Below are 121896 nucleotides of genomic sequence, written 5' to 3'. Positions count from 1 at the left end.
CATTAAATGCTGTATGCTTTTTATTTTTCTTAAAGCTGCAATGATGATAGCTACAAAAAGCACTTTCAGGCTCCGGACGGCGATACAACTTTGCGTATCAACGCCTAGAGCCCTCCTTTTGTTGGGATTTGCATTCTCTCTGGAGTGCCACGGCTGAGCGCTGTTTGATTTTTGCTGCTCTGCGTAAGACAGTCGTAGGGGATAGTGTTGGCACCAACTCTCCTTACCTGCGTATTAGAGAAAAGGCGGAGCGGACACGATATGCTACATATATTAGGCCGGGCTCCCTGAAAAAAAAAAACGAAGGTAAAACTGCCCCGCCCGCACCGCCATAGGCAGTAGGGACTACGGGATCCGACGGATGTGCAGATGGCGTCAGTCACTTATTCTCGGCCGCTTCATTATCCGAGCTTCCGCTAAACCAGGAATGGCTGTCAATCCTCTGGTTCCACAACAAGTGGCGCCCTCTTGGGAGTGGGCGAAAGCTGGTTGAAAACAAACGCACGTGGGCTACGCAGGCGCGATCCGATTCAACGAAGCTCGAACTGAGCCTGCGAAGTGGCTAGTGTGTGCGTGCTTGACAGCAGGCGCCATCTGTCGCTTGCGCCTGTCGCCCACATGAAATGCGCATGCGCATTAGGAGCTGGCGTTTTTTTTCTTTCAATCAGTGTAGCTGGAGAAGAAGAGGCAAAGAGCGCCCGTGTAACATACAAAACGGAAAGGCTGTTAATATTGTTAATAATGCCACCTGGTGTTCTCAGGTGGCGCTTGAAGAGGAAGACTTTGAAGTGTCTCGCGCTGGCTGGCTGCCGTAGAATGGTTCGGGCAGTCGCGGATTCTGCAAGGTGTAGTAGGCTGCAGCTGGCATGACAGGTCGAGGGGGGGGGGTGCTCTTGCAGACTCCAAAGGCCCGTGTTCGGGAGGTAGGCCTTGGTTTCTCCGGCTAGCACGGTGCACAGGGGTGTCCACTAGCGAAGGACTTGAGCCCAGGGCATCCGGAGGAGTATGAGACATATTCTTTCACGCGAGGTAAACATTCCAATACCTAACTATGTTCAACCAACCTTCTACCACCAGACGTACACGACACACTAAGGAACACACACTGCAGCCTATCTTTGCACGGACAAATTCATTTAAGTATAGCTTCTTCCCACGAACCATCTCCGATTGGAACATGCTCCCAGAATCCCTTTTTCAAAATAGCAGTTTTAGCAACGCATTGGAAGAACATTTCCTTGGTTAAGTTGTCTCATTTTGTATTTTTTAATGCTGTTCTTTTTATCTTCCGTTTGTTATCGCCGAATGATGCTGTGCGTTGCTTTTTCGTTTCTTTTGTGTGTTGTTATGTTGTTTGCCCCTCCTGCTTGGGCCAAATAGGCCTGCAGTATTTTGAAATAAATAAATAAATAAATATACAGGGATCTTACCCAGCACCTTCACCAAAATATGTCACGGAAGATAGGGCGACAGGTCGCTAACCAGCAGAATACGGCAGCCACCCACCGCGAGACACTTCAACGTCTTCCTCTTCAAGCGCCACCTGCGAACACCAGGTGGCAATGTATATGAATATTACACCTCGAGTTTAACGACCGCACGAGTCTTAGGCGGCGGACACAGTTTTGTGAAGCAGTTTGGTGACTCAAAAAGGAGGCGGAGACAGGGAGTCGGCGTTTTATTCTTCACTCTTGCTGCTCGCGTTGGGCGGCCACGTGAGCTTCCCTCAGCTGGCGGCGGTGCGGCTTTCCCGTCTCGGTCTGCGGGATGGCGCTCACCAGCTGTACGCCACCGTGCAGCTGCTTGTGGGGAGCCACGAGGTCTGCAAGAGGAGGAGGCATCTGTTAGGTCCCTGCATTTTCTGCCTTACATGTTCTCGGCGAATCCTTGTGCTGTCATAGTATGTCATATGCTGCTGATTGTCACGAATGTGTTTCTGTGATGTTTTTAGTCACTGATATAAGTCGGTCAGAGCAGAGCAGGAATCTTTCTAGTGCATCTTGCATCTTCCTTGTGAATCTTGCTTGTGCATTGCTCGTTGCCATTGCAACTGTGACGCCAAACGCCAAGAATTTTTCTCGGGCTACGCCCGAGGTTTGAATTAGGCCGATTTGGACCAAAATCAATGCCCAACCATAATTGACCGTGCCCGACACAATGGCAAACTCCATATTTGACCGGGGTCATTTGGAAAAAAATTTGCCCGGGCCACCCCGAAAAAGTAGTTCAGAGCTTTGAGATTTGCGCCATTTCGTTTCCCTGGTGCCTCTTGTGGAGTCACCATTTACGTCACTGCGCTTTTGCACGTAGAAGATCTGCTTAAGTGGTGTTAAACGCACCGGCCACTTTTTTTATCGGCCCCTGCCTCATGCCGGGACGCAGTATGTGAAAATTATTCAATAAATGGATATCGCCCGCTTATCCGTCTTTCTCGTCAGAGCCACGAAAACGCGAACTTCTCTGAGGCACACGTCAGCAAAAAGTCTCCAGGCTGAGAGAGGAATTTCCGTTAAGCGGGTATGGTTTGAAAACAAAAAAACAAAAACAAAAAAACGTGGCGGTTGCTCTCCGAAAGATTTTTGTCGCCAGCTTTCTGACAGTTTTCGACATTCACAACTTGCCGCAAAAAAGATGTGGTACAGGCTTTGCCGTGCCGATCGCAGCACCTTAACACACAGACTACAGGGAGAGGAGCAAGCATTTTTTTTTGGCGGACGCGTAGTGCGTTTCTACGCCACAATCATGCGCTTGCAGGCTTTAGGTATGGCGCTCTCTGAAAACGATATTTTGGGTTAGTAGGCTGGGCTCAGAGCACCGAGGCAAAGAATGCTGTCAACCTAACGCGCGCATCTAGAGAGAGCTACCCAGACTGCTGATGGCACCGGTTTTTAGGCCTGGACTGTGTGGGAATCCTGGCTTTCCGCCGTTGCCTGTGCGCGGCTGTGCCGGCTTCCCGCGTTGTTTCTCTTCTTTCCCTTGCTCCTGCCTCAGGCGGTGGAGAGGCGGCTGAGTGACTAATCACTGTCATTTGGCCACAGCTCCGCCCCGGCTCCCAAACGGCCTTTGCCACTGGTGCCTTTTGGCGGGATTTCGGGCCCCGCTTGGGCGGCCGCGCACCGCGCGACCGTCCGAGCGGGGCCCGGAGAGAGATCCCTCCGAGACAGCGTAAGGTGCGTACGCTACTGTTTGTCCCTGCCGGCCTTTGCCGCTCGGACCAGTGCATATACTCGAGCTCGCCCGCACGTGTCCTCTGACCTGCAGTGGCTCGAGCCTGTCCAGCGGGGTACAGCGACCTCCGACAGGCGTACCCTGCGTTTATTGCTCACTCGCTCTCGCAACCGGCCCAACGGTCGACACGAGAGGGAGATCACAGCACTGCCGCGGGGACATTCTCCTGCAGCGGCGTGCTAGCGGCGCGCATTGCTCGAGTCGCTTCGTGCGCGCAGCGGAGCCTTACTCCTCGCGCGCCCCCTGGACGGGGTGACGATTGAGTGTGTGTGTACTGCTGAAGGACGACGTGAATAAACGTCTCCTTGGTGAACTTGGAGGCCTATTTCTTTGCGGCGAATCGCTCTCCTCCCAGCGGAGGTTGAGTGCACTGCATCGGTGTCCCAGTGTGTGTGTGGTGACGGCTGATCGGGGCCCTTGGCTCGCTCGAAGCTCGAACCTGCGGTGGTTGGTGGCCTGTGTCCACTTAGAAACCCACAACTGGCGCCCAACGTGGGGCTCGAACTCACGACCCTGAGATTAAGAGTCTCATGCTCTACCGACTGAGCTAGCCGGGCAGGTCGCCTTGACGATCACGCTTGCGCACCATGTCTAACACCCCCAGCGGGGCACTCGGCAGCTACATGTCGGCTCCCTACGGAGTTGTAGCTTCGTTTTATCCGCTGGCTGCTGTTCCTTCGAATAGCTAGACACCGTGGTTTGCCGCGGCCCCATTGGGGTTTACGGTGACACAACCCAAAATGTCGACCACGCGGCTCCCATTAGAGCTGTACCGGGAGCACCCTGCGGTGCATCCGCTGGTCACATGCCTCAGCTGTGCAAGCTTTCCGCCCAGTGCGAAAGCAGTTCGTGTCACGCTGCCGCAACCGGCAGTTTTGAACAGCAGCAGCCGTGCCCCGTGAGCAGTCAATTCTGCTCTGGGAACGGCGAGGCGCTGGCCCGGTTCCCTGTGGAAACCACACCGCTCACCGATCTAGGAGCCTTGCCTCCCTCGTTCGTGCAGCCCGCTCAAGCCTCCACTGAGGCAGGGGTGCAGTCGCTGAGGCTGGGGCGCCATTGAGCCAGATGCGGAGAAACTTCGAGCCATACTCGAATTTCCCGCGCCCAAGGGCGTACACGGCCTGCGCCATTGTGTAGGAATGGCCTACTTTTATCGTCCGGTGCCCGCGTGCCGGCACCCTTGACCTAGCTCTTGGGAACGACTGCCGCGTGGCGATGGGAGCCCGAGCAAGAGCGATCCTTTCGCCTCCTGTCTAGTGCCATTGCCGAGACAGCGCAGCTCAGGCTACCCGACCTGACCAGACAGTTCGTAGTCCAGATTGACGCGAGCGATCTGGGTTTAGGAGCAGTTCTCCTACAGGAATTCGATGGCGTGCTGCAAACGCTGGCCTTTGCCAGCCGCTCCTTGCTGCCCTCGGAGAGGAATTATTCCGTGACCGAGAAAGAGTGCCTCGCCATCGTGTTTGCACTGCGCAAATTCGACGGCTACCTTGATGGAACGCAATTCGTGGTGCAGACAGACCACAGTGCGCTCAGTTTGCTGATGCGGCTCCGCGAGCTTGCGGGTCGGCTGGCGCGCTGGGCTCTCCTGATACAGCATTACGACTTTTCGGTGCAGTATCGAAAGGGGAGCACGAGCGTGGTAGCTGACGCGCTATCCCGTGCCTCACGTTGGGCGACAGTTGTGGGTTTCTGAGTGGACACAGGCCACCAACCACCGCGGGTTCGGGCTTCGCGCGAGCCAAGGGCCCCGATCAGCCGCCATCACACACACCCTGGGACACCGATGTGGCGCACTCAACCTCCGCTGGGAGGAGCGCGATTCGCCGCAAAGAAATAGGCCTCCAAGTTCACAAAGAAGACGTTTATTCACGTCGTCTTTCAGCAGGTACACAAACACTCTATAGTCACCGCGTCCCTGGGGCGCGCGAGGAGCAAGGCTCCGCTGCGCGCACGAAGCGACTAGAGCAATGCGCGCCGCTAGCACGCCGCTGCAGAATGTCCCCGCGGCAGAGCTGTGATCTCTCTCTGGTGTCGACCGTTGGGCCGGTTGCGAGAGAGAGTGGGCAATAAACGCAGGGTACGCCTGTCAGAGGTCGCTGGACCTTGCTGGACAGGCTCGAGCCGCTGCAGGTCAGAGGACACGTGCGGGCGAGCTCGAGTATGCCCTGGTCCGAACGGCAAAGGCCGGCACGGACAAGTGCATACTCGAGCTCTCCCGCACGTGTCCTCTGACCTGCAGCGGCTCGAGCCTGTCCAGCAGGGTCCAGCGACCTACGACAGGCGTACCCTGCGTTTATTGCCTACTCTCTCTCGCAACCGGCCCAACGGTCGACACGAAAGAGAGATCACAGCTCTGCCGCGGGGACATTCTCCTGCAGCGGCGTGCTAGCGGCGCGCATTGCTCTAGTCGCTTCGTGCGCGCAGCGGAGCCTTGCTCCTCACGCGCCCCCGAGACGGGGTGACTATAGAGTGTTTGTGTACCTGCTGAAGGACGACGTGAATAAACGTCTCCTTTGTGAACTTGGAGGCCTATTTCTTTGCGGCGAATCGCTCTCCTCCCAGAGGAGGTTGAGTGCGCCGCATCGGTGTCCCAGGTTGTGTGTGGTGGCGGCTGATCGGGGCCCTTGGCTCGCGCGAAGCCCGAACCCGCGGTGGTTGGTGGCCTGTGTCCACTCAGAAACCCACAACTGGAACAATTGCCCCAAAACAGTGGCGATGTCTGGGTATGGCAGTTTGCCTCTCAAGAAAGCTAATTGCTTGATTACTTTTTTTAATGCACCCTGTTGTAATTCAGGCTTCTCTAGAAAATTGCTTTGCACAAAGCAACGCATAGTTGCACTTAAAGCAGAAAATAAAGTTATTTATTATCGTAAGATTTTATTCGTCATTTAGGCTGTGTTCGGAAGCAAACGTGATGTAGGACACGCGAAATTTGGGTGCCGCTCTTCAGAGGGCGTGTTGGTTTGGTAGGCAACCTCCGGAATCTTCCCGTGGCAGCCACCTTCCGATTGTCCATTCCTCGCTCACGCCGCGTTGTTTGATTTATAACCTTGCTTGAACAACTGATGTCATTCACAGGACCTCCTTGCCGAAAGGCCCCGGTACCTGCCGCCATCTGCCGGGTACATGGCGCCATCTGGCGCCATAATTCACGACCTCCATTCTTCTGTCTAAAATTACCACACAAACCATCGGTACCAACTGCTTACACTGCGGTAGCATAACAACAGACGAAAACATCCTAGGGGACTGTAAGCAAAATCCACCCCCGAAAGATTTCTACCGGCTCGCTAGCGGGTGCCCTGGCTTAGGCTTCTGAGGGAGCTGGACAAAAACAGGCAAGCCAAGCTTTGCGGACTGGGTTGGAAAGGTCGCCCTACGCTAGGGGGCCGCTAAGAGCATTAGAGGGCCTCCAAGTGCCTAAGTGCTCCTCGGACGAAGTTCGTGCAACAGCACGACAAGGAAAAGAGCTGTGCGTAGCTAATGTCTGACGTGCCCCTATATTAGCAAACGCACCGCTCGGCGTGTTCGCTTCGTTAACGTAACAAGACGCTGTGCAGCATAACCAACCCTACGAGGACTGTCGCAACAGAATTTAATTATGCCCGAAAGTACCACTCTCTGCACATCAGTCACGACGGTGGCTCGGCGGTGACAGCGACCGGCCGCGTCAGGTAGAGGTCGCTGAAGTGCGGGCAGCAGTTCTTTGCAAGAGCTTGTTTGCCGGAATCGGGAACGGGATGCATCGTAACGTTGGTGCAAACGTAAACGAAGCGACGACGGCTGATAGAGGCCTTGAGCGTCCGGACGGCGGTAGTCTTGATTTCGGCGGCTGCTAGGCGGCAGCGCGCGCCCGCTCACAGCTATGACGCAGTCCGCGTTTCCGCTAGTTTACATAATTTTTCTCCAATGTTCCGGTGTTCCAGGTGTACAGCGCATTCATGGTACCACTAAAGCTTTCAATAATTCGTTTCTGCCAACTGTTATATCCGAGTGGAATGTATACTTCCTGACGGTATTGCCAATTAAATCAACCCAGGAAAGTATTCCTCGAATCCTGTAGAAAGCCTTTTTATTCGCTTATTTGTTGCGTTGTTAATTTCAATGCGTTTACTGTGTTTATTTGTGCTTGCCATATATATTTGTGTTCTACCTTTGTTACCCGTTATAACCATCTCTAACCCCCCACCCCCTTATGTAATGCCCCATTGAGGCCTCTAAGGGAAAATAAATGATGATGGTGATGATGAATTACTTCATCAAAGTCCCGAGTTTGAGTCAGAGCGGCGGGAAAATGTTTCGCAACTTCCAACCCAAATCTCTTGGCATTCAATGCACCTTTCGGTGCCGGACAAGCGGCAACAAAGCCCCGAAATGCCGAACTGTCGGATTTTACTAACAAAAATAAAATAAATGGCATTGTCCTTAGTGCTCCTTTAAGGCTGCTTACGCGCTGTGAAGGCGAAAGCCTTAGTGCGACATCGTGAGCGTTCGACCTGGACGCAGACTGTGCACTGAGGAATGAAACGAAAAATTTTACCACCTGCGAATACACACTAACTGGATAAGACTAATAGAGACACTAACACGTGCCGCCGGCTTTTCTAGTAATGGGGCTAGCAAGGCCTACTAGCTTTAATGACAAGGCCCTTCGCCTTAATCAGTGACGCCATGAAGCGTCCGTAGCTTTCAAGGTTGTTAGAATTGATGCATTGATGAGAAGATGAAGTTTGTTCTGTAGTGCTATGAGATTTCGAACGTTTGAAGAAAGCATGGATTACGAAACGATCATTTACATTGTACACTTAGGAGCCACGCTCTCCTTCTGACCGTTAGTAAACAGATGGCCAAGGGTCGATGACGTCGAACAGCTCAGGAGCATTGGCTCACAGAAAAAATATTGTAAGCGCCACAAGCACCTTCTAACGCTGCGAGTTTTTTGTATTGCGTAAGCAATACTGCGCCAGGTTTCGAGCCGTCGCGTAGCCCCAGCGGTGGCCACGGTTGACCTTGAGCCGCAGCGAGGTTAAACAGATGGGGCGCCGTTGCCATAGCAACCGTTTCAGCCGCGCTCCGCCAGGCGGCAGGACCATCGCTGCGCCGCCGCCGCTGCCGCGGGCCAAGTCGCGCGCTCTCGACGCTGCTTACGCAACTTGCCCGGGAGCTAAACCTCAGCTGATTTTTTTTCGCATCCTACATTAAGACTGGTCTAAACATTATCCACGTAACATAATAAATACAGAATTTTCCAACCGATTCATATGTAGACAACACTCCCTCTTCCATTAATAACGAATAGCTTCGACGTTACTGAGCAAGTTGTTGAAACTGCGATCGGAGACCTCTATACAACTCAAGGCGCTTCATGACGGTGAGGGCATACACAAAGGTGCGACACGTTTCATCACTAATCAGGAGATTTTAATTGTAGCCCAGAGAGGTAGTAAAACTGCATATGTTGATCTCGAACACCACTTTACCGAGCCAAAGAGACTCACCCACAGCCACCCTACCTAGATCGGCTGTGGTCTGCACTTTGTCCATGACAGTTCTTTGTATTATAATGGTGCAAGGCGCCTATAAAATCACAAGTTGTAGTTGAGGTTGTTTATTTGCGTCCTAGGTGTGGGTGGGTCCGGGTAAAAAACGATCAGAGATCATTTGAGTAGCCCTCAGATCACCCTTTACATGGCATACAGCAGGAAGTTAAGACATAGTACACTGCAAATATCTTCACAAAACCCTTTTTACACATATACAGTATATAAATTGGAAATATTTAGATATGAACTGAAAAAAATACATCCCAACAAAGTTTTCCTTTTATATCCTGCAATTTCGCACAAGTTGTTTTTTGCAACATAATATTCATAGACTGTACTTGGTTTAGTAAGTGGGACATGTCGAAACGCAGCATTTGTTTTTGGTAGTTAGTGCGGCAGAAAGGAATAAATTTTTTCTGTGTATATCGGAGGATATAAGCCGGGATAGCTCGTGTGAGGGAAGTTAAGTCTAGAAACCCTCGGTTATCATATTTCAGACAATTTTTGTATCTGACTGCTAAATAATATTCGTACAAGCTATGAACTGGTATAATCTGTTAGTGTGAAAATAGGTGATCGGTAGGAGCATTGTAGAGAGAGAGAGAGAGAGCAAACCTTTATTAATCAAATATAGAGGATGAGCCGGTTCAGGTAGGGAGTGTCGGCATCTTTTTGGTCCGCGTCCCTAGTCCGGGATGCCGCAACATCCCGCCGCCTCGCGAGCTCGGCGTGCGAAGGCATATAGCGCCGTCGCACTCGAGCACTCGAGGAGGAAGGTCTCCCAAGCCTCTTTAGTGGGGGTGGGGTTGGGTGGGCAGGGAAGTGGGGACTGTGTTGACAGGCCCACACCATGTGGAAAAGAGAACAAAGCTCGTAACAGTGTGGCCACAAAAGGATTAAATTTCGGTTCATAGCGAGCAGCCACAGCGGGACACCGGTAGGTATTCGTTTGTAGCTGTCGCAGAATGCGTTCGTCTGCCTTCGACAGCCCCTTTGCCGGTGGAGGGAAATGGTGATTCCTGTTTTTGTAATCGTCTATAATTTCACCAAACCGCACAAGCGGTCGGCTAGGCTCATCGGCTGGGGAGGACGCGGAAGTAGCTGCCCGGAGGATAAGTGCTCGGGCAGCCGCATTTGCAGCTTGGTTTCCAGGGAGTCCCTGATGGGCCGGCGCCCACACGATGCGTCTAGGCGTGGGTTCGGCGTCCCTAACGGCGCTGTAGAGTGTGTCATAGGCTAGAGGGCCTCGCCCTTGAGATAGCTCTCGCAAGCGAAACGCGAGTCGGAAATTGCAACCTTGCATTGGGGGTCTGAGACCGAGAGGGCGACAGCGACTTCTTCAGCCCGGTGGGCATTCTAGGCGCGGAAGCAGAGCCCATTGGTTTGCAAGTTCTGGTGAACTACGGCTGCTGTGTAGTGGCCGGATGGAGTCGGGCCTGCGACGTCAACGTAGAACACGCCGGGTCTGGAACCGCGCTGCGCATCCAGCGCCCGAGCACGCGCTGTTCTCCAGCCTTCGTGTGTTTGTAGAGTCATGTTGTGTGGCACGGGTGCCGCCACAGCTCCGGGATACGGAGTGATCCCTGCGGGTTACAGGGTTTGGCAATGGTGGTGTTTGGCGATGGTTTGATTTTGGCGATGGTGGTGTTGGCTTTTAGCCAGCGGTGAATGTGTAAGCCAAGACTGATCCCGTGAACCTCGCGGACACGACCCTCGCGGAGGGTAATGCACATCGAGGTGGAGTCAGTCTTGCAAGCACGAATGTGTAGTAGCTCGGACTTTGCTGGGGCACAAGCGAGCCCACATGAGTTGGCGCAACTCTCGGCTACGGTCGCGGCTTGCTTGAGGTTGTCCTCCATATCAGCGACGCTGCCTTGGTTAACCCATAGTGTTACGTCGTCGGCGTACATAGCGTGGTGCACACCCTCCACCCGCTGCGGGAGGGATGGTAGCTCCGTCTTTGCCATGTTGCACAGCAAAGGCGAGAGTACAGCGCCCTGAGGAGTTCCACTGTTCTCCATGCGGTAAGGTCCGTACTCCTGATCATCGATCCGGAGCAGGGCCTGCCGTTGGGAGAGGAAGTCCCGGACGTAGCTGAACGCCTTTGCACCGCACTCGGTGCGGCTGAGGTCCGACAGAATGTTGCCGTGTTTGACGTTATCGAAACGCCTCCGGGTCTAATGCCAGCGATGACGTCCTCGCGGAGTTGTAAGAGTGCGCCTTGGGCCGGCTTGTGCGAGCGCAACCCGTACACGTTGTATGCAAACAGACCCTTGGATTCGAGATGGGTAGAAAGCCGGTCTCGAACCATCGTCTCCATGAGTTTCCCAACGCATGAGGTTATCGAAACGGGTCTCAAGTTGTCAAAGTGTACTGTCTTTCCGTGTTTAGGAATGAATGTTACGGGCAGGTTTTCCGTTCGCCATGGAGGGGGAGCCCGTCCCAAATCCGTTTGATGTAGCCGAGGAATTGGGCACACGCTCGATCGGACAGGTTCGCAAGCAGAATAACTGTAATGCGATCGGGACTGCGAGCCGTACACCTTCTCGTCTTGGCTATGGCTGCTAAGGCATGGAGCGCGAAAGGAGCGTCCAGGTCATGTTGGTGCTGCATACTGGAACTCAGGACCTTGTCTCTGTGCGGCAGAGGTAGCGCTCACACAGATCCTCAGCTATCTGTGCATTCGTGCCCGAGTAGTTCTGTAGAGCCCGGTTTAGGTTGCGTTGTGTTTTACCGCAAGTGTTAGACGGATCTAGGAGAGCGCGAAAGAGGTGCCAGGGGCTCTTGGAGCTCATCTGTCCTGCAGCTCGGTTGCAGCGTGCGATCCGGTTGGAGTCGACGAAACGGACAGCATATTCATCGGCGTGTGGGGTCAGTTATGCTATGCGCATATTGTGACGGCAGTTAGACTTGTGTATGGGCTTTCATAGGCCGACGAGACCACGGCGAGCCTCCCACATATGAAGGGGGTGAGCGTCCACCGCCGGCCTGTTGTCCGTTAGAGGAAGGGTCTGAGTGTGGTCGCATTGCAGTGCAGTGATGTGACTGGCCCAAATGTCGTACCTCTCCCTTAGTAGGATGTTTGGGATGGGAGCCGTGCGGAATTGGTGCCACTGTGTGAGTTGGGCCTGGCCCCAACGTTTGTGGGACGCGCGTGTGTGAATGGTGACACGGAGTATGCAGTGGTCGCTACCCAGGGTATCGTTAGGATTCTCCCATGTTGCGTGTCCAATGAATTTCGTGAGGGTGAGGTCGGGGCATGTGTCGCTTCGTGGTATGGACGTACTGTCCCCAGTGGTGAATGTGGAGTCTGTAAGGAGCGTGAGTTGGAGTCGGGAAACGAGTTCAGCCAGGCGTCGACCTCTACTGTTGTCTCGCGGTAACCCCACTGGATACTGTGGCCGTTGAAATCGCCCAAGACAACGAGTAGAGCCTTGCCTGTCACCCGGATCGCCTTGTAGAGGATCTCGTCGACCTGGGTCCGTCTGGGGCTGGACGTACACGTTGAGCACGAACAGGGAAAGGTCCTGGCGTCGTAAAGGAAGGATTTGGACCAAGGAATATTCGGTGTAGTCGTCGTTCATTTCAAGGTCGTGTGAAAGTGCTGTTTGCGATTTGTGAACGAGAATGCAAGCTCGGTTGTTTGCCTGGTACGTGCAATAACCCGGGAGACGGACATCGGTGCCTGCTTCCTGAAAGGCGAGGACAGCCGGATGTGTCCCTGAGTGGCCAGAAAGGTCTGCAACGAAGCCCGACGGCCACCCGGGAGGAAACTCCGAGTGTTCGACTGGATCATCTCTAAGGGTTAAGGCGGAGGCTTGGGTAAGTTGGTACATCATATGTAAGTAAAACAGCGCTAGACACGGGACGGAGGAAGAACAACACAGCACAAGGCGCTGCTAGCAACTCGATTTTTATTCCTCCAGAAGCGAAATATATATCCGGAAAATAAGAACACAAAAACATTAAGATAAACAGTACAGATACTCAGATACATAAAGTGCAGTCATTGCAGGTGCATGCACAAGTCGCAAAGTTGGATAGCGAATTTCTTTGTCAAGTAACTTAATGGATAGCTTGCTGACGCAACACTTGAGCAACACTTGTTGTTGGGCTAGTTGGTAATACATACTTCTGAAGGAACCAGCGCACAAAACTGTTTGCTGACGCAGTTCTGTCCTCTCTGTTGAATGATTAGTGCCTCGAAGACTTCCCTTGCTCTTTTCGATCTATATTTCTTAACAACGCTCGTGCGGTCCAAGAAAGTTGTGCAGTTTTTTGACTGGCAGTTTTTGCAGTGTATGGCAGTGTATGGAGCACGCCAGATTACATCCTACAGGAACTGGCAGCAATCTAGCCATACACTGCAAAAACTGCCAGTCAAAAAACTGCACACCGTTCTTGGACCGCACGAGCGTTATTAAGAAATATAGATCGAAAAGGGCAAGGGAAGTCTTCGAGGCACTAATCATTCAACAGAGAGGACAGAACTGCGTCAGCAAGCCATCCATTAAGCTACTTGACAAGGAAATTCGCTATCCAACTTTGTGACTTGTGCGTGCACCTGCAATGATTGCACTTTATGTATCTGAGTGTCTGTACTGTTTATATTTATGTTTTTGTGTTCTTATTTTCCGGATATATATTTCGCTTCTGGAGGAACAAAAATCGAGTTGCTAGCAGCGCCTTGTGCTGTGTTGTTCTTCCTTCGTCCCGTGTCTAGCGCTGTTTTACTTACATCTCTCAGGGCTCGGCTTGAGGGGAATGGTTACATGTGTTGGAACTAGCCATGACTGTTGGTAGATGATCCGGAGCTAAATTTGTCTTCGTCCAAAAGAGCCTTTCCAGCATCTACATTGGCTATGTAACGGAGAGTTTTTTTTGTAACGTCGTTTTTACGCATATTATTTTCTGTTGTAGTGCTCGAACCAAGAAAACGGTAGTTTAAATGCGACAGAAAATGGATTTTTAAATCTTTAACTTGACTGATACAAACAAGAAAGAAGTATCGGTATTTAGCAAGAATGCCACGCACTTAGACTGACGAGCGACGACAGAATGAACTTGGGCGTTCCAGCTCACATGATTGTGAAAGAGTATTGCTAGTGTTTTAATCATCTTTTTGAACTCTATGTTGGTGTTCCCAATCCTTATGTCGAAGTTCTTGCTAATTACTAATTGTCCTTCTTGAAAAAAAAAATGCTTTAGTTTTTTCAGTATTTATTTATAGTGCATTGTTTTCTCTCCACGTATTAATGCATTCAATGCGTCATTTATAATTAGAAGTAACTGAAACGAGGTGCCTTGGAAAAATAAACTGATATCATCTGCATATATAACTTATTCTGGTAGGACGTTCTTGAAGGCTAGTTGGTTCATAGTTCCAGAAAGGTTGAAACTGTGCAAAATACGAGGACATAGGCAACGAGGAACAAATACCACTGCGCCCGTGGTGTTTTGTGTGTTCCTCGTTGCCTATGCCCTCATATTTTGCTCAGTTTTAACCTTTCTTAAACTTATTCTGGTTTTTCATGAATTGCAACTACATCATTTACATACAATATAACCAGAAGAGGCTCTAATGTGCTACCTTGCGTTACAGCGGTACACCGGTACAAATTGCTTGAAATGATGACAGATGAGAATCTATTTGAAGGTTCTAAAACGATTTTGGAGGTAAGACTTATGTGTAGAGGCGCTCCCCGTATTCCATATAATTCCAGTTTCTTGAATGAAACAGCATGACTGAGTCGTCTGAAAGCCTTTGAAAAGCCTACAAATACTCCGATAAAAATTTCACGATTTTCGATTGCATCTAGTATGATTTCCTTTTTCCGTTAATAACGCCGTTTCAGTTGATCTGCCGCGGATAAAGCCATGCTGGAAAGGGGAAACAAGCTTTAACTTCCAGGACTCGTTTATAGGCGCTGCATTCGAAAGCACCGCCAACACACGAGGAGCGCATGGCGCTGCGTGGAGGAACGTTTTTGTTGCGAAAGCAACACTATGCGAGTCGCCGAGCCATTTCGCGGAGCTGACGAAAGGCCATACTGCGCATGCGCGAGGAGCAGTGACGTCACACGGCGCACAGCTGGCGCGCCACCGCCGTCGCTGCGCGGGTGACTTCGAGGTGCCGCCGCCGCGCTCGCCAGTTGCATAGCTAGTGTGCCGGGGCTGCCGTCGCTGCCGCGCGCACTCCATCGCCTCTCTCTGTCTCCTCGTTGCTTTCGCAATCTTCCAGGGTTAACCAGAGCTAAACCGCTGCCAATTTTTGTGAAGCGTTCGCACTCCTGATTGGTCAGCAGGTTTGTGCCTGTGACAGGTAGGCACGAAACGAATAAGCGGGGTATAAGCAGCTCGTGGGAGGGTTTATTCTATTTTCCCTCGGAACCATGCTGCTTGACGAATGTGGAATTTAAAGAAAGGGAACAACGTGGAATTCTACACTCCCGCTACCAGAAGTCGGAGGCGTTCCTACCCCAGGAAATCATTGCTATACTCCGTTTCATATATAGCAGGCAACGCTGCGGAGGTTGCTGAAGCTATATTACTCCTCCACGAATCATTCGTTCTTCTCGAAATCCGGTCATTGTTTGGACGAATACAAAGAGCAGGTCGAAGTTGTGAGCCGCTCAGTGTTCGGGCTCTCTGGCCATAATTTTGACGGAGTGCGAACTACTATTTGGGCGCGGATTTAGTGGAAGCGATTCGCCTTACCAACCGCGTATCATACCGCCACCTGCACTTTTTTCTCGTCGCAGTACGAAAACGTGGCAAGAGGTAAAACCAAGTCCAGGAGGTGCCAGTCACGGCACTTAAGATTTGTTGCTACGAAATATGCTTGTGACCCGCCGCGGTGGCTCAGCGGTTACGGCTCTCGGCTGCTGACCCGAAGGACGCGGGTTCGATCCCGGCCGCGGCGGCTGAATTTCGATGAAGGCGGAATTCTAGAGGCCCGTGTACTGTGCGATGTCAGTGCACGTTAAGGAACCCCAGATGGTCGAAATTTCCGGAGGCCTTCACTACGGCGTCCCTCATAGCCTCAGTTGCTTTGGGACGTTAAACCCCAAATAAACCAAACCAAACCGAAATATGCTTGTGTTCGCTTTGGTTATATGGCGAACTATTTTTTGCGTGCGGACTTAGCCTGCGCGAACAGGCGCGCTAGCTTTGGCAGCGTTGCCTGCTATGTATGAAACGGAGTATAGATATGCCTCTGTGGTCGACCCACTCACTCTTTATGTACGCAGTAAGTGTTAGCGTCTTCTCTCGTCTCTCGTCCTCGGTGGCTGGCTGCGATTTGAGCACCACGAAGGCGATGGGGGCCTCGCCGTACTGGACGTGCGGCACCCCCGTGACTGCCGCCTGCGCCACGTCAGGGTGCTCCTGCAGCAGCTCCTCCAGCTCGGCTGGTGCCACCTGCTGGTCCATGCACTTGATGAGGTCCTTGAGGCGGTCCAGCACGTACAGCTCGCCCCGCGCCGTGTAGTAGCCCGTGTCGCCTGCGAGGGAGGAGCACGCCAGGTCTCCGTGCCGCGTGCAGTGGATCAGCACGCATATCTACTCGCACCAGCCAAAGCAAAGAAAGCGCCGACCGAACAACGGGAGAGACGCTTGCTCGAAGGTGCGGTCACTATTTTGAAAACAGCTGTTTTGTCTAATAATAGTCATGTTGGCACGTCTTTGCGGAAAGTGGTTGCTTACTTTCAAGATAACGGGCTCTCTCTTCTCTAGGCCGACAAAAATGGAGGGTTTGTTGTTTTACCGGCAGGTATTTTAAGCGAAAAAGCCTTTCAGGCTGTGCAAAAAAACTTTACCCTGAAGAAAGGCAGTCCCGCCACTGCAAAAAAGAAAGTGGCCAACCTTTGCAAAGATGTGGGAAACGATAGGCTGTCCAAGCAGATTATCAATTTTAAAGGCAATGCTTTGAAAGTGTTTTTCAGTGCCAAGACGCACAAACCAGATGTACCGTTCCGAACTATTGTTAGTGCAGCGTTTGTCTGTGTCGTAGGTGTTTCTTTCCTTGTGCTCGTCATTTTTTACACTGCAGTTATGTGGAAGCGTCATCTACGAGTTGCCCGTCCACGCTCACGCACCGTCACTTTTTCTAATTCTTTCTTTCCTCGTGCAGCCGCAGACTGGAACGGCCTTCCAAACAACGTTGCCATCATCACTTGCCCAAGTCTTTCCACTGATAATGTAGAAACTTTCCTGTTATTGTGAATTTGTGCTTTTAATTCTTGCCAACGCTTATGTAACATCCCTTTTAAGGGGCCTTTAAGGTAATAAAATGAAATGAAATGAAATACGGCTCATTATGATCAGCCTAAATAGGTTCACTGCAGCATGAATGCCTCTACCATTAACTTCCAATCAACCATGTACATCACCAGTTACGACCGCCTGATACCTAGAAACTTCCTAATGTCATCCACCCACCTGACTAGCAGCCGTCGTACTCTTCTACATGATAGCGCAAAAAAAACGAGGACAACATATTAAAATACGGGACAGGCGGTAACCTTCAACTCAAGGTTTATTCGAACAAAAAAAGAATATGTACAGGTTGTAAAGATGACGTCATCGGGCCATGCTCACAATTTGCTCTCCAGTGCCGGAAAATCTGGTGACTGTAGTGAGATAGACGGATTGCTAGCGCACGTCCCTTATAAAAGTGGTCATTAGACAGTCTAGACGCTTCTTATTGACTCTATTGTCTTTCTATAGACATTTCCTTCTGTCTATTCATAGTCTATAGGCTGTCAATAGACAAAAGTTCTACTAAAAGTGTATGGCCACAAATCTATCGACTGGGTATGGCATTTGTATTGCCTATAGACTATTCTCTAGGATCTGTCTATAGACAGTCTATAGACTTTATAGACAGAAGTCTAAAGACACTCTATAGACTGTCTAATACTTTTTCGGTAAGGGGTGGCGCCAGCCTTATGAATTTGAAAAGCTTAAAGCATCTCCCTCAAAGTTTGACCAGTGCGTAGGAAGACTGGTTCGAGAGCGGCTCAATGCGCCGGTCTTCACACCAGGAGTGCATCGTCATATGGTTCCCGCATGCAGTACGGCAGGGTTCGGAAACTGCGGGGAAGGGAGGGGGGAGGTCGGTTACTTCCGTTGCCGATGGCACATACCAAGCTATCATGGTGTGGAGAAAATCCGTCGTACAGAATCGCGTCATGGCTAAAAAATATCTTAACATGTCACGTTTACAATTTCTCTAAAATCTACGAAGGGGACTTGAACAACCGAGTATTTTATGAACAGCCTTCATGAATTAACGATTAAAGTGAAGCTGAAACAGTTTTTTGAGAATTCGAGGTTATTCAAGAATACGAATCTCTCAGGCTTCTAGATAAACCATGCGAACAATTTTTGCACTAGCATTTAAAGTGGTCTCATAATCATCGATTAAAACAGCGACGAGGTTTAGGCTTCTCCTCACTGCGATGGAGGAGTGGGAGGAAACTCGGCAGTGACGTCATTGTTGCCGAAATTTCAATGTCCGCTGCTTTCGCCTGCATGCTGCTGTGCGTCGTCAGATGGCACCAAACAATGCATTGTGAGCTTTACCTTCGATGGCGTCAGTTCTCTTCCATGGAATAACCGTTTCTTCACTGGAAACGAAGTGCTGTCATACGGGACGTCATTATCGGGGCCTCTGCACGTCACTATGAACTTCAGAGAAGCCTGAACGCCGACGACGACTTCATTCGGCGATTACAACACTATTTCAAATGCTAGAGCAGAACGATTTCGCAGGCTTTGCCAGCACATTTCGTACATTCGGCAACTTTAAACTCATCGAATTCTAAAACCACTTCAGTTGCCCTTTAAGCTGTGCCCAATAAACTTATTTAAACTACAAATGGTTCTTAATGAGGTTTTTCCGAACCATTACTTTCTTTCCATGCGTTCAAAAGCAGCTTTGTATCAAACCTTCTGCTAATTTGTTAGTTTTGCCTTTTGTAGCAAGACGCTCTTTTTGTGTTATTACTGTGCGCTACGTGCATTGCGAGTTCACTTTGGTATTCTATAGGATTATTTAGTTTGCGCTCTTCGTACTATGACAACAGCTCACCACACATAGCCTATTAATGACCGCACAATTTTTCGCTCGTGAAGTGTCTTTGAGCGAAAATTCGGAGCAGGGGTTTTTTATACACAAGTCTGATAAAGAAACACCAAAGCATCAAGGACTCTAACCCCGCAAAGAGAATTGAACTGATACAGGTATCAATGCCAATCAATAAGCGCAAGGTAAGCGACATAGGGAGTATAATATACAGAGAACGGAGCATGCTCTAAATGACCGAGGTAGCCTGAAAGCAGGTCAAGTGGAAACTAAGCATAGGCAAAAAATAGTATTGCGCACTAAAAGACAATGAGGGCAATCAATATGGACCAGATAGTTAAAGTAGCCAAATAGTTCAACACAAATCTATACAATAGTCAACGCAATAACGACGTTAATGAGACAGGCAGCTGCGCAGAGCAATGAGACATCGTGCCAGTAACGAAAGATGAAGTAAAGAAAGCCTTAGAAGCAATGAAAATGGGGAAAGGAGCTGGCGAGGATCAGCTAACAGCAGATCTGTTGAAGGACGGGGAGGTGATTGTGCTAGAGAAACTAGCCAACCTGTATAGGCAATGCCTTATGACCTCGAGCATACCGGAAGCTTGAATGAACGGTAAAGTTCTCGCAATCCGCAAGAAAGGAGACATCCGTTACCTGCACTCCGTTACCTACGAGGTGTTTACTAAGGTAATCACTAAGATTATCAGGGCACCCTTAACTGCAAACAAATGCCCAAGCAGGCTTTTCTGAAGGCTAATCGACAATAAACGATATTCAAACTGTACGAAGCGAAGTTCCCTCGTATAACAGGTTGTTGAGCGCCGCTATCAAGGAGGGACCCGACGTATCATCTACGTAATTTGTGGTTTTTCCTCCGGGCTAATGCACTGTATTGTACAAATGTAGGCGCACTGCGTGGAAATAAACTAGCTGCAGTACGGCGCCTTGTGGTGTGTTTTCTGTCGGTCTTCGTCTCTTGTGCGCCGGGAATCATTTGGCATATTTGCCCACCAGTTCGTCCTCAGCATATCCCCACTGAGTTACGCGGTGTTACCTGTTGACGGCCGACAGATTCGGCTAGTTGGGGATGTCCAGGAAAGAAGACCACCTGTAAAGAGTGTGGACGGGTGGTGCGTACAGGCTTACACTGCGTTGCTCAACACTTCTCGCTTTATTTAGCCAGCTAAACTACGGTGTACCACTGAGATATTCACGCAAGCTATCCCGCTTGTCGTCCTGCACAGAGAGCAATGAACTTGCCCGTTCTGACGAAGCCCTCTTCATCGAAGACAGCGGCGGTGGCCTCGGGATTGTCCAGGTAGCCTTTGAAGCAGGTTGGCCCCTTGATGCAAATCTCCCCGCACTCGCCGGGGCCCACCTTCTTGCCTGTTTCGACGTCAGCCACCTTCGAAGAAAAACAACCAGCAAGAGCGTCATTAAATAAGCGCGTGAACATGGACGCCACGTTCTTCTCCAAGTGACTATGACCCACGCTGACCGTTATGGCCGTTAAGTCAAGCTACAGGCTAATATTAGCGATCAGACGACAATATAACGAAGTATTGAAAAGCATGTGTGGAGAACCCGGTAATAATAGCAGACAAAATGGAAACCACCTTTGTCGCCTAACAAATTTGCCATTTGCCGACAAAATGCAAATTTAGAATATAAATCGTGCGAAAAATGCGAGTTCTGCAGGAATATATGCAAATAATCTTCCACAGCCGAACCAGCCTATGAGAACTACAAACCAGTTCGGCGCATTGATAATTGGATACACAAACTGGCACAATATAAGCCTATCTGTAATCTAGAAGCATGGATACATTGTAACCATGGTCCGTGACGTGCTTCTCGTAGCAACCTGTCGCCTCCTCCTAGCGTTAGGCCTAGCGTTAGGCCTAACGCCTAACGCTAGGCCTAACGCGCTCCGCAACGGTCGTTGCTTTACAACTAGCCACTGCCCATTGAAAGATGTCGTTTCCTTATTAGTAGGCTGTAAAGAGATAAATCTGAATAAAATTAAGGCACAGTTGGTTCCCGCAACGCTTTCCGCAGAGCAGCACGCTAGGCGAGGGCTACCACTCCGCTTTAGTTAGGGTGGCTACACCATTTAACAGCGTTTGAAATTTAGTGCAAGATACCGAAGGCCACCCTCAGGCACAACCCAGGTTCACCTCGTCGTCAAAATTTCCAGCGTTACCGCTGTCAGTACGCGCATAAAGCCGCGTTGCTAACCCCCTCTCCGGGCGCGAGGGGGTTAGAGGGCTGTTAGAAGCGACACTTCTAGAGGCGCGTCCCATCGTTCGATATAGCGAGTGTTCGGCTGAACATGAGTTCGATAAACGCGAACACTAGTCGTATATTTCTGCATGGAAGTTTCAACGGGGTGTGCTGATTTTTGATATCAGCAATAATTCGATATATCCGGTCCCGACTGTAGATGTCTCCGCCAGTATACCTACAAATCTCAGCCAGTCACAAATCTTTTAATGAATTTCTGACAGGTCTCCTAGCTGCTGGATGCAGCGCTCTCTTCTCCCGCCACGGTTCTTCGAGCTGGATAGCGCGCTTGGTATCCGAGGCTGTATTCGACGCTTCAGAAATTGAAAATTGGTTTCAGAGGAAAGGAAATGGCGCAGTATCTGTCTCACATACCTTGGCGGACACCTGAACCGCGCCGTAAGGGAAGGGATAAGGAAGGGAGTGAAAGAAGAGAGAGGTGCCGTAGTGGAGGGGCTCCGGAATAATTTCGACCACCTGCGGATCTTCACCGCTTTTTTTTCTTTATTGCATTTTCACAACGGGTACAAAGAAGTAAAACATGTCAGCAACACTTGCACTGACACAGCAGGTTAAATTTTTTTGAGTTCAACCAAGTCATCCAACACATTTAACCAAGATGGCTGATCAGGCAGTGTCTGATACAGACGTATGACACCTTCAATGAAATGCTCGCGTGGAGATCTCACAACTACTTCCGCATTGTTGAATTGTGTCCTTGTTTTCCATAAGCTATGGAAGCCAAGGAGCATAATAGTGTCATAAGGGATGTCCTGTTTTCCTACCGGTAAGAACCTGATGCCATGCGGGTGTAGCGGTAAATCTTTCTTTACGGTTCTTTGAAGCACATCCCAGAAGAAAAACGCATCCCAACAATCTAAAAAATTCAGGGGGCACTTTGACTGTCTAAAGTGGGTAGAGGCGGAAGTGTTTTCCGCACCATCTTCGCTGTTTCTGTGGCACTGGTGGCGTCACATATATTTGAGTACTAATTACAAAGTGATGGCAAATCACTAATTAATTGTTAATTACTGATTAATGACTGAATGCTAATTAACTGCTAATTAATGACGCTTAGGCTTCGCCTTTAGGAGTGGAACGCGACAGCGCGTTGTAGCGCTGGCGGGGGGGCCACGGGAACGCCACCACCCGTTCGGCGCGATGCCTTGCCCTTTGAACGCAACGCTTTTTGAGGAAAGGAAATGGCGCAGTAATTCTCTGTCATCTCGGTGGACACCTGAACCGCACCGTAGAGGAAGGGAGGTGGGAGTGAAAGAAGATAGATAAAGAGGAGCCGTAATGAAGAAAATGAAAATTGTATTTCAGAAAAGGAAATTACGCAGTAACTGTCTCACATATCTCGGTGGACACCCGTCAAAATTCAGGGGGGCACTTTTTTGACCTAAAGTGTCGTCACTGATGTGTGGTTAAGATGTTAAGCTTCGCCCCTAAGAGTGGAACGCGACAGCGTCTTGCAGCGATGCCAAGGAGTCCATAGAACGCCATCGCCCATTCGAATCTACGCCTCGCTCGTCGGTAAATTGGTTTTTGAGGAAAGGAAATGTATCTGTCTCTCATTTGTCGGTGGACACCTAAACCTCGCCGGAAGGGAATGGAGGAGGATGAGAGTGAGTGAAGACACCGTATTCACTAGACGCGCCTTTGTTCATTCCAAACCATCGAGCTGGCATGGCGGAGTGGATAGCGTGCTCGTCTCTCACGCCGAAGATCGGGGTTCGATTCCTGAGCTCGACCAATTTCTTAATCGCTTTTATTTATTTATATGGCCTGACTAGTAAAGCTAATTAGGCTAATTGGGTAATTAAGCAATTAACTAAGCTCAGTCCCACTTACTTGGAGCATCACTATACGATCCCTTCAATTGGTTGTATGGTTACTAGCCAAAGCGCAATTGGCCCCGTTTGAAATTCGCGCACTGTGACGTCACGACCGTTTCCACCAATTGAAAAGCGTGACATTTTCTGTCGACAACTGCTGCTTACAACGATGAGACATTAAAGGCTTCCGCCTTGAAACACGTGATCTATTGTTTCAGGTTTTTTACATAGAAAAAAATCTGCTGACCAAGGGACAAAGAGTCCTTTGTCATGCATCCATGTTTTGACCGACAGTGTTCCGGTGTGAAGTTTGAAGAAGAAAGTTTTCAAAGATGGGTAAACTGGCATTCTTTTAACCCTTTTGAGCACATCTGCTCCTGGGCCTCCGCAGTTTGACAGTCGGTACCGCGCACTGACATCACAGAGCACACGGGCGCCTCTCGTGTTAAGCGTCCATCGAAACGCTGCCGCCGCGGCCGGGTTTAAACCTGGGAACTTCGGCTCTGTAGCCGAACGCCCTCACCACTGAGCCACTGCGGCGGGTACGCTTCAGAAGCCCTGCTACCAAAACCGTGGCAAACGCGCACGCGCGAGCAAGCGAGATGCGTCTGTGGGCACGTCGCCGAGGCCTTGGCGCATATATGGCAACAGGATGTCTCACACATTCCGCTGTCACGTAAAATTGTGTAGTGTAGTTCCAATACCAGCTTAATGCTTTTGAAATGGCCTAAAAAGAGGATATAAACGATTGGAGGTGTCAATATGACCAATGTGCGGAGGCCTTCTACGTCCTGAATGACTTTCTGCCAGGCTGTCGGTGAGGCCAGCTACTCTGCAATGATTTGCCAAGCCGATAATCAGCACTCGGCCGGACTTACCTTTATGTTGACGTATGGCATCGGGATACCCGATGTCTTGTGGTCGCGGCAATTTCCTCGTGTGTGAGTGACTGCACAGCACACCTCGGTCAAGCCGTAACCTGCAAGAACATTGCGAGAATGGTGCTCAAGCAAACCCTGCAGCACAAGAGGCCAATCGACGGCTGGAGCCGGTGTTCCTCACAATGAACCATCTCAGGGACAAAGACCCGAGCAATTAGACAGGACCAGCCTATTTCTTGTACATTGAGCCCTGTTCCGTGCAGCGGTGGTCGTTTTTACTTGCTCCGTCCTTTGTTGCTGCGCTGTTGCTTTGTGAGGACCCGTGTGCTAACTACCTTAACTTCCTCTATAGTTGTGAAACCTGCACCTTTCACAAAGCTGCATCAAGAAGCTGCACCTTTGTGAAAAGCGATGTGGGGAGGAAGTGACGTGGAATAAAAACACACAGCGTTTGTGCTTTTTGCTTAAGTCGTAGACTTCAACAAGAGCTAGTGTCAGTTGTTTTAATCCTTTTACACGCTATGTAGTACGTAACTGTGTACAAAGAGAACTCGCAGCTTTCTCGGAGAGTGGGCTGCACCTACCAGTCATTTGCTTGTTTCAGACAAATATCACATCCTTCATCTCGGAAATAAGCTATTGTTATGGCCTCAATGGGATACAAATTCATCTTAGAGAACGAAGTAAATAATATTTCGCGAAATAGTGAGCGCGTTAGAGCGTAGTTAGTCAATCTTTTGCAGGTATATTTTATCGCAAGTAATAACATCATTTTTTTTCACAATTAAAAGCGTAGTGTGCTCCTTCGAGATATAAATTATTTCCACGACTCTATGACTGATTTTCCCAGCGCAAATAAAACCCACGGACAGAGGGAGAGTGGACACCACGTACGCTGTACATGAAGTGAATTTTATTCTACAAAAAGTAGGCGCTTATGTACATTAATTACGCGGCTCTGGTAACCACAAGCGCACGAGCTTGTTTCGGGAACAGGATGATAGTCAAAGAGCGAAAACAAACAAAAGCATGCGTTTTCCGACAACTGGCGTCATTTTTCGTATTCTTCCTTCTGTTTACGTGGCTGACGCGACCGACAAGTTTTAATCTATATAAGCTATTGATTTTTTCTCCAGTAAAACCGGAAGATCCCTGATACATTCATTTTTTCACTCCGGATAGAGAACACTTAAAAAAATTTCTTCGCTTTTCTCGCACGCTAAAAAGCATGCAAAAACTCAGCGAAATATTAAACAATCCATCCATCTTTAACTTGACTTCTAGTTTTCTTTTTGTTCAGTGAAAGCACGTAAGCTTCAACTGGATCATTTCTTCTACAGTGGGTGTGTCATCGGATGGACCACAAGAGTCTGTTTTAGGACCACTTCTTTTCGTGCTCTGTAGTAATGAACTGCCTTCTAACACAGCTACGAAAATTCGATTGTTTGCTGACGATGGCGTGCTCTGCCGTACCTTATTTTGCCTGCTTGTGTCAATGGAGCGGCATGTGGCAAATAAAGATTAACCGCAATAAAACTGCCTTGATGTCTTAGTAACTTCTCCTCTCCTTCTCTAGCCACAGAATCGTTTGATGGTTCGTTTTTAAATATAGCAACGGGTTATAAGGACCTCGGACTGCTTTTCACATGTATGTCTTGGCCGAAACACATGAGTCTAACATGTAACAAAGCAGTTCAAAGAGCAGGGGACATTCAGTGCGCCTCCACAACATACAAAGCTTTTATTTATCCTGCAAAACACTCATCCGACCGCTTACTGAATGCGCCTCCATCGTATGGACTCCCTATTAGCAATCAGACACCAATGAAACTGAATCTGTGAAGGATAAAGAAATTCGTTGTACCTGCGGTCGTTAGACAAAGATTTCTCGCCCTCGTCCAAGCTCCGTGCTTTATTTTTAACACTTCTTTCGACACGCCGATACATTAAATGCCTCATATACATAATCACTCTGATTAGCTAGCCGCGCCTAATTTAACTGAGCACGCAAATGAGTTTTTAACATTTTTAGAAACAGCGCCACCACAGACTAAATATTTCTATTTACGCATGCATTGAAACATAAATAAAATCGTTTTTTTTTTTTGTCACGAGGCATCGCAAGCTAGAACTCCTTGCCCGGGGAAATTCGTTCACTTCGATTTCAAGAATTTCTGGATGCTATCGAAGATCGGTGATGCTTGTACATGTGCATTTGATATCATATTTTCTAGATTCTTTTGTCTATATGTAACGTATGTGTGTATGAATGAATGTACGCATGCGCGCGCTTTATATGTGCTTCATATTGACACGTATCATTTTAGTGTCCGTTCGTTCGCGCTCAAGGCCGCAGGAAAGCGGTGTTATCATTTTTGTTTCTGACGCGAGAAGCAACCGGACTAATCTCGATTGACTACCGCCATGAAGAGCTGCATCTACGTTTTCCTAGATTACTGTAGATGATCTTGACCTGTTATCTCGAAGTTTCCTCGGTGGCTTTAAATTGAGCGATGCCGCGAGCGGCGGGGATTCGTAGTTCGACGACCGACGAGCGCGTTTGTTGCTTAGGCCGCCGCCGAGTGATTCAGTTCTTTTGCGGGCGCAAGTCAGCCCAAATAAAGAGCTTCATTTCCAAGACTGGTTGGTGTCTTCTTGACCACTGGACTGTCGTCACTACAACGTGACATCTGGTGGGGGTGCTGGGTAGCCTTCCATGTACCGGACACCCCCTGCAAGTCGTGACGCGAGCCCTTTGAGCCATTCACCGGAGGACGTGACTCCAGTCCACCGCGCAAGCCGACGTCTGCTAGGGGACGCACCTGAGTTCGGGACTCTGCCGGACCCTACTCGGAAGCGAAAGCCAGTAGCAACGTTCACCATGAGCTTGCCCCAGACGACGACACCAGTCATTCTTCAGCAGCCCCGGGTGCCACCAACCTTCGACGCTTCGCCTGGCGCCGACCCCGAAGAATGGCTAGAACAGTTCGACCATGTGGCTATTTTTAACCAATGGCACCATGCCACGAAATTAAGGTAGTCTTCTTCGCCTTGGACGGAACAGCAAGAATCTGGTTTGAAAATGAGGAAGCTAGTCTCACGAACTGGGAAACCTTCAAGGAGCAGCTTCTGAAGACCTTCACAAACGTCGTGCGAAAGGAGAGAGCCCAGCGGCTGCTACAGTCTCGCATACAACACCCAAACGACACCGTCGTAATCTACACTGAGGAGATGAAGCGTCTCTTCCGGCGGGCCGACGCAAACATGAAGGAAGAAGAGAAGGTGAAGTTGCTTATGCGAGGAGTTAAAGAACTCTTTATGGGCCTCGTACGGAACCCACCCAAAACCGTAGCGGAATTCGTCGAAGAGGCGTCCACCATGGAAAAAACTCTTGATGCCAGAGCCCGCCAGTATGACCGCCAGCAGCGCTTTTTGTCAGCAAGTTGCATGGACACCGCTAACATCGATAACCTGCGGGAAGTTATACGTGAAATTGTGCGAGAGGAGCTCCGCCGATTGCTGCCAACTGGAACACAGCCGCAGCTCTCATCGCTCTCGGACGCCATCCGGGATGAAGTTCAACAGGCCTTGGGTGTGACGCCGACCACCACGCAGCCTATGGAGCCCCCAGCCATGACTTACGCCGCAGCTGTGCGCCGTCCTGCAACTCGACGACGGGACCCAAGCCCCTATCGCCCTCAGCCAGCTGCGCTGGACTGCCGCCCTCTCGCCCCAACCCGCCCGTCCTACGAGCGTCGCACAGGGCCGAGGAAATGCGACGAGTGGAGAACACCCGACCAGCGCCGCCCACTATGCTTCCACTGCGGCGAAGCCGGTCACATTCTCCGGTACTGCCCATACAGGAGAAGGGGTATTCGAGGGTTTTCTTACGACGCCCCACGACCCCGACCCGGCCAGAGACCAGCCGAAATCGAAGAGTATTTGCGTCTGGAAGAATGTCCATCGCCGAGCCGCCTATCACGTTCCCCGTCGCCATCGTCCCCGCGCTTTGTATCTCCTAGCTGAGGTTACGCCGTGCGTGGACGCTCCCCCAGCCCACGAAGGTTAAACTGAATAAAGCAGCCTCTGGAGGTGAGGTTGCTTCTAAGCGCAATAACAAAGATCCTCCACCGACGAAAACGCAAGACCATGCCTCAACTACGACGACAACAACGACGACGACGACGACGACGACGACGACGCGGCCAGACTTGAAGCTTTTACCGCTGCCCAGTGAAGTAACGTCGGAGTACGCCCACCGCAGCCTCACTACTCGACGAAGCCGAGATCGGACACCGAAGACAACGTACAATACGATAACGCGAACAAGTGACCTTGAAGTTACGGTCGACGGTCACGCGGTTACTGCCTTGGTCGACACGCGAGCTGACTACTCTGTCATGAGCGGCCCACTCGCTGTCCGACTCAGGAAGGTAAGAACAACTTGGGATGGCCCGCTGATCCGCACCGCAGGTGGCAACCTGATTACGCCGTCAGGACGTTGCACCGCGAGAGTTACTGTAAATGAGAGAACCTATGCTACATCCTTCCTGATCCTGCAGCAATGCTCGCGAGATGTGATTTTGGGAATGGACTTCCTGAATGAACATCGGGCGATCATCGACCTTCGATCTAAGTCGATAAAGCTTTCCTCGGACAAAGCCATATCTGCAGCGACGACAGCGGCTCATCACGTTGCCATAAACGTCCTCGACAAAGCATTGAGCGTGCCGCCCCGATCAAGTGTCGTCGCCTGCATAGGTACTGGAGACATCGAAACTGCCGAAGGCGTCGTGGAGGGTGAACACCCAGTTACTCCTGGGTCGAGGACTGGGCGTCACAAGGGGAGTCGCCCAAATCCAGAATGGCCAAGCCCAAGTGCTGCTAACAAACTTCACCGAGGAATACCGGCATCTAAAGAGAGGTACGACGATTGCTTTTCTCGACGAGCTGGCAGACATCAAATACATATTTGCCTTACCCGACCAACCAGTAGAACCATCTGATCAAGGCCATAAACCCACGTTTGATATCAAGCCAGCATTAACCCAGAGCAGACAAGACCAAATACGCAGTCTTCTTCAAAGGTAAAGCGACTGCTTCTCATCAGCATCGAATGTCTGACGAACCGGACTTGCCAAGCACCGCATTGTCACAGACGAACACGCCCGACCACAGCGACAGAGCCCCTACCGCGTATCGCCGCTAGAATGCCAAGCTATCCGCAAGCAATTTGAGGAAATGCTTCGTGACGATGTCATCCAGCCATCGAGGAGCCCCTGGGCAGCACCAGTCGTCCTTGTGAAAAAGAAAGACGGCACCCTTCCCTTTTGCGTCGATTACCGCCGCCTGAACAGCATTACGAAGAAGGATGTCTACCCCTCCCCCGCATCGACGATACATTGGATCGGCTGTGCAACGCTAAGTACTTCTCACCGATGGACCTTAAGAGCGGCTACTGGCAAATTGAAGTCGACGAAAGAGATCGCGAGAAGACTGCGTTCATCACACCAGACGGACTCTTCGAGTTCAAGGTGATGCCATTCGGCCTCTGCTATGGTCCATCGACGTTCCAGCGTGTAATGGATACGGTGCTCGCAGGCTTGAAGTGGCAAATTTGCCTAGTCTACTTAGATGACGTTGTTGTATTCTCCTCAAGCTTCGAAGACCACCTCGGAAGGCTTCGGATAGTGCTGGAAACAATCAAATCTTCAGGCCTAACACTGAAACCAGAGAAGTGCCACTTCGCCTACTAGGAGCTGCTGTTTCTTGGTCACGTCGTAAGCAAGGATGGAGTTCGCCCAGACCCTCAGAAGACGGCTGCCATTGCAGAGTTTCCACCGCCTAATGACAAGAAATCTATACGCAGATTCCTTGGACTGTGCGCTTATTACCGGCGATTCGTCAAGAACTTTTCGCGCATCGCTGAAGCTTTGACCCAACTTATCAAGGCTGAGGTGCCTTTTAAATGGGAAACGCCGCAAGAAGAAGCTTTCAAAGAGCTGAAGAGCCGCTTACAGTCCCCTCCTCTGCTCCGACACTTTGATAAAAACGCCGAAACCGAAATTCATACAGATGCAAGTAGTGTGGGCTTAGGAGCGGTCCTCGTTCAGAAAAAGGGTGAACAGGAGAAAGTAATCGCGTACGCTAGCCGTTCACTGTCGAAAGCCGACGCCAACTATTCGACGACCGAGAAAGAATGTCTCGCCATTATTTGGGCCACATCGAAATTTCGATCCTACCTGTACGGACGGCCACTCAAGGTTGTGAGCGATCACCATGGTCTATGCTGGCTTGCCAACTTGAAAGATACCACCGGCCGCCTTGCTCGTTGGAGCATGCGTCTTCAAGAATTCGACATAACTGTAGTCTACAAATCTGGCCGCAAGCATTCCGACGCAGTCTGCTTATCGCGAGCCCCCGTAGGCACAGCACCGGAAGAGGAAGACGATGACGCTTTCTTAGGAGCGGTGCCATTCAGCCCGAGGACATCATCATCTTCATCATCGACCGGTAAGCGCGTAGGCTACAACAACAACAACAACAGCCAGCAGTTTCGCGCAGCAGCAGCGCTCAGATCCCGAGTTGCAAAGCCTAGTTGATTATTTGAAAGGCAAGACCGCATCGCCTCCCCGAGGGTTCAAGCGCCAACTGTCGTCCTTCGTCTTTCAGAATAATGTCCTCCTGAAGAAGCGCTTTGCGCCCAACAGGAGAGTGCATCTTCTTGTCGCGCCCCAAAATCTCAGGCAAGAAATTATGCAGGCATGTCATGATGAGCCGATTGCAGGGCATCTCGGCATTGCTCGCACGTTGCACCGCATCCAGGAGACGTACTATTGGCCGCGGCTAGCTGCCGACGTTTCCCATTACGTGAAAACGTGCCGTGAGTGTCAGCGACGCAAAACGCCTCCGATTAGACCAGCCGGACTCCTGAACCCCATACCACCTCCAACTAAGCCCTTCCAGCAAATAGGGATGGACCTCCTCGGCCCCTTTCCGACTTCATCATCAGGTAACAAGAGGATCATCGTGGCTACCGACTACATGACCCGCTACGCCGAAGAAAAAGCCTTGCCTAATGGTACCGCAACAGAAGTCGCAAAATTTTTCGTCGAACGAATTCTCCTGCGACATGGCGCCCCCGAAGTGCTCATCACAGACAGAGGAACGGCGTTCAAAGCGGAGCTGACACAAGCCATCTTACACTACAGCCTCGCCCTACCATAAGCTTGCCGTCCCGGTTAGCTCAATTGGTAGAGCGACTGCTCCGGTGTGGCGGTGGTTCCGGGTTCGAACCCCGGACCAGGACGAATTTTTCTTTAACTACGAAGTTTCTGAGAAAGCTGTATAGCTTTCCTTTGTAGCCGTATGGCTGCGCTTGGGTGGATGCCAATGAGTAATTACTCCCTTATTACAAATTTACTCCACCTTGGGGGATTCCCCTAAACATTTGACCAACACTCTTCCCACTTCGAGTTACTGATCAATTCGCTCTCGCCCTACCATAAGCTTGCCGTCCCGGTTAGCTCAATTGGTAGAGCGACTGCTCCGGTGTGGCGGTGGTTCCGGGTTCGAACCCCGGACCAGGACGAATTTTTCTTTAACTACGAAGTTTCTGAGAAAGCTGTATAGCTTTCCTTTGTAGCCGTATGGCTGCGCTTGGGTGGATGCCAATGAGTAATTACTCCCTTATTACAAGCCATTGGAGGACAACTTCTTATCATCCTCAAACCAACGGACTCACAGAGCGTCTGAACAAGACCATCGCAGACATGCTCTTCCTGTACATCGACGCCGAACACAAGACGTGGGACTCCATTCTGCCCTATGTGATCTTCGCCTATAATACTGCCGTCCAGGAGACAACCAGGTTTACCCCATTCCAGCTGGTATACGGCAGGAAACCGACGACAACACTCGACGCAATGCTCCCGCACGATTCCGACGAAGACAACCTCCACGTCGCCGCCTACCTTCATCGCGCCGAGGAAGCCCGAAGACTTGCGCGGCTTCGCATGAAAGACCAGCAGCACACCGACGCCCGACGCTACAATCTGCGCCGACGAGGCACGCATTACAAGCCAGGTGATCGAGTTTGGATATGGACGCCAGTTCGCCGCCGTGGATTGAGTGAAAAGTTGCTGCGACGCTACTTTGGCCGGTACAGGGTTCTCCATCGCATCGGCTACCTCGATTATCCCCGACGGCACGACAGCATCTCAGCGACGCCGCACACGCTCGGAAGTCGTACATGTCGTACGCCTGAAGCCATATTATGAACGCTAAAGGACTCGAAGTTTGCATTCTCTGTGTTTACTTTCATTTTAAAGCATCGAGACGATGCTTCGTTGAGAGGGGGGTAATGCCATGTATCATTTTAGTGTCCGTTCGTTCGCGCTCAAGGCGGCAGGAAAGGGGTGTTATCACTTTTGTTTGTGACGCGAGAAGCGACCGGACTAATCTCGATTGACCACAGCCATGAAGAGCTGCATCTACGTTTTTCTAGATTACTGTAGATGATCTTGACCTGTTATCTCGAAGTTTCCTTGGTGGCTTTAAACTGAGCGATGCCGCGAGCGGCGGGGATTCGTAGTTCGACGACCGACGAGCACGTTTGTTGCTTAGGCCGCCGCCGAGTGATTCAGTTCTTTTGCGGGCGCAAGTCAGCCCAAATTAAGAGCTTTGTTTCCAAGACTGGTTGGTGTCTTCCTGACCACTGGACTGCCGTCACTACAACGTGACAATATCCCGCTGACGGGGCCGCAGCTCCGGCCATGTCCACTTGAGGCGCAAGGAAACGGTGCCTATCAAACTTCACATTGAGCCCAAAGTTACGAATGTGACTCAACACTGAAGGAAAGTCGCAAGCTGACTCCAGTCGTCTTTTGCCAGTGGCAAAGATATCATCAAAAGAATAAAGAAGTCGAGGGGACACTTTCGCTCCGTTCAAGCGTACGACAGGACAGTGTAATGGGTTAATTCTCATATATGCAGAACAGGGGTTCTCAAACTGGGTTCCGCGGAACACAGGGGTTCCGCGGAACACAGGGGTTCCGCGGGCTGTCTTCTTGTGTTCCGCGAGAACCCTCGCTGGCCCTGACCCGGCAGCTGATATGAGACTTGCTCTGAGTGCTGCTGAGCCACGCTTTGACTTGCTCTCAAAAGGGACGCAGTACCACCCATCACATTAGTATTTGTATTAATCGGTGCAATAAACATTTAACTTTTGCAACTCTCTCTTTGCAAAAATGCACTCGACAAAATTGCTGGTAAGTGAAAGCGGGGTGAAGGGGGAGGGGGGGGGGTTCCCTGGAACTTATTGAAGGCTTTTGGGGTTCCTCCAAGCAAAATGTTTGAGAACCCCTGATGCAGAATGTCACTCTCTACATTCATAGATCCCTGGGAGCCCTCGCACCATTTCTGGCGCAGTGGTACAGCGGTTAAGCGATGCGCCACTGCCCTGCGATAGCCGAATCTACTCTTCATGAGCGACCAATTATGAATATAACTGCCACCTGCCACGGTGGGCAGTTTGCTCACATTCCGGTGGGCAGATAGCGATGACGCCGCAAGGTCACGTGATCTAGGTGGCCCACCTGCCTCGTATGTTGCTTCTGTGGGGATTTTTCGTTAATTTCTCACTCACGGTCTACGACATCTACGGCGCCAACGACGGTGGATTTTGTGCGACATTGAACTCCGTAACGCTATAGCGTTAAAGCTGGTTGAAAACAAACGCACGTGGGCTTTGCAGGCGCGATGCGATGCCACGAGGTGAAACCGTGTGCTTGGCAGCTGCTGGATGGATGGATGGATAGGAGCGCCCTCTTTCAAACGGGGTCGTGGCAAATGCCACCATGCTCAGCTTTTCTTTCTTTATTTTTGTTTGCTGGCCAAGCACACACCTGCCACCTGTCGGTGGAAGCTAGGTCAAACGTGAAGTGCTCATGCGCACTCTGAGGTGGCTGTTTGTTTTGAACCAATGGAACTGGAGGAGGAGAGGCACGCATGCACAAAAAATACCTTGTGAAAGGCAGATCGCTGTGACTCGGAGGTCTTTCTGTATTGATTTTCACACGTTAGGCAGTGTGCACCTTTGCGAAAGAGATTGTATACAGCGTTCAGAGCTCACAGTTGGAAGCACAAAGCTCACCGTGGATGACGATGCATTTGGAGAAGAGCTGGGCGAGCTCCCTCAGTATCTGCGGCGGTATCGAGCTGCCCGCAATGAAGATATACTGCACGCTGCTCACGTCCAGGGAAGGCGGCAGGCCCCGCTGAACGAGGTGCTGCCCGTGCGTTGGGTACAGGACCAGTGTGGTCACCTGGAAGGCAAGTTCCCGATGCCGGCGTTAGGTGCACTGGTACGCACGTGGACGAGGGCGACCACCAGCAGGCACCATGAAGAAAAAAATGTTCGATAAGAAAAATATATATGCTCCTTATTTTTACAACAAACGAGAAGTAAAGGCGAGGCTACACCGTAACGAACTGTTGTCCGTCCGGGGCTGTGTCGGGATCGTCGGTAATATTTTATGCGAAGCATACTACTTTAGCTACCACTTCAGACTTTCACCGTGGTTATGCGCCTCCAAATCACGTGATACATGACGTCACACCACGTGACACGATGACGTCACGACAGTAGAGAAACGGGGGCCCACCTCGCGCCGTCGCTGTGGTTGTGCGCCTCCAAATCACGTGATACATGACGTCACACCACGTGACACGATGACGTCACGACAGTAGAGAAACGGGGGCCCACCTCGCGCCGTCGCTGTGGTTGTGCGCCTCCAAATCACGTGATACATGACGTCACACCACGTGACACGATGACGTCACGACAGTGGAGAAACGGGGGCCCACCTCGCGCCGTCGCTGTGGTTGTGCGCCTCGAAATCACGTGATACATGACGTCACACCACGTGACACGATGACGTTACGACAGTAGAAAAACGGGGGCCCACCTCGCGCCGTCGCTGTGGTTGTGCGCCTCCAAATCACTTGATACATGACGTCACACCACGTGACACGATGACGTCACGACAGTGGAGAAACGGGGGCCCACCTCGCGCCGTCGCTGTGGTTGTGCGCCTCCAAATTACGCGACACGATGATGCTTCGCATTCTCCAGGCTTAACCAAGTTAAGCCTCAGCCATTGTTTTTTTTTCTCGGAGGGGTCTCTTGTACTCCGTCTTTCAGAGACCGAATTCATCTTAAGTACGTCGTTGTGACAGTTGCTGCTTAGATGATTGGCGGCAGTTTATTGGTTAAAATTAGCGTTAAGCGTCTTCTGCGTACGAGGGTTTGCATAGCGTAAGGGTCACAGCTATTAGTTGCGGTGTCTTGAGTATAATAATGAGTTTACCTGAACGATAGAATGTTGGCGAACCTACATGAGAACAAATGATGACACTGGTAAATGTGGCTATTTTGGTTGCGTGTGAGAGCGAATGTTTTTGCAAAAATTGAGAGAGTGCCTTCACGGGAAAAGAAATGAATGGTATTCAAATTGAAAAGTAGTCACAGCTTTCTGCTTGGGAGGAAACATTTTCGATTATGATTGTCGGAGTTCCGAATCACAAGAGATTGAACTGTTATAACTGGCTGGTGCACTATAAGGGGTGAGGACATCAAGAAACCAATTAGTAGTATGGCGGGGACTGGGGTAGATGTGGTCAGGTTTTTCGGCGAGTCATTTACTTGTAAATAGTTTAGTGCTTGTTGCAAATCCATCACTGTCATTCACAATATACTCACAGCTGTGCACACATAGTCCTGCTGAGATACGGGAGGGACGCGATTTCAGTGCATTTTTTTTGTGTGTCGACTTATGATTTCAGGAGTCTCTTAAAGGTGCACTGAAGAGGATTCTGAACTTGTCTTTTTGCCGCGGTAACTCGATCTACACGTTCCTAGCATTCTTAGAAACTGCAACTTATTGCCCTGTATGGCCGATTTCCCTAATTAAATCGAATTAACGTCCGGCTGCCGCCCTTTTTTTGAATTCTGCCTCGTACGATGGGCGGAGTCGACCAACGCGTGAAGTTCCTTTCAGCCAGCTCCGTGGAGGCTTTGCTTTCGCTTTATTTTGTTTTTTAGGTTTCCATGAATAAATAGTTTCATTCGCAGATAATATAGCCGCAAAATAAGCCCGCAGAAATAAAAATACGCGCGGACTATTTGCTGCTACGGACTACTACGTATTACTCCGCCGATGGCAGAGCGGCAAGCCGCCACGGGACTGGGTGAAAGGCACTCCACGCGTTGGTCGACTCCGCCCACCGTACGAGGCAGAATTAAAAAAAAAGGGCGGGAGCCGGACGTTAATTCGATTTAATTTGGGAAATCGGCCATACAGGGCAACAAGTCGCAGTTTCTAAGAATGCTAGGAACGTGTAGATCGAGTTCCCGCGGCAAAAAGACAAGTTCAGATTCCTCTTCAGTGCACCTTTAATCTTGAGCTAGCTGGCCGATGGGCACTTTTAGGTTAGTTTTAACGCTGAAAAGTAGCCTTGAGTGATTAGCAAATAACGCATGTGTTTGTTGAAAAGCACTCGGGCAGAACGAAAAGCTATGGCCAGGACCTTGAGACACAATCGTGATATGAACTGGGTCTGACCTCGAACAGCGAACATGCGATCATCGATGAAAAGAGAGGACAGAAGTTTGGACTGGACCTCTCCCGGTAGTGGTGCATCTGAGTCGCAAAAAGTGAGGACTCCTCCAAGATTAAGGACATGGGAGTTTTACCCTCAGCGCCAAAGTGGACGGACCGGGGAGAAAACAGTGAGAACGGATTCGCAGGAATGAAAGGTCATGGGCTCCCAGAGTTTACATGCAGCCCACGTGGGCTCACTTACACTAGCAGTACTTTCCATTCGGAGGCGGTCGATATAATCAGGAAGCAGGGGAACGACCTTTTGCGCAATGAGTGCAGTCGGTAGGGTTTCCGGATACACGCATGCTCTGTGGTCTCTTAGCGTTTTAGCACTTTATCCTTCCTCTTCGCGGCGATATAGATCAGAAAACGCTCTGCTTGTTTGATGGACATCGCGACACAGGGGGCTCACGGTGGAGGACCAATGCTCCAGCCCGATGCAGCGCTCTTTACAAGCCCTTGAGTAACAGCGCTGATACGCGACGAGAAGACGACACAACTGCGCTCGATATGTCGTCTTCTCATCTCGTGTTCCCGTCTACGCCCTGCGCTATTATTTCAGAATTAAAATCCAACAAGCCCAAGTTGCTGTTCTGGCTAATTACAAAGTTTAGCAACAAAGTTTGGCAACCAAAAAAGTTTTTACAAAGTTTGGCAACCAAAGAAGAGCATGGGGCAAAGTAGTATCGTTGAAGGGCTGTGACATGGTAAGTAGAGCGGTTAAAGTACCCAAGAGAAAAACCCAGGGACGCCTAATTCCATTAACTGTTGGCAATGGGATAGCATTCGAAGCTGTTTATGCCTCTGCCGGAAGAAGCATGGTGGAGCTTGCGGTACTTATAGACTGCTCTTCCTGAGTTTTTGCCGTACACCACCTGCCACGGTTGCCAGCTGGAGGCGTCACACAGATGAACCTGGTCCGGTGACGTCACTTTCGGGTTGGTGATGCAACATCCCTCCATACAATAGCATATCTCCGCTCTGGTGACGTTCCTCACGACGTCACTGCCCACCAGCTAATCAAGATTTTTCTGGACAATGCCAAGCGGTCTCCGTCGGCTTTTTCCTCCTGTGAGGTTTCTATGTTATTGCATAAAAAATGGTACTTCTTGAAGGGCTTCAGCATTGTGACTAGAGCGGGAACCCACCCAGAGAAAGCACCTAGCAATGCATGCGTGGGCTGACTTCTGCGTGGTCCATTTTACAGCTAAAGCTGTTAAGGTAATGTTCCCCGGTTCTGCGGCGTAGTCGGCGTAACACAGCGCCACTGACTTCTCGCCGTCCAGTGTCGTCAAGCTTGACGTCACTGCAGCGTACCATGGCAACGAGCCAGGCTCAATTGCCCGGAATGAGTGACGTCGCACAGTGCTGCCACGCACTCTGCGAATGAAGGCGGGTATTAATAATGCAGCAGGCACACTGTCGCAATAAAAAGAATTGCGAGGAACTTTAGCGGCTAAAGTGGTGAAAGGCGAAAGTCTGAGTGCTGCATTCTGCTACGCGACTGTTCACTTCTCATTCTGTTGGTGCATCAATTAACTGCCAATTAATGACGCTTAATCTTTGCCTTTAGGAGTGGAACGCGACAACGTGCTGTAGCGCTGCCAGGGAGTCCAGGGAACGCCACCACCTGTCCGGCGCGATGCTTTGCCCTTGGAACGCAACGCTTTTTGAGGAAAGGAAATGGCGCTGTAATTGTCTGCCATCTCGGTGGACACCCGAGCCGCATCGTACAGGAAGGGAGGAAGTGGAGTGAAAGAAGAAAGAGAAAGAGGGGAATGAAGAAAATGGAAATTTTATTTGAGGAAAGGTAATTGCGCAGTAACTGTCTCCCATATTTCGGTGGACAGCCGTCCAAATTCGCGCGCAGTGACGTCACGACCATTTCGACCAATCTGAAACGCGGACAAATTTGCTAACACGTCTTGGTCACGACAGTATGAGCCATTAAAGGCTTTCGCCTTAAAACTATCACATTGAGCAGTGTAAATAACTGCAGCCGACTGGCTTTAGACAGTGGTAACCGTGCTGCGGGAATTTTCGGTCCTTTGTGTTTTTCGCGTGCCGGTCCCGAGGCGCGCAGGGTGCTCACCCTGTACTTGATGATGGGCGCCAGTAGCGAGGCCAGGTCCGTGGCTGCCAGCATGACCACCTGCAGGTGGTGCGTGAGCGTGGTGAACAGCACCCAGATGGGGCCCGAATGCATTAGCGGAAGGTAGGCGAGGAACACGTCGCCCTTCCGCAGGCCCTCGTTCTTGTAGCTGCAGTTGAGGGAGTCGACAGCGCAAAGACGCGCACTCTAAAAACTGAAGTAGTGCCACCAGTCGCTTTCGCGGGCGTATCTGCTTCTCTCGGTTAACCCTTTTAAAATATTTTGGTGCACATCATAAGTCTTCAGGGATTAACGTACTCGCCGAAGGAGCAGTCATCTCCAAGTGCACAATTTTTTAAAACAACAACAGCTGCCGCACTCGGAAACGAATTGTGCAACTCACGGCCGAGATCGACATGCTCTCCTTCAGTATTACTTTTTTTTCCCCAGTACATTACTTATTGCACTCCTTGCGCACAGGAATGAACTTGTAAACAGCGACTGCGAAGTAGGCAGAAAGTGGCTGCCCTGCAGCAGCTTCACAAAAAACAAAACCAAGAACAGCAACAACTGAAACGCGTTAACATTAGAAATCAATCTCTTGAAAAGCCACTTTCATCCTAAATGCGAATAGTGCCCTCTTTTTTATGGTCTTGATTGCGTGGAAGAAATATGCTGTTTCTTTTCTTCATATTCACTTATCGCGTTTGTGAGCGGTAACTGAATAACTGAGTCCGTTTGGAAAGGTTTATTACTAAGCCGCCCTATGGCAGCCTGTCCGTCCTTTACCATTAAGGAATATAGTGCATACAGACGGCATAGTTGAGGACCGAAATAGCTTCTCGAGAATTCTGCAGTGTAAACAAATATAGTCATGAACAAGGCATAAGCTTGAGTAACCAGTCTGGTGCAGGGTTCGCTTCTTCACATGCGTACTGAATGTGACCCCGTTACGTAGGCTAAACGCGTATTCAGGGGAAAGATGGGTAGCAAGCGCTGTTTCTGCAGGCTGGAAAACCCAAAGAGCAAAATACGTCTGCTGGTTGTTGATTTTTGTGAGCGGCTGGGAGATATCGCACGCTGCGGGAATGCAAAACGAAGTCCTTTTTCTGTGCCTTTTCAGGACGTCCCACAATGAAACCAAATCTTTGCAGTTAATAAAGCACTGCTCAGTGCTGTCAGCACGTCAAATGAACAATAGTTAACAGGAGAGGCAAATGTTACTTTCATGTGTAGTCAAGGTATGAAAGATGTAGATTCGTTGGGCAGTTTAAACAGAAATCTTCCGGCTCAAGGAGAGATCTGTATTTTCCGTATTTCTGTTAAAAACTGCTGGCCTCTGAAACACCATACAAAAGGGCGAAATCAGCATTGGTGCCAGTTCCTCTCTCTGTCCTCGTCTGCAAGCCCTGCAGTTCGAAGATGTCTGACAAGTACCAACTAGCCCCGCAACATATCCTGTGGAAGGTTATATCATCGTCATCAGTCAGACTACGCCCGCTGCAGGGCAAAGGCCTCTCCCATGTATCTACAATTCTGTCTTTTGCCAGCTGCGGCCACTGTATCCCCTCAAACTTCTTTACCTCATCCGCCCACCTAACTTCCTGCCGTCCCCTGCTACGTTTGCCTTCTCTTGCAATCCACTCCGTTACCCTTAAAGGCCAGCGGTTATGTTGCCTTCGCATTACATCACCTGCTCAAGCCCACTTCTTCCTCTTGATATCAACTAGGATATCATTAACGTGCGTCTGTTCTCTCACCCACTCTGCACACTTCGTATCTCTGAACGTTACGCCTATCATTTTTCTTTCCATAGCTCGCTGCGTTGTCCCTAACTTAAGCTGAAAACCCTTTTCGTTATCCTCCACATTTCTGCCCCATAGGTGAGTACCGGTAAGATACAGCTGTTGTATACTTTTCTCTTGAGAGATATTGGTAAACTGACATTCATGATCTGAGAGAACCTGCCACATGCGCTTCACCCCATTCTTATTCTTCTAGTTATTTCCCTTTGATGATCCGGGTCAGCGATCAATACCTGCCCCACCTCGCTACCAACTGTGAACTGCTGTTCCCCTGCTAGGCTGTTTGAACATTACTCTGGTTTCCTGCATGTTAAGCGTCCTCCAATTTTTGATCTCCTTTTGCAGTTCATTTCCTAAGCAAGGCAATGCCATCAGCGAATCGCAGATTGCGTATTCTCCATTAACTCTTAATTAACCTCAACAGTTCCCAATCAAATAGCATTAGTGAAAAGCATTAACGACATCGTGTCTCCCTGCCCGGCACCCTTGCTTTTTGGAATTTTATTGCGTCTTTATGGAGGGCTGTGGTAGCTGTGCACTCGTTATATACATGTTCCAGTATTCCCACATACGCCTCTTATGCACCCCGATTCTGGAATGCCTGCATGACTTCTGAGGTTTCCATTGCATGACATGCTTTGTCATAATCAATGAAGGCTATATACAGCGGTCGGTTATATTCTGCTCATTTATCTATCACCTGATTGATAGCGTGGATATGGTCTATTGTAAGGTATCCTTTATAAAAGCCGGACTATAAAATTTTCCCCAAACCACCGTCGTGCTACCAAGAACACACAATGTCACTTTTTATTTTTCCTACCAGGCTCTAGTAAAGAACCGCAAGCACAAAAGCACGAGAAGGGAGGAGATGAATACAACCGCTTCTCTTCGCCTACATGCATTCTCTAGTTTTTTTTTCCTCGTTGATTAATCACTGACTTATCACCCAAAGCACAAACATTAACTTGCCACCAGTTTACCCTCTTCTCATGGCCCTCCTCCTTCAACCTTGGCCTATCCCCCGTCGTGGGTATGTGCCATGTCACTAAAGCAACAACAACAACCTGTATTTTGTTAATGCTTTAAGTTGGGCTAGTTGGTAGTCGGTATCACACATATTCATTATCGAAATTCACACACACACACACACACACACACACACACACACACACACACACACACACACACACACACACACACACACACACACACACACACACACACACACACACACACACACACACACACACACACACACACACACACACACACACACACACACACGCACGCGCGCGCGCGCGCGCACACACACACACACACACACACACACACACACACACACACACACACACACACACACACGCACGCGCGCGCGCGCGCGCACACGCACACACAAGACAAGAGAAGGCGACAGAACACACGCTAGAAAGGTCACACGCTAGTGTGTTAAAGAACACATGTTAGCGTGCGAAAGAACACACGCTAGCGTGTGTTGTGTCGCATTTTCTTGTCCCGTGTGTGTGAATTTCGCTAGTGAATATGTGTGATATTGTATTTTGTGTCCGTGTGTTTTCGATGTGCTGTTTTATCATTAGATATCAGCCTTACGAATGAGCTCAGACTGCGTCGTCATTTTATAGGCCACAGTATGGAAACTATTATAGGCATCGCCAACACGGTTCGCGAATCTTGCTTCAGCTGCTATGAACTCCAATAGCTTTGTTTTCTTGCAGCCGACCTCTCACTGACACATCCATCGCCTCTGGCATTCATTTACTCCCTCTCCTCGAACATCCAAAGCCGGGTCTGTTGTATTCAGGCAGTGCATATTGAGTTTATACCTGTCGTCCATGAAGCAAGGCTGCCTAAAGTATTAGCAGCTTAGTTGTTTATCCAAAATTGTTTAACGTTCCCGTCTAAGGTTAGGAGTCTGAAAGCGGGAAGAGTGAGACAGGGAACAAACGTAGGTTAATGACGTCCTAGTCGAAATCAAGAGGAAGAAGTGGGCTTGGGCAGGCCATGTAATGCGAAGGCAAGATAACCGCCGGTCCTTAAGGGTAACGGAGCGGATTCCAGGAGAAGGCAAGCGTAGCAGGGGGCGGCAGAAATTTAGGTGGGCAGAGGAGATTAAGAAATTTGCAGGGATACGGTGGCCACAACTGGCAAAGGACAGGGTTAATTGGAGAGAAATGGTAGAGGCCTTTGCCCTGTAGTGGGCGTAGTCAGGCTGAGGGTGGTGGTGATTGTTCGTTCATATACGGCATGACTACGTATTATGGCACCTAAAGAGCTAACCATCCCATATGTAACCATAACCACCCCATCCCATGCCCCTTATCAGGGGTATTTAAGTAAAAAAAAAATCAAAAGGGAGTGCATTGTGGAGGGACGCTACAGAACACGTGATCATTTGCAGCTTTGCTGGTGCACACATGCGTCTTGAGGCCCCTTCCTCCTCCCTCAGCCGATTAAAATGTCTCATTGGACAGCCTGAGTGGTAACCAGATCTCATGTTCTTAGATCTTTCGGTACCTAATTTATCCTTTGGATGATTCGGTGCCGTATGACGCTGGCCTGCAAACCACGCAAAAGGCAGAATGGGAAGGTCAGCGCTGCTCGTCGTGCTTAAAGTGTCAAGGCTGCAACGTGAATCTTTCTAATCTATTTCGGCAAAATAAATGCAGCTGGGGCTGCACATTTGCCCGTCGTTCGTTTCGCTCTGTAGATGCACACTGAATATCTGCAATGGAAATAAAAAAAAGCATCGGAAGAAGCGCGGCTCTCATAGAGACAAGTTTATGTAGTAAAAGCCAGAGAGACCTAATATGAGGGATCGGCACCTGATTTTCTAGTCTGCACTGGGAAAAAGCGCGTGAAGAACGAGGGTTATAATGGATGGCGATGAGGTGCGAATATATAAAAGCTCACAAGGGGCACGTCTAATCACGTGCCCGAGTTGTCTCCGGAAACCAATAAGGAGAGGCTGAAACTGCGCAATTTGAATGCTGAAGAACGGGAGACGCAACGTATTTAAAGCCTACCAAACTGTACGCATCACTTACTGAGAATGATGATAAAAGTTATCTTTGACTCCTGCGAAGAAAAGAGGGCAGGTCGATGGTACACTATGTTACCCTGCGATAATCAAAGAGGATGGTAGCATTTTTTTTTCGCCGTTATGTGTATTGCTATACTTACCCGAACGTGACCAGCTCTGCGATGAAGTTGTAGTGGGTGATGAGGCCAGGCTTGGGCAGGCCCGTGGATCCGCTCGACTGGAACACGATGAGGACGTCTTGCGGATCGGCGGGCGCCGGTCTCTCGAACTGGTGACGGCCGCTCTCCTTGAGCTCAGCGAAGTTCGCCGCACCGTCGCAGTCACCTGTCGTCACCACTGCCTGTGCGTGAAGTGGTGCGTTCTACTCCACTCCTGCTGTCTGGGGCCGGAATTCAAATGCGTCTGCTGGACCTTTGCGCTGAGCGCTTGCGAAACGACGGGAAAATTCGCTGTGTCTCGTCTTCTCTTTCTGATGAAGACTGCGCTGTTTTGCGTCGTGACTAACAAATAAATAGCTCAAGATGTGTAATTCAACCCTAAACTAGACCCAGACGCAAGTAAACTTCTGTGGAAGTCAACTCGTAAAGCTCCTAACTAACGAGAGGCTAGAGCTCTGTATGTGGCCAGCGTAATCGAGATGGTGACATTGCGGCTAAGCTAATCGCGATAAATCAGAATTACCGCCCTTCGTCCACTAATTAAGGAAAATTGTGTCCTCATGGTAGTCAAGGAAATTGTCTAAAGCATTGGGACAAGCGTGAAGTTCTTGCTTGCGAACTACAACAAGGTGACACATTCGTAAACTCATCAAGAAAACAAAGCGATCAGCTGAAGAAAAAGAGTGACCACCATAGACGTTAACAGAACCTAGAAATTCATGGCCTCCAGAGAGCTGAACGTGAGGATTTCCTGAGAAAGCTGAACAAAATGATCATGGTTAAAGATTACAGCGCGAAAAGACAAGGACAAACAAGAAGGGGACAGGTTTTTCCTTGTCTTTTCGCGCTGCAATCTTTAACCATGATCGCTGACCAACAAGCCCAAACAGCCGCTTTAGTTGAAAAAAATGGCACGAAAACTAGTGTGTGCACTCCCCTTGTCCCTCGTCTTTTGTGACTGTTTTTTTGTACCAACTGGCCCACATTCCAACCCTTATGCATGAGATGATTTGTCTGTTCATCTCCTACTTGTTCGTTTTTCCCCGGGTTCATTTTTTAGGTGTCGATGATTTGGTTTGTCGTATTTTGGTATTTTGGTTTACCGGGATATGACGTACTCAGAAAAGTACGTAAAATGTTCTCTCACTATGTACAAAAACATTTTTCTTTAAGCTATAAACTGACATTGCCAGTTAAAACATGGCTTCTACAGTGAACTGTCGCCTTCTTGATGCTCCCGAAACGATTGAGCATTGTTTCATCGATTGTAAAGATGCAATAATTTTCTGGGACATCATGCAACGGATAGTGACAAAAAGACAATTTGACGCCACATTCTGTACAATTTCTCACTGGGATATCATTTGCTGATGAACCCTTAGATATGCTATTTTTAACTGGACCACACGGGCTGTGGGAAACACACATGATGGGCCGACATTGCGAATCTATGGTTTCTGCTAAATACCATATCTGTAGAATGATTGTACTCCTAAAAGTATTGTATGCCCAGAACGAGTATGAACCGGAGTGGCACTCACTCTTAGTGCTGTGTTGTTCATTGCCCCTTTTGTAGTTCTTTGTTGCTTAGATGTGTCGTGTTACGATGTACACCACAACGATAGCCGCACAATCTCGTTAATTCTTTACTTTTCTTTGTCTAGTCTTGCTAAATAGTTGAGCGCCGCTGGCTCAAGTCATGAAGTGAGTTTGCGGCCGCTGCTAAAAGATTTACCACGAAGGAGCGCTGAAGCTGCTTTCCTGCTCTCCGGATTTGCCACTGATGTTCTGAATCTATACGCGCGCAGAGTTCGCACGAAAGCATTTTAAAATCACAATTTTGACAATCTTCCTTGCCCATGATTTGTACCCGTTTTCTACGAAAAACAACTACAAAGGCAAATTAAAATACTAATACAAAACAAATTATGTACGCCCATTACCAACGAGTGCATAAGGAGGGATGATCGGCCAATATAAGACTAGATTTGTCTTGCAATATATCTACTCCGGGTGGCGAAATCTTACTGAATTTCGCCGTATGCTTGCTATAAAGTTCAGCACTCTACCTAGAAAAGTATGTGTAAGAAGCATCTCGTCATACTAATGCTATTTAAAAATAAATTTCTGGAATTCTTGCCTTTGTTAAGGAAAATGTTCGAAAAACTTCTTGGGGTACATCAATGAAACTCACCAGAGCAATTTCTCTGAACGCGGACTGTTGCCGAACAAAAACAATAAATATTGCATGTATACGTCTTTAAAAATAAACTTTTAAGTTATGCTGATTCAGATTTTTCACTTCCCACTAACGGCCATTTCTTCCGAAATAAAAACGTTTTTAGCTAAATGCAGTGCTTAATTCTTAGCTTAGTGTATGGATGATGCATGCAGTAAAACGTGACAAAAAATCGAGGCGAGTGCTTCACTATTGGCGGAGAAAACAGCTGTGATCCACAATGGATTGCGTAGCTAGAAGCCGCAGATGCGCTCAAATCAAATCAAATCTTTATTTTCCTTGAAATAAGGATGGGACAGTCGCAAAAAGCTGCTCGAAGTGGTAGCTTGACGAGGCGACTGCTCCTACACATTGGCAAAAGTTGGCATCACATCATACATAGTTCTCATACATTTTAAAACGAAATTACAAACGCACTCAGTTAAAATACACTCACTATAGATAAATGACATCACTGGCTTTGTAACGATAACCTATACTATGTAATTACGCAGAAAAGAAACAACGAACAGTAATAACATACATGAGAGCAAAAACAAAGAAGGAAAAATGGAAATACAAAAAATACATGCAAAATATATGCAGACAGGAACTCACGCAGGCTTCTGCGTTTTTTGAACACATGCAAATTTTACACAGCAAGATAAAGCGGGAGGTTCTCTCACAAAACATTCTTTCACAAGAACAGGGTCTTCAAGCATTTTTTGCAAAGGCGACAGATATCTATTCCAGAGTTATTAAACTTGTTTAGCATCATTGGGAGATTATATCTCAATGATTGCAAGACCTAATTAGTTTTCGGCGTTGGAGTGTACCATTTGTTTGTCAATCGAGTTGCATACGTACTTGGGTTGGGGCTCAATTGTGATGATGAGTCTGTATAAAATGTATTTGTGTTCTTAATTGCTCTGCAGTAATTGTGGAGTAATCTGTATTGGTATAAATTACTTGCTTTAATTATTTTATATTGGTCGAATAGTTCCTGCGGCGGACGTACCTTCACAGATAGAACGTCCTTGGAGATCGCTTTCACTTTTTCGACGTTTTGCATGTCGCAGTAGACGAGGGTAGGCTTTGTCATCTTCAGAAGCCGCGTCATCTCTCCTGGATGGTGAAAAAATATAGCGAGAAAGAAACTCAAATTCTTCTCGGGATGGCGCACACGCTTTAAAGGTCTCGATTTTCTGATATCGTGCCCTGGAGTTGTAGCAAAACGATCTCATTCAGGGAAATTAAAATACTAGAGCGACAACTTTGGCATAAGACTGTACACGTTAGAAGAAAACAGATAAACAAAATGAGACTACGAAGCGCGGAATTAAAATGAATAACGAACAAGCTTCCTTTAAAGTATTACTGACGTTTATTTCTTATACACCGGGGCCTCAACATTATATAATAGGGCAACAGAGTAGCCTCCTTGAAACCATACTGACGTTAATTTCTTCTACATGCCAACTCAATATTCCAGCTCCTTTTCGTCTCGTGTTGTTTCCCTGCTTTTTTCCAGAGTGTCTAGACTTGTCCCAAAGTTAACCCACTCCTATTTTAATATGTGTATCCAATTAGTCATCTTTAATACATTATTACTCAGACAAGTTTCACATAGAGCAAACTTTTCACATCGATCACACTGAGCATACGGAGTGCGGTTAGACACTATCTGGGCACTTCCTCTGTGATCAGACATGATGAGAAATAATGTTTATCGAATGTGTAGTAGATTTGTAACAAGAATTCAATTACTCATTGAAATGCACCAAAGCGCAGACATACGGCTTTCTCAGAAACTTCAAAGTTAAAGAAAAATTCGTCCTGGTCCGGGGTTCTAACCCGAGACCACCGCTTCCTTTGTAGCCGTATGGCTGCGCTTGGGTGGATGTCAATGAGTGATTACTCCCTTATTACAAATCTACTCCACCTTGGGGGATTCCCCTAAAACATGTGACCAACACTGTTCACGCTTCTAGTTAATGATCAATTCGCTGTCGCCCTACCATAAGCTTGTCGTGCCGGTTAGCTCAACTGGTAGAGCGACTGCTCTTGTGGAACGTTGGTGCCAGGTTCGAACCCCGGACCAGGACGAATTTTTCTTTAACTGCGGAGTTTCTGAAAAAGCTGTATAGCTTTCCTTTGTAGCCGTATGGCTGCGCTTGGGTGGACGTCAATGACTAATTACTCCCTTATTATGATGACAGATAAGTTGCCTACGAAATAACACACTTTTTCGATGACGCTATTTTCGAGCACTACAAGAGAGACTCAATGGAATGAATGCGCGGCTCCTGTTTTTCAGCGTAATTCACACGAAGTTATCAGGCTTGTTGTATGCGTCATTGCTTGTTGGGATCTTGCTCCGAAATTCAAACTCATGAAATTGTCATCGTTCTTGCGCATGCATTCTGCTAACGTGAGTGTGAAGTTATTGCCCTCAGAAACGGGAGCCGCGCTTTCTTTCAACTCCCGCCCGAACCCACTGGCTCTTATCTTGGAACCAAGCACATCGCGAAGCCCTGTCTTGGGCAGCACGAAAGGGCCGAAGCGGGTGATGTTTCTTACAAAGCACGGATGAGAGCGCTGTAATCGCGGCGCATCCGGGCGCACGGAGCGCTCTGTCACGTGGTATTTTTTTAAACTCCGCGGGCTTTTGTATTTCCCGAAAAAAAAGGCCACGCTAAGTTTATCTCGTTGGAAGTGTCTGGGTTGGACGATATTTGTGGAGCTCCACAACTTTCCTATTGACGCCTGAACGTTTCAAGCTATATTTAAAAAGTTAATTTATTTATCTCGAATAATTATTCAAATAGGAGAACCGAAAAAATGGCGCTGTAATTTTAGATAAACTTCAACAACATCCACGCGATTTCAGTTGTGAAGAACGCTTAGTTTTTTTATAAACCTTGGTCCAAGTTAGCTGGGACACCCTGTATAAATCCGCTGTGTTCTTTGGTTTCTGTGGCTGTTGGCTTCTCTTAAATGCATAATGAGCCCCTTATTCCGGTTGCCTTGTCTGCTATATATGTATGTATATATATATATATATATATATATATATATATATATATATATATATATATATATATATATATATATATATATATATATATATATATATATATATATATACTGCTGGAATTGAGACTGTAGCCAGCTCTGAGCTTGGGAGTTCCCTAAATGAAATTGATTATAAATAATTAGAATTACCATCCACATGGGCGTCGGTTTCATGTTTAAAGCATATCAGCCTGAAAAATCGCAAGCAAGAAACGGCATGCGAAATCTCGGAGAATTTTGCCCTGCTCTATATCTGAGAAACTTTACTAGTGTGCTTAGAATACTATGGTATGATAATAAGGGGTTCTTAGATTTTTAATTGTGGAACAGCGCTGGACACAGGGATGAAAGTGCGACAAATACACGGGCTCTGACTGTCAGCCGATGTTTAATCGACAGTGCGTTGCGGATTATTTCAGGACGCAACAGAACTCACAGAAATGAAACGCGATTATTATGGGCAGCAGCCAAACCCGCCATCTTCTCATTTACTTCCGTGCAGTCAAGAAAACCACTTCCTTTTCAGATAGTGCCAATGCTCACGCACGGATAACTAAGCTTCATAACTTAATTTGCCGCGATTCTCTCTCTCTTGGCAGCTTATCTCTCTGGTTGTCCGGTGCGATGGTCTGTGAAATTAGGCTGACAAAAGCAATCTCGTCAGCATGTCGCGAGATGTGCTAGCATGGTTGCAATTGTTATAGGGACGCTTCTAAGTATAGTTTACACAACAGGAAGTTTATCGAACTTATTTTGCGTCACATGACAGGGGAAGAGAGTATGGTGCTTGCGCTGAGTAATCGATAAAACAGTCACAGCATTCTTCGGTGTGAGAGAGCCATTTACCTTTCATCAGTCCCACCTTTTTAAGTCTAGGCAACTTGTCGGGGCGAACAAAAAAAGGTCACCAGACACGCTTTTGACCTTTTTAAGTTATGCGATAGCCTGCGCGTATACAGCACGACCGTTACACTTTTTCCGGTTTTTTTCCGAGTACGTCGTCCCCAACAGAGGCTAGACATTTGAAGTGGATAACCGGCATTCATGAGGTGTGCTGTTAGCTTCTCAAAATAGAATTCCCTCTTTTGTTCACAGCTATTTGTCAATGTACCGTAAAGAAGCTTATTTTACAATTCGCCTTTCCATGAGCTTAGAGTAACGCGCAAAAATCCAACAAAAAGATTTGAATGGCTCGTTTCCTGCGGGCTGGAATTTTCAGCAAATGCGACTGCAAAACAAAAAATGCCGCTGGAAGCCTGAAAACGGAGCGTACGTTGCAGCGGCAATTAATAGGTCATTTCTAGCTATATTAAACAGTGACAAAACCGTTCAATGTTCGTGAATCCTTTTGTCTGCACACATAATAAACAGCCATTTTTCGTTAAACATGAGTGCAAAGTCAGCGCCCTTTTGTTTGTCTCGCTTCGCATTGGTCCGAGTGTTCAGCGCTGTTCCGCACAAAATGTTGAACCAGCTAGCAAAATCGACAGCGTTAGTAGGATTCCTAAATGTCCTGGTCATTGGCAATCGACATACACATCTGAGCCGAATTTGATACTGCAACAAAAACAAATGGACTTGAGGGACCTTGAGCAACATTGGCCTCCAAACTCCATTTATTAGGCAAAAAATTAGACAAAGATTTTTAATATCACGTACGTCAAAAGAGTGCTGCAAAGCCGGCATGAAACCCTGAACCTGTTGCTGAATAGTAGCGACCCAAGGTCGCCGCACCCCTGCTGGTCGTAGCCAGTGATCACTGAACAGCATCCGAATGTATAGCAGTTACTTCCCATCATTACCTACTGCATAAGTGTCTGGGGTACCACAACAAAACATAACAAACACAAGATCTTAGTTGCACTGAAACGTGCTGGCAGATTGATTGCAAATGTACCCTGGCTTTCCCATGCGTTTCCTTACTTTAAGCAATATGGTATTTTGTGTGTTGATATATTGCACCCATTGGTATTATTATGTGCATACAAAAAATGCAGTTAAAACGAATAATCAACTGTTCCTTGCAGCCTTTAATCTACATCAATACACACCTGTGTACAATACCCGATGTCTTTTACCTTGGCTTCTACCCTTTTGCCGCACCTTATATCGTAAACAGTCCTTATCCTATAACCTAGGAAATTACCTTAACATATTGGCAGCAAATAATGTTTGCATGCAAGACATCTCAAAGAAATAGTTATTATCTGTCATGTGCATTTCCGAATATATTGTGGCATCATTGCAAATAGGTTTGGTGTATTGTATTGTCTATTGCTCCTACTATTTATGTGCATCTCTGTTGTTGTGTACGCGGTCAGGGTTACACTGTTGTTGTCCTTATTTTTTCTTTGTTTTGATGGCGACATTAAGCTCACCTTAAGCCTGTGACGTCACGACCATTTCGCGAAATGCACTGCTGTCGTTGTATTCATGGGGCACTGGGTGCTACTTCAAGCTGCATTATGCAGCGTTTTCGTCCAGTGTCCCCTTTTTCCACTGTAATGTGTGTGGAGAAATAAACTTTCAATTTCAATTAAGTTTTATAGGAGACAGGAAGAAATTAGGGTGTCGGCCGACTGCCTTTTATCCGAGGTTATTGGAGGCTGTCTTACTCTCGTTGTACGTAGTCTTCACGCAGGCGATTTTGGCACCGGCGAAGATGGTGGCGATGAACGCCATGACCAGGTCGACGCTGTTCGCCGACACGAAGGCCACCATGTCGCCGGGCTCGAGGCCCATCCGCTGGAACCCGGCCGCGATGCTCTCGCAGGCGCTCTTCAGCTCCGCCCCAGTGTAGCGGCGGCCCGTGGCCGCGTCGATCTGCACACAACGCCAGCTCCAGAGCAACTGGGAAGCGGTGTCCGCTACACATTTTCCCTTAATATTAAGGCCGCACAGCTCGTATAGCGGTTGTTACAATGAGCACTTGAAAAAATTCCTACAAACACAATGAGAAACACTCTTCAGGAGCAAAAAAAATTACGAGAAACTGTAGCCGCTAAAGTGCTGCATTCTGCTACGCGATTGTTCCCTTCATTTTCTGTTGGTGCATTAATTAACTGCCAATTAATGACGCTTAATCTTTGCCTTTAGGAGTGGAACGCGACAGTGTGTCGTAGCGCTGCCAGGCAGTCCACGGAACGCCACCACCCGTTCGGCGCGATGCCTTGCCCTTTGAACGCAATGCTTTTTGAGGAAAGGAAATGGCGCAGTAATTCTCTGTCATCTCGATGGACACCTGAACCGCACCGTACAGGAAGGAAGGAAGTGGAGTGAAAGAAGAAAGAGAAAGAGGGGCCGTAATGAAGAAAATGAAAATTGTATTTGAGGAACGGAAATTACGCAGTAACTGTCTTGCATATCTCGGTGGACACCAGTCGAAAATTGTATTTGAGGAAAGGAAATTGAGCAGCAACTGTCTCACATATTTCGGTGGACACCCGTCAAAATTCGCGTGCAGTGACGTCACGACCATTTCGACCAATCTGAAACGCGGACAAATTTGTTAACACGTCTTGGTCCCGACAGTATGAGCCATTAAAGGCTTTCGCCTTAATAGCCAGCTGCCGACGACGTCAGATAGTTCGAAAACCAGGCAGATTGGATAATTTCTTTAGTAATATTTACTAATTAAAATTTAATTTACGCAACGTGGTAATTAAGACCAGTTGTGAGCTCATAGTGATGGAAAAGGTGGTGCCATATCAGTTTCTAAAGACAAGAAAGAGTTACGTAGGGTTTAAGTACTCTTATGCCCGAAGGTCGAGCGATCGCTCTGGCATGGCACGAAAGACGGTCCCGACTCAATTTCTTCCATGGCTAATGAGGCAAGCGGGCCGAAGTCGCCAAGGTCAAATTTTGACGGTGACCCGGGCCAAATTTGGAGTTCGACAACATATCGGGCATGCTAGATTATGGTTTGACATCAGTTTTGGTCCAAATCGGCCAAGATCAAATTTCAGGGGTGGCCCCGGCCAAGTTTTCGAAATGACACGGGCCAAATTTGGAGGTGGCCATCGTGTTGGGCTGGCTCAGTTATGGTTGGACATAGATTTTGGTCCAAATCGGCTTGGGTCAAATTACGGGGTTGGCCCTGGCCAAAATCTGTTGCAAAGCGGCTTTTCATGATCACCCAAGGTGAAACTTCTGCACATCAAGAATATCGACTTTTGCATCTAGAGTAGATATCGTCCTAAAATTCGTTCTCTAAAGCTCTCCAGTGCTATAAAATGACGTGCTTTTTCCGCAAAACACCTAAAGTCAAAGCATAAGCGGGCTGGAATTTCGTCGAAAACGCAACGTCCACCGGTGGTGGTGGTGGTGGCGGAAAACGTTTATTTGCTCTATTTTACAATATTTTTTTGCGGCTTCAGATGGAGTCTTCCATCTTATCATCAGGGTCGGTTCCCCCAGTCCAGGGCTCCGCTGAGGTTAGCTGCCCTGCGTGCACGCCTTACTAGTCCTTGTTGGACTTTCAGGATGTCGCTGGATAGCATCCTCTCCCAGTGTTCCGCACTCGGGTTTTCAATTATAGGTAGCTTGTATATTTTCTGGCAAGCCCATGTGGTATGGTATAATGCTGGTTTGTCTCCACGCCACGGGCACTCGCTCTTGTATTTTGTGGGGTAGATTTTACTTAGGATGTTTAGGCACGGGAATGTTCCCGTTTGTAACTGTCGCCATGCTACGGCGTCTTCTCTATTGAGTTGTTTGTGTGGGGGCGGGTATTTTCGTCTGATCCCTCTGTAGTAGTTAAGAATGTCTGTATAGCTTTGGGCTACCGGCTCGGGTTCCTCAGCGGTGTCGGGAATGTTGGATACTCGGTTTGTTGCGTACCCTCGAGCTATCCTATCCGCCTCCTGATTTCCCGTAATGTCCGTATATCCCGGCACCCAAACTACCGTGTGTTTGGCCTGGTTGTTTTCGGTTTTGCCACTTGAGCGGAGAATGCGGAGCGCGCTGTGGCTGATTCTGCCGTTTAGGTAGTTGCGGCATGCAGCTTGTGAGTCGGTGGTGTATTGCTTTGTCTACGGCGGTAAATTCGAGCAGCATGCGCCATTGCACCGAGGCCCGCTCTTTCTGGAGAAAGCGGAGAGGCATCGCGAAGTACGTGGCCGTCATTCCTTACACATTGGACGTTTTTCCGTAATGTGTACATAGAACTGATAAGTTGCAGATAAATTACAGCTAAAACATGTGTAGGACTTGTTTTATCTTGAACAAGGCTGATTAACCAGTGGTGCACCTTGTGTTATGTCGTGCACGGCCTTCTGCAGAGCACATTTATCTTCCGGTAACAGAAATCCGTTAATTGTGAGTGGAACAGCTGAGGTACAGAGAGAGAAGGAAGGAAGGAAGGGAAAACTTTATTTTCACTAATGGTTTTTCCTGCGGTTTGGAGGCATCTTCAGAGACGTCTTGGTTCTACCCCCACGAGCCTTCTCTGTCGAAGTCGTCCGCCTCTAATCAGTGGTCGGTTGCCCTCAGTCCAGGGCTCCGCTGGCCACTGCCGCCCGTTGAGCTCGCTGTACCAGACCTTGTTGGTCTTCACAGCGGTCGCTGGACAGCAGAGTCTCCCACTGCTCCGCACTCGGGTTTTGTATTTTGGGGAACACGTCTATGTTTTAGCAGGCCCATGTGATGTGGTATAGAGTAGGTTTTTCGTCGCACCAGGGACATTTGTCCGCGTATATCGTAGGGTGCATTTTGTTTAGTATATGTAGGTTTGGGAAAGAGCCTGTTTGTAATTGTCTCCAAGTGACAGCTTCCTCTCTGCTGAGAGATTTGAGCGGTGGGGGATCTCGCATTCTTCTGCCCCTATAGTGTTGTAGTATGGCCGAGTATTCCCTGGGTGCTGGCGCGTATTCCGCGGTCTTGTCGGATGCTCGGAAAGTAATGTAGCCTCGAGCTATCCTGTCGGCCTCTTGGTTCCCTGCCACCCCGGTGTGCCCCGGTACCCACAGAATTTTGTGTGGGATCTTGTCGTTTTGTTCTTCCTGGTTTTTAATTCTGTCGCTCGCTGCGAGGAGTATAAGGAGCGCGTGACGACCTATCCTGACATTCATGTAATTTCGGCAGGCTGTTTGCGAGTCCGTGAGTATTGTTAGTGACCGCCCGGTTCTACAGCCCTCCGCCACCGCTAGAGCAACGACTACTTCCTCGGACTCTGCAGCTGTCCAGCCTCGGAGAGACGCGCTGGTCATTTCGCGTAAAGACGAATCGACCACCGCCGCTACAGCGATTTTGGTATCTCCTTCTCTCCAAGGCGCGTCTGCATACACGGTCGTGGCTTGAGGAGCGTATGTTTTCTGGATGAATTCGGCCTTCGCTTCTCTTCTGCCTCGATGGATGTTGAGATTTATGTTTTTCGGTATTGGCGCTACCTTGAGGGTCTTGCGAAGCAAGTCGGGGATCGTTGCCATCCTCGACATTTCTCGCATCTGCTTGTGGTATCCGAGTCCCTGCAGGAGCGCTCTTCCAGTCGTTGTTTGCAACAGCCTGAGTTTTTGCGACTCAAGCTGCGCCTCTCGTAGCTCCTCAAAGGTGTTATGTAATCCCAGGGCCATTTTCTGTAGACGTGTTGCGTGGTAGTCGGAGCGCTGTCTTATACGCTTTGCGTAGCAGGACATCCACTTGTTGTATTTCGTTTTTGTTGAGGAACTGGTAGGGTAGGCTGTACGTGATTCGACTAACTACTAGGTTTCTGACTAGTTTTAGTGTGTCCTCTTCACGCATGCCATGTCGCCTGTTGGTGATGCGGGTGATCATGCGTGCGACTTGTAGCGTTGTTGCTTTCAGTAGGGTAAAAGTGTGAGTACTGCGCTGGTTGTATTGAACCCACATGCCCAAAATTCTTATTGTTGTCTTTTCGGGCATGGGCGTCCCTTCTAGGTAGACGTTGAGTTTTAGGTCCTCGTTGGTTAGGACGGTCCGGTTTTGCTTGCCTCTCCAGACTCTCAGCCGTTCCGATTTCTCGGTCGAGCATGCGAGTCCTCTTTCTCCGAGGTATTGCTCTACACAAGAGGCCGCTTGCTGTAGCTTTTCTTCCTTCTCTCCGAAACAGCCCGTGTTTGTCGAGACTGTTATATCGTCAGCATACATTGCATGCCTGATTCCTTCGATGTTCTCTAGTTTTCGAGCTAGGCCTATCATAGAGAGAAAGAAATTTTAAAAGAGGAAAGGAGAAGAAGGAACAGCTGGGTTCTTGGTTTTACCTGCAGGTTCAGCTAATTGTTCGACGCTCTGTGCATATAATAAAAGAGCTGGCATAGAGCTGAAGGAATGGTGACACGCAGTATAAAGGAATTTCTCCATTAACCGCCCGCTAGGCCCGTGACTTCTGGTGGCCAAGAAACATGCACATGGAGCTACACCAGGGAAGGCGGAAAGCGGGCGTTGGGGGGGGGGGGGGGGAAGGGGGGGAAGGCTGGAAATATAGTACGGTAGTAAATCACGGTAATACTACGTGGACGATGCCAGCTCGGTAACGAGGGGGTACTACACGGCAGAGGTACTCCACAGGGAAACAGGTAGATGGCCTGTCCTTTAAAGGGAGCTGAAATGGCTTTTTTTTTTCGAGAATTCGAGGTTCTAGGTAAAGCATGGAAAGTATTTTTGGCCTAGCATGTGACATGGTGAAATAATCGTAGATTAACATAGCGACGATACTCAGGCTGCTCCTCACTGCGTTCTAGAATGCGAGGAAACTCGCAGAGACGTCTGCACTGCCGAAATTTCAGCGGCCCGCTGCCTTCGCCTGCATTCTGCTCCACCTTCATCTCTGCTTCACCTTCGACAGCATTGGTTTTTTTCCACGAAACAACTGTTTCTTTGCTGTAAACGCAATGCGTCATATGTGACGTCATTATCGGGGCCTCTGCCTGTCGCTGTGCACTGCAGAGAAGCCTGAAGGCGACGCCAGTTTATTCGGCGATTACGCCACCATTTCAATGGTAGCGTAAAATGATTTTGCAAGATTTACCTGCATGTTTCACACATTCGACCCGTTTAAGCTCATCGAATTTTAAAACCACTTCAGTTTCCCTTTATGGCCTCCAACTGAACACACGGGGAGGAGGTCGCCATCGCGTTAGCCCTCTCGCGCCAAAATTCGAAAGTGACCGCTGCTGACTCCCGCAAAGCCTGCGCCCGCTACGTGGCAAGGGATATCTGACCCCTCGCCTATTAAATTCTGCATGCGAGCATGAGGGTCGCCGACCCCACCCGAAAACGCTTGGTATGGACAGCAGGTCATCACGGACTTAGAGGGAACGACAAGAGCCACACAATAGTAACAGACTCACTGGCTGCATGCAGACGGTTCCTAAGGGGAAGAATAACCAAGCAGGCCGGCACCCTCCTCAGGGAGGCGACAAAACTTAAAATCAAGCAGAATGGGGTATGAGCACCTGGGCACGGAGGAGTGGAGGGAAGCCTTAGAGTCGACGCGATAGTTCGAGGTTACACAAACCGAGCGAGTGACGCGAAGGGGGAAACCAACACTCGAACAGCTACGGTGAGCTCGCCATGTTTTGGAAGTTAGGACGCCGTAAATACCCGCTTCCCCACAAGACACTCAGAAGACATCATGCAACTACATGGTGACGGCTACAAACAAACTCATACCCAAGTCGCTACATATGCAGTAAGATTTGGTCTACGCAATACACTCCAGAATGCGTGTGGTGCGGAGAGATAGCCACCCTGTACCACTCCACATGGGGCTGTAGGGCGAACCCTATAGAGCCCAAAATTACAAACCCGTTAGTCGAGCAGTGGGAAGAGCTTCTGTCCAGCTCCGACCCGCAAGATCAGCTTGCGCTGGTTGAGCGGGCCGAGGAGGCAGCAAGAACCAATGGGATCCACTACCTAGGAACACCACCTGCTGCTCAAGAACCCAACCCCTAAATCCCGTCCCATTTTGCGGAATAAAGTTTTGTACTACCACCAGAGGGAACGAGGCTCATTTCCCAGCTACCTAGCTCTAGGGACTGGACCCCGAAATTGCCGCTGCTGCGGTACAAATAAACTGTGGAGTCCTATCACTCCCAGCCCTGCCGATATCCACCTCTCGCCAAGGGTATGGATAAGGTGGGAGAAGGAATTCGACGCCGACTCCCAACAAACACGATGCACTGCCGGGCTAATTAGAATACTTTGATCCCGCGGTCACTGGCAGGTGCAAGCACTACGAGGAGACATCCGAGGTGTACCACATGGTGTGGGCCTGTCAGACGAACAACGTCATTCTCCCACTCCCCAACCCTACCCGAGAGGACTGGGAGGTGACCATCCTTAACTGTTCCCATCTCGGGGCCCAACAAGCCTTCACTGCGCGAGCGAAAACTGTGGTATCATCCTATGATATCCCGGACTGAGGATGTCACCTCTAGTGTGTAGGGTCCCTTCGGGGCTCATACGCTCTCTCTTTTTTTTGTAATAAACTTTCTACCACTCCAACGTTAAATGTAAAACATGCTTTCAGGTGCAGAACTGAAGAAAGGTGCCTTCGGTGAGTAGAACACGTTGCGGGGCTAGTTGGTTATGCATTTTCTTTCGTTCAAATTTAAGCAGCGCTAACTTTTAGGACGAATACACAGAGGACATGACAGGACGGGCGCTGACTCCAACTATGTTTATTGAACACGTTTCTCGTAGAACATATAAGAAAAGACGACCTTGAGCGCATGCGCATCTGCGACAGACCACAAAAGGATAGGCCAAGATGACAAAGATGACAGCAAAGGTAGATTAATGTGAGCGGCACGTATTTCGTCCCTTATTTTTAAGCAATCTGAATTCGCTGGCATGCAGGGAGACAGAAGTAGTGCTGACACACATGTTGCCTTTTGCCTTGATGAAAAATGCTTCGGATAATTCCCGAGCTAATCTATCTTTGCTCCTGGTTAGAATTTTTATTTCGTCAAGTCGTGGCTCACAGTTCTCATCGTTTTGGTCCTTGCAAGAACGGCAATGGGCGGGTAGATTCAGGTATGAGTCTGATGCGTTTTCTAAACTTCGTTCATGTTCCCTGGCACGTTCGTTAGCACAACGCCCTGTCTGGCCAACGTACACTTTGCCACAAGAAAGGGGGATCTCATAGACCACATCCATAGCACACCGGACAAAGGGCTTAGCGTGTTTTGCTCCACAGCCGGATGTTGCCGGGCCACTACTGCTGACTTTAGGGCACATCTTGGACAGTTTACAAGGCGCAGAGAACACCATCGGGACGCCGTACTTGTTGCCCACCCTTTTTAGATTATGGGACACCTTGTGGATGTATGGCATAACCACTGGTTTGGCGTTCCCGGGTCTTTCTTTTCTGAGTGTCTTTTTCTGCCTTCCCTTGAATTTCTGTAGGAGTGCCTCAGTCACAGCTGTCGACACGTGATCAGGGAACCCTGCTTTTCGCAGTCTTTCTACCTCGCCCCGAAAGCTCTCTTGCATCATGTGAGGGCACGACTTTCGGGGCGAGGTAGAAAGACTGCGATAAGCAGGGTTCCCTGATCACGTGTTGACAGCTGTGACTGAGGCACTCCTACAGAAATTCAAGGGAAGGCAGAAAGAGACACGCAGAAAAGAAAGACCCGGGAACGCCAAACACGTGGTCATGCCATACATCCACAAGGTGTCCCATAACCTAAAAAGGGTGGGCAACAAGTACGGCGTCCCGATGGTGTTCTCTGCGCCTTGTAAACTGTCCAAGATGTGCCCTAAAGTCAGCAGTAGTGGCCCGGCAACATCCGGCTGTGGAACAAAACACGCTAAGCCCTTTGTCCGGTGTGCCACTGGTGTGGTCTATGAGATCTCCCTTTCTTGTGGCAAAGTGTGCGTTGGCCAGACAGGGCGTTGTGTTAACGAACGTGCCAGGGAACATGAACGAAGTTTGGGAAACGCATCAGACTCATGCCTGAATCTACCCGCCCATTGCCGTTCTTGCAAGGACCAAAACGATGAGAACTGTGAGCCACGATTTGACAAAATAAAAATTCTAACCAGGAGCAAAGATAGATTAGCTCGGGAATTATCCGAAGCATTTTTCATCAAGGCAAAAGGCAACATGTGTGTCAGCACCACTTCTGTCTCCCTGCATGCCAGCGAATTCAGATTGCTTAAAAATAAGGGACGAAATGCGTGCCACCCACATTAATCTACCTTTGATGTCATCTTTGTCATCTTGGCCTTTCCTTTTGTGGTCTGTCGCAGATGCGCATGCGCTCACGGTCGTCTTTTCTTATATGTTCTACGAAAAACGTGTTCAATAAACATAGTTGGAGTCAGCGCCCGTCCTGTCATGTCCTCTGTGTATTCGCCCTAAAAGTTATTGCTGCTTAAATTTGAACGAATTAAAAAAAAAGTGCCTTCGGTGCGGCAGTGTTTCTGACAGCTCTGTTCCATTCATGTTTTTCTCCCATCGACCTTTGTGCTCAGGGGAAGCGACTGTGAAGTGAGTGACTCCATGTGCATTCGCGGGTGTCTGGTTCCTGTTCCCCCCGAGAAAAATTTCTTTCAAGAAGCTCTATAAGCTACCGGCGGAAGTAGAGTGGCGTTGCTGTTAATCCCGTGGGCAACCAAGTTAAAGGGCGGACAACGTAGAAACAAGGGCATTGGCGACTTCTAAGATATGACCATTGTGACTTAAACTTAAGCACATGTAGTTGTAGTGTACTCCTTCTAATTAAGTGAGTGCTGCGTGCGTTAAGCCTTCGATCAACACTAGGAGGTCATGATGTGTCGTTTCGTTGTAATACGGGTACGTTATTCAGTTTCACCGGTCCACTGTCACTAAGCTTAACGTGCACTTTACCCTCTAAGCAACGTATGGAGGGTTCGGATAGATCAAGGTTTGTTAATCACTTCTGCTGAAACTTGACAAAACACTTCCCCTGTGGGGAGTAGACAAACCAATCTGATGTCACGCAACATTTCTTAAATTTGGGATCGCAATATTTTGAGTTCTCGCTGCGATAACCGATGAGTGCAGTCATGGGAAGTCTGTATATTCTAGAGAACTGCTCCGACAAGCCCTGCTTGGGCCATTTATTTTTTTGTGTAGGCCCGGAACTCCGCCCCCCGTTCCAAGCTAAGCGAATTTGTGTTGGAAAGCACTGGAAATGCAATATGAGCCTCATGCAGTGCATGAGAAGAGTTTATGTATAACGTTTCCAGATATTATCTTTCATCGCGTTTGCGGCTTGCGAATCGGTGATCTTTTGCTTTGTAGTCTCTTAAATGATCGTGAATAAACCTTTTCCCTCAGCTCCGTCTTTATTTCCGGTTATTTCTAGGCATACGTGTATTATGGTTCACACGAAACACGCGGACATAAGGGAGTAATTACTCATTGGCATCCACCCGTCCAAGCGCAGCCCCACGGCTACAGATGAAAGCTATAGAGTTTTCTCAGGAACTTCGTAAAGAAAAATTCGCCCTGGTCCGAGGTTAGAATCCGGGACCACCGCTACACCGGAGCAATTGCTCTACCAACTGAGCTAACCGGGACGGGAAGCTTATGATAGGGCGAGAGCGAATTGACCAATAACTCGAAGTGGGAGCAGTGTTGTTCAAATGTTTAGGGGAATCCCCCAAGGTGGAGTAAAGGGAGTAATTACTCATTGGCATCCATCAAACCTGCGGAAATTTTCCTGCGGAAAACTGCGGGCATTTTCAATGTTCATTTCAGGCTTTTTCTGTATTTTCTTAACGCGAGAAATTGTACTGAATAAAACTCCACTGGATAAATTCTGGCAAAGCACGCCTGCATATATCATTATTTTAGCTCATTACGGTTTGTTATGCAAAGTAATTAGGCAAACTACTGTGACATTTAGTAGCGTGGCTTTTAGGCCAGTCTCTTAAGGTGACTCAAGAATGAGAAACGGCTTATTCGACTTACGAGAGCTGTCGCGTCGGGCTCATTTTCGAAGATATCTTTTAGGAAGGTAGCGAAGTCGACATTTGGGATCTCTAGGTCTTGGACAGTTGACTTGACGACCCGGTCTTCGATGACGACGTCCTCTGCGAACTCCTCGGCACCTTCCTGCACACCCGAGTACCGGTCTTTAAGGTTCTGCTGGTGAGCAGTAGGAGCAATCACTACGAACAGCGCTGCTTAGCGAGAAATTTATTCTTATTACTTGCCCACCGCCGAACAGCATTACCCTTTTACTGAGCATAGAGGGAGACGACTTCCATAAGCGGAAGTATAAAATTTTCACTGTAATGTGTGTACTAGAGATAAGCATATTTAAGAGCAAAGAAAAACTCTCACTGGCACAGACATCGTGGCAGACACACATAAGACGCACACATCATCCCACAAGTTTTGCCGCAGATTCTGTTCTTAGAGCCCTGTCGCTCCCAACCCTCCCCCGACTTAACCAAATCACGCGTGCCGTTCCAAAATTTTTTTCTTTTTTTGTGTCCTTTTTACGCGGCTCAAGAGCTTTTCCTAGTAATGCACCAACCTGCCCACATCAAGATTCCACTGATAAATTACTAGCATACGTAGGTAGTGAGAGGTAATGCAATCGGGATCAGTCGACTAGCCTCGATCTGAGGCAACGATGAAAGGCGCACCAGAAAGCTAAATTCTCAAATGCGCTGAGCTCAGGTGCAGGGTACTTGAAAATAGCGGCATGAATAACTGAGGCGCCTAATCCTATTCAACTTAAAAATAAACAGAAAGAACGCTCGCGCGAGGCGTTGAAAAGGAATAGGACTGGAGTTCAGTGTGCTGATACAGATACAATCCTCGGAGCTAGCACTGGTGCGATTTGATTAGGAGCCGCGAAGCTCAGTGCGATGCTCCTATTTCTTAATTACAAAAAAACATCAATGCGATTCATGCGGTGATGTATGCATTAGCATTAGAGCCCGTCTGGCGTTTGCGTCCGCTGTTCTCAGCTTCAGGCGCCAGACGACGATGCCTGTCGTCTTCACTTTCCGTTTGTCGCTTTCGACACTTGCCTCTGCAGTGAAATTCATTTGTATTGAATGGCGGAATGTATAGCAAGAGCTGCCGCTCCCTTCTAAGCTGCCAAAGCTCGGCTTGCTGTGCTCGGCTGGCTTTTGCATCAATCCATCACTGCTCCCCTCCCTGTCAGTACCGGATAAACTGGCATCGCGCACTGCACAGAAGTCGGTTTCGGAGACAGCGGGGATCTTGCTTGGTAGTGTGAAGTAGAAGTGAAGGAGCGGGCGCCGCCACTGACGTGTTAAAGCAGCGTAGACGCCTAATTTTGGTGGAATGTTTTCTACTCTACATTGATGCGGAAGAAACTACTGTTCATGAATTATTATGTGATATTCGCCTACAACGCTAAATAAATCACAATTTAATTTTTTCTTTCAGGTTGTTTCGGTTTCAACAGCTTATGTTATATCTTATAACGTCTTATATCTTGAATAACTACTGCTTAACTCTGCGTACATTGTCATTTTATTTTGTTCATGGCTTCCTTTTTTGCAGGGTATGGTACTAAAATGATTCTTGCGTTAGTGTTCTGTTTGTATAATTTTAATACTGTAGTAATTTTCACTCTTTGCCGCGCTGCCATACTTTTTTTGATTCTTTTGCGTATTTCTCATGCTAAGTGTTTTATTTGTTTTTTTTGTTTTATATTTGTGGTTTTGTTTTATTTTGATCAATTGCCGTACCCCCCCCCCCCCCCCCCCGTGTAATACCCTCTCGAGGGCCTTTAGGTGTATTTTGTATAAATAAAATAAACGATGGCTGGGACGCGTCAAAGTGTGGTTATATGTCACGTGAGACACGAGGAACTGCGATATAATTGCAGCTTCATAGTTTTAATTCACTACAGTGCTGAAGCCAGCCTTCCTCAAGAGTACCAACGAGTATAGATGCAGCGATTGTTTTGCAGTTTTTTGAGGCCGCACGTGACCTCCAACCACACTTCGACGCTACAGTCGTCGTTCGGCTATTGAAACTGAAACCACACGAGAAAAAAATTCGGTTATAAATTATTTAGCGGTCGTACGAGAATACCAAGCAGTAATTCATGTGTAATAATGCCTTACACATCGTTACAGGGAAGAAAACACGGACCCAAAAGTTAGGTGTCTACACTCCTTTAAAGAGTGTGTGTCCTCCCATCCACTTCACGTCTCTGATTGACCTCCGCGCCACGTTTTCTCCACGTGACTCCTTCCAGCAATATTGATTTGTCCCTCTACTGTTCATCTTCCTTACTGTTCTCTCCACGATCCGCTGAGCGGCCTCAAACTAAGACTATCGGATATATTTTGGAATGATGGCAGTAGTGATATTACGAATGAGAAAAATGGTCATCCCTCTGACGAATTTTCCAGATTGTGTGTCGCACTCGACGAATCAACTACGAGCGACAAACACCAAACATCTGTGTGTGCGTTTGCCCGTGCAGCCAGGATATTTAGCGATCGTAGCCCTGTTGTGAAATATGTGGACACGTGAACTACCGCTGATCTTGAGAGACCATTGGCTGAAAATAAGTTCAGTAATTTTGAAAGGGTCAGAAGATATTACTGCTTCGCTAGTTCAGCATTTTTCGACGTCACTGCAATATATCCTGGCCACATTGAGTGAGAGCGGCCGAAGTACATTGGTACAAACGCTTAAATCTCTCGTAACGAGTAAAATCACGAAGCAGGAGACCTTTACTCCAACGGCACTTTATCAACTTTCATGACAGAATGCTTAGCAAAGTTCTGAAAAACATTACATCCGGCGGGTCATGTCTGTTCATCATTCATTGTTAACGATCGTTCTTCCTGTGATCCCCTCCCCAGGTTGCGCGTATTGTAGAAAAGTTGAACATGAATTTGCAGTCGGTGTTTGTCATGACGACTGCGGAAACCGTAGTTTTTGTGTCGATGACACCTTGTAGGAGCCACCTGCGCTTGATGCAGCTAGCGCCGCAGTCCATAAACTATTGCAAGCAACTGACGGGAGCCCTGCGCCCACTCGCACGAAGTGAATAAGGCAGTCGTATGCCAATCTATCTTTGTACGTATTTTAGACTCTCCGTTGCATTATGAAAGACGTTTAAGTCGCTCACATTGTGCGTGAGCACCTCAACTGCACTTTGAAAAAAAAAAATTCGCTGTGGCTTAGCTTGGTTAAGCCCGGTAATTGCGCAAGCATTATCCATACCTACGCCATGGTTCAGCTGGTAGTGTAGCTGGTGGTGGTGCTTGTGGTTAGACTTGTGGTGATGCATCGGTTATACAATCCAATCCAATCCAATCCAATCCAATCCAATCCAATCCATTCCAATGCAATGCAATGTAATATAATCCAATCTAATCCAATCCAATCCAATCCAATTCAATCCACTCCAATCCAATCCACCCCTCTCCAATCTAATCTAATCTAATCTAATGCAATCTAATTTAATCCAATCCAGTCCAGTCCAATCCAGTCCAGTCCAGCCCATCCAATACAATCCAATCTGATTCAATCTAATCCAATCTAATCCAATGTAATGCAATCAAGGTAAAATGAAGGTCACCGCCGCGGCACGGCAAAGGCGTGAAAGTGCAAGCAGTATTGCTTTCGCAATAAAAAAGAGCACGAATGCCAAAGAAAAGCTTCGCTAGAGCGCCTACAACTAAGACTCCCCCACTAACCAAACAGCACTTCTCCGGGTGGGATAGCAGCATTCTCAACCAGCTTCTATCGGTGGAAATGGAACCCGCAGAAACTGTCCTCTTCCCATTCCTCTTCAATGTAGCGCTCTGCCGCTTCTGGCAATCGCTCAGCACGATCCTAGACCTCAAACACAGCCTTTACGCCGGCAATATCGCGCTTTGGGCTGAAGCGGGCTGTGGCGGAGCACTTGAAGATATCCTCCAGGCAGGCATCAACATCGTCCATGAATACGTTATCACACGCGGGCTCTCCTGCTCGCTGACATAATATGTGTACCTCGTTATCCGCCGCTCACGACAGGGTCGGCACCTCGATCGACTGTCCGCTCGCGTCTACCTCCCATTTTGTTGATTTCCTATCAGCCCCGGCTCACTCCCACCCGCCCGCCAACACTTTCACCGATAACAACGCCCGCGAATTAGCCTACCGGGCAGAGGGAGGAGGGCATGCTGAGGGTGCACACAAGGATGCCCTCACCAACTACCACGAAATAGCACAAGTATACCGACTGGCCCGCCGCAGGTACGCGGCCGGATAAAAGACGCTGTCCAAGGCTCTGGAGAATGCCTACCACCGCCTGCAGACGAGAACGTATCCGCACCCCATTCTGTACGCCCACATCTATCCTGACCACTACTCCTAAAAAGCTGTCATATTCGTGCTTCGTTCTGTCAAAAACCCGTAAGTATTTTGATACGGCAACTTTAAGGACAATTTATTTTTTTTATCTTTCAGTCACATTTCGCATACTGCATTGAGGCTGCTTATAGCTAATTCTTTTATAGCCTTGTGTAATCATTCAAAAATATATATCTGATGTATAAGTACACAGGTTCCAAATTATTTTATTTCTCACTACATTTTTTCCTTTTCTATATTTCTATCGTCATCTTATAAGCGCATTTTTACTTGTGTGTATATATAACCAGTTTTGAATTGCATTCCCCCTTATGTAATGCCTGAAAGGGCCCTCAGGGTAAATAAATGAAATGAAATGAAATTTACATATCGTACTTACCTTGAACCTTGCATAACATTACAGAAGAGAGCTTTACGGTTTGTTCGCTCTGCGGCACCTGGCACCCCGTCGGGTACGCTGTTTATGGACTCCTAAATAATCCCCTGACTTAAACTGTGTGATTACCGCACCACTTTACTGGTATACAGGATAATACACAGCCAGACTCCCTTTCCGTCAACTATATTTTTTTCACCTCATAAAAATTGACGCGCTGCGTCCGAAAGAAATTTTTTAATACCTCGCTCTCATAACATCTATGGCCACCGGCGCCTGAGGTACATAGGTGTGAAAGCTTGGAATGATCTTCGCCTAGGCATTCTTCTTCCTGCTATCTATAGTAGTAACACAGTAACCTGGAAGAAACATTTTTTATTTTTTTAGCCCCGCCGCGGTGGCTCAGTGGTTACGGTCGGCTGCTGGCCCGAAAGACGCGGGTTCGATTCCGGCTGCGGCGGCTGAATTTCGATGAAGGCGAAATTCTGGAGGCCCGTGTACTGTTGCGATGTCACTGCACGCTAAAGAAGCCCAGGTGGTCAAAATTTCTGGAGCCCTTCACTACGGCGTCCCTCATAGCCTAAGCTGCTTTGCGACATTAAACCTCCATAAACCAAAGCGAAACATTTTTTGGCGCTCGATGTTTAATAATGTCATTTGCAAACTATAAGTAAAGGGCATTTGTTCATGGGTTGTGTGCTTTAGGCGTAATGGTTAGCATGTGTGCAACGTGGATTATGCAGTGTATTTTGTTGGTAGTGTATGAAGTGCATATTGTAGCGGATGAAGTGGGTTTTATACAGGTGAAGGCTGGACGGAACACAGCTGGCCGCAAACGGCTCAGAGCCCAGATCAGTCTGCGCGCGCCACCCTCTTCTTCCTCCAAGTCCTCAGTAAGCCGCTACACGGCGTAACAATTTCCCCGGGGCAGGCGATTCTCGTCCTCGAGAAAGTCAGGCAGATCGACGCTGACAGCACTTCAAGCGGGCCACATGAACGACTTGTGTCTTGCAGGAACGGCGTTTATCCGTCGTCACTTTGGCGATGACGTAATTCACGTCATTCAATCGGTCCAACACGACGAAGGGGCCATCGTACTTATACAGAAACTTCTGATATAATCCTCGCCTGCGGGTTGGCGTCCAAAGCCAGACAAAGTCTCCAGGAGAGTAAGTGACTGCACGATGATGTAGGTCGTAGTACTCTTTTGAGCGGCGTTGAGAGGCCAGTGCACGTAAACGGGCTAAACGACGGGCTTCTTCGGCACGGCAGAGTATCTGGGCAACGGACGCGTTGTCGTTGAGGGAAAACGGGAAGATGGTATCGAGCAAAACGCGGGGAGTTCGGGCATGTAGCAAATAGAAGGGAGAAAACCCGGTGACCTCATGATTTGCCGTGTTATAAGCGTACGTCACATATGGCAACACGGCGTCCCAGTTCCGATGGTCAGACGAGACGTACAGGGACAACATAGTAGTCAGAGTGCGGCTGGTGCGCTCGGTAAGACAGTTGGTCTGCGGGTGGTACGGTGTAGAGTGCCGGTAGTCTGATCCACAGAGCCGGAGCATTTCTTCCACGACATCAGCAGTAAATTGCCGTCCTCGATCACTTATTATAACACGGGGTGCGCCATGGCGAAGAATAACAGAGTGGAGAAGAAACGACGAAACATCATCAGCCTTGGCGGTAGCGAGAGCAGCGGTTTCGGCGTATCGGGTAAGATAGTCCACGCATACAATCACCCAACGGAGTCCCTCTAAATACTTTGGGAAAAGACCAAGCAGGTCAATTCCAATGTTTTCAAATGGGGAAGTGGGTGGTTTTACAGGCTGCATAGGACCGGCCGTAGAGGTGGTTCGTGCCTTAAGGCGTTGGCATGGTTCACATGTCGCAACGTACTGCTTGGTGGTATTATAAACTTGCGGCCAATAAAAGCGCTGCCGAATTCGATGGAGGGTACGAGAGAAGCCTAGATGACCAGATGTGATGTCATCGTGCATAGCGTGCAAGACTTGCGACCGGAGACTTTTCGGGACGACGAAAAGAAGGGCAGCACCATCGACAGAGTAGTTCTTATTGAAAAAAATACCATCTTTGATAGTAAATGGGGTGGAATCCACTCCTCCTTCTGCCGCTTCTATAAGAGGCTGCAGTGAAAGGTCGCTACGTTGCTCTCGGCTAAAGGTCGCCATACTGGGGAACGTCGGCTCACACGAGGCTAAACACTCTTCGAACCCGTCTTCATCATTGGCTGAGGTTGGCAACGGGTGGCGTGACAAGCAGTCTGCATCACTATGACGGCGCCCACTTTTGTAGCAAACAGCGAAGTTATATTCTTGTAGGCGCAATGCCCAGCGCGCCAGACGACCAGATGGATCGCGAAGTCCGATGAGCCAGAACAGGGAATGATGGTCCGTAACAATGGTGAAGTGGCGTCCATACAGATACGGTCGGAACTTGTGCACAGCGAACACAACGGCGAGGCACTCCAATTCGGTGACAGTGTAGTTGCGCTCACATTTTGCTAACGTGCGGCTGGCATAGGCAATAACGTACTCACCCCCACCGTGCAGCTGGACAAGCACCGCCCCAAGACCGACGCCACTGGCGTCAGTGTGGATCTCCGTCCGAGCAGAAGGGTCGAAGTGCCGCAGGAGGGGTGGTAACGTGAGAGAAGATTTCAGCTGATGAAAGGCGGAGTCGCACTCGGGGGTCCACACAAACTGCGAATCCTTATGCAGAAGAGAACTGAGGGGGTGGACACTGCGCAAAGCCAGCAATGAAGCGACGAAAATATGAAGAGAGTCCGAGGAAGCTCCGAAGGCTTTTCAGGGTGCGTGGAGGCTCGAAATCTTGTACTGCAGCGATCTTCTGCGGATCCGGCCTGATACCATCCTGGTTGACGAGAAAGCCACGAACTAGAGTTTGCCGGTCCCCAAAATGGCACTTTGATTTCAAAATGAGTCCCGCCGATCCGATGCATTCGAGAACAATATGGAGTCTTTCTTTCATTGTGCTCTTGGAAGGTCTTGCCAAAAATGATGACATCATCCAGGTAACACATGCAGATTTCCCATTTTAAGCCACGAAGGATCGTGTCCATGAATCGCTCGAACGTTGCGGGGGCGTTTCATAATCCAAATGGCATTACATTAAATTCGTATAAACCATCTGGGGTTACAAAGGCTGTCTTCAAACGGTCGGATGGAAGCAGGGGAATTTGCCAATAACCAGATCGCAAATCAACAGAGGAGAAATATGACGCCGAATACAGACAACCGACTGCGTCGTCAACGCGAGGTAACGGGTATACGTCTTTCTTTGTTAGCGCATTTAGACGACGGTAGTCAACGCAGAATCGCCAAGAATTGTCTTTTTTTCGCACTATGATCACAGGGGCGGCCCACGGACTGGAAGATTTGCGGATGACTCCTTTCTGCAGCATTTCGTCCACCTGTTCTTGAATGATCTTGCGCCCTGCCGGGGAGATTCTGTAAGGTTTCTGGCGAATAGGGGGTGCGTTCCCTGTGTTAACTTTATGCTGTATTCGAGAGGCTGGGAAATGACTACCCGATCCTTTAGAGGCAAAGTCGAACACCTGAGCATGACGCGCCAAGATTTCTTGCAGCGTATGGCGTTCACTAGACGGGAGTGATTTGTTGACCATGCGCTCAAGCTCAGCAGAAAAATTCAGACTTCCCGGGCGCTGCTCCGCTAACATCAGAAATAGTTTCAATGGCGTGGGTCACATGGTTCTCAAATCTTGCGAGTGCTAAACCAGAAGGAAGACGAACAGGCTCCTCCGATACGTTCACAGCCCAGATGAGCGCGCCGCCATCAACTGCCTCGACGACGGAGTGTGGCACCAAAATATTTTTTTTTTCGCTACGTTCCAGACATTTGGCTCGACGACTAATGAGCTCGCGCCCACGAAACGTTGGTATGATTTCACAGGCACATATTTTGCCGTCATCGCCGGCATCAGCACATCTTCCTGCAGGGAGGGAACTACTTCATGAGGCTGGGACACTTGATCCACTAATACGGGATAATGTTTGTGTTCAAAGAAATTTCACCGGCACTGAAGTCTAGTGTTGCCCCACATTCGCGCAAAAAGTCAACACCTAAGATCACGTCATGCGTGGCACGTCTCAACACAACGAATTCTGTTCGGTTGCGCTCGTCACCAAGCACAACTGAAGCGTAGCACAGGCCAACCGGAACTGAAGTTTCGCCCCCAACTCCACAAAGCGTACCGATTCTGTTCCACACAAACATAACTTTCTGTCGATGGCTGTTTTTAAATGAAAGGCTCATAAACACAGCGGCACCAGTGTCAACTAAAGCATCCGTTTCAACATTTGAAAGGCTGTGCGCTAAAAAGACGTTCACAGAAAAAAGGATAGAGACGACAGGAAAGAAGCGCAACTTTCAACTTTAATGACGACAAAAGAAGCCAGGCGCACTTATATATTGCCACGTATCATTGTAGCGTCCGTTCGTTCGCGCAAGGCCGCCGAAAAGGGGTGTTATCATTTTTGTTCGTGACGCGAGAAGCGACCGGACTAATCTCGATTGTTCACAGCCATGAACAGCTGCATCTACGTGTTTCTAGATTACTCTATATGATATCGACCTGTTATCTCGAAGTTTCCTTGCCGGCTTTAAATTGAACGATGCCGCGAGCAGCGGGCATTCATAGTTCGACGACTGACGAGCACGTTTTTGCTTACGCCGCCGCCGAGTGATTCAGTTCTTTTGCGGGCGCAAGTCAGCCCAAATAAAGAGCTTCATTTCCAGGTCTTGTTGGTGTCCTATTGACCGCTGGACTGCCGTCACTACAACGTGACAATATTGTATATTGTCTACAGTCACTGACACTTTGTTCTTGAGCATGATTATAGGCAGAGGTATTCGCGATGTTGACTGTCCGGCGACCTTACCTCCATCGGTCGCACCGCCTAATATCCCTGCTGTGGAGAAACGAAGCGGCGACGTGGGGATGGTGAACGGCCTTGTCGCTGCGGCGGCGGAGTGATGCTGCGGTCGGAGACAGGGGAGCCATTGCGTGCACCGCGTTGGGGAGAAGGAGGCCGATAGAAGGTAGCAGGCGGCTGCTCCCACTGGGCGTCATTCCTGAAGCGTGGTGCGCGTTGCACAGCGGGTCGAGAAAATTGGCGACGCGGGCAAAAGCGGAAGATGTGTCCGCTGAACCCGCAGCCGTAACATATCGGTGGCTGGCGGCTTTGGTAGCTCACAGCAGGATCCCTTAAAGGCCGAGGAGAGGTGACGGACGCGCGACGAGACGGACCACGAGGCACGTCATCAAGACGGGATGGAAGCTGCTGGAAGTACGGCTGCGACGTCGATTGTTGGCTCCGCTCAATACCGGGGTTGTAAAATGGGTCGTTGTTATTTGGTGCAGTCCATGCCATACACTGCTCCAATGATAGCATGGGCCTCGAAGCCTGTTGGTAAAGTTCATCAAAATTTGTACGTGGCCGTTGAGCAGCCAACTCCTCGCGTACATTCCTCCTGACTATAAAAGCGATGTGTTCTGGCTCGGTGATGTCGATGCTGGCGACAGTTGTCACATTGGAAAGACGGCCGAATTTGGGTGCTATCCGGCGTGCCTTAAGCGCCCCAAATGCAAGGCATTGCTTTATGACATCCGCAACCGTAGCAACGGTGTCTCGAGAAATCAGGAAGCTGTACACGTCCTCAGCAATCCCTCTGAGAAGGTGCCCTACCTTGTCTTCTTCTAGCATTTTCCGGTTGACCATGCGGCAAAGTTTCAATACTTCCTCAATGTATTTCGTGCATGTTACACCGGGTAGTTGAGCTCTTTGGGAAAGTTTATGCTCAGGGCGTTCCTTCTTCGCAAGAGTATCCCCGAAGGTCTTCGTGATTTCTTCGACAAACCGGCTCCAGGTCGTAAGATTATCCTCGTGGTTGTCGAACCAAGTCAGAGCCGTGCCAGCAAGGAAGAAGACAACGTTGTACAGGCGGACGGTAGAGTCCCAACGGTTGTATTTACTGCACCTTTCGTAATGTCGGAGCCATATCTAGAACGTCCTCTTCGGTTTCGCCGTGGAAGGTGCGCGGATCTCGCTGACGGGTCCAGGTCGACTCCTCTTCAGCTCGCAGTCCTTGGGTCTACGTCACTTGCGTGGTAGCCATTGAAATGAACTGCTCAGGCGATAGGTGTGGCAAACCTGCTACACGGCGGCTGCGACGGGGTACTGGTGAATCCAGGACGTGTTTACCCAGCACCTTGCACCAAATGTAGCGGATGAAAGGGGTTTTATACAGGTGAAGGCTGGACGGAACACAGCTGGCCGCAAAGGGCTCAGAGCCCTGATCAGTCTGCGCGCGCCACCCTCTTCTTCCCTGAAGTCCTCAGTAAGCCGCTACGCGGCCTAACAATATTATTTTCCCTATGATTTTGTATCTGTTCACCTGCATGGCAGAGTTAGTTGTGCAATGTTGGTGTGAATAGGTGTTTGGCTTATGTTTATGAAATAGCTGGAAGACACGTGTGATCGTTTGTTTTTCGTGCTGAGTTTGTGGTCTTGAGTTCGTGGGGTGCCATCTTCCGCCTCACTTTTTCGTATTCTTGTGAATGGATCCGGTACTAGCCTTTGGCCATGGATCCGCTCAGCTTTGTCTATTGAAAATGTACCTGTTATGACAATAAATAAATAACAATGTGTGTAAGCTTTGCAGCGAAGCCGCAAACTTCCCTCACATTCTGCGGTCATGCCCGAAAATATCAACACGCTGTAATGTCCGCACCATGGAGCAGCGGCAAACACTGATGCGCTGCAGCTCCAGCCCTCCCACTCAAGTGGCGGCAGTGGCCTGGGCCACGGAAGCCGCCGGGGCTCAAGGGCTCCCGGCCGTCTGATTGACCACCCTCAACTTTAACCGCCGTTAATAAAGTTGTCATCAAGTAATCATTCGCCAGTTTTCGTGTTTCTTTTTTCACCGCGGTGTTTCGTGTTTCTTTTTTCAAGTACTTGCTGAATCGTTTTTCCCTCTACCAATGTATCGGCAATCGGCAGCCTTTCCTGGTGTTTTTTGGCAGCAGTGTTTGATAGCATGTTAAGCCAATATGCATACAGTCTGCTAGAGGAAAGCTATTTTTTAAATTACATACATAGAAGCTGCTTGTCATTGCATGGCTTCAGGCTAAAGCGATATTTGTGCCTTGCACAGTTAATTGCCTGCTGTGTAGTACGCCATAGACCATTGATCATTGATTTATTGAGTGCAATGGTGCTATGTTCCTCTAGGGCATATTACAGCGAACGCTTAAGAAGGACATTGAAGTCGTTAAGTACAGTGTTACATTTTTACGGCTGCGAAAACCTGCTGTGACCTGAGATCTCTTTGTGGTGATGGAGCTATTTTTTCCAAAGAATAGCCGTATTACGGACCGAGTCACCAAGATAATCGAAGTATGGGGGCTAGTCAATAATTGATGGCAGCTAGGAATGCAACACAGCGCAACTTTATACAAGGACAAAGAAGATACAGGGCACCACCGGGCTGACTTCAGCTGGTCCTTTATTTCATGAAGGAACAACATATATAGGGAGAATGAGCGGAGGGGAAAGTGAACAACTGCTGAGTTTGCAACGCAACACAAGATAACAAAGGTGAAGCTTTGGTTTATTGGGGTTTAATGTCCCAAAGCAACTCAGGCTATGAGGGACACCGCAGTGAAGGGCTCCGGAAATTTCGACCACCTGGGGTTCTTTAACGTGCACTGACATCGCACAGCACATGGGCCTCTAGAAATTCTCCTCCAAAGAAATTCAACCGCCGCAGCCGAGATCGAACCCGCGTCTTTCGGGTCAGCAGCCGAGCGCCGTAACCACTGAGCCACCGCGGCGGTTGTACAAAGACGAAGGGATGGACACGAGATAACAATGCAAGAGCCTCTCACTAAGGAAACGCGATGAAAAAATAAATAGGTGCTTTTAAAAGGCTGAATTTGCTACGAGAGACGTGCCAGCAAATGAAAATAAAAAAATGAGATTACAGTATCTGACAACAGCATAAAAACGAGATGCAATAACAGAGGCAAGAGGAGCGTTATTTAAGAGACACAAATGCGTTAAGATACATACATGGGAAAAAAGGCTCAAAGAAAACAGTACGGCAGAACTACTCATATGACGTCTGGCTCAAGTAATCTGATGCAGGCTCCGATAAAGCTGCCAGGAAGTGCTAATCTTGAACTAGTCTCAAAATGTGGCCGCTTTCTATGATTTCGCGAGTGCGGGTACTGTGCATTCTTGAAACAAAGGCTTGCAGAAACGGGAGAGACACCTTGAGCAATGCACCCCCAGGGGCCCCTTCACAGTTCCGTACACGTTATTAGAATGCTCCATGAGTCTTTCGTCGAGACATCGCCCGGTTTGCCCGCCGCAGGCTTTGCCACAGCTCAAGGGATTTTGTACACCACGCCAACTTTGCATGCAACGATGACTTGCACTTGACTGTGCAAGCTGCCTGTCGCGCTGCATGAGCGATGACTGTATGACATAGCTTGGACAGCTTGTCGGGTGCATTAGACACAATACTGACATTTGCCAGCTCCCTATCGTCTTGAGCCGGTGAGAAAAATTGTGCAGGTAGGGCAGAACAGCAACGTTCTTTTCTTTGCTTAGAGCAGCAGCCTCTTCACCTTCCGCTTTTATCCTCTTCATGAGGCGGCCTCGTACTGGGTTGGGTAGTTCATGCTCGGGTAGTTCGGCTGTGCTATTTTCTTTGAGGTTTTAAAGGTTGTACGTTTTTCATTTCACCTTTTAATTTTTTAATCACCCCTTTAGGCCACGTGTATCTTCTAATTATCGTCACACCTTGTAGCCTTTTCAATGCTTCTCGTTTTTACGATGTAATTTGTTGTCTTTTCATGTTTCAATTGTTGGCGTGTCCCGAATAGCAAATTCAGCCTTTTAAAAATGGCCATTTGCTTCTTCATTGCATTTCCTTTGTGCGAGGCTCTCGCATTGTTATCACCTGTCTGTTCATGTAGCCTTTGTTATCTTGTGCTGCATTGCAAACTCCAGCAGTTGTTCACTTGCCTCCCCGCTCATTCTGCCTATAAATGCTGTTTCTTCTTGAAATAACCAGTTAACCTCAGCCCGGCGGTGTCTTGACTTTTCTTCGTCCTTGCCTAAAACTTACTCTGTGTTGCATTCCTAGCTGCCATCGAAGAGTATGTTCTGGAAGCAGCGCGCTTTCTTGCGGGCGGTATATGCCACGCTACAAGATACTCCTAGCTGGCTACCATATCTGGATGCCTGTGTATGCCTTAAAAAAATTTGATGTCTTTTATGATGAAAGGGCGGGGGTACAACAAAATTGTGTTACGCATCCAAGGGATTTGAGGCATGAGTATGTTAGCGTTTTTCTTTTTTAGGCAGTTTTTCCATGCAATAAAGAAGAAAAAAGAGTCCTGTGGTGAAATGCATTAATGTTGTGTTGTGGAACATGTAGGAGAGCGTTTCGAAGTCATATTTGACTGGTTATTTAGTGGTATTGTTTTGCAACACATCATAAGAAGAGCACGAATTCTTCATTAATTACTCCGGGGGTGTGTTCTCTCTTTTCATACAAAGATACATAGCACAAATCGCCATTTAAACCACGCCCTCAAAATAAAATTTTAATCTTTTTTTAACCATGGCCGAATAAGTACCACCACTTCAGGAATTTGTCATTTCCTTTGGTGCTAAAGAGAGTTAAAACACTGAGGCCATCGGTATCAAAGCTGGCTGCATTGGTGTACTAAAAATTGAAAAAAAAACAGTGGGTATAAAAAATAATAAAGAACAGTAAAATATTGCCAACAGTTACCTCCAGTTAGCTTGGCTCAAAGGCGTACAGAGGGCAATACGCTTGCTAAAATACGTTCTGGGCGTGTTTCGGACTTAACATGCGATATCTAGCGATAGCATTTGGTTAAAAATGGTGTGCAGTAAGCATGTGTAGCTATACTCATAGGATTTCAGAATAATTTTTTTTTTGCCTTCCTGGTCGCAGCGGCTTTAGGAGCTGCGGAACACACAGCTCGGTTGTTCTAGACATGTGTTTCGCCCTCTGTACGTGCACCCTATCGTGTCAGGTACGTGGAGATACATTAAAAACGTACACAAAGGTCAAAAGCCAGATAAAAAAAATTAAGAGGCTCTTACGGTGGGACCTACATAGTAGTGGCAAGCAGCTGCTTCGAAACGATCAATGCACTGTTCCTCACAGGGGAGTATGTCCTGGTGTAGTAAAAAAACAGAGGTCTTTGGTGTGCGCAGAAAAACACATAAAAGTGCTGTCAGAGCAAGACTTTCCGGTATGAGGCAACTTTGTGGGAAAAAGTTTTAGTAGATAGGAGATACGAACAGCAAATTATGGGTCTCTGATTGTTGTATCTGAATTAGCAAATGAAAACTATCTCTATTTTTCTTTAAAAAACATAATAAATACATACTGACTGAAGCAATCGTTACTATAGTTCATAGCCACGCGAATTACTTTGTAAAGTTATAATCGTAAAGACATGAGCTGTGCAGACAACGAAACTAAATATGACGCTATCAGATCACACTGTATAATAGTGGGATGACAAAAGGAATGCTTTTTCATATCGGCATCTTTGTGAGGAATATGCTCGACTAAGAAGAAAAAACTGCCGACTTTGCTTATTGTGGATCAGTGCGAAACTAGATATATATGGAGAGGGTGTGCAAAGCCTGGCTTACGGTTTTGGAATGCGCTGACATAGGAACGGTCGCACGCACACACACACACATGGCGAAGCGATACTAACAACAGTTTATTTTTCGGAAGAGGCATGAGTATAAAAACACGTATATAAAAGTATATAAAGTATATAAAAACACGCCACGTAGTCATACCATGCACAACCTTATGTGCAGTAGCCCAAATAAAGCTTCACCTGATTTGGTTTGGTTTGGTTTATTGGGGTTTAACGTCCCGAAGCAACTCAGGCTATGAGGGACGCCGTAGTGAAGGGCTCCGGAAATTTCGACCACTTGGGGTTCTTTAACGTGTACTGACATCGCACAGTACACGGGCCTCTAGAATATCGCCTTCATCGAAATTCAGCCGCCACGGCCGAGATCGAACCCGCGCCTTTCGGGTCAGCAGCCGAGCACCGCAACCACTGAGCCACCGCGGCGGAGCTGGCCTGATTTGGCCTAAGGGGGTTTAACGTGCGCCCAAAGTGAACCAGGCTGTGATGAATGCGGTAGTGGAGAGCTTCGGATAATTTCTACCAGCTGGGGTTTTACGTCCACTGACATCACACTGTACACGGGGCCCTAGAATTTTGCCTCCATCGAAATGTGACCGCCTGGCCGGGATCGAACCCGCGTCTTTCCAGTGAGCAGCCGAGCAGCATAACAACTGGTTGATGATGCCTTGAATCTGAATTGTAAACCTGAACCACATTCCTTGAACACATTCAAAATGTCAGCCATATGCGCTGCCAAGCGCCTGCGGTCTGTAAACATCGTTTAGTCGCCCACAAACATGGACTACATTATAATGTAGTCCAGCGAGTTCCCTCTCGAGGTCCTTATCCAGGCACATGAGAAAAATTGGCGGGGGCTTAGCTTTGGTTAAGCCTGGTAGGTTGCGAAAGCAAAAGAGCAGCGCCTCCAACTGAACGAACGCAGTGCGCCGCGTCTACAGGTCAGGCGTGGCTACCCGCCGCCGCTGCGCGACGACTCAAAGCGTCTTCGGTAATTTTTTTATATTTTGTTTTTGATGTTGTTGCGACTGAGAGAAAGAAAACAATCTACAGCTGGTATGACGTCACAAAAGCAGTAGCGCCACAGGTGCGCAGCGCAGCAAACACACACCGCAACTGCAGCCGGGCTATCTGAGGGAGCGAGTTGGTCGCCCATATTCACTCCGCTAAAGGTCAAACGTAACTGCGGCCGGGTCACGGGAAGGTTTGAAAGTGCGAGTAGTATTGCTTTCGCAATAAAAAATCACTAAGGACCGGGGAGACGCTGGACCCGATACAAACACCTGCCTTCTGTGAATATAGTTTAGCCTTGCCAAGCAATACTACTCGCACTTTTAAACCTTCCCGTGACCCGGCCGCAGTTACGTTTGACCTTTAGCGGAGTGAATATGGGCGACCAACTCACTCCCTCAGATAGCCCCCCCCAAAAAAAAATAAAATAAAAAAATTGAACGCAGGTAAAACTGGAGTAGTTCTAGGAAACTTTCAGCTGTCAGATCACACTTCTTGACGAAGGCCAGTTCATCAATATCTTCTGTAGTACAAAATTTTACACAGGTTCCAACAGTATGCCATGCGGCAGGCTGTAATAACAGCCCGTAAAGTCGATCCGTGACGCCGAGTTCAGGCTGTTTTACAAGAAACCATCTATGCCAGCTTGCCCGACTGAACGTTATGCTTGGATATGCAACTTTGGAAGGTATGAATGCCATCGCTACGCACTCATTTTGAGATAGCTTTTAGCTGCGCAACCGCAACGAGCTATATAACTTAACGCCGCGAAGCATCATCTTCGAGAGTATGACTGACAGCATTGCAAAAATGAGCTTTCAGCGACCCTGCGGTCGCAGTGGCGAAATGCCGAAGAGGGCAAAGTGTCGCTAGCACGTGGGAGAACGCAGTGGGACCTGCATTTACATTTTGACCTAACCGATTATTATTTTTTTCTCAATCTCGTTTTCATCCAAACTTGTATCCATTTTATGTTCATGCCATACTTGAGGTAGAACCCAGTGGTGTTGCTCCCCGGCGTGCTTTTCTTTGGCCTTTATATGTACAGGTGAATAGCAACCTCTGCCTCCTGATTCTTGGCCGATCCCTCAATGAGAGTATGTGCCATCCTCTGAAGGGCTAACAACAAAAACCTTGGCCTCGGCCGGGCGATGCAGCCGCAGCTCCGCCGCTATTTCCTCTCCGGCAGCCGTCTAAAAAACGTGGCCGCAGTCGTCTCCTGGGTGACTTCCACATCGTGGTGACCCGGTGTGCCGCCCCTTCTTCCCCAGCGGCGTTCCAGGATGGCGGGCTGGCAGGACCCAGGCTTCGACCCGCCGCATCCGGCCTTTCGGCCACAGTGCGTTGACGGGTGGCTCGCTGAGTTCGAGACTGAGCTGTTCATGAACGTCACCACCGTTCAGTCGTTCAAACACTAAGACCTCTGCGATATCCTCCCGCGCGGCCTGCTGCGCCGACCCACCTGCCCTGCTTTAAGCTGCAGGCCATACGATAAGCGGCGCGCGGCCGTCTTGGCGGACTTCGGCGCCTGGTACGTCCCGCTACCGCTCTACGACGCCACAGAGCTGCTTTCGTCGCAGTCAGAATATGGCCCTGCACCAGCCTCACTCTCGCCCGCGCCGCCTTCGTCAGAACACTGCCCGCCTTGGCAGCCCTTGGTCGCCTTCCCGTCGCTGCTGCCCAGTGTCTACGGTCCAGCCGTATCTCTCCACGTCAAAGCAGGTAGGCTCAACACCACCTTTGCCGCAAGTCCTGCTCCCACAACTGTCCTCTGCGCGGCTTTGGATCCGTCTCCTTGCGGTTCTCCCTTTCCGCCCGCGACCTCGTCGAATGCTGCCTCTGCTACGCCTCCTTGCAATAGTTCCAATCCAGGGACAAATTATTCCCCGTCCCCACCTCAAAGCTCTTAACTGTCATTGTCGTCAGCGCCTCCTGAAGACAAGGGACACTCCTCAGCAGCAGCCGTGTCGCGGCTTTCGACATTGCCGTCTGCCTCGTCGCAACAGCCAATAGCTCAACAATCCCCTGCAGCGACGTCGAAGCCACGCCTGGATGATGCTAAAGAGCTCTCGGCGAAACCCTAACCTGCTCGCCACACCCACAGTACATCCAAAGGCCCGCAACGCACTAAAAGTCAGACGAAGCAGGATAAGAAGGCGAAAGTGGTGACCGCAGTATCAAACATGACGCTTGTCAACCGCCCTAATTTGCCGGCAAGTGACCCTAAACGGTTTCAGCGCTTGTCCTCAAGCCAAACCAGGCCACTGATGTGGACTCTTCTTACTCCCCATCGGTGTTAGAATCTTCAAAGAAGCCTGACGCCATTGGGTCGGCCGCCGCCAAACGACGCAAGTTCGACTGGAGACCACCGCACACAACCTCTCATCCACAGCAGATTCAGGTTCCAATCACGCTGTAGCTTCATCAGCCACCGTCTAGCAAGATGCTTAGGCTGACCAGGCCCGCGGATGTGCCCCCGGTTGCTGCCACGGTGCCGACGCCGCCTCCGATTGCCGTTACATCGCCGGCGTTCCCCTTCGTGGACGGCTCGGCGCCAGTGGCAAGGGCGCCACTCGTGCGGCCGTCCGTCACGCTCACGCCCAAGAGTTCCCGATTGGCTGTGAGCATGTCGCAGCAGCCCCGTGCAGCCCACCGCAACAATTGCCCTGCCTCTCATCTCTCTGTGCTTCCCGTAGCCGCCCGCTTGGGTACCGGGCAGATCGGACCGGCAACAGTTGCGCGAATCTCAAGACCCCCGACACAGCTCCCGCGTAACATGGGCATGACTTCACATGATGGCAGACGACAAGCGCGGGTTCGCACGCTTGAGAAGCAATATGGATCTAAACAGGGCGTCTACGACGTGGACATCACAGGGCCGTCGCCCGCGAGATTGCTGCCGTAGTCTGCTGCCGGTGGTAGTCTGCCGGTGGACTGCTGCTGTAGTCCACCGAGGAATGAATGTCGATGGGCTATCTTTTCGGGACCCAAATTCAACGCGAGTGGAGGAAGCTGCAATAGCTCTCGCTGGCTCCGATCCAAAATCGAGAACGGTTATCCCTGACTCTTGCCGGGCCTGTGAACGGTATCTTCCAAGGGAAATATCACCTCTTGCCTCCAAAATTCTAAGACGGGCTCCCGCCGATCCAACTGGAACAAACGTAATCTGGGCTCCTGGCCACCATGGTCTACGCGGCAATGAGACCGCTGATGGGGCCGCCCGAGCGCTCACACACCGGGCTCCTCATCCTAGCTCTCCTGGCTCAGAAGCTCATAAACCGCTTCTGCGGTTCCGAGAAATCTTAATTCATTACTGCGACAGCCACCGTCTCTACCCGACCCCTACCAAGGCGCTGAGTAAGGCGGAGGAGCGAACACTGCGGTGCCTGCAGACAGGAACTCTTCCCTGTCCTGCCATCGCCAAACACTTTGATCCGTACATAGATGGGCGCTGCATGGGAGGCTGCCCTGCTCACCTGCTCCACACTAGAGTCCCAAAGGGTTCTAGTAAAGCGGGCGTGAGACGGGACCTCGTCGTGCGGTGTCCTGGACTAAGGATGCCGACCATGTAGTGGAGTGTTGCCACCCAAACTCTGAGTAGTAAAAAGTTTTTCACCACCACCACAACCTAGCAATGTCTGCTGCGCCTCCCCTATGCCCCAGTCGTCCGCCGCTGAACCAGAACCGCCTGCTTTGGGTCCCCATAGCAGGCCGCCCACAACCCTCCTTGCCGTTACGCATCCCTCACCGCCCTCCGAAAGCTTGGCCGCAACGCTACGGCCAAAGTCGGCCGCCTGAGCCTCGCCTTCGGACCCCGGACGCCCTGCACGATTCTTCACATTCCGGCTTCACGTACTGACTAATCGTATAGAAAGGGCGGAGGGGGGGGGGGGGGGTGACCCTCTAGCGACCAGCGCGGCCGGCAGTGGCGAGCGAAATTTTCAAGAAGAGAAATTGTCGCTAGAGTGCGGGAGAACACCCCATGACCTTTTGCCCCGGCCGGACGCTGCCGCCGCTATGTCCTCTCAGGCAGCCCTCTAATAAATGTGGCCGCGATCGCCTGCTCGGCGACCTCCGTCAGCTCAATGCGCCCCCATCTGCGTCGTTGTTTGCCAGTGCTTGAATGTTTCCACAATGAGCGTGCTACTTCTTGGACAGCTCAAGAGGATGCACGATCGTCCGTCCATGATAGCTATCAATTGCTAAATTTGCATGGACGCAGAAAAAAATCTTGCGGCGGCGGAGACAGTTGAAGTGCATTCATTGAAGACTCAAACATTAAGCCACCTGAACTTATCGCGGGCATTAGCGTGAGCAAAAGCTGTAAGAGTGAAACCAGGTCGGCGTTTCTGGTGATGTGTATTAGCAATTTTTGAGCGGCAAGTGGAGATAAAGTGAAACCTCACTTGAATAAGGGCTATGAGTAGGCCGCGGACTCTCCTTTGATTATTTCTTAGAAAAGTTGGCGGTTGTTTTCCGGCGTAATATAGTTTAAAAAAAACACTCTTTTTCCGCTAGTTAAGCGGGGAAAACGTTAAAAGCGATGATTATCGGCAAAATAAAAATAGTAAAAGTTTACAAAATGGGTGTTAGAAGAAAAGAGCAGGAATTATTTTTACCTCATTGTCCCATACGCTATGCACAGTTTGCTGTAGCAGTAAGCTGGTTGACTTTGCTGACTCTGCTTTTATAGCATGCTTGTGTTGTCAGCACCCAAATTCAAAAATGCCCTTTCAGCACTGCACTAGCGATGTTAAAGGGAGCTCGAGAGAATACGGGATAGTCACAAGCATGCATCTTATGGGCCTAGACGGCTAATACCTTTGATTGTGGGCTCGGCCTACTCCAAGCTTTAATTGCCGTAAAAATGGCTACATGAGAGACTGGTATAATTCGTTTCCAATGACAAAAGACTTTCATACAAACTACTCCACTGCCTGTGCTTAGGTATAAGCAGTGCGCTCTTCGAAGGCAGAAAGAAAGCATTTCTTCGAAAACATAGCGCAAAAAGGACACGGACGACACAGAAGTGTACAGGACAGGCGCTAGAAAGCATTGCTGCGATATGAGCGTCCACACGCGGTAGTCCTCTGGATGGCTCCCTAACATTTTCATGCTATAAAAAGAAAGGAAGAAGAAACGTTGTTATGGGACGAAGGTCTTCCGCTGGCCTTAGCATGCGTAAAAACCAGGCCTTTTCAGTTTTAACCGACGACATATTTTTCTTTTTACCGGTGGATGTTTACGGGTGTTTTTTGGTTGAAACCGGTTATTACACGGACTAAATATGAGATAATAACTGCTACAGTGCTTCGTTCAGCTAGTCGGTTGGTCGTCATTTGAGCCTCCTTAACTAGCGCAAAACGGCACGGGCACGAAAGATGTTTAGATTGAGTCTTCGCTCCACTGTGGCGTTCGTTCCTTTTCGTTCTAGTTAAAACGCCTGAAGTGCTTATAAGCTCGCAAATAAGCATACTCTGCTACACATGTGAGGAAGTTCACTGCGCATTGAAACTCGGTATATCTCATATTTTTTTCTATATTCTACACTCTATATTATTCTATTCTATATTATATATTTTCTATTTTTTGTATTTCTGTATTCCTTCTATATTTATATTGATGTATTACTGCTGAACATCCCTGTACCCCCCTCCCCACCCCATGTAACGTCCCTAACGGGATCTTTAAGGGTTAATAAATGATGATAATGATGATGATGATGATGCCGAGTAATCGCAAGTAAATCTGCTGGTGCATGTTAGGAAAACAGCCTCGACCCGGAAAATTTTTACTACTCGGCAATCGAGGTTTAGGCATTCAACCAAGCGTAACAACAGAGAAGCAAACGCTTACCTGCACCATTGTGTACAGCTGGCCTTTCATTCGTGTTGCCTGTAGCAGACTGCTGGAAAATCTGCTAAAGTGGGGCGTTCGCTTTGACAGTGGTCGACGTGGCGGATGACGGAACTATTTGTCGCAGCTGCGTATAGGACAGCGCTTGGTTATTTCCCTTGCACTCCTCCCCTTTTGTCGGTACTTTTTCCTGTCGGGAGGGAGAGGTGGTTTGACCGCGCTGCTTTGTCGCTACAATCAAATTTAACATCCTGCCAGTCTACAAATTCCAGCGGTGGTTGACACTCGTCAGTCTAGAAACCAAACAGCCAAGTCATTACAGAATTGCCATGCTGCCAGGATGCAGCAACATGAGGGGCCTGATCCCTGTAGTGCGTGAGAAGCGTGTTAAGCCTGAAAAAGAAATAAAGGTCAACATGCTTACGTACTTTTGTTGAAAAACTAAAAATGATTCGTCTAAGAGTGATCAATGAGCCCAAAAAGTGCAGATGAAGCTGAATAGAACGTTACAATAACAGAGCATACGAAAGCAATTACGTCCAAAGCAGAAAGGCAGCGCGCGAGCTTCATGTCTAACCGAAGCGTGTTCTGTAGAAAAACAACCGCAGCAAAAGAACAGTCTCTCTGTAAAGTATGAGTATTGCGCACTGTGCGAGCCGCATGCTATCCTCATGTTTTCGAAAGCCACCTCCTATGAAGCCTGCAGTGCAATGCGCATAGCCTCTGGGGTAATGTCCATCGGGACCATCGCGTGCTCGCGAGTTGCCCTACAGCTTCAAGCAGTTCATTCATTCATTCATTCATTCATTCATTCATTCATTCATTCATTCATTCTCAGATATCTTCCAAATACAAAAGAATTCCATTAGCTCCCATTTCGCTTTCATGTGCGTTGTTTGTGTTCGGGATCTCAGTAATATTAAAAAGACACCCACAAAAGGATTTTAGCTCGAATGCACTCGGTCCTGCAAGAGTCGCATGAAAGTTGTGGCCGAGAAATAAAGGAGTATTCGGGCACACTTTTAACGGCCGCAGCTTTAAAAGGCCACCGACCACCCGCTGGTCGAGGACGTTTTCTACAACTGTGGTTGTGAGGCATCGTCCCCGGAACGAGTGGTCGCAAACATTTTTTGAATAGACTCATTATTAGCGTAATTACAACCATCACAATCAAGGTGCTTCACCATGCTCCTGTCCTTGCGTTCTCTTTCAGAGATTTTTCTCTTTCCAACCCGTGGTGTAAGAGTTCCAGCCTCTTAAACTGGCTTCCGCAAGTCATATTCGCTGTCCTCCTCGATGATAGCATAACGGGAGGCGTGGAGTCTCATGGAAAACGTCACATGTCACATCATAGCCCCGCCTTGAAAATAAATCTTTTCTTGATTTGTGCTATCCGGGATATTTCATGATAAGAAAAGAGGGTGGGGAGGATGCGATGTGGGTTCCTAGGGGTGTTTCGTCGCGCTCTTTTTCTTCGTCCTTCTTTGCCTCAATTTTTTTTGTTTCTGTGAAGTTTTCAACGCCTTCCCTGCCCCCTTCCCTGCCCTTCCTGGGTGGGTGTGCAACAAAACCAGGTTGACCCCGGTCTTTTCCCGGCCTGTACTCGTGTACTTACCGGTCCATTCGGAACGAAAAGCGTCGGTAGCTCGCTTGACTTCAGCCGCGCCTGAAGAAGGCTGTTCATTGCCTGCAGCAGCCTTGGACCGTGGACGGGGTCATCCGCAGCGCAGTGTCCTCCGCAAACCACCATCTGCTTGACCACTGTGTCTGGGCGCCTAATGCGTTTGAGCCAGACACGACTCAAAGCATAATCTTTTGGCAATCTGTCCCGAATCGTGATCTGACTCCAATAGCGGCGTGCGCATCCAACGAAGAAACAACGTTGGGGCATTTTCTCCGCACACTGTAATCAGCTCAACCACCTCAATATAACTCTAGTTTGGGCGAGTTGGTTCATGTTGAAAGAAAAACTGGTAATGGCGCAAGAAACGGGGACACAGAAGGCACACAAAGGACAGGACTGACACCTGTGTCCCCGTTTCTTGCGCCATTACCAGTTTTTCTTTCACCTTGTGTGCCTTCTGTGTCCCCGTTTCTTGCGCCATTACCAGTTTTTCTTTCACCTCAGTATATTAGCCAGCGCAGTCCTCTCATATATCTATTTGTTTTCGTCACTGCCGTCCCTAGTTAGCGAGCATCCTTTTCATGAATCAGTAGCGTGGCTTTTTGGGCTTGTTGGTACATAGTTCCAATACACTGTAGCGCAGCAAAAGACGAGGACACAAAAGACGAGAGACGAACACCACGAGCGCTAATCGATGAATGTACGATTTTTTTTCGTGAGGCCTCCCCACTGTCTCACGACCAGGACAACTCCATGGTAGACAAGATGGACGAGCGAGAAGGAGTGTGTGGAAAGGCTCTACGACACTGCACAGCGCACAAAACCCGTTGAGGCATATATGAACTAGGACAAAAAAAGTAAAAATGATGGTCCGGCAGCCCGAGAACAGCAAGACAAAGCCGACAGCTAGCGATAGGGGTTTATTTTTTTAGAAGTAGAACAATTTCAGCGCATCGCCATAAGAGAAAATAATTTCGTCGCAGGTACATTTCATTGGAGTAGCATGTTTCTGGAATCATCATTACCACATGCCAGCGAACGAACGTGTTTCCGCATTGCCCCTAGTGTAATCGATATTTATTTTTTTCTTAAGTATCAGTACCGCTGCTACAAGTCCGCCTTTCCTTGCTCATTTCGGTCGCTTGCAACAAATAATTTTCAGAATCTGAAAAAAAAATTATAGCCTATTTGCGCAGGTAGCGGAAATGCGAATTAGGTACGCTAGCAGTTCGGTTTTCCCTTCGGTTCTGGTGTTCAGATCCACTTTTCCCGGATGGCAGTTGTTCGGTTAGCGATAACGGGCTAGTGTCCATATGCGCCGAATGGGTGATTCTCTCCATTCATAGGTCCCTTACCATTCCTGGCGCAGTGGTGCAGCGGTCAAGTTAAGATGAGCCACTGCTCTTCTATAGCAGGTGCTGCCATCGGTGGTTTGGGTTAGGGTGCTACAGAGGTTGGTATTCCCGACCAGCCTCTTACATTTAAAAGAGATTTGGGTGAACAGCAACAACGAGCCTTTCAAGCGCTCAAAGATCAACTGACTCAGTGCCCAGTTTTGAGTCATTTCCGCGAAGACTGGCATACTGAAGTGCACACCGACGCTAGCCAGGTCGGCCTCGGGGCGGTTCTGCTCCAGCGCCACCCTCAGTGTGCTGAGAACGTCGGTTCCTGTCCAAATTATGAATATGTCATCCAGAAAGCTTTTGTAAAAAGCTGGTTTGGTTGGATTTGAGGAAAGTCCGATTTAGTTTTGTTCATAAATATGTTGGTGCAATTTGGTGCCACTTTCGTTCCCATAGCTGTACCGCTATCTTGAAGTAATAGGGAGTGTTGAATTCAAAAGTGTTAAGTTTAAAGACCAAATTGATCCCTAATCTTAACGAGCAGACGACGTGACGCGTCGGATACGCCCGCCATTCATTCGCCATTCAGAATGACGGACCAATGGGAAGCCTTTCACGAAGGTTCGGCGGATTACGTCATCCGCAAGGCTCAAGAATTCCAGCGTATCGGACGAGGAGGTTGGCATCTCGAAAGAAAGAGCGCACGGGCTTTTATTTGAGATTTTACTGCTTTTCTGGCGTGCATGGCTCTAGTATTTTGCAGAGGTTATCTTCTATGCTTCATCTATGCAGTGGGCTTGTTTTTTTTTTAAATGCCCAGACTCCTGGTCAGTAGCCCTTCAACGAATGCTCACTTATTGCAAACGAGGGCTGTGCTACCGCCAAAATTGCATTAAGGCAATTGGTCCGTCTGAAAACGAACAGCAATGGCTTCACAACTAGATTAGTGCGAACAAAGAAGACACGACTCCACACAGTTGAAAACTTTCCGCTTCTCGCCAGCGTGGAGACGGCTCTCAGCCACCGTGGACTCGCGCTGCCCGCAGTTCACCGCAGTTTGAATGCGGCCAGCAGAAACCAAGCAGTTACGAACACGGCATTTGGAGTACAGTTAACCGCTTGCCAAGTGCGCGCCGATGGCGCGCGCATGTGCCGGCTGGGCGCAGCGTTCAAAGTGAAACTACTGCACAACGCCGATTTTTTTTTATTTCTTCATTTGTTTATGAATACTGCAATTCCACAGGAGATTTTAGCAGAATGAGTATATGAATGCAAGGAAGGAAAATTACAAGTAAAAGTGTCAAAGTCTGGGGCAAAAAGCTCAAAGATAAAAGTAAGAACAATGAACAACCGCTCATCGGCAACAAGCAGAAAATAATACGGAGCACAGGTCTCAGAAGTGCAGGAAAAAAGCTCAGACAAAGAAGCATATATTCCTATATTCATATATTCCTCGAACTGCAAATGACTGGAACCACCTCCCTGCCTTCATCGCTGCAATCACCGATGTCAAACATTTCAAGAAAATTACTTTTGATTTTGTATGCCCCTCCTCTCTGTAATGCCTCCGGGCCTTGAGAGTATTGAAAATAAATAAATGAATAAATAAATAAATAGTATTACACTACAGCTCATCGGCTGTAAACAAAAAAATAATACGAAGCGCAACTATTACATCCAGTCAGTAACAAAAATATTTAAACATGATAAGCAAGTACAACGAAATGCAAAAACAAAGCAGAAATTAGGCAAAACTTAGACTTCTAGTAAATGATTATTAACGAATGGCAGTGGCCTAAGAAGTTTGAATGCCAGTCACGTGGTATGCATTGCTGCTCTCATCGGTCACGTGGTGTGCGCCGTCCTTACAATCTAAGGAACACAGCGGCGACACGGGTACGCTACCAAGTCTATTCGACTCTCCACCTCCTGTGTGATGCCGCTGTGCGAGAGCACATGCAGTGCGCACGCGCGCTGCGCTATCTTCCTGCTGCATCTTCACAAGTTTGTCGTGGGTCAGAGCTGAGGAGGAGGAGATAGAGGAAAAACTTTAACTGTCATACACTCCCTGGATGGCCCCTTAGTCGTAGATGAGAAGGAGAGGCTCACCGATCACGTGTTGCCAATAACGCATCGACCGCGATTAGTAATATCGTCTCCCCATAACATCTCGGTGGTTGCAACAGTCCAGTCAAGGAGCACTGCCGCTCTAAAGAGCTCGGAAGCGCATTAATAGGGTCTGCAGATGGGCATAACAGGTGTTTTAAAGAAATAACAGCAGTTTTGATGGACTTTGTCTTTTGGCTGTAACGCAGTAAATGCAGTTATTGCGAACTAAGAAGGCATCGAACGAAATCTGCGTGGCTGAGGTTAAGTTCCAAGTGTTCGCTTCCCCGTCACTGGTCAGCCATGCCTATGCGTGTTTCGCCATTTAGTACATTACATATGAACCATCCGAAAGTTACGAGAAATGATTGTTCGGGTGAAAAATATGCGGACGTTAAGCGTTCGTTATCGTGATACAACGTTTTCTGCACACTGGGGCCACACAGAGACGAAGAGACAGCAGATTTACTGGAATCAGAGCTTTTTTTCAGATCCCGGCGGCCTGTAATGAGCATCGAAAGTGAGTTTGTAGTACGTAAGAGCGCCAGACAGCTCAGTTGATCCAGCGCTCACTCGGCGGCCTGTGACAAGTAATCAATTCTGTACCACTGTCCACGTAACGAAATCGACTTCCTTGCTCCATTGTAGTTGGAGATCTGCCATTGCGCTGGAGCGGATATATCACATAACTCGCGCAAAAAAAAAAAAAGCCAACAACAGTGCGCTGCTTCCCGCGCAATATGCTCTAGTGCTTCCTCGCCGCTACGCTGGCTTCTGCGGCAGCTGCGAGTTACAGATGGGGTGATCTGTATCAAGCCATGCATTTCACGACACCATGCAGCTGGGCGCCCGGGCAGTCCCACGAAACACGCTTAAAAGGCTTAAAAAAGCGTCTACAAGAATTTTTGTTCAGAAGCTTCTATATATGCAAGAAAAACCAAAACAAACCCAGAGTAATCGCACGCCACATGCCGACCGATGTGCAGGAAAAGATTTTTTCAGGAGGACACAGGGGCGCAATAAAAGACACGGACATAGAAGTAGACAGGGACGAGCGCTTTCCCTGTCTGCTTCTCTCGTCCGTGTCTTTTATTGCGCCCCTGTGTCCTCCTGAAAAGTTATGAACCAACACGCCCAAATACAAGTACTTCTCAGGAAAAGATTAACTCATGATTTTCAATCGCTCTTTCAAAAAACTTATCTCTCTACTAGACAAGCCAACCGAAGGGTCACTAACACATGTATGCCCCATTTCCACTATATGATATGGGATGACATGGGATTAAGAAAGTTGCTGGCAGGTATGGCATTCGTGTCATGTTTTCGGCTCCCAAAAAACTGTCAACGTTATGCTGTGCGATTGAAGCTAAGGCGGAGCAGAGCGGAAAGAAAAGAAATGGAGGTTGTGCTTTCAGGCATATTTCACCGTACGTCGCGTGCAAAGTCGGCACAGTGTACAAAATCCCTCGTCGTGCGCAAAAGTGTACTTAGGCCAGAGTGGTCGATGTTTGAATGTGCGGTTGATGGAGCATGCCGGAGATATAGAAAAAAGGTGACACTTCAAACAATATGGTTCTTCATGGTCGTAACTGCAGCAAGCGCAAGAAGAAATGTTCTTCCATCTTTTCCAAAACGTGCGTTCTTTTTCGTCACCGAGATCGTGCAACGCGAGAGATAGTTGAAGCCTATCATATCGCGGAAACGGGGAATACATGTGTTAGTGACCCTTCTGTTGGCTTGTCTAGTAGAGAGATAAGTTTTTTGAAAGAGCGATTCAAAATCGCGAGTTAATCTTTTCCTTCACACCGGTCGGCATGTGGCGTGCGATTACTCGGGGTTTGTTTTGTTGTTTGTTGCAAATATAGAAGCTTCTGAATAAAAATTCTTTTAGTTGCGAGTAAGCGCTGTGTCGTTGTTTGTTAGCGCCTGGATTTTTCATAATGAATGTTTACCAACTAGCTCAGCTTTCCGCCTTGTTAAAAAGCGTCCCATATTCTTCCCGCCTTCTAGGGCTTAAAGAGCAAGGACTGCACCCCTCCCCCCCTTCCAAACAGTCCATCACTCGACTAAACACTCGCTGTTTGCTCTGTACTCTGGTTATTTTTTGTGTCATTTTTGGCGAACTGTGTTATGTTTCGTGTTCCTATTTCACACTGCTGTATTAATTTGAATTTTGACTTTTTCTTGTGCTTTCTTTCCAATGCGTGCTAATTGCTGGAATGCCAAACTGTTTTATTAATAGATCTGTACAAATTCAGTAGCCTGCGCATAGAGGGAACATGGGCCTCGTCAAGTACCGCTTCTTCGGCTTTTTGCCCATGGTCCTGACATTGTGTTCGCATGATGCCTAATGAATCTGTCTGTCTGTCTCTGTTCTCGACGGCAGGCAATACCTAGCAACACTTTAAAAGTTCACTGCATCGAATTCACGTCATGCAGTTTTCAGGCCCTGTTCTCATTGCTACAACGAGCTTGCACAAAAAGCTTGATGCACACATTCTAAGTAGCCAGCGCTTTCAGTTCAGATTGTAGCCATCGTCTACGATAAGATGTGTAATGGTGTCACCAGGGCACTTTCATCTAAAGAATTGTGGAGGGCACTTAGGATTACGTACTGCTGTGAATGGGTTATTCGTATTCGGTCAGAGGGGCTCCAACGTCTCCGCTTCGGCGGACGCGGTTACTGCGACGCGCCTCGTTTCTTTCTCTCTTGCTATCATGTCTCTAAATTCTCTTTTGTCTGTACGTGGCAGCGGTGGTGGCTCAGCTGCAGCCAGTCGGCAGGCCCGTGCAGTTTTCCTTTTAATCCTTCTTTGTCAGTCGGTCGGTCGGTCGGTCGGTCGGTCGGTCAGAACACATGCTGGCATAGATAGATAAACTTAGTAAAACGAAAGCAAAAAGTTTGGTCATAAAGATTGATATCTGGCCTGCTACTCGGCACTAGGGAAGAGAAGAAAAAGGGTCGTGATGGGTCGTGCGACGCGGGGTTTTCGGCTTTACCGATAGCGTACTGCTCTAATGCAGCGGCCAGCAAAGCTGATCCGTTCGCGCCGCCCGAATGGAAGTTGACAACGACGACTTCCAAAGCGGTGCAAGCTTCAAAGGGCATGCCCTTAAGCTGGTGCGACAGCTTCTTCACAGGTTCGCTACCGAGACCGTGAGATTTTTGTGTGAACACTGCTTCTTCAAGAGAAAAATATACAAAGGCTGTACTTACCGGTACTCACCTATGGGGCAGAAACGTGGAGGCTAACAAAGAGGGTTCAGCTTAAGTTAAGGACAACGCAGCGAGCTACGTAAAGAAAAATGATAGGTATGACGTTAAGAGACCAGAAGCGGGCAAAGCGGGTGAGGGAACAAGCGCAGGTTAATGACGCCGTGGCCGAAATCAAGGAAAAGAAATGGACACGGGCAGGGCATGTAATGCGCAGGCAAGATAACCGACGGTCCTTAAGGGTAACGGAGTGGATTCCAAGGGAAGGCAAGCGTAGCAGAGGGCGGCAGAAATTTAGGAAGGCGGATGAGATTTAAGAAATTTGTGGGGATACGGCGACCGTTGCTGGCAGAGGACAGGGCTGATTGGAGGGCCGTAGGAGAGGCCTTTGCTCTGCAGTGGGTGCAGTCAGCTGATCATCATGATGATATTGTTTTCCTTCATTATTTATTATTTGTATTATTTCACAAATAACTTATTTTAACCCTCACCTTTTTGTTTCTTCGATTTTCATTCCAATCTCCTCACAATCTTTAAAAAGTTTTACTCGCTTTTACATTTTCTTGAATTTTTATTTATGAACCGTTTGAGAAGTCTGGGTGACTTTTTCTTTTTTTTTTGGATTTTCGACACACTCTGGTTAATCCCTCACCGTGAGTATGTGTCATTGCTTGAGAGGCAACAACAACAACGGCTACTGGCAGTGCTATGGAGGCTACTGAAGTACTGGATGTGACTGGCGTGCTATAAGAAGCTGCACCTGTTGCAGCACTTAATGATTTTAGGTTGAAATATCCCTAAAATATCTGGGCGTCCTTAGGGACGACAAACTCACCCGGCAGCCCCACATTGACCAGGTCGCGGTGAAAAGGGCTCGTGACTTGGGCATGTGCGTGGATGGTGCAGTCACCGGTACGGAGTGCGCAGAGATACGCTATTAATGATTTGCCTAATATATGTCAAGCCCATTTTAGAATTCAGATCTGTGTTGTTTTCAGGCTCGGCTGCATACTAACTTTGCCGTTTAATTCTTTTGGAAAGGGAAGGGCTTCAGGTGTGTCTTGGCCTGCCCAAATTTGTGGCTACCAATGTTCTGTACCTTGAAGCCCCCATTCCCGCTTTCTTATCGAGGCTTCACTTTCAAACTGCGCAGACTTGAGAATCTACGAATCACATTTGCAACGTTCGCAATGCACTTTCTGTTTCTAGCCGACCTCCTTTTTTGGTGTCTACTGGCCTCGTTTTCATACCCGACTGGGTGTACTCAAATAAAACTTGTTTCTGGGCGAGTTGGTGCATAGTTTCTGAAAAAGGTTAGCGCAACACAAAAAAATATCACGAGAAAGAAAGACAGGACAACGGAATTCTTTATTGAAAGGCACACAGAATATATCGGGTCATCGTCACGCCACCTATCAGCTGCAGTAAACGTCATAAGCCAGTAAAAGATGATAAAACGACAAAAGATACCCTTTAATACGAGGTGAGTTAGAAACGATTGATGATTCTTTAAAAGCAAAAAGAAAAACAACAAAAAGAGGTTACGTGGTGTATATAGCCAAAGTAACATGTTTGAATGGAATCCGAAAGGACGAAAGTGATAAGAAAAAGCCAGAAAACAGAACACACCATTTAACATATTAAAATTGAATTCAAGCGCTGAACACCACAGACCACAGCAGAAAAAAGCCGACACCCGTACAATCGTTGCTTACTCATGCAATTCGTTCTAAAAACCCTCCTTCAGCCTTATACAGAAAGATCGACGCATCACCAACACAATTCAGCCCTCTTTTCTTAATAAAAAATGCTTCTTTCAGTTCGCGGGCAACGCGTTCGCGCCTCCTACCTGCAACAACGGTTTCCTCAAGGATGGAACAACAACAACAACACTGCGGCGATAGCATAATAGCGTACTTACACTAGGCTATAGCCGCAGCCAACACGCCTCGTGTTATACTGCACCACGCTCTCACGTTGTTCTTCTTCTTTTCTTCACCTCTTTATAATGGCACATACCCACGTGTTATACTGCACCACGCTCTCACGTTGTTCTTCTTCTTTTCTTCACCTCTTTATAATGGCACATACCCACGTGGGGGGATTGGCTAAGGTGTAGTGGTATACATAAGAACTCGTTGGAGAGCTTTGTCTTCATCAACTTCCATCTGCTCCGTCTTGCGGTATTGCCTACTCAGTGTTGTCGTCTGCGTAGCACAAATTCGTGCCTTTACACCTGTTCGAATATAGTAAACATTCTCTGTAGTTTTTGCAAAGTGAGTGCATTTACGTGCAACTTGGAAGATTTTTAAGAGGGAAATGCGATGCATAGCCATTGAAATTGGTTCGGTAAGGTCGTAGGTCAAAACAAAACAGAGGGGAAGCCGTTACTGAAAACACTTTATAACCTTTACGATCTTGATTCTGACGTCCCTGGCTTGGACTCGGGGGAAATCGCTGCTGTGAAGTGCTAGCTGCAACAGCTTGACGCTGGACGCCACAAGGCTGCTCGTATTCTAGCTGTCTTGCACCGATTGTGCCTTGCAGTCTGAGTAGTCGACTCGTCAATTAGAACTTTATTGTGGTATGCCATGGCCACTAGAAGTACTTTAATAATATCGGAATTCGAGAAATTCTACGTGTCTCTGCTTTCGGCTCCCTCCGAAGCCTGAGACGCTGAGAGTGTGGCACACTTCGTCTCCCTTGTGTAGCCCCTTCCAGAGGACGTCAATAAGCGGCCCTTTAACTTTAGCAGAACTAGAGGTCGGCATTGATTAGTTGCCGATTTCAAGGACACCTAGACCTCATGGCCTTTCTGGAGAAATTTACTAAGCCTTTAAACCCGTCTCTTTAAAGGGTCCTTGAAAAGGGCGTTTGAGGTTGGCTGTAGTGCGTTTGCGTTATGTAGGGTATAGGCCACCGAGAGTTCATGCCGCGTACAAGACCTCAAAAGCGAGCCGATCATTTACAATATATTTTAAAAAATACGCGCTTCTACTCCTCGGAGTGATCAGCAGTGCCGGGTTTTTGCCCGAATCCGCGCAGAACACTTCATGCAGCACTCGTTACGTCAGCTGCGGAGAGCTATCATTGGTTCGCCGTGCCAACTCATTCTGACGTCACGCAGCTACCATGATTTAAGCTCATAGTTTTTCAGCGCTACGGCACACTGCCGAAGAAAAGAAGCAGGAAGAGAAGAAGGACGAACCGAAGGTGTTCATCCTTCTTCTCTTCCTGCTTTCAGTTCAACATTACCTTAAAGGTGTTGGATTGTCTCTATCAGTGGAAAAAACTGATTTCGTCTTGTTTCCAGGTGTAGGAAGACGCTATGCGCGGCTGAAGATACACCTTGACAACTCTTGCATCCGTCAGTACACTCACATGCGCTTTTTGGGCGTTATTACTGTCTACCGTCTACAGTGGCGACGGGCTGTGGACTCGTTTGTGGCATCAACTTCGCGTCTCAATGGGCTCCGTAGAATCGCAAGTGAGCAATGGGGAAATCACCCTTCTTCAATGGTCAGGATGTATCAGCTCCCTTCAATTTCCCGATCGATATCACAGCTTGAACGTCTTGAAGTTTTGCACAGAAAGGGCCTCAGCAGACTCTTGAGGTTCCACATACTGCTCCTAACAGTGCAGTTCATTATCAGTCTCTAACGAAAACTCTTAGCTTTGTCGCTTCACAAAGGTTATTAGTGCAACTTGGCCGCCTGAATGAGATGACAGCCGGGCGAGCCCTTCTACGGCGCCTTCGAAAGATATCAAAGTAGAACTGAGGATTGGGCGAGTTGGTGGTGATCCATCGTAAAAAAACCAGCGCCTAAGGACACGGACAGAGGACAAGGTGAAAGATCAGCGCCGTCAGTCTGTTTCACCTTGTCCTCTGTCCGTGTTCTTAAGCGCTGGTTTTTTTACGAAAGATATCTCAGTGTACACAAAACTTGCGATAACATTTTTTTCAGAATCTATGCACCAACTCGCCCAGCAACAAGTTTTACTTGATAACTTAATACCCTTGGCGTGTATGAGGCCGGAATTTCCTCGTCATGAGCCATACAATGGCTTCGAATTAATAACCTAAAGTTTAGGAGCAATCGGTTTCTGAAACGGTTTCGGTGGCGAAGTGACCAAGCCCACCAGGTGAGGGCTGCCTATAGGCTTTGGTTTGGAACGTCCCGAAGCAACTGAGGCTATGAGGGACGCCGTAGTGAAGGGCTCCGGAAATTTCGACCACCTGAAGTTCTTTAACGCGCACTGGCATCGCACAGCACACGGGCCTCTAGAATTTCGCCTTCATCGAAATTCGGCCGCCGCGGCCGGGAGCGAACCCGCGTCTTTCGGGTCAGCAGCCGAGCGCCGTAACCACTGAGCCACCGCGGCGGGTACTAGGCTTTGGTTAGGCTGACATCAACGCATGAGACCGGAGGAAATAGAGAACCTCTGCGCGCCACCCGAGCTCTTTTCCCACTGTGTGGCACCGCCCTCCCTTGCGGCCTTGAGCGCTGGGAAGGGGTCTCGATTCGAAGTTTACGCCTGTCGCCCTCATCCCAGCGCTAACCTGGTAGCGGCCAGAACAGTACCGCGCCCCTTTCGGCGACTCCTGCCTATTCTGTCCCGCTCCTGTCTGCGAGGCGGACACTAAACACTTGCTTTGGATCTGCCCCTCTTTGTGCGCCATCCAGCAGAAACATTCTTCGGTGCGGAATGCGCCCAGGTTGACCGACGGCATCTCTGGGCCGCACCACTGACGTTTATGCAGTTCCCCCGAAAGTCCGGTGTGCAGATCTGTAAATGGTTTTTGATCCTTATTTTAGAGTGCAATACAAAGTAATGGAAACCAAGGGAGAGTAGACAAAAAGGTGTATCAACACCTGACGAAGGCCTACCCACCGCTTAACAAGGTGTATACAGAATAAAATGTGCAGTGCATATCGCATGAGGCTATATGACAGAATATGGACAACGACACATAATGACAGACAGTTTATAGCTAACACTTATATTCATAGTGCACACACACAGACCAAGAAGGAGACAAGACACACACAGCGCTGATTAATAAACTGTAGAAGAACTGCAGATTGGGCTAGTTGGTGTAGATTCATAGTGATGGTTCAACAGCGCAAACACACACAGACCAAGAAGGAGACAAGACACACACAGCGCTGTGTGTGTCTTGTCTCCTTCTTGGTCTGTGTGTGTTTGCGCTGTTGAACCATCACTATGAATCTACACCAACTAGCCCAATCTGCAGTTCTTCTACAGTTTATTCAGCGCTGTGTGTGTCTTGTCTCCTTCTTGGTCTGTGTGTGTTTGCGCTGTTGAACCATCACTATGAATCTACACCAACTAGCCCAATCTGCAGTTCTTCTACAGTTTATTTAGCGCTGTGTGTGTCATGTCTCCTTATTGGTCTGTGTGTGTTTGCGCTGTTGAACCATCACTATGAATCTACACCAACTAGCCCAATCTGCAGTTCTTCTACAGTTTATTCAGCGCTGTGTGTGTCTTGTCTCCTTCTTGGTCTGTGTGTGTTTGCGCTGTTGAACCATCACTATGAATCTACACCAACTAGCCCAATCTGCAGTTCTTCTACAGTTTATTCAGCGCTGTGTGTGTCTTGTCTCCTTGGTCTGTGTGTGTTTGCGCTGTTGAACCATCACTATGAATCTACACCAACTAGCCCAATCTGCAGTTCTTCTACAGTTTATTCAGCGCTGTGTGTGTCTTGTCTCCTTCTTGGTCTGTGTGTGTTTGCGCTGTTGAACCATCACTATGAATCTACACCAACTAGCCCAATCTGCAGTTCTTCAACACTTATATTTAAGAAATAAAGCGCACAGGACATACAGATATATTACTCCATGGTAAAAACAAAATACAACCCACAGAACGGATACATTTGTGAGTACAAGGAGTCAAGAGGATAGACCGAGCAGTAAAATGAAAGAAGTATACATATCCTACAAAAATAGTGGCTCAAACGTGAGGAGAGGGAATAATTGACGTTTAACTGAACGGCCTTTTAGTGAAGGCCGGTCCCGCCGCTCTAAGAGCCAACGTTAGAACCGTTGTTGTGTATATCGCTAACAGAGCCGAAGAGTTTCGTCTCTGGGTCACACACACACACACACACACACACACACACATATATATATATATATATATATATATATATATATATATATATATATATATAAGAAAGGGGTGATGATCGGATGGATCCGGTAGAACATAAACGCAACTCGGTTGACTCACGGTAGAAAAACAACAATTTTATTCTAACGTGTCGACCAGGGTCTGGCCGAAACGTTAGAATAAAATTGTTTTTCTACCGTGTGTCAATCTCGCTGGGTTTATAAAAGTAAGCTGACTATGCGCTTCTAAAATAGTTGATCAATGTAGCTTTTAAAGGGCTAGTGAAGCGGTTTTAGAATTCGATGAGTTTAAGGTCGCCGAATGTTCGAAACGTGCACGTAAAGCCTGCGAAATCGTTTCGCTCTAGCATTTAAAATGGTGGCATAATCGCCGAATAAAGTCGTCGTCGGCGTTCAGGCTTCTCTGAAGTGCACAGCGACGGGCAGAGGCCCCGATAATGACGTCACGTATGACGGCCCTACGTTTCCAGCGAAGAAAAAGTTATTCCATGAAAGAAAACCGACGCCATGAAAGGTGAAGGTCACGATGCATTGTTTGGCGCCATCTGACGACGCACAGCACCATGCAGGCGTAAGCAGCGGACATCTGAAATTTCGGCAACAATGACGTCCCTGCCGAGTTTCCCCGCACTCCTCCAACGTAGTGAGAAGAAGCCTGAACATCGTCGCGATTTTAATCGATGAGTATGACGTCATTTTAAATGCTGGTGCAAAAATACTGTTCATGCTTTGTCTAGAAGCTTGATAGATTCGAATTCTTGAATAACCTCGAATTCTCAAAAAACCGTTTCAGCTTCCCTTTAAGGGTTAAATCCAGAATCTGTGGATACGCATGCAACAAAGTAGGTATGAGGAACATTAATCTTTCAAAACCATAAATAGTTCGAACATTCGACTCTTTGCGTTTCACGTGAAGTAAACTATAACTTCAGTTGGCTTAAAAACTGTCTTCCAAAGTATGTTTGTTTGTATTAACGAGCCTGTTGACATGGGTTGCAATCATTTTTTTTTGTAACTCTGTTAAACTGAAAGAAGGTTCCATTTTAAGAAATACTCTCCCGTGCTATTTTTTACACGAATGTTTTCTATTGGGAAAATAGCTCTTTTCTGCAGTAGAAATATATTTTTTTTCTTTGTGTTGTTGTTGCGCTTATCAGTAATTCATAATTAATGTATGAGTAAACAAATGAATAGTAAAGCTGTGTTTTGAATTTGATTGGTAACGGTGTTCTAAGCTTTTTTATATTTCCAGTTGGCTTAGATATATTGCTGCTAAAGAATTTACATGCCCGGAACAAAGCAAGAGATCCTCACAAAACAAACGTAAAAACTTTATTAACCTTTCGCAACTAATAAAATCATCTTCAAACTTGAGCGAGCAGCTGTTTGTTACATCTTTGCTTTTCGACCTGAACAGCACGTATTTGGTTTTCTTAACATTAAGTTTCTCTGTAGGACCTAAGCCAGTTTTAGAGCTCTGCCAACCAGACATTATCCCTTTCTAGTACATGCTGTAAGTATTGCCCTCAAAAAAAAAAAAAGCATTGGTGTCGTCCGCGTACATAATAATGTCTTCTATGTAAGTAATATTGATACAGCTTAGAAGTGGACGAAGAAGAAGTGCTCCGCCATCTCGCGGGAGGCGTTGCGTCTTTGTTTGGGTCTTCCAAAATTTGTGGCGAATTCCGCTTTGTACCTGGTAGCGCGTATTCCATCACTGACTTCTAGATTTCGGCTCTTAACGGTGAAAACGTTCGTAAGAATGTGCGATTCTTCACTTCATGCCTCCAATTTGATCTTCCTTCGTCAGCCTCGGCCATTTTTCAACGAATCCTGGTCTCGTTTCCGTACCCCTCAGATATGTTTGGTGCAATCCCTCCTTGACCCCTTAAACGTCCGCATTTCGGACATCCGTCCGGTGTGCGCCAACTCTTCATCTATTCAGATTGTCTTCGATGACATCTTTCCAAAACATGCAAAGTTAATGCCTTTTCATTTGCTCAGCGGTTTATTGCAGGATTACCTGCTGTGCTTTAAATCTCATGTGCTCATAGCGACAGACGCCTCACAGTGTGAAGAAAAGGCCGGTGTTGGCATTTTCTCCATCTCCCTTGACTGGTCATTCTCTCTCCGGCTTCCCGATTACACCCCTATTTATTTGGCCGAATTTCTAGCAGTAGTCTTAGCGTTGCGCAAATTAAACAGCTCCTTGTCTTCTGTCATAATTATGACAGATTCATTATCGTTGTGTTCTTCTCTCACCGCGCCTACAACATCTCAGGCACTTCGGTTACTCAAATGCTTGGTTCCACCCCACGTGTGTTCATTACGGTTGGTCTGGGTGCCTGGGCACAGAGGAATCCATTTGAATGAGGTTGCCGATACCCTGGCGAAGGCATCTCTTCAAGGCCCAGTCGTATCTGTGCTTCCACCCAGCGCATATAGTACGGCGGCCAGGTTTCGCAGGTATCTGCTCTTGAAAGAATTCGCAGCATCAGCTCTGACCTCCTCTCCCGAATTCCGGCATCTCCTTTACCCGTGGTGCAGTAAAGGATGGCGATCACGCAAGCTTGAGGTTTCCTTCACGCGTCTACGTTGTCGCGTGCCTCACTTAAACTTCTACCTTTATAGATCTGGTCTGGCGGTCTCCCCATTGTGCCCGTTCTGCGGAGAACCCGAAACGATAGACCATTTCTTGTTGACCTGCCGCCGTTTCTCCTCTTTACGGAGCCGCCTGCTGGAGCTTCCGTTACGGCAGCTTGGTCTAAGTCTGTCAGCCGGGGTTGCCCTGTCTCTTGGGGCTTCCTCCCTTGGGCACAGCAACTGGAATGTGCTCTCCGCCATGCAAAACTTCTTTACAGACACTGAACGGCTGCCGTCTTAAGCTCTGCTCTTTCTCATGATCAATATTTCTCTGGAACGAAAGCTTTCTGAAACGTGGAATATTTAGCCCCGTTCTCTATTTCAGTCACCGATCTCACAGCATTTGTTTAGCCTATTTCAATTACACATCTGAGAACCTTTCATTTATTTCCTAATTGCTATTATTATCAAAATTATTTTATTTTCACCACCATTATTTTCTTGTTTAACATTTTGTGCACCTATCAGTTGCCGCCTGTGTCTTGGCCAATCCCCCGCAGTGGGTACGTGCCATTTTATAGAGGACAACAACAACAACAACAACGACCGCTCGGCAGACTGGAACAGTTCTTGTGTATCTAACGGTGTGCCGTGTAATATTCGTGACAAATCTGGTGGAGGTGCTGGGTACGCTTCCAGACCCGCGTAGGCTACCGACCAATACGGATCTCACACCAGTTCACCAGCGCCGCGGCCGCCGCCTCCGTGGAGCGTCCCCTGAATTTGGACTCCTTCCGGCTGCAACCAGGGCGACGCAACCCCGGCCTTCGGAGGCACCAGCTGCCATGGCAACTGAGACCACGCTCCCGGCGCACATCCTCTGTCATCAGCCACGAACACCCCCGTCGTTTCATGGTGACGTGTTCGAGGACGCCGAGGACTGTCTCGAGATCTTCGAACGGGTTGCCCGTTACAACGGCTGGAGTGACAACCGTAAGCTCCACAATGTCTATTTCGCACTTGAAGAGTCGGCTCGGACATGGTTCGAAAACCATGAAGCTTCGTTTACGTCCTGGGAAGCTTTCTGCCGCAATCTTAAAGCCACTTTTCCGAATGCAGACCGTCGAGAGCGAGCAGAAGCTGCGTTACACTCGCGCAACCAGCGCCACAACGAGAGTGTACGCATGTACTGCGAGGACATGACTCGCCTTTTTAAGCGCGCGGATCCCAACATGACAGAAGACAAGAAGCTTCGCCACCTCATGCGGGGTGTCAAGCAAGAGCTCTTCGCAGGACTCGTGCGCAGCCCACCAAGCACTGTGGCAGAGTTCCTCACCGAGGCGGCAACTATGGAGAAGACGCTGGAACAGCGAGCCCGACAGTAATATCGCGACGTCAATACCTTCGGGCCTGATCCCATCTCCATGCCTCCCGGAATCGACGCGGCCTTTCTACGCGAGCTGGTCCGATCTGTCGTCAGAGAGGAACTGCAGGCCTTCCGTACGCCGTCCGAGACGCATCTTTCACGCCACTGAGCGAAGTCATCCGGGACGAGGTGCGCCTGGCAGCACAACAGCACCAGATTTCCGAGGTTCCTCGCCCGCCTGATGCAAGGCCCACGTATGCGTCCGTCCTGCGCCAGGCCCCTGGGTACGACGTCACTGCCGCGACTCCAGCAGTGCTCTCGTCAAGCTCCCCTCGTGGTGACGCTCCGCCAGCCTATCAGCGACCGCGAAAGATTGAAGTGTGGCGTGCCCCGGATCGTCGGCCCCTCTGCTATCACTGTGGCGAGGCGGGTCACCTCTACAGGGCGTGCCCATACCGCCGCGTGGGCCTGCGTGGTTTCGCGCCGGACGATCCGTGCCCTCAGAACGGGGAACGACCGCAGGAGATAGCATTCCATCTGTCGTCGCGCCAAAACCACATCACGTCAGGGCACCAGGAGGCTCGATCACCGTCGCCGAGACGCTACCGTTCTCCAAGCCCCCGTCCAGCTGCAGGCTACTCCGGACGCCGTTCTCCCAGTCCACGCCGGGAAAACTGATTCCAGCGGCCTCTGGAGGCAAGGCCGCTGATGCCGGGACTTGTGAAGATCGTCCTGCGCCACTACCACGCGACGATGTTTCTCCGGGAGCGAGTAGCGACAGCATCCGACGCGCTACCTCCGATTTGTGCGTCAAAATTGACGGAATCGACGTGACCGCTTTGCTGGATACTGGTGCCGACTATTCTGTCATGTGCCTGGCCCTTGCCTTACAACTGAAGAAAGTATTGACGGGGTGGTCGGGGCCTAGCATTCGCACTGCTGGGGGTCACCTGATTATCCCCGCCGGCAGGTGCACAGCTCGTGTCGATATCCGTGGTTTTGTGTACGTCGGTGAATTTGTAGTCCTCCGTGAGTGTTCGAGGGACTTGATCCTCGGTCTCTACTTTCTCCACACGAACGGTGCTGTCATTGACCTGCACGAAGCACGGGTCACGTTCTCGACTAAACGGGCCGTGGCGCGCACTGACACAGACGACTCACGCTTCACTGCTCTGCGACTTGTTGACGACGACGTAATGGTGCCACCCCGGTCCAGTGTGCTAGTTCTCGTAGGGAACGATTTATTCCACGACTACGAAGGTGTCGCTGATAGCCACGTACCCCTGCTGCTCGAGAAGGGAGTAGCTGTCGCTCGCGGGCTCGTCCAACTACAAGACGGTTGTGCTAGTGTGCTCCTTACAAATTTTGCCAACGAGTTGCAGCACCTCGCCAAGGGCACGGCTGTCGCCTTCCTGCATGACTTCGCCGTAGTGCCTCAAGTGTGCGCCCTGGAGACAAGCCCTAAAGACCAGGCTCCACCATGTCCTGTCCTTCCGTCCGTCAGAATCAATCCGGATTTGGCGCCTGAGCCTCTCCTCTCGGCGCTTATAACCGACTTCGCGGATTGTTTTGCCACAAGCTCCAGGGTCGGTCGTACGCCTGTCGCAAAGCATCGCATCATCACCGACGAGACTACACCACCCGTATGCCAGCGCCCATACCGCGTTTCTTCGACGGAACGCGAAGCCATTAAAAGGCAAGTGGACGAAATGCTCGCCGACGATGTCATTCAACCGTCGACAAGCCCATGGGCATCACCGGTGGTCCTCGTGAAAAAGAAAGACAACACCTTGAGATTTTGTGTTGATTACCGCAAACTGAACAACGTGACCAAAAAGGACGTTTACCCGCTCCCCAGGATTGATGATGCACTCGACAGATGCCAGGTTCTTTTCCTCTTTAGATCTCAAAAGCGGCTACTGGCAGATAGAGGTGGACGAGCGAGACCGCGAGAAAACTGCTTTTGTGACGCCTGATGGTCTATACGAATTTAAGGTGGTCCCGTTTGGACTGTGCTCAGCGCCGGCCACTTTCCAGCGCATGATGGACACTGTCTTATCTGGGCTCAAGTGGCAGACGTGCCTCGTATACCTGGACGATGTCGTCATTTTCTGGCCCACCTTCGAGCAACACTTGGAGCGGCTGCGCTCAGTGCTCCGGGCGCTCCAATGTGCGCAACTTACGATCAAGCCTGGGAAATGCTATTTCGGTTTTGAGGAGCTTCGTTTCCTCGGCCATGTTGTCAGCGCACGCGGTGTTCTCCCAGATCCCGACAAGACCGCTGCTGTCTCCAGTTTCCCGCGTCCCACTGACAAAAAGACTCTTCGACGTTTTTTGGGACTGTGCTCTTACTATCGACGATTCGTCCAAGATTTTTCCAAAATAGCTGAACCCTTAACAGCGCTGACCAGAGACGACACACCCTTCTTGTGGGGAAGCGACCAAGAGGATGCTTTCGTGGAGCTCCGACAACGCCTGCAACGTCGACCGATACTCGCCCATTTCGATGACGCCGCAGCAACCGACATACACACTGATGCTAGCAACGTAGGCCTTGGGGCGGTCCTACAGTGGCAGGATGGCGCCGAACGGGTCATCGCTTACGCAAGCCGTACACTTTCGCGCTCGGAATGCAACTATTCAACGACTGAGAAAGAATGTCTTGCGGTAGTCTGGGCCATCAGTAAGTTCCGCCCATACCTTTACGGAAGACCCTTTCGCGTTGTCAGCGATCACCACTCGTTATGCTGGCTGACCAGCCTAAAAGATCCATCTGGGCGGTTGGCGAGGTGGAGCCTCCGTTTGCAGGAGTACGACGTAACGGTCGTGTACAAGTCGGGTCGGAAGCACCAAGATGCGGATTGTTTATCACGCGCGCCAGTGGACCTGGCTTCCCCGGAAATCACTGAAGACTTCTCTTTCCTTGGTGCTGTTAGCGCAACCGATATGGCGCAGCTTCAAAGGGAGGACCCAGAGTTAGCGCCGCTCATCGCGTACCTGGAAGGCTGCGATGGTCCCCGCGTTCCTCGTGTTTTTCTTCGTGGGCTCAAATCTTTCACTCTGCAGAACGACGTCCTCTACAAGCGCAACTTTGAGAGCAACACCGCAACATTTCTAATCGTAGTCCCGTCCCAGTTGCGACCTGATATCTTGAGCGCTTGCCACGACGAACCATCTGCCGGCCACCTGGGGGTCAGTCGTACCTTAGCGAGGATTCGGCAGAGGTACTACTGGCCCAGATTACTTCCATCAGTGCGGACATACGTCAAACACTGTCGCGACTGCCAGCGCCGTGAGTCTCCTCCCTTAAAACCCGCAGGATTTCTTCATCCCATAGCGCCTCCGAAGACGCCTTTCCAACAAGTGGGAATGGACCTACTCGGCCCTTTCTCGAAGTCATCCACTGGAAAACGTTGGATTGCTGTCGCGACGGATTATTTGACGCGGTACGCTGAGACAACGGCGCTTGCAAACGGAACAGCTGTCGAAGTAGCTACGTTTTTTGTACACAACATCGTGCTGCGTCATGGGGCTCCGGCGGTTATCATTACTGACCGTGGAGCTGCTTTCACGGCCCGCTTGACTCAGGCAGTCCTAGATCTGACCCACACCAGCCATAGGCGTACAAGATGCAGCGTACCACCCACAGAAAAATGGTTTGGTGGAGCGCCTTAACAGAACCCTGGCCGACATGCTCTCCATGTATGTGGATGTGGAGCATAAAACGTGGGACCAAATTCTCCCATACGTAACGTTCGCTTACAATACGGCCCTGCAGGAGACAACGCGGCTCACGCCCTTCCAGCTTGTCTTCGGTCGTCCAGTTATTACTTCTTTGGATGCCATGTTGCCCGTCGACCCTCAGTGTGACCTAGAGCCAGATCTTGACGTCGCCACTTTCGTTCAGCGGGCTGAAGAAGCACGTCAACTGGCCAGGCAGCGAATACACCGTCAACAGCACGTCGACGCTGACCGCTACAATCTCGGACGGCGATTTGTTACGTACGAACCAGGCGACCATGTGTGGGTTTGGACACCAGTTCGTCGCCGTGGGTTGTCCGAAAAATTACTGCGCCGATACTTCGGACCTTACCGAGTTCTTCGCCGCATTGGCGACGTGACGTACGAAGTTTCACCGACAACCCCAGGCCGCCCATCGCGCAGACCACCGCATCCGGATGTTGTGCACGTCGTTCGTATGAAGCCTTACTACAACCGTCCTGATGATTGTACTTTGAGTTCCACCGGTTCTGTGTCGTGATAGCTGTGTTTAACTTTCCGTGTCCAACCCATTTTCCCCTCTATGAAAGCGGCCCGCATCGAGGCGATGCTGCAGAGGAGGGAGCAATGATACAGCTTAGAAGTGGACGAAGAAGAAGTGCTCCGCCATCTCGCTTGTGACGAGGAAGAAGAAGTGTTTCGCCTGCTTGCTGGTGACCGCTCGGCAGACTGGAACAGTTCTTGTGTATCTAACGGTGTGCCGTGTGCCGTGTAATATTCGTGACAATATCAGTTATATTTTTATGTTCACTACAAATAAAAGAGGACTAAGAACTGAACCTTGAGAAATTCCGTCGAGATTCTGCCCATATTATACTGAAAACCATTTACCACCGCATACCGAAACTGGTTATCAAAATAGTTTCAAGCTTACTGTATACATTAATACTGCGCATGTCAGCAGGCACGCTGTGAGAATAAAAAAAAGCGTCGAATACTTTTTATAGTACAGTGTTAAGCTCCCATTTAGCGGGACAACTGCCGTAGTTGTTAGCTGAGGTGCTGGCATTCGAAAAAATATCGATTGGCTAAGAAGATCGTGACGTAAAACGTTTTGCTGTGGAATAAGAATGATTAAAACTTGAGTTAAATTGTGATTAGAAAGTTGTAGCACGACTGACGTCATTATTGCGTGTAAGGATGTAAAGTAAAGTAAAGATGTAAGGAAGTAAAGTTGCGAGTCAGACACTCTAGCCCTAAGCCTCTGGGGCACGTTCGTTCGACTTGGTTAAAAAGCAATTTTGTGCGTCTTGCGGTGTACCACGTGGTCTAGTAAGCGTACTGGTGTATGCTAATGAGCGTGTTTAATTGGAAGATGTACTAAGAAAGAATGCAACAAATAACCTGTGATGCTGCTCCTACCTATTAGTATTCTCTTAGCTCTTTCACTCTCGTGGTCCGGATAGGGAAGCACAATACTTGTCCAAAGTAGGCGTTTTGTGCCTTACCGCTTCCAATACCTGATAGCTATCGTTAACCGTTGTTCCTTTCCGGGACTCCGTTTATCCGCTTTCGGTTTTAAGCAGTCCGGATGCGTCCAACATGAGTGAGGACTTTACGGCTCGTAGCCATCGGCCCGTCTTTTTTGTGCGTAGATGCAAAGCACCTTTATCCGGGCAGTTGTATCCGTCACCGGCGTAGCGAATTCCGGACCACGTTTCATGTTTTGCAGCTGTGCGATGGCGCCCATCAAATGATTGCAGCCGGCTGGCGGACTGACAACCAAGTTGTGACGTCAGACATTCCTCATGGCGTTTAACGGGGCTGTTTAGAACGAAATCATTAAACGTCTAACCTAAGGCCGTCTGCTGAAAAATATGTGAAACGTCGACTACATCTTGATACAGTCACATATGAGAGTTCATTTAAAACACTTTATTTTTTGAACTTTTGCTTGAGTAACATTTTACGCTTGAGCAGTTGCGCCGCCGGATGCAGCGGCAGTTAGCCGGGCTGGTGGTACAATGATCGGACACATGAACATGTGGCAGACGTAAAAAACACATCTGAAGGACTTCGCGCGTACATTGGAAGAGATGTGGTAACATTTATTGTGAAGATACAACCATTTTGCACGGTATTTCAGACAGCGCGCCCAACCAGCCCTGTGAGACACACAGCTTGAAGAGGAGAAAAGCCACAGTACTAACCGCATTCGCATGGGTTCTGCTCAGACTTATGTACAGGATTATGAGATGGGAATCGCATAGACTCTCCTTCATACACACTGCGGGGATTTACATTGTTATGCAGTTATAAGTGGTTAGACGAACTAAAAGAGAAAGGGCCACGTGGAGCACCAGACACAAGGCGAGTGGTGCTCTGAAGGAGGAGACCGGAATGCAACTGATTTTGTGCTCCCGTGGGGTAACCAGGCTTTTGGAGCGACGCTTGCGGGCTTCAGCCGCTAGACTATCGTATTTACTCGCATATAGGTTGACCTTTTTTTTCAGAAATGTTGGCCATAATTAGCTATCAACCTATATTCGGGACCAAAGAACCTCGACCTGTATTCGTGACGCTGGTCTTCATCATCATCATGCGTCTTCATCATCATCAGGTTTCTAGGCTCAAAGAGGCTGGCTTTCCAGTACAGAGCCTCGCGCGTCTGGCGGAGAGTCTCTTGGTGAAAATGAAAGGGAGTTGCCGTAGAGCCCAGGAAAGTGCCGATCACAAAAAGGTTGCTCCCATTCCATGTCTAGTTCAGTTCAGTGCATTTATTTCAGTCATGTACAATGGCTGAGAAGAAAGGAAAAAAAGCCGCGCACGTGGGTTGACAAAGCTCCCATCTCCCGTAGCGGCTTGGCACGGCGATGACAGACAGCAGTAAAACAATAAGAAGAGAATGCATGAAATAACAAATATGTGTGATATCTTCATAACAGATCACCAGAATAGTCTTTGTGCGGTTACACCCACGCAAATGATAGTTTAATCACAGCACGTGAATACTTTGTTTATTTTACAGTTGGATATGATTCATTCTTTTGTAAGAACATATTTCTGATAGCGTTATATGAAACGGAAAGAATGTATAGATTAGTGAAAGTGTTTCTATTAAGAATAGACGGCAACACGTACCTGAGAGTTTGAAAACCGTAATTTGTGGTTTGGTTTGGTTTGGTTTGGTTTATGGGGTTTAACGTCCCAAAGCGACTAAGGCTATGAGAGACGCCGTAGTGGAGGGCTCCGGAAATTTCGACCGCCTGGGGTTCTTTAACGTGCACTGACATCGCACAGTACACGGGCCTCGAATTTCTCCTCCAAAGAAATTCGGCCGCCGCGGCCGGGATCGAACCCGCGAGTAAAGGGTGGTTCTTTTTACTCTTCTCTTGATGTACGGAGAGGTTGTTCCTCCGTTCTTCTTTTTTTTAACGAAGTACTGAGCCAGTAGGAAGACAGGGGACTCTTGTCCAGCACTGATATTGGTTTTATGTACACAGACAAGGAGTATGTACATGACAGCATGATGTCTGACCAGCCGCCCCGTGGACCCACTCCACGGCTACTCGAGAGCACGGTCTGCGTGCCTGGCTCCGGTCGAGACCAAAATCTCTGTGTCGCGATGTCGGCAGAGCATAGCGCGCACCCGCGCTCTCTCCCCACGCGGATAGAAAAAAAAAGCAAGAAGTTGAATTAGCCGCGAGCAGGAGGAGCCTCGTCACTACATGTGTTTTTGCTCTCTCCCTAAATGTCCCGGCCTTGGCGCCATACACAGCTTGCAAACGCGGCGACGAACGCCCTCCCGCCATAGGGACCGCGACACCCCCCTCGGGGCAATTAAGATGCCGCTAACCGTTCCCAGATGAGGGTAGCAATTGGGCGCGCAGCCACCGGGCATTGTCCGTACCGCGCCACGCCGTGTGGCACCGGCCCTGTCAGAGAAGGGATGCCTTCGATAACCTCAAGCGCGCCCTCCGCGATCCTAACCCTTTGAAGAAAGCCGCGAGGCGCGCGTGCTGCCCTTCCCTCTCCCCACAACAGACCTGTGGGCGATCCGCACTCGGCCACGGAGGATGCTTTCTTCCCGCAGGCCGCGACCGGGCGGAAACCGCGACCTTCAACTGATAGGGGAGACCTCTCGTTTACTTTGGGAGAAAAAAAAGAACACGGAAACGAGATTCTAGTGAAACAGCGAACGCCGTCCAGGCTAACGACCACGATGCTGTCGCCGCGCAGCTCGTAGAGCGGCTTTTTCAGTCGTTATTACGGCGCCGGTTAAAATGGAAAGAGGCGATTGAATGGCGCCTACCTTACACCGCGTCTTTCGGGTCAGCAGCCGAGCACCATAACCACTGAGCCACCACGGCGGTAATTTGTGCGTGGACAAGGTACATACCAATATTCGTAGTGTCTTGTGTTGTGAACAGCGGTATTTTCCCGTTGATTCGCAAGGTCAGCAAAAAATGTGGTGTCACTATGTACTTGAGATTTGTACTGCTGAATTACACGGTACTGATGAATAACACTTGCATCCATAATGCGGTATTTCGCAAATAGAGCACTCGTATGTGCTAAGTATGTAGCCCCCGCAATTGCTCTGACTGCATTTTTTTTGTAATGTCAAAACCTTCTGAATATTAGTTTGCGCCGTTGTACCCCAAACCAAATGACAATATTTAACATGAGAGTCAAAGAGGGCATGGTAAATAACAAGTTTTGTCCTAGTAGGTATCATGCACTTTAACCTTCTGAGTATGCCGACAACGCGAGCTAGCTTACTCTCCATTTGCTCGATGTGGTAGTCCCATAGTCCATTGAACTGAACGCCAAGTGTTTTTACAACATTAGTTATTTCTATCATATTACCACCCAATACTAAATCTGTATGTACCGCCCATTTGACATTTTTAGCTCTAAAAAATATCGCCTTTGTTTTAAGTGTATTTATTAGTAGGGAATTTTTTTCAGACCATGAGTTAAGTTTACCCAACACGCTGTTAGCCTTTTCTACTATATCATTCGCGTTGGTACCGGACAGAAATACAGTAGTGTCGTCAGCGTAAATTACGTATTCTATTTCGGAGTCAATCTGTACTAAATCATTGATATATACATTAAATAATAAGGGACCAAGGATACTTCCTTGAGGTGCAGCATGCTTTATTTTATTATAAGTAGAGCGATGATTATTTATAGAAACGTACTGATATCGGTCAGTTAAATAGCTGGTGATAAGAGATAGTGCCTTGTTCCGTACACCGTATGCAGAAAGTTTGAGAAGAAGAGTTTCGTGATGAATCCTATCGAAGGCTTTGGAGAAGTCTATGTATATTCCAAGGGTTATTTGTTTACATTCAATGTTAGTTAAGATTATTTCTTTTTGTTTCAGGAGAGCCATTCCAGTAGAGGACTTAGGTCTAAATCCAAACTGTCTTGGAGTTATCACGTTCTATTTTTCAAGAAAATTGGAAAGTCGTAAATGTATTGTTTTTTGCAAGCCCTTAGAAAAAATAGGCAATATAGACACTGGTCTATAATTACCAAGATCGTTTTTCAAACCACCTTTATAAAGAACAACTACTTTTGCTATTTTCATGTCCGAAGGGAAAATACCGGTAGTCAAAGACACTTTATAAATATAAGTTAAAATTGGGTAGATAATGTCCAAGACGTACAGCCTTTGTCAAAAGTTTGGAGCCCAGGGGGTTTTCTTTTGAGCCACACTGTGTCATTCTTAATGGATCTCTAGCGCTCCAAATTTCCTGGACACGAGAAAATTTCTGGTACGGCCTCCTGCAATAGGTAGGACTTCCATGAATGCTCCTGGAGTCCCAATATAAAGCTTGAAAGTGAACCCCCTGGGCTCTAAACTTTTGACAAAGACTGTACATAACAGGTTTCATTTTCAGTCCAAAAGCATCTTCATGCTTTTATATATATATATATCTTCATGCCTTTATATATATTAAGCACCTCATTTTCGTCACAACATGTTATAAAAATACTGTTACTTGTATGATTCGCAATGTAATCCAATGCCATATTCTTGTGTTCACTATTAACAAGTCCACTGAAATAGCTATTCAACTTATTTGCGAGTGCGAGTCCGCTATAACTAATTCCTTCCATTGTAATACTGTCAATTGTATTTGTAGAGTTAGGGTTCAAGACTCGATTCAACCTATTCCAAACTTTCTTTTGATCGGTCAAACCAGCGAACATGTTAAGGTGATATGCATTCCTCGCTTTTCTTAAAGTTAAGTTCAAGTTGTTTCGGTACCTCTTGAACGTTGCCCACGATTCTGGACTTCGACTTTGTAACAATTTCTGATAGAGGGAATTTTTCCTGGCAATCATTCGAAGAATATGCGAGGTAATCCAGGGTTTACGAGCTCGTTTTGGTTTCTTTACATCTTTGTACGGAAAACTGTTACGATATATACAAGCGAATATCTTCAGAAAACAACTAAACGCTATGTCAGCAGTCAATGCAGCAAAAACTGGTTCCCAGTTGACGTTCATTATTTTGCGTCGAAATGTTTGTAACGTCGCTGAGGTGATCTGCTGTATTTTTACATTTGTTTGTTTACAGTTTGATTTTAATACAGGCACACTATTACATACGATGTAAACAGGCAGGTGGTCACTAATAGCATAATTAATAACCCCGGTTGAGAGCACATTTGTTGCGTTATTTGTAATCAGCAAATCAAGAAGTGTTGCCGTAGTGGGTGTTATGCGTGTAGGTAATGCCACAACGTTTACAAAACAATATGATTCCATTAGTAAAAATAGTCGTGACTTTCTGGGTGTATTTTCATGCATATCGACATTGAAATCACCACCTATATATGCAGTGTAATTATATTCAGTGGCAAATTGAAAAACATGCTCCATATAGTGAAAAAAGTTCATGGTGTCTCCCATCGTCTAAAAAAAGTTGCAGGCAGGTTTGGCATACAGGTGGTTTTTACTGCTGAGAATGAGGTAGGCAAGATTTTTGCCGCGGTCAGGAAAAGAATGAACGAGTCGAGGCCCATTGCAGGAGCATGCGCTGTCGGGCACGCCAACAGATTCGTTCCGTGCAACATGGGTGTTGTGTACAGAATACCCGTATCATGTGGGAAAATTTATTATGGGCAGACTGGAAGGTGCCTCAACGTCCGCCTGAGAGAGCACGACAGGTCGCTGGGGACGTCTGCTGTTGCTTCTAATCTCGCTCTGCACTGCCGTGACTGCAGTAAGGAAAATGACAGCGTGTGTACTCCTGACTTGGGGCGTGCTGACGTTGTCTTCAGGCACAGGGATCAGAAGTGCCGGGAAATAGTAGAGGCGTATCTGATCGCCACATCGCGCATTCCATGCGTTGCAAAACCTTCGGTGGCGTTACACCAGGTAGAACTGGAATTTCTTGATAGTACTGCGGCAGTGCAATGAGGCTAATGAGCACGTGTGGTTTGGTTTGCTGTTTCTGTTGTTTTGGTGTTTCATGCTTTGTGCGCCTGCGCGTGCTGGGTTGAAGCCTTTATAACCACGAGTTTTTCCTAATAAAATTTCAGTTGATAGTCAGCGCTTGTTTGTTTGCGTGTTTCTTCCCCGGTCTTAGTTTTTCGCGCTGTACATAATGTTGAACGTTCGCCAACTCGCCCAGTTTTCGGTTCTGCTTAAGATCATGCGGGTGCACACAGTGAATTGCTGTGTGTACCCGCATTGCTCTTTCGCTCATTTCTGTGGTCTTATTGTGGCAGACAGCTTAAAAATATATTTTGGCGTTCTGGGCAGGAGCGGTGATAGTAAAGCACGAGAGGTTGTGGAGGCGTATCACATAAGAAAAAGAGGAAGAAGTTGTGGCAGCGATACATCGGTGATCCTTTTTAAAGCTGAGATTTCATATCTTGAACGGTTCTGTTGATTGCACATCAGGTTTCTTTCTGCGCGTGCCTAGGTTTCTGTATATTTACTCGCTTTTCAGACATTAAAGTAAGATGAAGTGTGTGCTTGTCCTACGTCGTATGTGCATGTTTTTAAAAAGATATGAGTCGACTTATATTCGAATAATTTTATTTCTCGGCGAGCCCAATTTATAGGGGTCGATCTATATGCGAGTAAATACGGTAGATCACAATCGCTGGCGGTGGCAGCTATAGAGGCGTCTCTCGGTACAAATTCGAGTAGTTACAATGAAAGCTAGTTCACCAATTATTGGCCGACTGCCGCTACGCTGGATCGATTGCCAACAATGAGATGCAAAGCTAGTCCCGTCTGTAGCTTATGCGCAACCTCAACCTCAGCTGAGTTGACACAGCAGAAGCACGTCGTCCGTGACATATTAGGGTACAAGATTTGCCCTCGAGACGTTAGTAGCAACGTAATTTTATAAAGCAGCAATTCGCATCTACAAGAAAGCTTCTAGGGGCAGGACGTCTTTTTTCAGCAGACTTCCGGAGAAGTTTTGTATTTATTGGCGCTGGTAGGTCTACAGCGTCGACAGAAGAATTATCTCGGGAAAGAAATGCGAGCGAGTTTTGCTTATAACAATTCAATCGCGAATGCTGTTACCCCCGAAAGTAATGATAATATTCAGTGTGGCAGGATGCGAACGACATTCATACGCAAAGTTATTCTTTGCAATGAGATTCCACTTTCTCTCGGAGTAAAGGCCTGGCTGCCCTAAATGAAGGCGAAAATTCTGGGCTGTTCCAAGAATAGAGATCACTGTGGCGACCCGCACTGGGAGAATGCGAAAGCATCGACGCCTCGTTAGCACCCGTCGCCTCTTTTTGCTTCGCTTTAGAGTGTTTGCCTCTTTTTTTTTGCCTCTTTTTCTGTCTTTTGGCTCTTTGCTTCTCTTTTTTTTACTTCTTACTATTTGGACGACTGCCACTATTTTCACGTCCTCGCACTCTATGCACGCCCGGGGCTATTTGGACGTCAAAACAACCTTTTCGCCCTTAATTAATTAATTACTCCAGATAAATCAAATTTGGTTTACATCGACATTTTATCATCCTCTGTCAAATGGTTTGTTTTTTCCTGCAATTTTGATGTATAGTTCTGTTTTCACGTCTTTGCACAATATCGACGTCCGATACTATTTTGACATCTAAGTGACATGTTGGAGAGGAGGAATAACCGCGAATTTGACAGGACTGAAGAGCGAGAAGAGGACGGGACGAGCGGTAACTAGCAACTGAAGTTATTGAAAAAAGACATGTGGCAGCAAAGGTTGCATCTGCGCATAGCGTACGAGAGCTGAGATAATGACACGTGGAACACACGAGATAGTTAATGAAATACATCGAAACGAACAAAAAACAAAAAAACGAACAAAAAACAATGAAATTCCCGTCACAGGTTCAACAGAAACCGGGTCCCTTTATCTAAAAGCGCCACGGAAGGCTCACTCACACACATATCACGCCCAAGTTTGCGCATGTGTGCCGCTTCTAAAATCTCCCTTTCAAGCCTCGACCTGCCCCTTCCGATGATGGTGGCTTTGTTGAACTGTGGGTAACAGCCATCGCATTCCCTGGAGTGTCTCGGCAGATTAGCGCCATTATCAGGTTTCAAAAACCAGAAGTGCTGTCGCAGCCTGTCGTTTAGATATTGACCCGTCTGGCCAACGTATACTCTGCCGCATCGAAACGGGAACTGGTATACCACATCAGTGGCACAGTAGACATATTTGTGTTCATGCTTCGTCGTGCACGCGACCCTGCGCCTACCTTCCGCCACGCGCCCGCAGAGCTGCGATAGCTTGCAAGGGGCTGAAAAAACAATTTGAATGTATTTCATTAACTATCTCGTGTGTTCCACGTGTCACTATCTCTGTTCTCGTACGCTATGCGCAGATGCAACCTTTGCTGCCACATGTCTTTTTTCAATAAACTTCGGTTGCTAGTTACCGCTCGTCCTGTCCTCTTCTCGCTCTTCAGTCTTGTCAAGTTCGCGGTTATTCCTCCTCTCCAACATGTCAGACCAACTGGCCCAAAGCTTCCCCTTGTTGAATCTAAGTGACATTTTTGGCTCTAATTAATTAAGTAATTGTGCTGATAGCGCCTGTGCCGCGTGTCATGTGTCTGCGTTATCGGATGCCTGAAACGTTGTCTGTCCGTGACGTCACTTGTCACATGAGTGCTTGCTATATAAAGATGCTGCTTGCGTGAAATAAAGGCTTGTTGTTATCGTGCCGGGATCGGGGCCAGTCTCAGTTCCTTCCTGCCCGCTGCCCGGCCGCGCTCGGCGTCCGGCAAGGGCCCTATCGCCACAGTAATTACCCCATATCGACCAAATTTTGACGTGCATCATCCTCATATCATCGTCTATCACAGACAGTCATTCGTTTTTGCTTGTCTCTCGCAGGAAGGGAGAAATCGCTGCCGACACGTTTTGCGGACACGAAATCGTCGACATAGCCAAGCAATGCTTTCGGACTAAAAAACCCGGCAAAAACCTGGACTAAAGACCCAGCAAAGAACACAGGACGAAACCAGACTACCGACAGACTGCATTTCATTGAAGGCCACATACAGGGTGTTTCACTTAACCCTAGCCATGGATTTAAAAAAAGTGATGCGCCGCAGGTAGGTGAGACCAGCGACACATTATTTACCCTGGTCTGGCGCAACTCAGACTGCTTTTAAATTCAACTTAATTAGTCAGTTACCTAATACTACTTGCGCAATACTTTCAATAATCACTCCAGGTCAAGTCAGTTTTGTTAAGCTTTGGAGCGAGTCGAGAGACAACCGGTTTAACTTTGGTAACACTGCGAAAGGCACGGTGAACTGCAAACTTCTGCAACGGACTGTGCATACTACGTGGTCTTTTTTTTCCAGCACTTAAAGAAAGCCTGCGACATGTCATGGCGCTCTTGCGCTACCGTATTGCAGCGCTGCAAAACGCGTTGTGAATTAACGAAGCGTACTCGCTGACCGTCTCGAAGTGAGCCGCCGACGCCACTGTCAACATAGTCAGCACATTATTCCGCGACATTGAAAGCTCTCGCCGTGATCTGCGACACGTAATAGGCAGGCCACTGGCAGCTGATTCATGCAGCATTATTTTAGAGCCATCACACAGAAAAAAGAAATCGAAGGGCAGTGAAATCCCGATGTTCAAAGTAGCCTCTCTTTTTATGATTTGTATGCCATTGCACAGCCTGCCGAACTGAGTGGCGGCCGCTTACTTGGGCACGTTCAGCGCGCACTTTTCATTCGTTCAAACTACGGATGGGAGTCTTCAATTTTGTAGAGGATAGTCGCAATCATGTGCTTTCTTAATATTTCTAGGGATTTTTATAATTACTGGAAACATGGACCACGCAGAAGGTAGTATGTTGACACAAAAGAAAAAAAAAGAACAGTGTCAGCTGTCTGTGAACCGAATTGAGCACACTTAATGAAACCCAGTTGGCCCTAATGTGAATATTACAAAATTGTGTAACTCATATTAGTTCATTAAATAATTAAGCAGAGTATAAAAAATCTAAGGAGCACCTCTTGACGGTAAATAATATGGCGTTGGTTTTGCCCAGGTGCGATGATCCCCTTTTTTAATCCTTGGCCCAAGGAACGTGAAACACCTTGCATACATCTTTCAGCCATGAAAGCAAACACATGCGCAAGCATGAAAGTCTTCAAGGAAGAAAGCCTAAGTAAATAACAGCATAGACAACACGCCCTTCACAGTATGCTATAGATATTTATCTATGGTTACTGTAAAAAGTTTGAAAATCTAATTTTCAAATACAATAGGTTCACTGAAATTTCATTTACACATGTGTCTGCTTTTCGTATTAAATGGTGTGATTCTGATGTTGCACGTTGGCTCCTTTCATTTCCGTGCTCACGAATGGTAATGTTGCTAAATAACGGAGTGCAGTTGCGCTTCCGGTAGTGCTTAGGCAAATTTGCTTCGTCATGCGTATTTTTTACTGTGTCTGTGTCCTTACCACTCGTTTTATGTATTTTTACTATGCCCCAACTCACGCAGTTCTCATCCACTCTAATGGTTCTTGGTTTTCTTTCGTTGAATTAGTAAGAAAATTTACCGCAGCGACAAACCCTTCCTATATGTCAATCTCGTGACTATGCAAACCGTGCGTAAAGTGTGAGTGGATGTCCCATGCTTGACGGCTCCGGAAAAGGAAGACATTACAGACTGTGCGCCAAGTGTTTCTCCTCCTTAAAAAATTCAAGGGGGCACTTTGTTGACCTAAAGTGCTGTGAGGCGAAAGCCTTCAGCGCGGTGTTGCTGCTTGTGTCACTGATGTGTGGTTAAGATGTTAATTAGGTACACAATTGCTTGTGAATCTTAAATGCTGGAGACACTGGAGGGTGTTCGGGAGGCATCCGTCTGATTCGACGCCTTTCTGCAAACAATCTCCAGCGTCCTACACAAAGAGAACTGCATATGCGTTGGCAGGAAGTAGCGTAGCTTCAAAACAGGCAATAAAGACAAGAAAAGCAGGAAGTAGCGTAGCCATTAGCACGCTTGGCTGCGGAGCTGAAGGATGGTGGTTCGAATCCCATCGTGCACAAAGATTTTTTTTCCGGTCTGACTAGAAAAGGGTAAATATGAGCAACACTTGTTGGGCTAGTTGGTAATACATGCTTCTGAAGGAACTAGCGCGAAAAACACAACGGGCAAGAAAAAGGCGGAACACGACGGGCAGGAGCGCTGAACTTACAACTTTATTTCGGAAGTACAGATGCAACGTATATATAGTACAGCCATGTCAGGGGGGCGTACCACACAAGGAAAGCAAGAACAAGTGGAATCTACGAGGTCATGATGAGACAAGCGGCACAAGCAAACCAAAGATCTTAACTAATATAACACGTGAAGGTGAGAAGTTTCAATGGAGGCAAGAAAAACAACAGGGAAAAAAACAGGGAAAAAACGCCAGACCTAGTGAAGATGAAAATTGATACTGATAACAAAAACCGATAAAAAAAAGGTAAAAACCAATAAAAACGATAAAAGCAATAAAGTTAACAGGGCAATGGAAATGAAAAAAGATAAGATGCCAACAAGTAACACGGCAAAAATACTAACAGCTAAAATTAAGAAAACATTGCGGAAAAACTAACAGCTAAAAGGTAAAACCCACAGAAACATAAGGTTAAGTTTTGTGTATCAAATAGCGGAAAGAAAGTTGACGGGAAAAAAGACGGTTGCATAAGGTGGGATAGTTAAAATGTTAGTGCCTCGAATTTTGTGCCAGATAGGCGAGTTCTTTCTCAGATAGCGACACTGAAGGCTGGCTAATGCACTTTTCTTTTAACGCAGCTATTGTGATTGCCTCAACTATTTCACGGGGCCTCATGCTTCTGATTGTGGCTATTACCCGAGTTTTTTCAAAGTGCGGCAAACAACCTGTTTCTACATCTTTGCAATCTCGACAATGGATACCAATGTGACGGCACTTTTGGACATTTGCGTTGTAATCATGCTCTTTTAGTCTTTCATTTAAACAACGCCCTGTCTGTCCAATATACTGCTTCCCACAGGACAGAGGGATGGAATAGACAACTGAATCGGTACATTGCACAAAAGTCTTCTGGTGCCTGATATTGCATATACTCCCTTTTTTACGAGTATCATTGACCTTTCTGCAAAGCTGGGAAAGTCGCTTTGGGGCACTAAAGACGACTTCAACTTCAACACGTTTCCCAATTTTCTTCATGTGCGAAATGCGATGCAAGTAGGGCATAACAGAGATCTTTCTATTGGCGTTGTCAGTCGTGGCAGTCGAATCGGGTCGTTTTGATTTTTTAAGCATTGCTTCAGCGACTGAGGCTAAAATCTTGCATATACGTTGCATCTGTACTTCCGAAATAAAGTTGTAAAGTTCAGCGCTCCTGTCCGTCGTGTTCCGCTTTTTCTTGTCCGTTGTGTTTTTCGCGCTGGTTCCTTCAGAAGTAGAAAAGCGTGACACCTGTGCTGACAACTTTCTGTCGACAACGATGATGCATTAAAGGCTTTCGCCTTAATATTGTGAGTCCAATGGTATTCAATGCGTCATGCATTGCCGGGCTGTGTGGTATAGACAACACATAGGGAATGGAGGCAGGAGATGGACGAAGCGCGGAATATCAGCTGAATGTTCGAGAGGGAATGACTGAACGTAAGGAGGTGCTGGACAGGCTGCCTTAAATTGGGCGGAGTTACCTTACGACTGATCACCGGATGTAAGAAAGGTCAAGCAGTTCCACATTTGACTGGACAGTGCAAGGGGACCACAGTCAAATTATGTCGGCCAAGATTCTGGTCTGCCGTAATTCAAAAAAGATAATCCTTAAGCAAACGATACATCCCAATTTCTATTTTCGTGCAGAACGAATTTAAGAGATGCTCAGAGGTGTTTGTTGTCTGCAGGTTTCAAGGACTAACTTCAGGCAGCACTCGCCCTCTGAATCCTCTTGTGCGATGAACGACTCTAAGGTTATGAGACAGGAAGACGGCAGAGTGCGGTCGGGAAGCAAAGCGAGTTAATCCTAGCTGAGATGACCAAGGAGAAGAAATGACCATGGAATGGGCACGCAATGCGGCTAGCACACAGCCGACCGTCGTTGAGGTTAACCGAATGAATTTTCCATGAGAAGGTTGACCTATCAGGTGACGACAGAGAGAGAGCAAGGTGTTCGGATGAGATTGACAAGTTCTGGGGAATAAGGTGACCGCAGCCTGCCTGGGACAAGGTTGACTTAAGACCTTTAGGAGAATCATTTTTGTGAAATGGAGGCAGTTGGGTTATTGTTAATTATGGGGCTTATAGAATAGAAAGATCAAATCTAGGAAGAATTTACTGGCATTTCCGCAAGATTATATCGTATCACAATCTCCAGGTGCATGTTGTGAGACCTTACTTGCAATTTGATGATTTTGATGGGCGATTATTAAGTGATGGTAACAGCGAAATGATAGCGCGCGTTGAACGAGACGAGCGAGGAGAGCGGAAGCCCCCGTCACGCGCCGTGAGGGTCAGGGCTTGTTTATTTCCAGTCATTTTACGCCCCGATAGTAGGAACGCTAAGCCCACCCTTCAAAAGCGTTCTATATAGAACGATTCTTATTATTCTAGACCTGTTCTTCTTGCAGCCTGCTTGGATGTTTTACTATGTACTGGTTCTTAATGGCGCCATACACATTATCTCGAAATAATTGGGAAGTGGTATTTAAAACATGTCGAACAGGTACGGATTTCTGCATAATTCCTGTATCACATAGACTCCGTGTTTCGATAACTATATACAAGCACCACGCCCATCATCATCATCATACTTTGTTAGCTTGGCCTACTTCTCCTCAACCAGGCGCAATTCATATAAATGTAGCGGCAACGACCATTACGCAGCAGTTGCACCACAGAAGTTCACCGAGAAAGTCAAGAGACGAATGTCTATTGACGCCCGTAAAGCATCATGCCAGTCAGAAGCCGTTGATAAAGGTCTAGACGATGGCGATCAAACTCAGTGTACATCGTCTGCGCACGCTGTGCAGTGACTCAGTG

At 48.2% G+C, this 121896-nt stretch overlaps 1 protein-coding gene, 1 non-coding gene and 1 pseudogene across 5 annotated transcripts; 1 reads left to right on the top strand and 2 right to left on the bottom strand.

Annotated features, from left to right (window-relative positions):
* Positions 1-1663: 1663 nt before the first annotated feature.
* LOC149337719 (uncharacterized) lies at positions 1664-84400 on the bottom strand. Of its 4 annotated transcripts, XM_089553481.1 has the most exons (12): positions 84260-84400; positions 61839-61982; positions 51553-51760; positions 46881-46987; positions 43627-43826; positions 38621-38789; positions 34020-34191; positions 23864-23964; positions 20125-20269; positions 19919-19972; positions 16010-16276; positions 1664-1822 (listed from the first exon to the last, which is right to left on the bottom strand). In XM_089553481.1, exons 1-12 carry the CDS (start codon positions 84287-84289, stop codon positions 1686-1688), a joined length of 1734 nt encoding a protein of 577 aa, XP_089409607.1. In that variant the 5' UTR covers positions 84290-84400; the 3' UTR covers positions 1664-1685. The 4 variants fall into 4 exon arrangements, with proteins under 4 accessions (XP_089409607.1, XP_089409608.1, XP_089409609.1 ...); XM_089553482.1 differs by lacking the exon at positions 19919-19972; XM_089553483.1 differs by lacking the exons at positions 1664-1822; positions 16010-16276 and adding an exon at positions 17293-17867.
* Positions 3713-3785, bottom strand: TRNAK-CUU (transfer RNA lysine (anticodon CUU)). Its single transcript has one exon. It is a non-coding gene; the product is annotated as a tRNA-Lys (tRNA).
* On the top strand, positions 79687-82201 carry LOC149337720 (uncharacterized; annotated as a pseudogene).
* Positions 84401-121896: the final 37496 nt, after the last annotated feature.

The sequence above is a fragment of the Amblyomma mixtum genome, chromosome 7 (genome assembly GCF_055824585.1).
Source record: "Amblyomma mixtum isolate Tamu chromosome 7, ASM5582458v1, whole genome shotgun sequence".
Lineage (NCBI taxonomy): Eukaryota > Metazoa > Arthropoda > Arachnida > Ixodida > Ixodidae > Amblyomma > Amblyomma mixtum.
Note: the sequence above shows the minus strand (reverse complement) of the source record. Positions and strands in the feature narration are given on the sequence as shown.

Coding starts and splice junctions, on each gene's coding strand:
- LOC149337719 (XM_089553481.1), bottom strand. CDS start 84,289: ATGAAAGGCCAGCTGTACACAATGGTGCAG. Junction 51,761..61,838: donor AGCCCGACGCGACAGCTCTC/GTAAGTCGAATA, acceptor CGTTGTGTGCAG/ATCGACGCGGCCACGGGCCG. Junction 16,277..19,918: donor AATCTGTCGGCCGTCAACAG/GTAACACCGCGT, acceptor CCTCCCTCGCAG/GCGACACGGGCTACTACACG.